General features: G+C 48.7%; 1 protein-coding gene and 1 long non-coding RNA gene across 3 annotated transcripts; one reads left to right on the top strand and one right to left on the bottom strand.

Moving 5' to 3' along the window:
* Positions 39,911 to 124,256, bottom strand: LOC106503025. The gene is made up of 6 exons (XR_001296707.2): positions 123,913 to 124,256; positions 123,779 to 123,828; positions 98,151 to 98,226; positions 66,715 to 66,819; positions 65,907 to 66,120; positions 39,911 to 40,229 (listed from the first exon to the last, which is right to left on the bottom strand). It is a non-coding gene; the product is annotated as an uncharacterized LOC106503025 (long non-coding RNA).
* Positions 119,706 to 135,420, top strand: TBX3 (T-box 3). Of its 2 annotated transcripts, XM_018061190.1 has the most exons (8): positions 119,706 to 123,567; positions 125,225 to 125,492; positions 126,407 to 126,466; positions 126,728 to 126,874; positions 128,807 to 128,883; positions 129,964 to 130,121; positions 131,535 to 132,211; positions 134,067 to 135,420. In XM_018061190.1, exons 1-8 carry the CDS (start codon positions 123,179 to 123,181, stop codon positions 134,538 to 134,540), a joined length of 2,250 nt encoding a protein of 749 aa, XP_017916679.1. In that variant the 5' UTR covers positions 119,706 to 123,178; the 3' UTR covers positions 134,541 to 135,420. The 2 variants fall into 2 exon arrangements, with proteins under 2 accessions (XP_017916679.1, XP_017916680.1); XM_018061191.1 differs by lacking the exon at positions 126,407 to 126,466 and having other exon boundaries at positions 122,192 to 123,567.

Genomic DNA, 143,536 nt, shown 5'->3' with positions numbered 1-143,536 from the left:
AAGATAAGGCCAGAATATGCGAATCCCATCTCTTTCCACCATGCTGCACGCTAGAGAGGTGTTCAGTCAATGACCTTGGAGCTCGGCTCCAAGAAATGAAAGGTAAAGAAGATATTTTTTTATTTTTCTTTAAATGCTTATGGATTAGGTGCCTGAAAAGTACACACACAATATATTTTTTGAAAGACAATGAAATTTGGAAAAGTTGCCAACCATTGTTTAAAAATCCAGCATGAAAGGGGAAAGAAGAAGTGATGTGACCAAGTGGCGACTGAGATGAGGCAAGTGTGGATCTCCACTTGGGGAGAAAGATGGAAGATTTATGAAGGTTGCAGACAGCCGGTTTGTTTTTGTTTACTTGTTTGTTACGTGTATTTATTTCTTTATTTTGGGCTGCCCTGTGTCTTTGCTGCTGCACGCGAACCTTCTCTAGCTGTGGTGAACAGGGGCTACTCTTCGTTGCGGTGTGCAGGCTTCTCGTTGTGATGGCTTCTCTTGTTGCTGAGCACAGGCTCCAGAGTGTAGGGGCTTCAGTAGTTTCGGCACGCAGGCTTTGTTTCTGCTCAGCATATGGAATCTGCCCAAACCAGGAATCAAACCTTTGTCCCCTGCGCTGGCAAGCAGATTCTTAATCACTGGAACAGCAGGGAGGTGCCTCCTCCACACCGTTAGATCTGCCTTATGATCTGCCCAGAAGGAGTGCCCCTGTCTCATTGGAGAACTCATCCTTCACTGCCCACCTCCTCCCTGAAGCCTCTCCATGGTCAATGGGTTGGCCCGGAGCAAGGTCTATACGACATTGATTTGTTCATGAATCCAGGAACTCATTAAATACCTGGTGTGTGCTGATCACTGTTCTAGGTGTGGGGGCACCCAGAGGTGAACAAGAGAAATGAGGTCCCTGACCTCATGGATCCACACAGCCTTTGACTGTGTGGATCACAATAAACTGTGGAAAATTTTGAAAGAGATGGGAATACCAGACCACCTGACCTGCCTTTTGAGAAACCTATATGCAGGTCAGGAAGCAACAGTTAGAACAGGACATGGAACAACAGACTGGTTCCAAATAGGAAAAGGAGTATGTCAAGGCTGTGTATTGTCACCCTGCTTATTTAACTTATATGCAGAGTACATCATGAGAAATGCTGGACTGGAAGAAGCACAAGCTGGAATCAAGATTGCCGGGAGAAATATCAATAACCTCAGATATGCAGAGGACACCACCCTTATGGCAGAAAGTGAAGAGGAGCTAAAAAGCCTCTTGATGAAAGTGAAAGTGGAGAGTGAAAAAGTTGTCTTAAAGCTCAACATTCAGAAAGCGAAGTTCATGGCATCTGGTCCCATCACTTCATGGGAAATAGATGGGGAAACAGTAGAAACAGTGTCAGAATTTATTTCTGGGGGCTCCAAAATCACTGCAGATGGTGACTGCAGCCATGAAATTAAAAGACGCTTACTCCTTGGAAGAAAAGTTATGACCAACCTAGATAGCATATTGAAAAGCAGAGACATTACTTTGCCAACAAAGGTCCATCTAGTCAAGGCTATGGTTTTTCCAGTGGTCATGTATGGATGTGAGAGTTGGACCATGAAGAAAGCTGAGTGCCAAAGAATTGATGCTTTTGAACTGTGGTGTTGGAGAAGACTCTTGAGTGTCCCTTGGACTGCAAGGAGATCCAACCAGTCCATTCTGAAGGAGATCAGCCCTGGGATTTCTTTGGAAGGAATGATGCAAAAGCTGAAACTCCAGTACTCTGGCCATCTCATGCGAAGAGTTGACTCACTGGAAAAAAACTCTGATGCTGGGAGGGATTGGGGGCAGGAGGAGAAGGGGATGACAGAGGATGAGATGGCTGGATGGCATCACTGACTCGATGGATGTGAGTTAGAATGAACTCCAGGAGTTGGTGATGGACAGGGAAGCCTGGCGTGCTGCAATTCATGGGGTTGCAAAGAGTCAGACACAACTGAGCAACTGAACTGATCTCATGGAATTTTATTTTACTCTATTTTTTGATATTTATTTTTATTTATTTATTTGGTTGCAGTGGTCTTAGTTGCGGCATGCAGGATCTTCATTGCGCCGTGTGAGATCTTTCCTTCGGATGCATGGTCTCTCTAGTTGTGGCTCTTTGGCTTCAGTAGTTGCACCATGGGGGCTTCGTTCCTCCAAGGCATGTTGGATCTTAGTTTCCTAGCCAGGGATCGAACCCGAGTCTCCTGCATTGCAAGGTGGATTCTTAACCACTGGACCACTAGGAAAGTCCCTCTCATGGAGTTTTATATCTACCATAAGGACAAAGATCAATCAATAGGTAAGCAATTAATTAAGTCATTTCAATCTCTTAAAAAAAAAAAAACAGTCATCATGATGTGTGTAGCTGATGTATGTACCAAAAATGGGCAACTGGCTGCCTAACCAAGTCACTTCTCAAAGGAGGGTACCTGTGGGTTAGATTAACTGCCTTGGTATCCAAAGATCAGATCAGAGGGGGGCTAGACTCTGTTTATAAGTCCCCTTCTTCTCTGGTGCCACAGTTTTTCCCCTGGGGCAGAAAAAAAAAAAATTAAGGTTAACAACATGGTCCCTAAACCACAGGCTCGGGCAGAGCTGGAGACAGAGACCATGATTATTAAGTTCTGCCTGATGCCAAGATGAAAGGTAATCTATAAAAAACGAAGAAGAAGAGCTAGTGCTATTAGGGCAGAGGTGGGTCAGCTCCTGGCTTTAGCCAGTGGCTGGAGAAAGCCTGGGGATTCTTCAACATGAAAGTGTTGCCGCAAAGACAAGCTGTGATTAATCAGTACTGTCATTAGTCCTTCCATTACCAGCTGGCTGGGCCTTCACCGGGAGGATGGCTCTTAAAAGCACCCTCTGCTGCTGCTGCTGCTGCTGCTGCTGCAGCTAAGTCACTTCAGTCGTGTCCGACTCTGTGCGACCCCAGAGACAGCAGCCCACCAGGCTCCCCCGTCTGTGGGATTCTCCAGGCAAGAACACTGGAGTGGGTTGCCATTGCCTTCTCCAATGCATGAAAGTGAAAAGTGAAAATGAAGTCGCTCAGTCGCATCCGACTCTCAGCGACCCCATGGACTGCAGTCTACCAGGCTCCTCCGTCCATGGGATTTTCCAGGCAAGAGTACTGCAGTGGGGTGCCACTGCCTTCTCCAAAGCACCCTCTACTGCACCCTAAAGAAAACCTTGTGGTCATACCCAGTAATGCCCCAAACCCGCCCACCATCCCAATGTCCCTGGACGCACTGAAGTTGTATACCTACTACTTGCCAAAAACTTCCCCCACTTGGTATGTAATATACTGGGGTGTTTTTTTCCCTTGCAGTTTTATTGAGATATAATTGATATAAATACTGTATAAGTTTAAGGTGTACAGCACATTTTGACATTACATACTCTATGAATAGTCATCACCATAACGTTTGGTGAAGATCCATCATTTCATATGGATACAAAATTAAAGAAATAGAAAAAAAAATTTTTTTCCCTTGTGATGAGAACTCAGGATTTACTCTCTTAACTTTCATATGGAATACACAGTGGTTTCAACTATATTTATCCTATTGTACATGTAATATACATCTTTCTGTATGAATGTGAGAGTTGGACCATAAAGAAGGCTGAGAGCTGAAGAATTGGTGCTTTTGAACTGTGGTGCTTGAGAATCCTGTGGACAGGAAGGAGATCAAACCAGTCAACCCTAAAGGAAATCTGAATATTCAACCTGAATATCCATTGGAAGGACTGATGCTGAAGCTGAAGCTCTAGTATTTTGGCCACCAGATGCAAAGAGCAGACTCATTGGAAAAAACCCTGATGCTGGGAAAGACTGAGGGCAGGAGGAAAAGGGGCAACAGAGGATGAGATGGTTGGATGGCATCACTGACTTAAAGGACATGAGATTGGGCAAACTCCAGGAGATAGTGAAGGACAGGGAAGCCTGGTGTGCTGCAGTCCTTGGGGTCACAGTCAGACATGAATTGGGGGCTGAACAACAAAAACGTGTAATATACCATTATAGTAACCACTCTGAAGATTCAATGCTATTGCCTCATTCTTTTTTTTTTTGCTTTTCTTTTTTGGCTGTACTATGAGACACATGGAACTTTCCTGACCAGGAGTCAAACCTATGCCCTCTACAGAGGAGGCACAGAGTCTTAAACACTGGACCACCAGGAAAGTTCTTTTGCTATTGTTGGCGGGGTTGGGGGGGCAGGGGGTGGGGAGCAGAATTCTTGCCTCGTTCTTGACCTATGGGTCAAGAAACTAAAGCTCAGCTTTGGGGGTGACCAAGTCAGAACTGAGTCATCAAGTCTAAAGTTCTTTCTACCATGTTCCACACCTTCTGGCCCCATCATCACACATCATCTCCTGACCCATGAAGATTCCTGAGCGGCAGCTGAGGTCAAGAAAGAGCAGAAAAACCACCACTAGGGAATCTTGTCCTCCTACACTCTTCCCTCGTCTCTTGCCCTCTCTCATGGGTTCAACTCTGTCTTCTCCACGGGCCTTCCAGCTTCTATCTGCTATAGAGACATCACACATCTTCCTCAAGGACACAGTGTGATCAGATTTTATCAGCCCTAAGAGAAACAGCATTTTCGAGGATGTGAGGGCTGAAAAGAAGGTGTCTTGGTATAGATTTAGCAAATACTGGCAATTTTCTTCCAGTTTTGGTTGTTCTCAACTACAAATTCATCTATCACTTGTCCCAAGGCTACCATGTCTGTTGGGAACATTCTGTTAAGAGTGGCACTGCTGGGACCACCCTGGTGGTCCAGAGGTAAAGACTCTGAGTTTCCACTGCAGGGGGGTTCGGGTTCCATCCCTGGTTGGGAAACTAAGATCGCGTGTGGAGCCATATTGCCTAGAGTTGTTAAGGAAGACCTCCCACCTCCTGAGAACTATAACTCAGTTTTCCCGTCTATAGAATGGGAACAGCTAACTTCCTTAAGATTAAGAGCGTAAGAAAATTCCTCTTTCTCTTTTAGTTTTTTAATTGCCTCAAGCTGGAAGTATTCAGCCATGGCTCATCAATTCACTCATTCATTCAATAAATACTTTACTTTGAGCACCCACAGTATGCCCAGTGCTGCTTTAGGTTCTGGAGGTAGTCAAGAGTGAGACACAGGGCTTCCCTGGTGGTTCAGTGGCTAAGACTCTGGGCTCCCAGCGCAGGGCACCCAGGTTTGATTCCTGATCGGGGAACTAGATCCCACATACTGTAACTAAAGATCCCATATGCCACTACTAAGACCCAGTACAGTCAAATAAATAGATTTTTAAAAATAAGATTAAGACATATCTATATATCTGAGCCTAGAGGACCCCTAGCTTCCTCCAGATTCTCCAAGAGCTCTCTGAACCAAACAGCTGCAGTAAATCCTTTCTGATCCAGAGGCATTACAGGTTCCTGGGCCATCCTCTTCCTGCCTCTATTTCCCCATCTATAAAGTGGGATTAATGATAAATGCCCCTCTCCCCCACCCCCGCAAGGATAACATCAGATTAATCCAATAAAGAGACCCAGGTGCTTTGAGCTCCCTGTGAAAGGGAGGATTCAAGCACAGTAGAGGCTGAGACTTGTCTACTGCCTGCATGAGTGTGACTTTCTCTCCTGTTCCTGCGAGCCCACAAAATCTAAGAGGACACTTCTGAACCCTGGGGAGAAGCCTGAACAGGCGCTGGAAAGGGACAGGGTCCCAGAGCTACAGACCGAAGCAGGAGAGGGACCACGCACATGCATTTACCTCCGGGTCACTGGTTCCAACGCAGGCTGGCAGATCGCAACTGAAAGTTACTGCCATCTGCTCCATGACCTCAATCCATTCGCTGCCACGCACACTGCAACTGGCAGCCCCAGCGGGCAGGCTGGCACTGACCTAGCTGAAAAATGGGTCCCTCCCAAGAGTCCCAAGGGCTGGCCTGGGCCCCGGATTGGGGCAGGGAGTGAGCAGGGAGGGGCCCGGAACTTCCATCTAAAAGAATAGCTGGAAGAGTGGCCTGGGTGAAGGTCTCATCCACTAGGAAGCTCTATAGACTCCACCTTTCCTCTGCTCTGGATCCCAGCAAGCCATGACGTGTCACCCACCCCCTGCCATGTGTAGGACCTGGATGTCAGGTAAACCACAGCAAAGCAGGATGGGATATCTAGTTGATTTCATATGACAATAGGAGCTATTTTTCAAGAACCTACAGTATGCCAAGGAAGAAGTTGGGCATATGACCTGTACCACCTCATGCAATTGTTAGTCCAAATCTGAGAGCTATGTACTCTTGCTTTCAATTTACAGTGAGAAAACAGAGGCCCAGAGAGGCAAAAAAAACTGCCCAGAATCACTCAACCATAGGTGTTGGCCCAGGATTTGAACTCAAGAAGTTATTGTTTAATGAGTACAGAGTTTCAGGGTGGGGAGATTTTTTTTAAAGTCCTTGAAATGGATGGTTACATGTGAAAGTATTTATTGCCATTGAACTATATACTTAAAAATAATTTAAATGGTAAATTCTTCTCTGTGCATTTGACTACAATATAATTACTTACATGACCATCCTTAGAGGGAGGCCTAAATGGGATTATTCATTCCATGGAACTCTATACAGCAGCAAAAACATTACAAGTCTGCATTACTAATATGGAAAATTTCTTAGGGATATTGTTAAGCAAAAAAAAAAAAAAAAGTTGCATAGTTATCCATCTAATATGAATCAATTTATGCAAACACACACATGCTCAAAAAGCTCCATTTATTTTCTCTCTCTGTGTGTGTAGCCAGTTGTGCTTGTTTTGAAAACATAAATTTGTTCCATCGTGATTGATATATTTGGGAACAATCTGAGCATAACCAAATTTTTGTGTTTGCTCATGCATGATTTCATCCACAAGAAACACTGGGTCAATGCAGAAAATTGCACCCAGCTGAACTGACCGCACAGGAACACACCAAACAGACACCCCACAACCTCTTCCATCTGCCTCCGTGTGCAGTGTGTATTGTGAGCCACACCTACCCACACCTGGGTTACAAATTTCTGATTTCAGACAACCTCTTTCTCCCCATTCACAAGAATTCAAAAGCTGCAGCCTTTCTGGCACCACTTCCACAAGACAAGCTCAGGACTTTGCCAAAGTCGAATTCCATAGTTATTATAGCATTTAGATATTTCTTTTTTTTTTTTTAAGGTATTTCTTAACCATTTAACATGCGTAAAACCGTGCTATTGTTTTTATTAGTTTCCTTTCTTTTTTTAATGTGTTACTGACAAAGTTTAGAGTGTTGCCTCCTTAGTTTTATTTTTATCATAAGCTCTTGGGGTTTTATTGTGTGATTTTTTTCATAGTGCAAGATTTTAGGACTGCATATGCCACATTATAGCAGAATTAACTGCACATGCATCTTTTTCTAAAGATACACATGTATGCATGTGTGTATAGATAAATAAGTGAAAATTTATAAACTGATAACAGTGAACTTATCATTGGGGTGGGGAGGTTGGGGGAAGTAGCTAGAAGGACTTTAGTCATATGTATTGGTTTAATTTTATAGGAAGTGTTGTTAATTTTACTGCGTAGCTAAATTTTTAATTAAAAAAAAAAAAGACTTCACAGTTTCCAGACCCATGTTCATAGCAACACTATTCACAACAGCCAAGATATGGAAGCAACCCAAATGTCCACAGATGGATAAATGGACAAACAAAATGTGGTCATTCCATAGAATAGAATATGACTCAGCCTTAAAAATAAGGAAATCCTGTCATGTGGGACTACATGGATGAACCTTGAGGACATTATGCTAAGTGAAACAAAGCAGACACAAAAGGACAAATACTGCGTGACTCCATTTATATGAGGCTCCTATTACCTCCTCTAATTCATGGAGGTAGAAAGGTGGGTGCCAGAGGTTGTTGGGGGGAAGGGGGGGGTCAAGAAACAGAAAGCTAGTGTTTAAGGAGAACAGAGTTTCCGTTTTGCAAGATGAAAAGAGTTTTGGAGAACTGTGGTGCAACAAAGTGAATGTATTAACCCCTACTGAAAATGGTTAAGATGGTAAAGTTTAACACACTTAAAAACAGTTAAGATCACAAATTTTAGGTTACAGTTTTTTACCATTGTTACATTAAAAAATAATGATAATAAACTTAGGGATTTCCCTAGGATCCATTGGTTAAGAATCCACCCTCCAATGCAGAAGACACAGGTTCAGAGCAACTAAGATCCTGCAAGGGTCAACTAAGACCCAGTGCAGCCAAATAAATAAATATTAAAAAAAAAATTTTTAAGATCCTTAATAATGGGTATAATTATATCACCGTGCTGCATACCTGTAACTAACATATCATTGTTAATTAACTCTGCTGGAATCTAGAATAAAAATTTTTTTAATAAAAATTCCATAGTAACAAACTCCATGAAAAGTTCCACCAGTAAAGCAACAGACACTCAGGCTACCCCAAAAGATACAGAATGGCCCGTTTCCTGAAGCTTCTAGAAGAATACGGGAACCCTGCATAAAACTAGCGGGTTAACTCTGGTTTATCAGCTCCCCGGGCCGGTTGGTTGATTGAATGGCGGAGGCATCGTGCCCCACCCAGAAGCTTAATATGAGACCGGAGTCAGGAGGGCGCCATAAATAACACGTTAACCACCGACTCTTCACAGGGCCAGGCATCCAGCAAAGCACCGCATGGATTTGTCCCTCCAAGTGTGCTGTGAAACCAGATCCTGCCTGCCCTCCACCAAGAAGGTGCCCAGAAAAATCTACGACTGGGCGCACCTGCAGCAGGAGGAGCGCCGGGCCCCAGGGTGTCAGGTCAGCCAAGGCCTCCAGACTCCGTCCCATGGGCCACCCGCAAATGCCCCGGTGGCCCAGCCAGCTGCTCCCAGAGAGAGAGAGGCCCCGGAGATGAAATAGCACGCCTGCGCGCGTGTGTGCTGCGTAGCGGGAGGACGATCTTGGCAGGCCTGTGTGGGAAGCTTTCGGAACACCTGCCTCTAGGATTGCGGGGGTGGGGGGCAGACCCTCTGCCAGGGGCCCCCCCGCCTTCCCGGGGCCCTGAGTGATCCTCAGACGTGCCCTGGGCCACCGCCACCGCCTTCAGTGGTAATCAGAATAATGGGCTGCATCTGCCCCCACTGATGAGCGGGTGGGTAGAGGAGACAGGATTTCCAACCATCTCTGTTTCCAGCATCTCTGAGCTGCCAGGGGAAGGAAAGGGCACTCCAGCCAGCTCCGCCCCTGCCAAGGGCACTGGGAAGTGTTGTCTCTTCGCTCAGAAATACGTTCCCACCTCTGGCCCTCCCGGTTCTCAGGCAACCTTCGAGATTCAGCTAGTGCCTCCTCCTCCAAGAAGCCTCCCTAGCCTCATCTCTCCCACCTCTGACCCCTGGCAGATAGAAGCCCTTTTGACCAGATCTCCTATGCCCAGACCAGTGCCTGGTACAGAGAAGGCTGGTTAAAGGAAGCTACACAAGATGAGAAGGAAGTTGAGGTCTTCTCAGGTGGGGATCAAGAATGGGGGGATCTTAAAGCTGGAAGAGATCTTAGAGGGACGGAGGGAAGTCATCATTTTCTTGGCCTCCCCAGTGGCTCAGATCGTAAAGAATCTGCATGCAATGCAGGAGATGCGGGTTTGATCCCTGGGTCAAGAAAACCCCTGGAGAAGGGAATGGCAATCCACTCCAGTACTCCTACCTGGAGAATTCCGTGGACAGAGGAGCCTAGCAGGCTGCAGTTCATGGGGTGGCAAAGAGTCAGACACGACTGAGCGACTAACACTACCTTTTCTTGAGAATCTGTTCAAAAGCCATCTCCTTAAAAGCACAGGCTCAAACACATAAACAAAATGTTCAAGGGCTATTCTCACAAAGTTAAACAGAGTTACCACACGATACAGCAATTTCATTCCTAGGTATGCATCCCCAAGAGAAATGAAGACAAATGTCCACACAAAAACTTGTGCATGGGACTTCCCTGGAGGTCCAGTGGTTGGGACTTTGCCTTCCTATTCAAGGAGGGCAGGTCTGATCTCTGGTAAGGGAGCTGGGATGCTTGTGTCCAAAAGGCCAAGAGGTGGAACAGAAGTGGTATTGTAACAAATTCAACAGAGACTTTAGAAATGGCCCTCATCAAAAAAAAACAAAAACAAAAACCGGTACATGAATGTCTATAGCTGAATTATGCACAGTAGCCAAAAGGTGGAAACAATCCAAATGGCCACCAAGTGATGAATGGATAAACAAAAGGTATATCCATACAATAGAATATTATTCAGTCGTAAAAGAAATGAAGTCCTGATATGTACTACATCATGGATGGAGCTTGAAAACATGGTGTTTCGTGGAAGAAGCCAACCACAAAAAGCCAAATATTGTATGATTCTATTTCTAAGGAACAACCAGAGTCGGTAAATCCATAGAGACAGAAGACAGACTGATGTTTGCCAGGGGCTGGGGGGAGGAGAGAAAGGGGCATGACTGCTTGAAAATATTTGCTATGAAAATGTCTGGAACTAGATCAAGGTAATGGTTGCATAACATTGTGAATGGACTAAATGTCACCGCATTGTTTGCTTGAAAATGGTTAATTTTAGGGACTTTCTCAGGGGTCCAGCAATTAAGAATCTGCCTTCCAATGCAGGGAGCACAGGTTTGATCTCTGGCCTGGGAAGGTTCCACATGCTACAGGGTAACTAAGCCCACGCATCACAACTACTGAGCCTGAGCTCTAAAGTCTATGTCCTACAACTAGAGAGTCTGCGAGCTGCAATGAAAGGGCCCCACGGCGCAACCAAGACCCAACACACCCAAATACATAAATGTTTTTAATGGCTCATTTTATGTTATGTGAATCTTACCTGGATTACAAAACAAATTCCAGGGACTTCATTCCTAGGTACCCCAGCTCTTGCTAGACCCCCAGATGAAGAACCCAAAGTAACACCATTCTTGCTCTTTCATAGCTGAGGATAAGCCCAGAGAGGAAACAGAATTTGCCTCTACTTTTAGATCTGGAGTCAGTGGCCCCTGACTCCCCACCCAGTGCTCTTTTTACGTCTTTCCTGGATGCTTCTTAGCCCTTGTGTGGGTTAGTCACTCAGTCGTGTCCGACTCTTTGCAACCCCATGGACAGGCTTCCCTGTCCACAGGATTCACCAGGCAAGAATACTGAAGTGGGTTGCTATTCCCTTCTCCAGGAGATCTTCCCAACCTAGGGATCGAACCTGGGTATCCTGCATTGCAGGCAGATTCTTTTACCATCTGAGCCACCGGAGAAGTCCCACTTCTCGGCCTTACATGGTCTCAGACAGCTGTGTCCCACCCCCGCCCCCCCCCACCCCCTGTATATGTTTCCTATCTCTGAACCTCAGTTTCTCCAATACAGTTGGAGATTTGGGCAAGACATGGTACCTGTGATTGTATGATTTGTGGGAGGTATCTGAATGAGCAGTAATTCATTTTTATGCATTCATTGTTATTTTAACATGTTCTGAAAAAAAAAAATACAAGAAGCAAATCAAGCCATAAGTGATAGAGATGAAAGGATGTGTGTATAAATGTTTTCCTTTTTTTCAAGTTTTCACTAATGTTTTGTTTTCCTTAAAAAAAAAAAAAAAAAAAGCTTACATTTGCCACACAAAAGCCACAGGGCTTAAATTCGTCTGTGTCCTTTCTTGGTGAGGAAACTCATGCTTGCTAGATTTAAAATAGATGTTTATTTTTTATTTTTTCAAGTGAGTCAGTTTAGAGGAAAATATTCAGAAAATAATCCTACAGGTGGTGTAATCATGGAACAAAAGGAGAAGAAAGAACGTGACTAATTGGAGTTCAAGACCGGCTGAATGGCAGCTGTGACATTTTGCGACCCCATGACAAGTTCTGGGCTTCCCCGGCTCCTGGCCTGACTATTTAGGGTTCCAGCCTGAAACACACCAGTCAGGATTGGCAAAGAGACAGGTGGGACCTTCAGAGGGCCTCTCTCTGAGGCAAACGTGTGAAGCTTTGTCTCCAAACGGCCCCAGACTCCATACGTTGCTTGACCAGCAGGCTTGGGACCCATCCCTGACTGTCCCCCTCTCCTCTAGTGACCACCCTGCTCACCTCCCAGGATATCTGCACCCTGAAACCATCCTCCAGTGCCAAGCAGTGGGCTGGCTGCCCTGCTAGGAGCGGGCTTTTAAGAGAAAGGCATAGATGAATCCTTTCTGGAGGAAGTATCTATGCTTAAAGCCTGACCCCAGAAATTCTTTCCTTGAAGCCCAGTCATACCTCTCTGCTGGTGGAACTTGAGGCCATGTGACAGGTGGTGGGGGGGACATTTTTGAGCGGTGGGGCCTTGCCAACCTCTCCCAAGCACACCCCCGAGGCAGCTGCCTGCTTGTCCCACATTTGGACAAGCACGTGGTCCCTTTCCTGGACAGATTCACCTCAGGGGTGGACACGTCCAGCCTAGCTGACTTTGCTGACTGCTCCCTGAGTCCTCCAAAAGTTCCCTTGCCACACACCCTCTCTCATCCACAAGTTCAACCGAGTCCTTGATAGTAGCTGGAAGAACACAGACCGGGAGCCAGACAGATCCAGGGTGAAGTTCGAGCTCACTCATGGGCCGTGGGGCTGTGTGGCTTTGGGTGCACCTCAGGACTCCTCACCTCCAACCTAGGGTGAATCATTCCAACCTGGCAAGGTGAGGTTTAGCACATAGTAGGTGCTTGATAAGCAGTAAGTATTAGTTTAGGAAAATGTGAATTCTTTTTTAGACAAAACTCATCGAACTCTATGGCTTGGGAACTAAAAATAGACCTAGACCAACAAAATATAATCTGTGTGTGTGTGTGTGTGTGTGTGTGTGTGTGTATGTTTGGGGTGCTGAGAGATGGTGGAAGGGGGGAACAGACGGACTGGAAAAGAAAAAAGAACATCTCTCCAAATACTTGTTTCATACTTTGGGTTACTGAACCAGGCAACATTATTACCTACTCCAAAAATTAAATTCAAACCTATACATCACGTGGCCTAATGCCTAGGTCACCTCTCCCCAGAGTATGTCCCCACCCCCACCCTTGACCACAAACAAGGGCATCTCTTTGTCCCTCCTCTGAATTCCGTTTGCAAAAGAGCCCAAGTGAGAAGTGAAAAGGAGGGCAGCTCTCAAACAGGCTGTTAGATTTAGCCAAGCAACTGGTCTCCCCATCGCTAATTAAGTTAATCCGGTGGGTTTGTCTTTTCTTTTTCTTGCCTGATTTCCCCCCATGGAATCAGCAGGGACATTAGAGAGGAATGTGCCTGGTAACCCACCAAGCAGGCCTTACTCTTCAGCTGACAAAATGTATTAACGCCACAGAAGAGGAAAAACGTCTCCCACCCCACCCCCAATACATGCACACACAACGCAACTCATAAAATACCGATTTTGTTTTCAGCTGACCTTCCAGTGCATGCGCCAGGGTAAATAGATCTACTTTCTGTGGCTTTCACCCCCCTTCTCCTTCTCCACCGTCGCCACCTCCCCCACCCCATGTTTGAACCGCTCAGATCTGTCATAACATTGTGTCTGTTTATCCAAAATATTTCCACTCAAAACGCTTGTTTCTTCCACCCAACTGACATGTTGACACAGCTCCTGACAGCTGAGTGACTCTGATTGAAATAAAATGGAAAGCAAACACATTTGCATACAGTTTATAGGCATCCCGGGTCTGAGGAAGTTAGGGAGATTGAAATCAGAATTTCTTATCTTGCATCCTGCCCCCTCCCTCAGCGTCCCTCCCTTGTCTTTTTCCCAGCTCTCTGCTCCTGGAACGTGTTGGAGTTAAGCATGGCCCCATCACTGGCGTGGGCAAAACTTCCTTTATGGTTTCTGCCCAATCTTCTCCTTTCTTTGGCTGGGGCATTCAAAACTCTTGGTGATTTTCTTCTGAAACATCGTCTCCCGTGTTTTCCAAGATCTGAGAGCCTGATGGTATCTAAACAAATGAGTTCTGTGCATTTTGAGTGGAAACCATCCCTTTTTTGAAATCATTTCCATAAAATCAGGGAGTTGCACTAGTATTCATCTTCCACGTATACTTTCTCAGAGAGTCACAAATACTGCTCTTGGGAATTCCCTGGCTGTCCAGTGGTTAAGACTCCACACTTTCATTACTGAGGGCACAGGTTCAATCCCAGGTCTGGGAAATAAGATCCCGCAAGTTGCGTGGTGCAGCCAAAAAACCCCTCAAAACTGCTCTTAATCATTGAGATAGCCTGGGACACACTGAGCTTCAATACTTTCTTTTTGGCTGCTCCATGCAGCATGCTGGAATCTGAGTTCCCCGACCAGGTATTGAACCTGTGCCCCCTGTAGGGGGAGCACAGAGGCTTAACCACTGAACCACCAGGGAAGTCCAGAGCTTTACTTCTTATCTCCCCTTCGTCCTTAGGAAATGCAACTCCATCTAACTCCGCGCTCCTTTCTGTTTTCATAAGGGAATTACAAAGGAGCACTCAGAAAATCCAGGGACTGCCGCTGCCTCCGTCACATGCCCGTGGTGGGCATATTAACTGAATAGATCACTTTTTCTCACTCAGTCTCACACAGCCTCAGAATCCTACTCAATACAGCCCTCCAGGTACCCACCACAAGTTGATCCAAACTAGCCAGCAAGATGCCACCTGTTTCCAACCTCTCATCTAACGTGGCTCTCAAAGCAGTGTCCCAAGAAGAACACTAACCCCGTAACCCAAGCTGAATAGGGAACTTGTTAGACATACAGATTCTCAGGTCCTGCCCCAGACCTACTGAGTCAGAAACTTGGGGGGTGGGGGTGTGGCCAGTGGAGCAGTGCGCACTGGATCACAAGAGCCACAGTGGGGATATTTATACCACAGGAATTGGCTACGGATCTGGACTTCTTCCTGACCCCATGCCCATCCCAGAGAGCCTGCTATTAAACACTGACCAGTCCACCACTGGCTGGGGCCCAGAGCTTGTCTTTAAAGATATTCCCCAACTTTTTCTGAAGCACGAAAATGTTTAAGAACCACAGTTCTAAGTAAAAATCAGAGACCTTCAACTGGAATTGCCTGGGGAGCTGTTTATTCTTTTTTTAATATTTATTTTTATTCATTTGGCCAGGTCTTAGTTGCGGCTGGCAGGATCTCTGATCTTCCTTGTGGCATGCGGGATCTTCAGTTGCAGCCTGGGAACTCTTAGTTGTGGCATGTGGGATCTTAGTTCCCAGACCAGGGATCGAACCCAGACCCCCTGCATTGGGAGCGTGGGGTCTTAGCCCCTGAACCACCAGGGAAATCCCCTGGAGAGCTTTTTAAACATACTCATATTAGTGCATCATTTCAGACCAATGACATCAGAATCTCTGGGGCAGGACCTGAGCGTTGGCATATTTTAAAGTGCTTTGTGGATTTCTAAATCTACAGTGAAGTCTGAGGTCCACAGGTCCACACCGTGCTGCTCAAACTTTGATATGTGCCCCCAAGTCCTGGGAATCTTGTTAAAAAGCAGATTCTGATTCCCCAGGTGGCTATTGCTATCGGGCTAAGGACCACACTTTGAGTAGTCAGGCTTGAATCCCCTTGACCTTGCCCTTTCTCCAGATGGAGTCATCCTCTCCAATGCCCGTCTACCAACCCATCTTGACCCTCCTCCCTCCTGGGAAGAGACCAAGACAACCAGCCGGTTCCTGACTCACCTGCCTACCATGTGGGTGCATCAAAATGGATATTTACATAGCCTGTAAAGAAAATGGGTATCAAAGCACAGCATTTGCCTAGAGAAACCAAAAGGCTGTAAAAAGGCTGAAAGAGAGACTCAGGCAAATCTTTTTGCATACAGTTGATAGGCCTTCTCCAGGGCCCAAACTGCCTCCAGGTGAGCAAAGCCACAGTTATAACTCACCCTGGAGGCTGGCGGAGGTCAGCAAGGGGTAGGGGGCACCCCCACAAAGGCAGAGCCTAATCAGCTAACCCCTCTTCCTGTTTTCCTTTACGAGGCTCTTTGATCATAGGAGGGGTTAGGGTGCAGGGATTTTTTTTTTTTGTCCTGGGCTCTTGCCTCTTCTCAAGGGACCAGCAGAATGGGCAGTCAAGAACTAGTCTGACCATCACACCACCAGCCAGAAACCTCTCTCTTCAGAAAGGTGGGTGAAGGCAGCCTCAGATTCTGTCAGCAACACCAGATAAGAAGGCAGAGAAGGGGAGTCTGCAGAAGCATTCTAAAATGATTTGGGGACTTCCTTGGTGGTCCAGCGGTGAAGAATCTACCTTCCAATGCAGGGGACACGGGTCTGATTCCTGGTGGGGAACTAAGTTCCATATGCTGTGGGGCAGCTAAGCCTAAGCACCACAACTAGAGAAGCCCGAGTGCCGCAGCAAAGACCCAGCAGAGCCAAAAATTGTAAATAAAACAATTTCATCATAGTATTAGGAAGGCAGCCTGCGGGCACACCTGACTTTTTCCCTTGCTGTTCCCTGCACTCAAGATGTCACCCCAATTCTTCTCCAAAATCACCATCCTCCTCATCACCGTCCTCCCCACCACCCTCTTCCTCATCACGTCCTCATCAGCACCATACCAGATATACACCAAGCACCTAAATGGGCCACAGGCTGGGGTAAGGATTTTTCACAGATGAGCTTACCACAGTGCCACTTGGAATTACTGTTGGCCCTTGTGTGTATGTGTGTTCTTTTTTTTATTATTATTAATTTCTACAGGAAATCACCTCTGAATATTCACTGGAAAGACTGATGCTGAGGCCAAGGCTCCAATATTTTGGTCACCTGATGCAAAGAACCAACTCATTGGAAAAGACCCTGATGCTGGGAAAGACTGAGGACAGGAGGAGAAGGGCGACAGAGGATGAGATGGTTGGATGGCATCACTGACTTGACGGACCTGAGTTTGAGCAAACTCTGGGAGAAAGTGAAGGACAGAGAAGACTGGTGGGCTGCTGTCCATGGAGTCACAGAGTCAGATACGACTTAGCAACTGAACAGCATAGTTCCTTTACAGTGCTGTGTTAGTTTCACCGTACATCAAAGTGAATCAGTCATGTGTATGCATATATACACCCTCTTCTAGGGGTTTCCTTCCTACTTAGGTCACACGGAGCACTGAGCAGAGTTCCCTGTGCTAGCCAGTACATGCATGCTCAGTCGCTCAGTCATGTCCAACTCTTTGTGACCCCGTGGACTGTAGCCTGCCAGGTTCCTCTGTCCATGGAATTTTCCAGGGAAGAATACTGGAGTGGGTTGCCATTTCCTACTCCAAGGGATCTTCCCAACCCAGGGATCAAACCTATGTCTCCTGCAATTCCTGCACTGGCAGGTGGATTCTTTACCACCACACCACCTGGGAGGACCACGCCGTACATTAGTTCTTATTAGTTATCTATTTTATACACAGAAGAAATAATGTATATTGTTGACCCTCTTCAACAGGTCAGGAAGCAGAGATGTGGAAAGGAAAGTGGCTTATCCAAAGCTACATCACAAGGGGCAGAGGCAGGATTTGAACCCAGGTCGATTGAATTCAAGAGCCAGTATTCTCATTACAGCCCTGGAGGGTTTGGTGAATGCATCTCTGTTTTGAGTTCTTCCGTGGTGGCTGCTGCTGCTGCTGCTAAGTCTCGTCAGTCGTGTCCGACTCTGTGCGACCCCATTGATGGCAGCCCACCAGGCTCCTCCGTCCCTGCGATTCTCCCAGCAAGAACACTGGAGTGGGTTGCCATTTCCTTTTTCAATGCATGAAAGTGAAAAGTGAAAGTGAAGTCGCTCAGTCGTGTCCGACTCTTCGCGACCCCATGGACTGCAGCCCACCAGGCTCCTCTGTCCATGGGATTTTCCAAGCAAGAGTACTGGAGTGGGGTGCCATTGCCTTCCTCCATGGTTACGAACTCACAAACACATGGGCCCTCCCATCTATTCCCTTGGTATGTCACCTATATCAAGCACTGCTGCACTATCCTACCTCAGGGCCTTTTCACCTGCTGTTCTTTTCACCTAGAATGGAATGCTCTTCCCCAGTGAATCTCAGGGATTCACCTCATTCAAATCTGCATTCATTTCCCATGGCTGCTGTAACCAATTACTGCAAACTTAGTGGCTTAAAGGGTTTCTGTGATGACTCAGATGGGAAAGAATGTACCTGCCAATGCGTGAGACTCAGGTTCGATCCCTGGCTCGGGAAGATCCCCTGTAGACGGGACTGGCAACCTACTCCAGCATTCTTGCCTGGGAAATCCCATGGACAGAGGAGCCTGGCAGGATACAGTCTATGGGGCCTCAAAGAGTCAGAAACAACTTAGCAACTAAACAGCAGCAGCAGCAGCAGTGGCTTGAAACCACACGAACATATTACCTTCCTGTTCTAGAGCTCAGAAGTCTACAATGAGTTGGCCAGGCTGCGTTTCTTCTAGAGGCTACTAGAGAGGATTTGCTTCTTGGCCTTTTCTGGCCTATAGAGACCACCCACGTTCCTTGGCTCATGACTCTGCATCACCTGGGCTTGCTTCTGTTGTCACGTCTCCTCTGATTCTCATCCTCTGTTCTTTTCTTATGAGGATCTTACGATTACATTGGGCCCTCTTGGATAATCTAGGATGATCCTCCATCCTACCTTATCTTAATCACTTTTGCAAAGTCCCTTTTACCCCACAAGATGACACAGTCAAAGGTTCTAGGGCTTAGGATGTGGACCTATTTAAAGATGCATCGTTCTACTGATGAGAAGTTTCCTACTTGTGATGCAAACTAGCATCTTCCTTCTCTCACCCATATCCTCCTCTCCTTGTATCCCCCCAGCACACGTGCCACCATCAGATAACATCCTGTAGCTCTTTGTTGGCTGTCAGTCTCCCTCCCAAGAAGAGAATTCAGAAGGCCGGGACCAGGGATTTCCTTGCTTGTCCAGTGGCTCAGGCTCTGCTGCCGGTTCAGGGAGCCCGGGTTCAATCCCTGGTTGGGGAACTAGATCCCACGTGCTGCAACTAAGACCTGGTGCAGCCAGTTAAATAAATGTGTGTGTGTGTGTGTGTGTATTTGTAGTAGTGTGAGTCACTCAGTCATGCCTGACTCTGCAACCCCATGGACTGTAGCCCACCAGGCTCCTCTGTCCATGGGATTCTTCAGGCAAGCATACTGGAGTGAGTTGCCATTCCCTTCTCCAGGGGATCTTCCTGACCCAGGGATTGAACCCAGGCCTCCTTCATTGAGATTCTTTACCATCTGTGCCTCAGAGAAGCTCTAATATATATATATAAAGAAGAAGGCAGAGACCTTATTTGTTCACTCCTCAGTACTCAGAACTATGCAGGCATATAGTAGGTGATCAATAAAGGCTTGCCAACTAATAATAGCTGATGTCACCAAGGACAGTCCAGCCCATTTCCCTCACTGGACTGGGGAGACCAAGGCCAGGAGACCAGGGCAGAGGTCCTGACTGATGGCTCCATCTTGATGGAGATGAATGCTCAGATGTTAAATGGCAAAACCGGCCCTTTCAGCCCCATCCTCCTGCCTCCTCCCACCCCCTCCTGCCCCTGGGGCAATAGAAGTAACCCGGGCCTCTGTGTGCACCTCAAATGCACACACTAAAATCCACACGGCGGAGGCGTGTCCCAACACCCCGGGGGCTCCTGAGAGGAGAAACTATAAACAGGCAGAGGAAAATGGGGTGTTGATGACATCACTCTCTCAACCCCGTCCAACCAGACTGCACTGTTCAAGCCCCAGTCCTTTCCCAGCCTCATCAAACAGCCCAGTGATTTAGCAAGAGAGCAGTTCTCATCAAGTTCATCCACATACCTCCTAAATATCCATGTCTAAGCACGTGAGGGGAAATGAAACCCTTCCAAGAATACTGACATGAGTTTTTCTGCTCTCCAATTCCTATCTACCTAATTCCACCATTCCCCAACCCAGAGTTGCTGCTTGAAAATGCTGCGGGAGACAGTGAAGGTAAGAAGGAAGAAATGAAATCTGACTATTTTGTTTCTCTGCTCAAAACTCTTCGGTAGGTCGCATGTTCGTGGCTTTGTCTCTTGCTAGCTGTGTGTTCTCAGGAAAGTTGCTCAACCTCTCTCTGCTGCCCTGTGTGCTAAGTGCTTTCGGTGTGTGCAGTGGTGCATGTGTGCTAAGTCATTTCAGTCGCGTCTGACTCTTTGCAACCTCATAGACAGTAACCCACCAGGCTCCCCTGTCCATCGGATTCTTCAGGCAAGAATCCTGGAGTGGGTTGCCATTCCTTACTCCAGAGGATCAACCTGACCCAGGGATCAAACCCACATCCCCTGCACCTGCTGCTCTGCAGGTGGATTCTTTACCGCTGAGCCACAGGGGAAGCCCAGATAACCTAGCAATGCCGCTGTGAGGTGAATACTCAAGACTAGTGAAAGTAAATGTCCACACATTTACATGACTGTTCATACAGCATTATCCACAATAGCCAAAAGGTGGGACCAACCCAAACGTCCATCAGTGGATGAATGGATAAACAAAATGCAGTATATATGCAAACAGCAGGATAGTATTCATCCATAAAAAGGAATGAAACACTGATCCGTGCTCCAACACAGATGAAGCTTGAAAACATGATGATGAGTGAACGCAGCCAACACAAAATGTCACATATCATACAATTCCGTTTATATGAACTATTCAAACCAGGCAAATCAGGGACTTCCCTGGCAGCCCAGTGGTTAGGAGTCTGCACTTCCACTGCAGGGGGCGGCGTGAGTTCAATCCCTGGTCGGGGACTAAGATCCCACTAGCTACACAATGAAAAAAAAAAAAAAAAGTTGTGAATGTGCTAAATGGCACTAAATTCTACACTTACAAATCATTTAAACAGTGAATTTGTGCTATGTCCATTTCACCACAATTTCTGGAAGTGAAAAACAGAACCCATATCACCACGGTCCTCTGGAGGTCTGAAACCAAATGCATTCATGCCAGCCCCATGCCAACGGATTGCCCAGTGGGCAGAGAGGAGAAAAAGAGGCAAACAAGCTTCCCTCCTCTGGTTGGCCGAAAAGATCCATGTCTCCCAGAGCACTCTGGGTTCAGCCAAGCCCCAGACACGTTTTGCCTGCAGCACTTCATTCCGGCTGTAATGAAATTACGTGTGTGCGCTTACAGGGAAAGGGAGCGGGTATGGTTTTAATTTATTTACGCTCAGTGTCTCAGAACGCAGTAGGGTAGTTGCTGTTTGATGTTGGAGGCATTCTGCAAGGCCTCTGCATAAGCCTTGGTTCTCTTCGGTAACAAGAAACCAAGGTTAGCTCAGAACTAAATTGTCTTGAAAGTCTGAGTGGGGTAGGGGTTCCAAACATCGAGCTTGCCAAGGAAACACATTCCCTCATTCAAAGTAGGCATGAAATAAGGATCTGGTTCCTGGGACCCAGGGGTTTCCCACAGAATTCAGAAACTCAGACGTTTCCCAAAATCTCAAGAGCATTGTGGTTCAGAGTCATTTAGGAAGAGAGAATAGAGGGGAAAAAAAAAACAAACCTTTATCAGGAACCTACTGTCATGGCGGGGATTTGACAGATGTTCTTTCTATCAAACTCCATGTTCATGATGAGAAAACTAGGCCCCGAGAAGTAAATCCAATGGATTAAGATGGCAAGGGGAGCCTGAACTTGGATAGGACTGCTCCAGTGTCTGGTTATTTCAGTTTAACCACCTGTTACAGTTATCACGGCTGTGTAACAAATCACCCCAACCTGTGTTGTCAAACAACCACCATTTGACTATGTTCACAGACTCTATGGGGCTTCCCTTAAGGCTCAGCTGGTAAAGAATCTGCCTGCAATGCAGGAGACCTGGTTAGATCTCTGGATTGAGAAGATCACCTGGAGAAGGGAAAGGCTACCCACTCCAGTATTCTGGTCTGGAGAATTCCATGGACTGTATAGTCCGTGGAGTCGCAAAGAGTCGGACACAACTGAGTGAATTTCACTTTCACTTCACATTCTCTCACAGACTCTATGAGTCAGAAATGTAGAAAAGGTAGAGAGGGTATTATGAGTTGAATCGTGACCCCTCCTCCTCCCCCCAAAAAATAAGATATGTTGAGTCCTTAACCCCCAGTGTCTCAGAATGTGACCTGATTTTGAAATACTGTCTTTACAGAGGTGATCAGGTTAACGTAAAGTCCTTAAAAGTGAAAATGTTAGTCACTCTGCTAAGTCGCTTCAGTCGTGTCCGACCCTGTGCGACCCCATAGATGGCAGCCCACCAGGCTCCCCCATCCCTGGGATTCTCCAGGCAAGAACACTGGAGCGGGTTGCCATTTCCTTCTCCAATGCATGAAAGTGAAAAGTGAAAGTGAAGCTGCTCAGTCGTGTCCGACTCTTAGTGACCCCATGGACTACACAGCCTACCAGGCTCCTCCATCCATGGGATTTTCCAGGCAAGAGTACTGGAATAGGGTGCAGTCTTGTCTAATTCCTTGTGACTCCATAGACTGTAGCCTACCAAGCTCCTCTGTCCATGGAGTTCTCTAGGCAAGAATACCGACGTGGGTAGCCTTCCCTTCTCCAGGCGATCTTCCTGACCCAGGGATCAGACCTGGGTCTCCTGCACTGCAGGCAGATTCTTTACCATCTGAGCCACCAGGGAAGCCCAAGGTCCTTAGGGACACCTAACCTAATATGACTGGTGTCCTTATGGAAATTTGGTACACTTTTGGTGGGATTGTAAATTAGGGTAGCTGCTGTGGAAAACAGTATGGAGGGTCCTCAAAAGTTAAAAATAGAACTACCATATGACCCAGAAATTTCGCTTTTGTATATCTACACAAAGGCAACAAAAACACTAAGTTGAAAATATATATGCACACCCATGTGCATAGCAGCATTGTTTACAACAGCCAAGATATGGAAGCAACTTAAGTGTTCACTGATGGATGAATGGATAAAGAAGATGTGGTGGATATACCTATATAAATACGGACAAAGAAATATTACTCAGCAAAAAAAAATGTCAAATCTTACCATTTGCAACAACAGGGATAAGTCTAGAGGGTATTACAGCAAGTGAAACACATCAGACCAAGAAAGAAAAACACTGTATGATGTCACTTACATGTAGAACCTAAAAAGCAAAACAAATAATAAAGAAAACAAAAACAGAAGGACTTCCCTGGGGGTCCAGTAGTTAAGAATCCGCCTTTCAATGCAGGGGACCCAGGTTCTAGCTCACAGGTCAGGGAATGAATAAGATCCCACATGCTGCAGAGCAACTAAGTCCAAGCACTGCAAATTCTGAGCCCGTGCGCCACAGCTAGAGAGCCCTCTGGCCCCAGTGAAGACCCTGCAGGCCACAACTAAGACCCGGGGCAGCCCAAAGTAATAATAACCATAAATTTAAATCAAAAAGACTCAGATGCAAAGAACAAACGGTGGGGGAGCGGGGGTCACCAGAGGGAGGGGTTGGAGTAGGATGGCTGCAACAGAGAAGAGGATGAAGAGGAACAACCTCCAGCTTTAAAACGAGTCACGGGGTGTAATATACAGCATAAGGAATACAGTCAACGATACTGCAGTAGCTTTGTACGCGTGTAGACACTAGACTCATCATGGTGATAAATCCATAATGTATGCAAAAGTCAAATCACATTGGAGTCCACCTGAAACTAAACATTATTCAGTTCAGTCAGTTCAGCTGCTCAGTCGTGTCCGACTCTTTGCGACCCCATGAATCGCAGCACGCCAGGCCTCCCTGTCCATCACCAACTCCCGGAGTTCACTCAGACTCACATCCATCAAGTCAGTGATGCCATCCAGCCATCTCATCCTCTGTCATCCCCTTCTCCTCCTGCCCCCAATCCCTCCCAGCATCAGTCTTTTCCAATGAGTCAGCTCTTCGCATGAGGTGGCCAAAGTACTGGAGTTTCAGCTTTAGCATCATTCCTTCCAAAGAAATCCCAGGGTTGATCTCCTTCAGAATGGACTGGTTGGATCTCCTTGCAGTTCAAGGGACTCTCAAGAGTCTTCTCCAACACCACAGTTCAAAAGCATCAATTCTTCAGCGCTCAGCTTTTTTCACAGTCCAACTCTCACATCCATACATGACCACAGGAAAAACCATAGCCTTGACTAGACGGACCTTTGTTGGCAAAGTAATGTCTCTGCTTTTGAATATGCTATCTAGGTTGGTCATAGCTTTCCTTCCAAGGAGTAAGCGTCTTTTAATTTCATGGCTGCAGTCACCATCTGCAGTGAGTTTGGAGCCCACTGTTTCCACTGTTTCCCCACATTATAGTATACATCAAATTATATCTCAACTTTTAGGGAAAGGAAATTTGGAAACAGACATGCACAGAGGAAAGACGATGTTCGGAGACACAGCAAGAAGGCCAGGCAAAGACAGACACTAGGAATGATCCTGCCGTAAGTCATAGAATGCGGAAGATGCCAACAAAGGACCCAAAGCTGAAGAGGTGATAAGGGATTCTTCCCCTCCAGTTCTCAGAGGGATCATGGCCCTGCCAACACCTTGATCTTGGATTTCTGGCTTCCAGAACAATGATGTTCTGCTGTGTTAAGACCCCCAGTTTGTGGTGCCTTGTGACTATAGCCCTAGGAATCTAACACGCTAACTAGAGACGTCCTTAGTGGTCCAGGTTAAGACTCCACCCATTCCGGGCAGGAGGCACAGGTTCGATCCCTGGCTGGGGAAGTTCCATATGCCTTCAGGCCCAAAAGAAAAAAATAAAGTAAAAAAAAAATAGGACTTCCCCAGTGGTCCAGGGCTGGGGAAGAACCCACCTGCCAATGAAGGGGACTCGGGTTCTGTCCCTGGTCCTGGAAGATCCCACATGTCCTGCCTGGGGCCACTAAGCCAGCGCACCACAAGTACTGAGCTGGAGCTCTAGAGCCCATGCTCCACAGCAAGAGAAGCCACCGCAGTGAGAACCCCGTGCACTGCTACTAGCCCCTCTTAACCACAGCTAGAAAAGAGCCAGCGCAAAGCAATGGAGACCCAGCACAGCCACAAACAGATAAATAACACAAAATAACACACCGACTAGAGCAGAGTGTGTGCTCAGTTGTGCTCAAGTCTTTGCGACCCCATGGACTGTAGCCTGCCAAGCTACTCAGTCCATGGGATTTTCCAAGCAAGAATACTGGAGTGGGTTTCCATTTTCTTCGCCAAGGTATATCTTCCTGACCCGGAGATCGAACCTGAGTTCTCCTGCGGCTCCTGCACGGGCAGGCAAATTCAACAGAGGTCAACACAAAGTTGAGTGTCGGGGTGCCAGTTCATCACATCCCCTGGCATCCAGGCCCTGTCTCCTGTGAGCTGCTTTGCATATGGGATTTCTGAACCTGATTGCATTTGAAAAGAGCTTTCCCTGCTTATAAGAACACTTTGATTTTACGAGAGGGGGGATGGAAACGGAGGTCCAGAGAGAAGCAGGACCTGCATGACGTCACCTGGTGACTCAGCAGCAGTCCTAAGACAGGAAGGCAAGTGTTCGGGCGGCCGATACTTTTTTTTCTCTTCTGTCACCACTCATTTGCAGTGAAGGCCCAGGAGGCTAGGGGACAGGGCTGCATTCAGGGTGTTATTTCGCGTGGCTCCACTTCAAAAGCTTCTTGCCCCCAGTTGGGCCCTCTTTTCATCGCTGACTCTGAGACTACAAACGTGGTGCCCTTATTGCATCAAGCACCAAGGCTCCAAGGCCAACCGGGCGCGAGGGCTGGGCCGCTTCCCCCCTTCCCCAACCCTGACCTTACGGGACGCCCTCTGCAGAGGTAAGCGGCGGGTGGGAGCTGGCAAAGCAGGCCCAGGGCACAGGGTTAGGCCCTGATAACCCGAGATCAAAGCAGCCTGTCAGCAGTGTCAGCTGAGAGGCCGCCAAGACAAGCGACGCGGGCAGCTTTATCTCCCCGCTGGCCCGAGACCCGGGGCCAGGAGAGGACCACAGTTCCCGGAAACTATTTCTGGAAGGCCAGGAGGGAGCCGATGGGGCCCTTGCTCGTGGTACGTTGGCTCCGGGTCTGTCTCCTGCAATCTCACGCATCCCGCCTGGTTTCCGCTGTCCCACGTTTGAGTTCCTTCCTGCTCTTTCATCCACAATTTTCCGTCTTCATAGATCGGTGTGTGCACACACAATAAAGATGGTTTTTCTCTGCCGGGCAGTTCCCACCCTCCACTCTTCTCTTTCACACAGAGAAGATGGTCATTGCCCTCAGCTCCCTGCCAACACACACACACCAATCTGCCTCTCTCCCTGCAGGCCATTTCCACACTCGCATTCACAGACAACCAGCTTTCTTCCACCTGCTTTTGTATTAATACCATGTGCATTCTTGCATGCACAAGTATACATGCACACACACACACACACACTCACACTCACACCTGCCCGGGTTCCAATCTCCAAACCTGCTTCAACCGGAATCATCCATAGACAGCTGCCAATGAAAACAATTAAAACAAAACAAAAAAAACCTGCCTTCCTCTCAGTGATTACGAACTCTGGGACCATTTCCACCAGCTGATGCCTAGACTTTTTTTTTTCCCCTTCAAGGTGTTGACCCTTTCGTTTGCAGCTGGAAGAAACCGAGCCACTGTTCTTGCTCCAGCTGTGGCCTCTGTCAGCTGGGTAGCCCACAGCTGGCCGGTTTCAAATGCATCCACGGGAGCCCAGTGATCTCAACACTTTTAGAAAGGAAGATGGGGGAAGGGAAGCCACGTTCCCAATATGTTATCGGAGAGATTCCAGAAACTTCTGTACCCCGAAACTTTGAATTTCCCTCTCTGCCCTTAAACTAGCACCTGATCTCTTGACCAGGTATCTAGCCTAGCCACAGGAAGACAGAGGGACGGGGACATGGTGGATGTGCTTACTTCTTTCTGCCATCAGCACCTGTAGACTTCAGAACTTCAGCAGACTAGCTGGGCTGGGAATCCCCTGGAGCTCACTGGTGATTAGGACTATATGCTTCCACTGCAGGGGACACCAGTTTGATCCCTGTTAGGGGAACTAAGACCCTGCAAGCCTTAAGTTTCAACCACGAATAAGTAAATAAATATTTTTAAAGTTTTTTTTAAAAAGCAAAAACATATTACTCAAGAATAACAAGATGGAAGAGAAGCACAGGGCAAGGCATGTGGGAAGGGGCCACCCTTAACCTGAGGGTGCCATTCTCCTCAAATATCCATGGATTCACCATCCTGGAAAGTCTTGGAACCTCCTCATTTTGGGGTTTTGATGGAGGCTTCATTACACAACCATGACTTTTTTCAAGATTCTTTCTGTTTGTTTTTTGATTTGGACCATTTTAAAAGTCTTTATTGAATGTGTTAAATATTGCTTCCGTTTTATGTTTTGGTTTTTTGGCCACCAGGCATGTGTGATCTTACCTCCCCGGCTAAGGGTCGAACCCACATCCCCTGCATTGGAAGACAAAGTCTTAACCACTGGACCACCAGGGAAGTCCCTGCAAGCATGACTGATTAAATCATCGACCACTGGAGACTGGTATCGCTCTCCAGCCCCTCCCCACTTCTCCAGAGGTTGAAGGGTGAGGCTGCAAGTTCCAACCCTCTAATCCCCTGACTGGATCTCCAGGCAATCAGCCCCCATCCTTAGGTGCTTCCAAGTCACTTCATTCACATAACAAAAGACATTTATCGGCTCTCAGCACTTTGAAAATTCCAAGGGTTTTAGGAGCTCTGGGCCAGCAACAGGAACTTGAAGACCAGATATGTATTTCTTATCATGAATCACAACATCACAATCACCACCGCCCCACCTTGCCTCACCGAGCCCTCATCTCACCGGTGGTATGTAGCTCTCCTTTCCAAGATCTTAGAAGGCCAGGAATGTAACAACTTCTGTGACTCAAAAGTCAACCTGTGGATTCTAGTCTTGGGCAAAGCTGGATCTAAACACTCAGGCCTCTGCCTCCTCAACTCACATCCTCACATCTCATTCAGTAGACTTTCTTCCAAGCAGGCTCTTGATTCTCTTTAGCCAAGAAGACCCTCAGAAGTTCCAAGCTAACATCTTATGAAAATAGCAACCCCAGCCAAGAAGATGCTCCGATTTTTTCCCCTATCCTCATTAAGAGTCTCAGGAATGCATCTCATTGTCCTTCCTGGTCCAGGTTGGTCATACGGCCATCCACAAGCCATGGACTCTGGCCAAGAGTCAGAATGTTGAGCTTGGTCCGGCCTTGGTCATGCACCCATTCCTGGACCTTGCGGATGAGGGTCAGCCTCACCTGAATTATCTGGACACAGAGCAGAAGAGACACAATTTCCAAAAGAAAATAAAAAAATCAAGGTGATTTACAGAAAAGAAAAAGCAAGAAAAACTGTCAATGGTCATTCTGTATGTCCTGTTGGTTCACAGTGGCTGTATACAGCTCATTGCACAGATCTGGGTCACACACACCTGCATCTGAAGGCTGCCTCCATCACTTTCCAGAACTTGGGTAAACGGTAATCTCGCTAAGCATCAATCTCCTCATCTGTAAACTGGACAAAAAACAAGTATCAGCTCACAGATTTATAACGTTCAGAAAGGATGCAAAAATCATAGGCCATCTGCCACAAAGATGATAATAATAATAGTAAATATTCAGTTCAGTTCGGTTCAGTTCAGTCGCTCAGTCATGTCCGACTCTTTGCGACCCCATGAATCGCAGCACGCCAGGCCTCCCTGTCCATCACCATCTACCGGAGTTCACTCAGACTCACGTCCATCGAGTCTGTGATACCATCCAGCCATCTCATCCTCGGTCGTCCCCTTCTCCTCCTGCCCCCAATCCCTCCCAGCATCAAAGTCTTTTTCAATGAGTCAACTCTTCGCATGAGGTGGCCAAAGTACTGGAGTTTCAGCTTTAGCATCATTCCTTCCAAAGAAATCTCAGGGCTGATCTCCTTCAGAATGGACTGGTTGGATCTCCTTGCAGTCCAAGGGACCCTCAAGAGTCTTCTCCAACATCACAGTTCAAAAGCATCAATTCTTCGGCGCTCAGCCTTCTTCACAGTCCAACTCTCACATCCATACATGACCACAGGAAAAACCAGAGCCTTGACTAGACGGACCTTAGTCGGCAAAGTAATGTCTCTGCTTTTGAATATAGTAAATATTGTTACTTTGAAAAAAAAAAACAATGCCCATAATTATCCTAGTTCCTGGCTTCTAGACAGGAGTTTCTTGTCTTTCTTGGTCTTCTTTCTTCCTGTTATTTGATGCTTTGCCTTTTTCTTTCTTGCAAAGATTAAATACACACACACATACAGATAGGAGTCCAATCCAAACAACCCACTCATATCAACTAGAGGAGGAAGAGAAAATCTGTGGAATTCATTTATATTGAACTGCAAGCAACCAGAGACTTGTGTAGTGGAAAACATGCATAAGGCTTAAAGGAGGCAAAGGATATTAAAATAGTAATTTTCCCAATCATATCAAGACAGTTCTTTCAGCCCTAATAACAGGATGCATAAAAACACATCTGTCAAAAACGGCACTACATCTCCAAGCAGAAACCAAATGAACGGAGTTTCTGCTCAGGGAAAAGTTAGGCTGATTGTCCTCAGCTTTGTTCCTTTTCTCCTTTTTGCCTTTTTTCTCTCCAAGGCATTTTGTTTTTGCTTCTGTCTTTGTGAGACTGGCTCCTGTTTTCTCCCCTGTTCTTCTTCCTTCCACATGAGTTGAATAGGACCTGAGCCTGCATAGCCCAGATAGTCCACTGGACAGCTTCCAGAGGCTCCACACAGGTCACAGGAGGCGGTGTAAAATCTAATGATCAAGTCCTAAGGGTCCCACCTGGTGGCTGACTTCCCCCAAAGACCCCATATCTACTCCTTTTTCTAGTGGCTGATGTGGGAGGCCAAGATGGGTTAGATAGAGAAAGGCTGTGATCTGGTCTCCCAAGTGGTCTGCGCTTGAACTGACATTAGCCAGTGGTGGACAAAGGGCTGAAGACATCTACGGCCAATGGGTTAGAAGGCCACAATTGCAGGGATAAATCTGGGTACTTCTTTGGGTCCTAAGAACCTAATCTAGTTGCGAGTTGGTCCCTAGAATTTCTTCTGACATCAGTGGAGCGGAAAATCAGCAGCATCGGGGGATTACTGGCTGAATCTCTCTTTTTTATTATTATTATTTATTTACTTATTTATTTTTATTTTCACTGTGCCATGCAGCCTGTGGGATCTTAGTTCCCTGACCAGGGGTTGAACCCATGTCCCCAGCAGTGGAAGGCAGAGTATTAGCCACTGAACCACCAGGGAAGTCCCTTTGGCTGGATTTCCTGATAGCACTCCACCATGCTGGAACCCAGGCCATCTCACCCATGTACCTTAAGGGGTGGCTCTCCTTCCTGCCTTCCAGGGCAACACCAGGGCACCAGCCTCAGAGAGACAAGGGAAGGTAAATTCCAGAAATGTAATTAACACACGGAAGTCTCACATCCTTGAAAGGATGGGGCATTTAAGAGTGGAAAATCTGAAACTGAGTCAGAGGGACTAGGATCAATTAGAGGCAAGGAAGAGATAGCTGAGGAACTCTTGAAAATATTTTCCAAGCCAGTGGCAAGAGAATGAGCTTGGAAAGGGAGACACAGCCAGATCTGAAAGGACTTGAGCATCACCCCAGGCACACAGGGGATCCATGGCAGGGCTGAGAGCAGGACAGTAGTGATCAGAATCACATTTCAGATCAGTTGGGCTGCAGAAAAAGTGGATGTACGGAGGGAAGAGTGGAAACAGCTGACAGAAGGCTCCTGTGGAAATCTAGAGAAGAGAGGAAGGCAGCCAGATCCAAGACTTTAGGTAGAGAGTGGAGACAAATCAACAGCTCCAAGCACAAGTCAAGAAATAGGATTAGAGGGACCTACTTCCTGGTCCGGTGGTTAAGAATCTGCGCTTCCACCACAGGGGGCCTGGTTCGATCCCTGGTGAGGGAACTAAGATCTCATATGCTGTGCAATGCAGCAGCAAAAAAAAAAAAAAAAAAGGCAAGATACAGGGTTAGAAAGGGAGACATTTTGAGGCACAAGAGGCAATGGGTAAACACCTAAAAGCTTTCACCCTAAGGAGAGTCAGTCTAACGTTAGTCTCTCACAAGCTAGAAATCTTCAATTTTTTTCTTTCAAATTGTGCTCATGGACCTCTGAGTCATCTGCCTCCATCCTTGTGCAGAATGTATGATCTAGCAGGCTCTGAAATTGGCTGCCCCGGTGTGGTGTTGGTGGTGGTTTAGTCACTCAGTCATGTCTAACTCTTGCGACCCTATGGACTGTAGCCCACCAGGTTCCACAGTCCATGAGATTTCCAAGGAAAGAATACTGGAATGGGTTGCCATTTCCTTCTCCAGCCCAGGTGTGGTTCTATTATTTAGAGTCTTCATTAGAAGCTGGTAGAGACTGGATGCACTTAAGAGTCCTCTTTGATGATCTAGTTAGTAGGTGAAAAGAATTAAAGGGATGAGGTTTTGAAGGCTCCAGAACATTTAGCAAGCCAATGTCTTAATCCAAATTCAAAAAATTGTGATTTCAGTGCAGCTCTTAGCAACAGAGTTGGGAAAGCAAAACTCTGCTGGAGAGACATTGTTTTATGCAGAGAAGAGAAAAAATACTTTCAGGCATTCAACGCTTGGAGCTAGGTACTTCCTTGGTGGTCCAGTGATTGAGAACCCACCTTCCAATGCAATGGACCCCTGCTCAGAGAACTAAGATCCCACACACCACAGGGCAACTAAATTAATATTGAAGAACCACTGGATGGTCCCCAGCCCTCTAGCAAAAGGCACACATACCCACCAGTCTGTCCTCAAATACACGCTAATCAGCAATAAAAGTTGCTATGATTGTTCATCCCAGTGGATCTTATCCAAACAGATTGTCCTAAGGCTGAACAGGGCAGAACTAAAGGAGTAAGCAGGGTGTGTAAACTCACCATCTTAGAGTCAATTAAGCTCCCACTACTCAATCCAGATCACAAACGGAAACATTCTACATGGACACTGACCATCCTTCATGAGTAAGATAAGTGACTATTCCAGTTCAAATAGAGCAAATCCCAGGCAAAGTCAGAAGAGTTGGCCATCCTACTGCTGAGCAACGATATTCTTTTCTATGGTAATTTCAGAAAACATATGGACCAATATGTTGGTCCATTCTATTGGGAAGGAAAGAGAATCCATTTGCTTGGTTGCATGTATTTCAGTCATCGTTTCCAACGGAAATTCGTCCAGCCACAGTGCTGCATGCAGGCTCTGAAATCAGATTGCAATGGGCTTAAATCCTTGCTTTCCTCTATAAAATGGGAACATTCCTAAGTCATGCCTCTGATGCAAGAAAACGTATGGAAAGTGCTGAATGCAGTGTCTGGCTTGTAGTAAACATTCAAAGCCATGAGCTGTTTTTTATTATTAGAACTTTCCATCTAACCCCACCCCAACCCCAATCCCCTTGATGGAAAGCTACTTAGAGCTTTTAATCTCTCTCTTGGCATTTCCCATTTGACCTAGGCTTTGAGGAGCTTCTGAAATTCATCCCCTTTCCCGGGGCCTTAACTGCTAGAGTCCAGTTACCAGGTTCCTCTTTGCAAATTTGTAACCTAGAAGATTTAGGAAACCTTTGACTAAAGTGACTAACATGATTGAATATGAAAGAGAAGCATAACAATCGTGTCTTTCCTTGGGAAGGAATGAGTTATCTCTAGGAGGAAGGGAGTTTTCTACGCCCCCAAGATGTTTGTTAACAGAGATAAAGTGTCTAAAAAGCTTAACACAGTGGTCAAAACAATGCCATCATCAAATTATTATCTTTTACCTGAACAATTGGTGGTGGCCGCCAAGCTGGACTAGTTTCTGCCTTTTCGCCCAAGAGTGTTCTCCACCCTGCAGCCAAAGAGATGTTTTCATTTTATTTGACTTTATTTTATTCTAATTTTAGGGGGCACAGTTTGCAGGATCTCAGTTCCCCAGCCAGGGACTGAACCTGTGCCAAGGCAGTGAAAGAATCAAATCCTAACCACTGGACTACTAGGGAATTTCCTAGAGGGGTCTTTTTAAAAATATAAGGCAGCTACCCTGGTGTCCATTAACAGGAGAAAGGATAAATTGCATTATATCCACACACCAAAAAAAAAAAACCCTACCCCACTATATGGCGATGACAGAGGACGAGATGGTTAGATGGCATCACTGAGTCAATGGACACGGGTTTGAGCAAACTCTGGGAAACCGTGAAGGACAGGGAAACCTGGCGTCCTGCAGTCCATGGGGCCACAGACAGTCCAACACAACTGAGCAACTGAACAACAACAACAACCCCACATTTCGTGTGTGTGTGTGTGTGTGTGTGTGTGTGTGTTAGTCGCTCAGTCATGTCTGACTCTCTGTGACCCCATGGACTGTAACCTAACGGGCTCCCCTGTCCATGGGATTCTCCGGGCAAGAATACCAGAATCGGTTGCCATTTCCTTCTCCAGGGGATCTTCCCAACCTAAGGATCAAACCGAGGTCTCCTGCATTGCAAGTGGATGCTTTACCATCTGAGCTACTACTGAGATGCATATATATATATATATATATATATATATATATGGGTAGTTATAGCATGGATGAATTGCAAATATTGGGTTGGGCAAAAAGCTCATTCAAGTTTTTCCTAACATCCTATGGAAAACCCGAACAATCTTTTTGGCCTACCCAATATATTACACTGAGTGAAAGAAGCATGACTACATAGAGCATGATTCCATTTATGTAAAGTTCTAGAATAGGCAAAACTCACCTGGGGAGAAAAATCAGGACAGTGGTTGCCTGGGGGCAGAGCAGGAGGGAGGGGCAGGGTGATAATACTCTCTAGCTGGATAGGGGCTGGGCCTGCACAAGTATGTCAAAAATTGTCAAAATTCAAAGAACGATGTGCTTTAGATGTGTGCATTTCACTGTATGTAAATTTCCTCTTTAAAAACAAATATTGACCTCTGCTTAGTGATAGGCATGCCGAAGTGTTTGGGGATGAGGTCATAGGAGGGCTGCAACTTTGGAAAGGCAACAAAACAAAAAGATGAATCGATAGATGGAGAAAGGGATGAAGACAGGGGCAGGTGTGCGATGAAGCAAACAGACGAAATTGTGAAATGCAGAATCCACTCTCTGGGTATGTGGGTGCTCTCTGTACAATTTTTCATCTTCTCTATATGCTTGAAATTTTTCATTAAATAAAAAGGGAGGGGATTCCCTGGGAGCCCAGTCATTAGGACTGCAGAGGGGCTGGGTTCAATCCCTGGTCAAGGAACAAAGATCCTACAAGCTTGTGCAATGGCATGGCCCCCCAAAAATTAAAAAATAGAAAATTAAAAATAAATCTGACAATAATTTAAAGTAGGGTGAGTGGGGAAAGGGAGGCGGAAGGGAGATATGTCACTCCTTTTCAAGACAGCTTCTGTTTTCTTCACACACAAAGCCAGAGCACTTGCCCTGGGAGGGTCTACAGGATCTGGGCTCCTCTCAACTCCCAGCTCTCTGGTCTCACCTCTTGCCACCATCTAAATAATTTTTACTGATGACCAAAGCCTCTCAGACCACTGTCCTTCCAGTAACGGCAGCCTCCTTGTTCATCCTCCAACAAACCATCCCTATCCTGGGTCAGAGACTTTGCACTTTCTGTTCCTCCCGCTGTTCCCCCAAATTTCACAACCTTGATTCCCTGACTGCAGCCTCTGCCCGAGTCTTCTCATGACTACACTATGAACCAGCACCTCCTGCTCTCACTCTCCATCCCTTTGCCTGTTTCAGGTTTTCATCGCCTGCTGCACGAGTCTCATTTGCTTAGCACCCATCCTCAGCAATATAGGCACTTTACTTTGTTCACTGAGGTGTGTTAGCACCTGGAGTGGCACCAAGAAGATGTTCCTTTAATGCTTGTTTAACAAACACATGAATGAATGAGTGTGATACTGACACTACCAATAATTATCTTTACTGAGTACTTGGCAAGTGCTGGCCCCAAGCTAAGCCACCAACTCCCATGTTCGCTCTTAAATGGTGTCTAGTCGTTAAGCCATATCCAACTCTTTTGCGACCCCGTGGCCTGTAGCCTGCCAGGCTCCTCTGTCCATGGGATTTCCAGGCAAGAATACTGGAGAGGGTTGCCATTTCCTTCTCCAGGAGATCTTCCTGGCCCAGGGATCAAGCCTACATCTCCTGCACTGGCAGACGAGTTATTTACCACTGAGATACCAAGGAAATCCATGCTCTCAAATAGCTTATGGCTATTTTGACAACTGAGAAAAACTGGAGTTTAGGAAGACTGATTTATCCAAAGACCAGACTGAAAAAGGGCAACCCATCTGCTCGATGCTTTCCCCCTTGCCAGAGGGCAGGAAGGGTCTAGAAGAGGGAGTCCTGTGGCAGAGAAGGTGGGAGGATGTTACCAGGACTGCTCTACTTGCAGATGTAAAGCCCAGGTGCCCACGCATCTGAGGACATCAGACTCTCCACTGTCAAAATTCCAATGACACCTGGTGCCCCTGGCCCCCAGGATCAAATGGGCCGACCAGCATTACCACTGGGTTTCCAACCTGATCAGCTCTTCCACATCATGGTCTGTGTTCTTTCATTTTTGTTTCAGTTTTGGCCAGGCTGCATGGCTTACGAAACCTTAGTTCCCCAACCAGGGATTGAACCCAGGCCCCGGCAGTGAAAGCACAGAGTCCTAACCACCGGACCAGCAGGAAAGTCCTTGATCTGTATTGATAAACTGCCTTTCAGTTGCAAAGATGACGTTAACCCCCACGTCAAACATCATTCTTCCATATCCAATTATATACACAGCCTGTATCTACTGACCTTAACACAGCAATTTTTTTTAAGTGTTGAAAAATGTTAGTTTTCTCTATGATTGACTAGTCCATATCAGATGATCAAGTTTAACATATGGGGAAAAAAATGTCAAGAATGTTTGCAATTATTCATAAATAATCTGTCAGTGAATAAACATTCAAGAAGTGAGGGGAACTTCAGCTGTAGCTACATATGTGTACTGAGCACCTACTGTGTGCCAATTTCTGTATCCGGCACTAGCGGATGAGGAAGTGGGGACTGGACGCTGCAGAGCTCAGCCAGTCACTGTGTGACCTTGGCCAAGTTACTCAAGCACTTTGAACCTCAGTTGCATCTTCTGTAAAGTGGAGATAATTATACCTCCTTGAAAACGCTGTCATGCGGAACATAGGAGATAATGCACATTACAGGATCTAACACCATGGCCAGGACATAATAGTCCAGGGAAAACATGCCAGTTCTGTGCCTACATCTTCCTCTCCGGCTCCCTCCTGCTTCAAGGAGACTCTGAGACATACTTGGGTAATTCTGACGTTTCAGCAGATCAAGTTAAGTGCTCCGGGTGAGGAACTGACCACAGACTAGTATTTAATTCTATGCCTAGGGATACTCACAAAGGAGGTATTTTTGTCCCCATGACACAGATGGGAAAAACCAAAGTTCAGAGAGAATAAATAACTTGGCCAAGGAGAATACGGTGTTTAAGTTTTAGAAGGCTCCTAGTTCTTGTCTTGTTCATCTCATGGAAAAGAGATTCCAACTATCTATGGAAATCCAGAAGGGCTGCTTGGAGGAGGTAGCCATTTCAAGAGCCTATTGGGACTTCCTTGGTGGTTCAGTGGCTAAGACTATGAGCTCCTAATGCAGGGGACCTGGTTCGATCCCTGGCTCAAGAATTAGATCCCACATGCCACAGCTAAAAAGTTTATCTCTGCAGTACGAAGATCTGCTTTTCTCTCATACCAAACTCGGCATTTCTCTAGGTGTCTGCAGCCTGGATTCCACAGCCCAGAGCTTTGCCACTTTCCTTCCATCTTTGGCTTTAGCCCAAGTGGGCAGCAGCACAGATTTTCTCCCCGAACACCAGTAAAACATTCAGACTCACAGAGACCTCCGCAGGACTCCACCACCCATCTCCTTCCCTTCCACATCTTAAAGAGATTTGAGAAAGACTCTTTGAGACTCTGCTCACAATCTCTTTGAAAACTCCCTCCCCCTGGCTGGCTATGTCAGACCTACTTTTTTGTCACTTGGTGACGGGGTTTTTCTTAAGGGGAAGGGGCAACCCAGCTAATACTATGACATCATCTTCAGGATGGAGGATCCTGCTATCACTAAAAATATGTGTGTTCTGGTTATTTACAATGACCTGTTTGTTTGGGAAGGACTTTTTTCTCTTCCTTGCATGTCCCCTACTGTGTATACAGTGAAAAAGGATGGGGCTGGGCCTGTAAGACTTTATTCCCCCCCCTCAGCTGTGTTTATCCACCCAAGAAAGTATTTTAAGTACTTTGTTTCCATTATGCTATTCTGAGCCCATTACTTGGTGGGGTGATTAAAGATTGCTTTTGGCAAGAGAAGAGAAAGCAAAGTGTTTGTTACTTCCATGACTGTTAGCCTTTCCCAGGCAGTCTTCAAAGGGGAAAGCATAAACACATGGCATTCAAAACACATATTGGCTTCATACTAGGAGTCCTGGTGAACGTCTGGCCCTTCACCTTCGCCTAGAATCGGAGAAGCCGGGACAGGAAGCATGAAAAGGGCTCTTTCGAGAGCATCTTGGAGGCACCTGACCTCTCTGGGTTCTTCTGCTCGCCTGTGTGGTCCTTGATTCTTTCCCTTGGGGTCTTCTTGGGTGCCTCTCTGCTCTTCCAGGGCTTCCCTGACAGCTCAGTTAGTAAAGAACCCGCCTGTGATGCAGGAGACCCTGGTTCAATTCCTGGGTCGGGAAGATCTGCTGCAGAAGGGGTAGGCTATCCACTCCAGTATTCTTGGGCTTCCTTGATGGCTCAGCCTAGAGAATTCCACGGACTGTATAGTCCCTGGGCTCCCAAAGAGTCGGACATGACTGAGAAGCTTTCACTTTCACTGCACTTTCCATTGTGTTTGGATCCAGCCACAGACAAGACAAATGAGCTCTCTGTGTTCACGGGGCTTAAAGTCTTCTGGCATGGTCCACAGACCTTAATCAAAATAATTCTACGAGTGAGTTTCCAAGAGGTGATACATTTCAGGATGGAGGACAGGATGTGTCGTGGGCTTGGGAGTAGGAGTCCGAACTTTTCTTGGGGTCAAAGAGGACTTCCTTGCATGTGCAAATCTGAAAGATAAGCCCAAGCTGAGTAGGAAGAGGTCTCCTAAGCAAAGGCGGGGGGGGGGGGGGGTGCGGTTTCTAAAGGAGGGAAAGAGGGAGTTCCCTGGCAGTCCAGTGGTTAAGACTCTGAGTTTCCATTTCAAGGGGTGCGGGTTCAGTCCCCGGTAGGTAAACAAAGATTCCGTACACTACGTGGTGCAGCCAAAAAATAATAAATATTATTTCCAAAAGAAGAAGGGAAAGGTGAGGGTGGGCTGGAATCCAGAGGACAAGGGCCAGGTGATGTAAACAGGTCAGAGAGGTCTTGGGCGCCTCCTCCCCGTATAACCTCACACTGCTACTGCTTAGTCACTTCAGTCACGTCTGATTCTGTGCGACCCCATGGACTGTAGCCCACCAGGCTCTTCTGTCCATGGGATTTTCCAGGCAAGACAGCAGGTGCTAAATTCAAGGTAATGAAACTCGGAGTGGAAGGAGGAAGTGTCAGCTAGAATAGAAGGAGCCAAGCCCTTCTTTCTTATCTTAACAGCTGGGTGGCCCCTGGGCAAGATGTTTCGCTGCCTCGATTTCCTGTCCTACGCGTAGCATTCGCCTGACCTCACAGGGCATGTGGTACAGAAATGTAACTCAACTTTAATGATACCCCTTTCCTTGTCTCCCTGAGCATCCTGGGAGACATGCATGAAGCCACAAAACCCCCATCATCATCTCTGATCGATTGCTCCTTTAAATGAAAGCGCAAGACCTGTCAGTCCAGCTGGCCAGGGGACCTCACTACTTGCAGAGTTGCTGGAATCACTCACCCTCCATCCCTCTGATCCGAAGGCACTGACTCTTTGAAGTCAACAGCTGATCTCTCCTGGGGATCTTGGGGACATTGGTATCTCCCTGGCCTATCTCCCAAACTATTGGAACAAGCCATGAGATAAAAGGTGGGCGGGGTCTTCGGAGGACTCCCATTCCCCTCCCTGGGCTGGGGGGAAGAAATCTGTATCGGTCAAGATAGGGTTACACGTTAGACAAAAGCATTTTCTGTGAACTCACACCCTTAAGTCAAGGGCCTCTCGAAAATTCAAAATGGCACCTGCAAGTCTGAGCATGTCTGGAGCACTGAAAACGTCTGGGAATCTCTCTCTTCTGAAGCCAAGCGGGCAGCTTCAGAAACTCAGAGACTCCAACTTCTCAGGCAGAGTGAAGGCACAGGCTGGGCTAGCCCACGTGCTCCTCTGCTCATGACCTCTTGGGTGCCAGCCCCACGCGGGGGCTTCTCTTCACCCCTCTTCATTTCCTGGTCTCCACAGTCCAATGGGATGGGGCTGTGCTAAGTCTTTTCAGTTGTGTCCCAACTCTGTAGCCCGCCAGGCTCCTCTGCCCATAGGATTCTCCAGGCAAGAACACTGCAGTGGGTTGCCATGCCCTCCTCCAGGGAATCTTCCCGACCCAGGGATCGAACCTGTGTCTCACATCTCCTGCGCTGGCAGGCAGGTTCTTTACCAATAGGGGGGTAAATGTTCTCATTTTTGACAGATTTGATCAAGTGACAAGTTCGCTACTTGCCCATAGTCTCAGTAAAGAAATGAAAACAGAACTCTTGATCCTGAACACATACAGGTCTTTAGTCTTCAATGCTGTCTTATATATATATTTTTATTTTTATTTATTTTATTTATTTGGCTGCTCCAGGTCTTGGTTTTGGCATGCAGGATCTTTAGTGGCAGCATCTGAACTCTTATTAGTTGCAGCATGTGAGATCTAGTTCCCTGACCAGGGATGGAACCTGGGCCCCTTACATTGGCAGGCAGAGTCTAATCACTGCAACACCAGGGAAGTCCCTTCAATGCCATCTGGATGGCCTGTCCTCTGCTCCCCTCTCCATCCAAAAATTAGATAACCTGGGACCCAAGGAGATCCTTGAAGAATGCTCAGGTGGATGGAGGCCTCCAGGTGAGGGGTCTTTGCTTTGAATGTTAAACCTGGATTCTTGGAGACTCCCATACTACTGGTAGATCGCTGACGTCTTCCATTCTTTGAGTCCTCTTCCAATCTCAGCTCCACTGCTAACCTCGCTGGAGTTCTAGAAGGTGCAAGCACAATCATTATAATTATAATTTGCCCCATTTATTAAACACTCGCTAAGTGCTATATACCGAGCCAAGAGATAGGATATGTATTTCCTCATGGAATGGACTTAAGAACCTGATAAATGATGTAAAATGCGTGTGTGCATGTGTGCATGTTCAATCGTGTTCAACTCTTCGTGAACCCATGGATTGCAGCCCGCCAGGCTTGTCTGTCCTTGGGATTTCCCAGGCAAGAATACTGGAGTGAGTTGCCATTTCCTCCTCCAGGGGATCTCCCCAACCCAGGGGTCGAACCCATGTTTCCTGCATTGGCAGGCAGATTCTTTACCACTGAGTCACCTGGGAAGCCCCAAATTATATTCAGCAGGTGCAGACAAACACTGTTGGATTCCGCTTATAAAAGGTACCTGGAATAGTCAAATTCATAGAGTCAGAAAGTGCACGGGTGGGTGCCAGGGGCCAGGGAGTGGGGGTGAGGAGGAGGGATGGGGACTTAGTGTCTAATGAAGACAGAGTTTCAGTTTGGGAAAATGAAAATTTTGTAAGATGGATGATGAGGGGTTTTACAACAATGTGAGTGTACTTAGTGCTGCTGAACTGCACAGTTAAATATGGTAAAAATAGTATGTTTTGTATTATGTGACTTTTACCCACAACAACAAAAACAATTTAGTGGAAAAAAGAAAAAAGAACCTGGTAAATGGCTGTACCATCATCCTCATTTCACAGATGAGCAGAGTAAGCCTCAAGGGGAAAAAAGTCTTCACCCAAGGTCACAGCTAGTAAGTGGTGGAGTCAAATCTGAAATTCCATCTGGCTGATTCCAAGCTTACAACCACCTCAACACTGCGTGCTTTTCTGCCTTCACACTTCAACCATGGTGAAAAAGATAACACTCAAATCCACTGAAATCCTGCCCGAGGTGCCCTGAGGCCCGAATCAGCTGGCCTGATCCTTTCCACCTCCACCCGAGGCATCAAGGTCCCCAGAGTATCCCCACACACGATGTGTGTTCAGTTGCTCAGTCACATCCGACTCTTTGCAACACTATGGACTGTAGCCCACCAGGCTCCTCTGTCCATGGGATACTCCAGGCAAGAATACTGGAAAGGGCTGCCATTTCCTACTCCAGGGGACCTTCCTCACCCAGGGATTGAACCCACATCTCTTGCGTCTCCTCCGTTGGCAGGTGGGTTCTCTAACCCTAACACCACCTGTGCCCCCGGGTCTTACTCAAATCCTGACAACTGCATCTCAACACAGAAGCAGCATCTCCACATCCTTAACCCCATCCCTGTCCTTAGGAGACTTCTCTCTTCATACGGGAAATGGGTGAGGATGTCAATAACTCACCCTGTTTCTCTTGCTGATTTCCAAGGAGGAAGGAAGCCAACTGAAGTAATAGCTGGGCTCCTTTGGGCCCCACAGCACACACCCTGGGCTTTCCCTCAGGCTATTCCCATTCTGGGAGCTTAACTTGGCCTTTCTCGTGCCTGGAATTCTCCTTCACTGACTAGAGTGGATATCCTGCAGTTGGAATCTAGTCTTGCCCTCCAAGACTTAGCCCCATCTCACTGTGAGCTTTCAGAAGGGGTAGACCCAAGCCTTTAGGGCCAGAGAGAGTTGGATTCATATCCCAGAACTGCTAGAAACCAGCTATACTGTCCTTGTCCCTGTGAATGACACTTAGGGGGTTTGACATTTGTAAAGGTCCTATTGTGTGTTAGGAACTTTGTTACAGGGCACAGTGTTGAATAGAGAAACAAGATCCCTGCCTTCTCATAGCCTTCTTTCTAGTTGGAAGAGAGGGGAGGTAAATAGTGAGCAAGTACGTAGGAGATTTTCAGAGCTAAAAAAGGGACTTCCGTGGTGGCCCAGTGGCCAAGACTCCACACTCTCAGTGCAGGGACTCATGGTTCGATCTCTGGTCAGGGAACTAGGTCCCACATGCCTCAACTAAGACCCAGCACAACCAAATAACTAAATACATTTTTCAAAAAGAACAAAAATGTAAAACGATGAGACATGGCAGATGGCAGGAGGACTTTTAATTTTTATATTCTTTTTTCAGTTCTTTTTTTTTAATTTAAACTTTTTATTTTCTATTGGAGTATAGCTGAGTAACAGTATTGTAACAGTCTCAGGTGAAAAGACAAGGGACTCAGTCATATATATACAAGTATCCATTCTCCCCACCCCCCTGCAAACTCCCCTCCCATCCAGGCTGCCACACAACTTTAAGCAGAGTTCCATGTAGGGGGACCATTTTTAATGCACAGCAAAGGTCTTTCTAAGGAGAAGACATCTGTGTGGAGACCTGATCAGGGAGACCACCATATAAAGGGCCAGGGAAAGAGTATGCAGGCAAAAGGAATGGCAAAGGAGTTTGCTCTGCCTCAAGGTCAGAATAAAGGTCAATGTGGCAGACAGGGAGTAACTTGAAGGAGAGGATGCAAGATGAGGTTGAAGGATGGCAGGAGCCAGATTATAGAAGGCTTTATAGATCATAGCACAAAGTTTAGATTTTATTTTAGTGCAATGGGGAGCACCGAGAGGGCTTTAAGAATTTTTTTCGGTCTTTCACAAGGGAGTTTTAAAAATCTATTAAACTCTTCCAAAGTGGCTGTACCATTTTGCGTTCCCATTGGCCATTCCAGTTGCTCCGCGTCTTTGTCAACACTTGGCATGGTCAGCCTTCTTAATTTCAGCCTTTGTCTTAGGTGCGTAATGAGATATCTTGTTTCTGTTTTCATTTTCCTCATAACTAATGGTGCTGAGTACTTTTGTATGTGTTTTTTGATGGTTCATACATCTTCTTTTGCCCGTTTTTAAACTGGATCATTTGTCTTCTTATTTAATGAGTCATAGGACTTCTTTTAATATTCTCAATACATGTCCTTTGTCAGATAAATGATTTACAGACAATATTTTCTCCTGCCTTTCCATTTTCTCAATAAAGTCTTTCAAACAGCAGACATTTTAAATGTTGCTAAAGTCCAATTTATCACTTATTTTTATTTTATGGTTTATGCTTTTGTGTGTCCTAAGAAATCTGTGCCTACTCCAAAGTCAAAAAGATTTCTTAATATGTTCCCTTCTTCTAGAATTTATATAGTTTTAGCTCTTAGGTTTCATTTATATCGTTTATGTTAAAAAGCATACACTTACCATATATCTCAGCAATTCAACTCAGATAGCTACCCAAGGCAAAGAATCATATATCCACAAAAAGACTTACACTTGGCTGTTCATATCAGCATTATTCATAATAGTAAAAACTAGAAATAACCCAAATATCCATTCTCAAGTGAATAGATACACTGCAACACACCCATGTGATGGAATGCTTCTCATCAATTAAGGGGAACCAACCATTGATTCATGAAACCACACAAACAGATCTCAGAAACGCAGTCCCAAGCAGAAGAAGGCAGACCCCCCTCCCCCGCCCAAAAAAAATCCATACTGGATGATTCCATTGACATAAAACCCTGAAATGATCACGTTCTTCTCCATTGACAGAAAGTACATCAATGGTCTACCTGGGACAGAGTATGGGTGAAGGTGGGGAAGTGACTGAGGAGGTGCTGTAGGGAACTTTGGAAATGAAGAAGAATGTTCTATACCTTGACTGGACTATGGTTACACAGATGCATATATTTACCAAAATTCACTGACCCATACACTTGAAAGGGATGCATTTATTTTGTGTAAATTATACCTCAATAAAGTGAAATTTTGAAAACTAAGAGCAAAACAGAGAATATGTCCAGGGCAGGAACCAGGGAGGAGAGTTAGGCCACTAAGTCATCCAAATGAGAGAGAAGAAGGTGGCTTGGTCCCCGGTGGAGGAAGCAGGAAGTAGTATTGGCTGGTACAGGTATTATTATGTTGTTGTTGCTTTTCTGCCTTGTTTTCCCATGAGCCAAGGACAGGCTGTCATCTGTAAATGAACTGACTGTTGCACCCTCTCCACTGCCTGCCCTCTTCTCTGCTGAGTCATCTTTCAAGGTTATCATGGGGAACAAAGTTCTTTCATCTGGACCCTGCAGAGCTGACACACACAATCAGGAAACCATGTCACTGGTCAAGGTAACCAAGATCACCTGTGGTGTCACCCCCAGGCTCCCAAGCCACTCCTCATTCTAAAAATGGCCTCTAGTCTTGCCCCTACTCTATCTCTGTAAACAGAAAGACTTGGGTTTGGTTTTTTGTTTGTTTCTTTTTGCTAATGAAATTCTCTTACCTAAAATTTCTCAGTGGCTCCCCATTTACCCTGAGAATGAATGAGAAATTCCCTACATAATCTGAGCCCAGCCAAACTCCATCCTCATCTCTCCCTGCTCCCTTCCCCAGGATAATACTTTCTTATCTTTCAGAATTCAGCTTAGATGTTGCTTCCTCCAGGAAGTCTTCTTGGCCTGCCCCTCAGGTGTGAATCAGGTTTTCCTACTCAGTACCCTGAGAACACTTTTTCTGTCATCAGAGCACTTACACACAGTGCATTTTTATTGCCTGTCAACTTGTCTATTGCCTCCAGATGGCAGGGGATATGCACAGGGGTTGGCACACCTGTGGTTCATATTTGTTAAATGTCATAGGCCATACGACCTTCAGTGCAGGAAGGAAAGCCAGGATTAGAAGCCACTACTGGCTGACTCCAGAGACTGTGTTCTGTCTATTGCTCACACAGATGCCAGAGGAGGCACAAGAGTCTGGACTAGCAGGCCCCAAAAAGCCTAGTGCCCAAATGTGCAAGGACCTGGAATAGCAAACACGCCCAAGCTGTCCTCTCCCACATCTGTAACAGACATTACTAATGGATCACAACACTCACTGAACCCAGGCTCAGATCCAGGCCCTAGCCAGTCTCTACCAATCGATCCAAGCCAGCACCGATATGTAGTATAAACGCATGCGATCTATTGTCCTGCATCCCTCTTTAGCAGGCAAGGAGGATGAGGCTGGGGAGGGAGCTGGTTTCCCAATACACATGTAAGTTCAAATGAAAGCAGGGACAGGATCTTCTTCTCCCAGTTCCGTGCTGTTCTCCTACACCTCCTGGCCTCTGAAGATCAGCTCCTCATTCTGTGTGGTCAGCCTACCCTCAGGAGGTCTGGAGAAAGAAGTCTATCTATCTGTGAAATTAGACCAGGTGACTCACGGAAGTCTTTGAAGACAAGAATAACTTAGAATGGCCCAGGGGACTGTTTTCCCTTTTGTAAAGTTGTTCGGAGGCAACTGCAGCCTCTCTCTCTTTCCTGTGAGTCTAGCCAGCTCCCTGCAGGTCACGTGCTCCTCACCATCATGGAAATCCAGTACCCGGGTGTGTGGACTGCAAATGGAGAAAACCGGAGACCTCCCAAGACACACACTAAAACACAATGTTCCACTTTCTTTTTCAAAAAGAAACTTTTTGCTTTGTGATGATTTCAGATTGGCAGACACAGTGCAAAGATGATTCAGTAAGCAACTACACTCCAATAGAAATTAATTTAAATAAACACATAAAATTAACAACAGAAAAAAGCCAGATGATGCAATAATCCCCATTTACTCTTCACCAAGCTCCCCCTGATGTTACTACCTTGTCTTACAATGGGTCCCCAAAATGAAGAAACTGCTATAGGGACATTATAAAGAACTAAACTCCAGAGTTTATTCAGATTTCACCCATTTGTTTCCTGTCCCAGGATCCAGTCCAGGAGACCCCACGGCTTTGAGCACTTTCCCTTTTTTTGATAAATCCCCTCTCTGACTTTCCTTATTCTAGAAGCTAATTTCTCCTGGCACTCAGATACGGATGTTTACTTGTTGCTTTGCTCTGCTTCATTTTACGAACTATGGTTTAGGGGTAGGCTTCACCTGATTATTTCTAATATTGTAAATGACCCTTCTTCAGCACATTCATTTTTCCTCTTTCAGTTTTAAAGTCTAGTTCACATCATCAAAATGGCCACTGGCACTTCCTGGAAAACTTGGCAGAGTATTTTACTGTATTTCTTAAAAAAAAAAAAAAAAAATTCTGCTCTTTTTTTCCAGCCCCCACCCTCCACCCCAAACTTCGTTTGTTCTTTTATGACTAAGGATATTTATCTCCTGCCTGCTTTAGAAGTTTATGGGCAGCTTTTCCTTTGAATTCCAGGCCAAGGTCAGTAGCCTTTTGACTGTGATGTCACAGTGTGTTGCCTTGGTTACCACTGTGACATCATCAGACAAACCTGGGGGCCCAATGGAGTGGTGGGGAAAGGCTTTTTGAAACAAGCTCTTTCATCTGCAGTTTGAGAAGAAACTGCCACTGCTTTAGGAAGAAGTGTTGAGAAACTGTGAGAAGCTAAAGGAAAGAGTTAATAAGATTTACTACCTTCCCCCCAAATGCCACAGACCCCTAAAAAAGTCAGGCCACAATCAAAGGCTGCAGACTTTTGAAGGGGAAAAAGTTAAGGGAACAAATACATTCCTAGAAACCGGAACCTTGTGTCTGTAAAAAGACCATCAGCCACAAGAAGAAACACACACACGTACACGCACAAATGCACACACGCACGTACACACATACAAATTGACTATCAACCAAATTGCCCCGAGATGGAATGTATTTCATGAGGTGTCTCCGGGTCTTTAATCTAATCTAATCTGTCTCTCCCTCAGCATAAAAGCGAAAGCAAAGAGAGGAATTACAAGTCAGGAATGCTTGGTTTAAAAGGCTTTTTCATAAAAGGAGAAAACAAAAAGAACAAAAGCAGAGTGAACACTCAGCAGACAGTTTTCATGCCATTAAAACAGCATCTTGAAAAATGTTCATCTTTTTTCCCTTAGGGTCAGGGGAAGCAAAGAAAAAAAATGTGTTTTTATTGTGAACATGTGTCAAGAGGACTCTGTCGCATAAGCTCGGTACCCACAATATGTATATTTGTGTAGTAATTAATGCGAGATCAGAGACGTACATTTTGCCAAAAGGCCATTGTCAGCATGGGGTGTATTATGTGGGTCAATAATCTAGTTTTCCGAATGCAGTGTACAAGCCCGTTCCTTGTAATTAAGCGCTCTGTCATCTAACGACAAAGCAAGCAAAAGTGACTCCCAGACCGGATTATACCTAAAACACGGTTTCCAAATGTTTCTTCTTGGCAAATCTTTTAAGGAAACTCTATGCAGAAGGAATGTCAAGACATCTGTAATTAGATCTTGGAGGAAATGCTGGAAGACTGGGGGCCGGTTTTTATTTTGTCTCTCCAAGAAACCCCATGTAATTCTCTGTCTTGGCTGTCACCGGGCTTATCCATCATGGGTCCTTGATAGTCTGTCTTGGCCTTGCCTGTCTCCTGGGGTCTCCAGGAACACTCCTGTGACACCCAGTTTCCCTTGCAAAGTTGACTGAAGCAGCTGTGAAAGCAGAAATGGGGGCATCCAGTCTTGGACTACAGCCGGGCTTCGAACCCGGTGAGAGGCTTTTTCTGAGGCTTTCTGCTTCATGAGGGGTCTGGACGGCTGATGAAGAAAGCAGGATGGAGTGTGTTTTGTGGGCCCCAGGGCTGCATTTTGGAAGACACTTGTATGGCAAGGAAAACTCATTCATTTAAGCTTCTCGGTGGGGCCGCAGGGAGGTTCGTGCGTGGTGGAGCCTGGGTGCATACTCCCATCCGGTTCGGAGAGACGTGGGTCTGCGCCTGTCTCCGGTTTTACACGGTTTTATGTGTTGCGTATGAACACGCTTCCGCACGCCTGTGGGTCTCAGGCATGTGTGGTAAGCATGTGATGCCTCTCTGTGCATGCGATGGGGCATTGTCGGGGGGGCTGTCTCCAAGCTTGTTGCCCAGTGTCTTTCAGTGGCTCCTATGTGTCGCCCCAGGCAAAGGGGAGGGGGTTTAGAACCGCGAAATAGCCTGCATTCACCATACATCATATTCTCTTTTCCAACCAACAGGCTATCTGCAGACCTCTCAGCTCTTTATCACCCAAATACGATCTTAGGGTGTTCGAAAAGCAAAACACATCGTAAATCTCCAAGCTGGCTAGAACCTGGAGACTTTTAAAAAAGAAAGAGAGAGGGAAGCGGGGGAGGGAGGCAGGAGGGGGCGAGGGTGGCCAAGGGGGCATTTTGACGAAGCACTCCTCCTTCACGCCAACGTAGAAGCAATTTTCTCTTGGCACTATGTGGGTTCAGTCCTAGTGTTTGGGGTTTCTGCTCTCCCCCGACACCCTCCCCTCCTCCACTCTAACAGTCAACAGCAGATGTGTTCCGCTTTATAAACGCTGGCCAGCTGGGGAGGCCGCGGCCAGCGTCCACACGCCTCTTCCAAAATGCTGGTGCCCAATGAGGCCTCTGGGAGGAGGAGGACTTGGGCAGCGGGGGCGGTCTCTCAGACACATCTTGAGGCCTGCTTGTTTCCAGAAACTTCCTTGGGGTTCCCTGAAAGGGGAACATTCAAGGACCTAGAGAACACCTACCGCCTCTGTTTGTGGCATCCCCATGGCTGTGTGGCTGTTCCCTAAGACCTGGAAATGGAGCCTTCCCTGGTGACTCGGTGGTAAGGAATCTGCCGGCCAATGCAGGAGACACAGGTTCAATCCCTGGTTCAAGAAGAGCCCGCCACTAAATGCGTGCACCATAACTATTGAGTCTGTGCTCTGTAGAGTCCAGGAGTTGCAACTTCTGAGCCCACAGGTCACAACTAGGGAAGCCCACTCGCCCTAGAGACCGTGCTCCGCAACAGGAGTCACCGCCATGAGAAGCCCTCGCACCGCAACTAGAGAAATGCTCGCACATTAACAAAGACCCAGCACGGCCAAAATGAAAATAAATAAATTTTTAAATTATTTTTAAAGTAGTAAAAAGGAAAAAAGACTTGGAAATGCCAGAAGGACCATAATCTGGAGTCCTCTGGATGGAGATACGGCTGGTATGGGTGACAAGGATTTAGGAAAGAGGCTTGAGACCAAGCCTTGAAATGGGTGCAAAGAAGGGAGCTTGATCATTGCCCATGTAAATGATGTTTTTTTTCCCCCTCTAGAAGATTAAAAGGGCTATTTGTTTTTAGAAGTCTCAACTGGGCCTACTGGTTCATTTCACATATCAGTTTGCAGCGTGTTCCCCTCCGCAGGGCTGCCCCGGAGAACACAAAGGCAGGAAATCCAACACAGGCCCGGTGACATCTCTGTTTGGGATGTGTGTGTGTTTGTACAGAAGCTGACAACTTCTGTGTGTGTTGTCCTCAGTCTGATCATTGCCTTGCAGAGTTGTTGTTTCTGCAGCTTTAGAAACAGATGGAGGGATTCCGTAAGAATCCTTTAAATAAAGCTGCTCATAAACTGTCCACTACAGGGTTTGGGAAGGAGATGAAACCTGTCCCATTTGGATTTTTTTTTTCCCTAAGACAGTCTTCTCTGATTCTCCAAATGTGTTCACTTAATATGTTTCCCCGTCAACACACACACTTTTTGATTCAGGTGTGAAAATACATAGAGAAAAGCACATATGTCATAAGTGTACCCAGCATCTAGATTAAAAAAAAAAAAAAAAAATCCCCAGAAGTCTCCGTGGTGGTCTTTTCCAGTCTTTGTCTGCTTCCCACTCCTCAAAGGGCAATCACTACCCTGTTTAGCATGGCCTGGTTTTTGCACCTTGTTGGAGTGGAATCGCACAGTCTCACACTTGAACCTGGCCTCTTTGGTTGAAAAAGAAGTAAGGTGCGTCCCTGCTTCTCTCTGTATCTGTAGATCAATGGTTTTCAACCAGGCAGTGTTATGCCTCCAGGGGACTTGGGGCTGTGGACGTTCTTGGTTGTCAGCACTGGGGTGCAGCTACTAGGCCTGAGTCAGGCATGTTGCTGAGCACCCTACAATACACAGGACAGTCCCCCACATCAGAGGATCATCTGGCCCAGAAGGCCAGCAGGGATGAGGTTAAAACCTCCAGTCTAGATCAATCACAATCAGGACTGTTCTTTGATTCCTCGGAAATACCAGTTTTAAAGCTTCCTGGATGTTCACGCAGGCACAGCGGAGTTAGCCTAAACTAAACTCCAAGTTCAAAGCCTTGACTCAGAGGCAAACCTCTAGTTCTATGGCCAAGGTGGGGGCAGGGAGAGTAGTGAGGGACTGGGGGCAGAGACAGGAACTCAGTGTGCACTCAGTCAGCTAAGTCACTTCCCACCCTTTGTGACACCATAGACTGGAGCCCGCCAGGCTCCTCAGTCCATGGGGATTCTCCAGGCAAGAATACTGGAGAGGGTTGCCATTTCCTCCTCCAGGGGATCTTCCCCACCCAGGGATCGAACTTGTGTCTTTTGTGTCTCCTGCATTGCAAGCGGACTCTTTATATCACTGAGCCACCTAAGAAGCCCCCACGATGCCTTAACATTTCCTGGTGACGAATTCTACCTTAGAAGGTCTTCACAAGTCACCTGCGCTTCTCTGGCAAGCTGGGGAAGGAAATGACAGAAGCGTTTTGACGAACAGAGTCCCACAGAGGCACACAGACATAAACAGACAGCCGCACAAGTCCAAACATATACCCACCACGGCTCTGAACACACACACACGACACTCACCAGCAGGTCCACGCTCAGACAGAGAAAAAAAGTCTGAAGTTGTTTTTAAAAGGACCCCTCTCCAAGTCCAACTGTTTAAAGCAATAGTTGGAGAGTAAGCTTGGAGAAGGAAATGGCAGCCCGCTCCAGTGTTCTTGCCTGGAGAATCCCAGGGACGGGGGAGCCTGGTGGGCTGCCGTCTATGGGGTCGCACAGAGTCGGACACGACTGAAGCGACTTAGCAGCAGCAGCAGCAAGCTGGGGGAAGGGAGATAAACTGGAAAATTGGGATTGACACACACACACTCTAAATAAAAGAGTAACTAAGAAGGACCTACTGTGTAGCCCAGGGACCTCTGCTGAATACTCTCTGATGGTCTATATGAAAAAAGAATCTAAAAAAGAGGTGATATATGTATAACTGATTCACTCTGCTGTACACCTGAAACTAACACAACATTATACCAATTAAATCAATTATACCCAACAAAAACTTAGGAAAAAAAAAAAAGATGACTGCATTCAAGAAAACCTAGTCAAGACCTCGTCTGTCTATCCCCGGGGCCTCAGCTAGGTTTCTCAGCCCCAGCCCTACTGTTGTTTTAAACTGGATAATCCTTGCTGTCATAAGCATTTCAAGATGGTTTTGGCCTCTACAAACTAGAGGTACCCCATCTCATGGTGTGTCTAGATATTGTCCCATGGCCCATGGGGACATTGCCCCCCGTTGAGAATCCCTGATGTAGCCCAGTGCTGGACTCACAGAAGCAGCCCCCGTGAAGTGTTTGTTGATTGAACAAGTGAACCACTTCTATTCTTTCCTGAAAATAAGTGAATGCTCGTGGAAACTCAGCCAACCTCTCCTCTTCGAAAACTACGTGTGTGTGTATGTTTGCCTACTGCTTTTTTGTTGTTTTTTTAAGATTTTTTAAAATTTGGACCAAAGTCTTGACTTTGTTACACTATTGCTTCTTAGAAAACAATAAAGTTCTGCAAAGTAATTATCCTTCAATTCAGTTCAGTTCGGTCTCTCAGCCGTGTCCAACTCTTTGTGACCCCATGAATTGCAGCATGCCAGGCCTCCCTGTCCATCAACCAACTCCTGGAGTTCACCCAAACTCATGTGCATCGAGTCGATGATGCCATCCAGCCATCTCATCCTCTGTCGTCCCCTTCTCCTCCTGCCCCCAATCCCTCCCAGCATCAGAGTTTTTTCCAATGAGTCAACTCTTCGCATGAGGTGGCCAAAGTACTGGAGTTTCAGCTTTAGCATCATTCCTTCCAAAGAACACCCAGGGCTGATCTCCTTTAGAATGGACTGGTTGGATCTCCTTGCAGTCCAAGGGACTCTCAAGAGTCTTCTTCAACACCACAGTTCAGAAGCATCAATTCTTCGGCACTCAGCTTTCTTCACAGTCCAACTCTCACATCCATACATGACCACTGGAAAAACCATAGCCTTGACTAGACGGACCTTTGTTGGCAAAGTAACATCTCTGCTTTTGAATATGCTATCTAGGTTGGTCATAGCTTTCCTTCCAAGGAGTAAGCGTCTTTTAATTTCATGGCTACAATCACCATCTGCAGTGATTTTGGAGCCCAGAAAAATAAAGTCTGACACTGTTTCCCCATCTATTTAAAAATAAATTAATTAAAACGTTTTTTTAAATAAAAAAAGAAGAAAGCTGGGAAAAAAAATACTGCTTCTGGTTTATGTTTTGGATTTTTGGCCCTGAGGCATATGGGATCCTAGCTCTCCGACCAGGGATCCAACCTGCGCCCTTTGCTTTGGAAGGCAAAGTCTTCACCACTAGACCACCAGGGAGGTCCCTACCTACAGTTGCAAATGTAAACACAGACTTCCCTGGTGGTCCAGTGGTTAGCACTTTCACTGCAAGGGACGCCGGTTCGATCCCTGATTGGGGACTCAAGACCCCACAAGCCTCATGGTGCGGCCAACAACAAACGAAACAGAGATGGCCCAGGGCTCCATCCTAGGCCAGGGACAGCTGGTCTCCGAGGTTCAGGCTCGGGCGGGATAACGAGGGTCCTGCTGGGGCAGGGGTCCTCACTGCCATCATGACAGCCCTTGAAGGAGGGGCCCCCAGGGAGATGCCTGTGCCACATGCGGTCTGTTGTTTGACAGGGACATTTAAGCACTTTTCCGGACCCTGATTGGGTTTTAATTGTGTTTGGGATATTGCACTTCCACACACAACGGCTGAATTCAGAATCGTTTTCACATTGCCCTTCTCTTCTCTCTGGCTTGTCTTCGGAGCTGCAGTTGGCTGGGGGGGTGGGGTGGGGGGTGGAGTAGAGAGGACTGATCTGCGTCAGAAAGTGCGTCTATGGAATTTTCCACATGTGAACCCATTGGAGGCTTCCTTTAAGCTCTGAATTTCCCAGGATTCGCGGGTGTGTGACGAGGCTGGGACGTGGGACTTAGGTGTAGGCTAAGATGTCTACTGTCGGCAAGGAGAAGACAGTAATTCAAGATTATACATTCATTCAGCAAACATTCTCCAAATATCCAGCACTGAGTACAAAAGATAATAAAAGGGAGGGACAGGGTAGGGGGAAGATAATAAAAGATGTTTCTCATCCTCAAGAAGCAAGAGAAAGGGTAACAGCTCATTCATCAGTTATTAAGTGTTAAGCATTGTTTTCTTCCACTTTGTAAACATTCACTTGAAGAACCTTCAAAATAACCCTCCAAGGTAGGTCCTCCCAACTTACAAGTGAGGAAACTGAGGCTCCAAAAGATTCACAGTACTCCTGTTTATGGTTCGGATATTTTGACTCCGAGGCATGTGTGATCTTAGCTCCCAGACCAGAAATCAAGCCTGCACCCCATGCATTAGAAGCCAAAAAGTCTCAACCACTGGATCATCAAGGAAGTCCCCCAAAGGGCATGATTCTGAAGCGACAGAGCCAGGACCTAAAGTCAAGTGGAGTCTAGCAAAGATTCTCAACTGGGGGCAATGTGAGCCCCCAAGGTACATTGGCAGGTGGAGGCAGGGGAGGCTTCCCAGGTACTGCAGTGGTAAAGAATCCACCTGCCAATGCAGGAGACACAAGAGACACAGGTTTAATCCCTGGGTCAAAAAGATCCCCTGGAGCAGGAAATGGCAACCTGCTCCAGTATTCTTGCCTGGAAAGTTCCGTGGACAGAGAAGCCTAGCAGGCTACAGTCCATGGGGTTGCAAACAGTGGACACTAGTGAGCACTAGTGAGCACACACGCAAAAACAAGCACACAAGGCGCCAGCTGGTGTGTTCAGTCCGGCAGCCTACAGCCTCCCAGCAAGGAGTCAGTTTCTCCCTTAGTAAACAGCTTAGGTCGCACTGAACCTAAGCTGTTAATGATCCCTTAACCAGAAATGGAAGGACTAATGCTGAAGCTGAAGCTTCAGTGCTTCTGCCACCTGATGCCAAGAGCATCAGTGGAGAAGACCCTGGTGCTGGGAAAGATTGAGGGCAAGAGAAGAAGGGGGAGACAGAGGATGAGATGGTTGGATGGCATCATCGACCCAATGGACATGAGTTTGAGCAAACTCCTGGAGATGGTGAAGGACAGGAAACCCTGGCATGCTGCAGTCCACGGGGTCACAAAGAGTCGGACACAACTTAGGGGCTGAACAAGGACAATGACAAGCCAGAAATGATCTTATTTCTTCCTGTTACACCAATAAAGTCATAATTTCATATGCAGTCCTCTGCATTTTCTCAAGTCCATAACCATCGGCTCCATCCTGGCCCTGCATCATATTTTTGTGTGCTATCTTGGATGGATCATCCACCTCTTCTGGCCTCACTTTTCTGTCTGTAAAATGGTATTTAATTATATCTACCTCCGGCACTTTGGGGCTTCCCAGGTGGCACAGCGGTAAAGAAACCATCTGCCAGTGCAAGAGATCCCAGAGCCTCAGGTTCAATTCTTGGGTCGGGAAGATCTTCTAGTAAAGAATCCACCTACCAGTGCAGGAGACCCCGGAGACTCGGGTTCAATCCCTGGGTCGGGAAGATCCCGACTCCAGTACTCTGGCCTGGAAATCCCATGGACAGAGGAGCCTGGTGGGCTACAGTTCATGGGGTTTTGAAGAGTCAGACACAACTCAGCAACTAAACATAGCACAATGCAATCATATGCAGAACACTCTATCAAGTGACCATTGCAAGGATTAAGTTAGCTAGTAGATGGCATATGCCCTCCCTCGGGTCATGGCACACAATACCCTCACAAAGGATGCTAATTCTTCTCCTTTTTATACTTCTGTCTTTATGACCTCATTTCTTCCCCCAACTCCCACCCTTGCCCCAAGTTTTGTTTGACAAATAAAACTGGGAGGATAGGTTCCTCTAGCTATTTCCATCCTGTCTAGACCATGGATTCACTTTGGTAAACAAAATCATGAAACAATCCTCATGGATCCAGATCTGGCTGAGCTGCAGAGTCACAGAAAACCTGATCACAGACTCTCTCTCAACGTTATATTTCACCTAAGGATCTTTTGGGTTGCAGAATTTTTAAAAAATGAAATAAAATCCTCCCAAGAGAAAATGGAGTGTGTTCCACCTCAGTGGTATTCCATGAAGCAGAATTCTCAAAGATGCAGGATCTTTTTCGTTATTGTTTATTTGTTTTATTCATTTGTTTATTTTTGGCTGCTGTGGGTCTTCAATGCTACGAGCAGGTTTTCTCTAGCTGAGGCATGACAGGGCTACTCTCTAGTTATAGAGCCCAGGCTTCTCATAGCAGTGGTTTCTCTTGTTGCAGCACTCAGGTTTTCGTAGTCACTACACACAAGACTAGCAGCCCTGCAGCATGTGGAATCTTCCCAAAGCAGAGACCAAATCCATGTCACTTGCACAGGCAGGTGAATACTTACTCTCTGGACCACCAGGGAAGTCCAAAGACGCAGGATCTCAACGCCATAGAGCGTCTCCTCTGGGGGAAAGTATCCCAAATCAAGAATCAAGCACAGGCCACTGAAGAGATGCCCCCTGGAAAAATCTCACTCGGGCCATTCTTTATCAGCTCTGATTCTATCACGTCTGCGGAATCACTATGATTTACAAAGACGCCCCACTGTCCTCCCCCTATTTGGATTTCACAAGCACAAATTACGCCAAGTGCCTCGGCTGGAGGCTGGGAATTCAGAGAAGGAATTCCTGGCCCCAGAACTGCAGAGCCCAGCACTGAATCCATCTTCACACAAGCAAGTCCTTCCAACAACCCAGCACTTAACAGACTAGAGAGCATCTTGCTAACACAGGCAAAGTTGAGTGAAAAGCCAAGTCCAGCCAGTGTTGTTTTAGTCGCTAAGTCATGTCCGACTCTTTTGTGACCCCAAGGACTGTAGCCCACCAGGCTCTTCTGTCAATGGGATTTCCCAGGCAAGAATACTGGAGTGGGTTGCCATTTCTTCCTCCAAGGGATCTTCCCAGTCCAGGGATCAAACCCAGGTCTCCTGCAGCTCCTGCATTGCAGGCAGATTCTTTACCACTGAGCCACCTGGGAAGCCCCAGTCCAGTATGGGGGAGTCTAAATGTGTCTCCCAACCAAGAGGCCAGACAAAAAGGAGAAGAGTTGGGAGCAGGGACTGGAGGTTGTAAGAGGCAGGTGAGGTGCAGGAAGTCAGAGTAAATGGGTTGGGAGTGGTTAAGTAGAGACAATACCCCCAAACAAGGCTATTCTCAACAGGTTTCTCCCTTCCTGCCTCTTACACATGCATGCTCAGTTTAAAAAGGAGAAGATTCACCTTTCTGGCTTCTTGGTAGTCCATGGGGCACAGTTTGGGCTAGAAATTGTAAACAGAGTTCTGCCGGGAGGATTTGCGAAGAGTTTCGATTTCTCATCAAGGAGAAAGGCTCAGGAAGAAAGCTTTCTGACACCATCCCTGTCTCCTTCCTGTCTGAATGCAGATGTGATGCCTGGAGCTGAGGCAACCATATTTGAACATGAAGAAGACAGGCACCAGCAAAAAGGCCAAATGCTAAAGAATGGACTGATAAAAGACAAAACCAGATCCTCATAAGGCAGTCCACCTCTGAACTATTCACATAAGAGGAAAACAACAACAAACACCCTCTCCTTGTTTAAAGGACTGTTAGTCAGGCTTTCTGCAACCAAAGGTCATCCTGGGGATTCAAATTTCTTTCTTGCTATACATGGCTGTGGGTGTGGTACACCTTTGTTTAATGGGCTGTGAGTGGGACACATATTCCACCTGATAAAGTGTTTGCGACACATCAACTAATCTTTGAGAAGAGGTCTTTGTGAACAACTAGAAATAATCCAACTGCCCAGTGGCAGGGATCGTCATTGTTCAGGCACTAAGTCATGTCCAACTATCTTTGACCCCATGAACTGCAGCACACCAGGCTTCCCTGTCCTTCACTATTTACCTGAGTTTGCTCAAACTCATGTCCACTGAGTCAGTGATGTCATCCAACCATCTCATCCTCTGACACCCCCTTCCCCTCCTGTCTTCAATCTCTCCCAGCATCAGGGTCTTTTCCATTGAGTCGGCTCTTTGCATCAGATGGACAAAGTATTGGAGCTTCAGCTTCAGCATCAGTCCTTCCAATGAATATTCAGGGTTGATTTCCTTCCCATTGACTGGTTTGATTTCCTTGCAGTCCAAGAAACTCTCACGAGTTTCTTCTCCAGCACCACAATTCAAAAGCATCAATTCTTCAGCACTCAGCCTTCTTTATATATGAGCTAAACCTTGGTGTATCTTTATAAAGGAACACAATTCTACCCCTAAGAAATAATGGTGCAGAGACTAATTTATTGGCAGGGAGAAGTGAATTCTATGTTAAGATTTTTTTTGTGATTGTACCAAATAGCACTTTTTGTTTGGCTGCACCAGGCAGCTGGTGGGATCTTAGTTCCCAAACCAGGGATCAAACCAGATTCCCCAGCAGTGGAAGTGAATAATCCTAACCAGTGGACCACCAGAGAATTCCCTATATTAAGAATTTTTAAAGCAGTTATCAAACAATATGGGAAAAAGTATCTAAAAAGATATTCACTTGAAGGTAGATAGTGGTTACAATGTGCTTTTGTTGGTGGTAGTTTTGTTCTTTTCCATATTACTTGAATATTTTATAATAGGTATATATAATTTTGTGAATAAAAGCTGTCATTAGCAACATATGCAATCTCTTTATTTTCATTTAGAATTCATATACCATATCCAGAAGACTGGAAAGATATATGGTAATGTATGAATACTAAGCCCCATGGGTTGGGATTACAGGTAATTTTTTTTCCTTATCTGTCTTTTCTACTTTTTTCCAGTAATGAATATATATTACTTGCTCAATTTTTCAAGTTTTGTTTTTGAAAAGCTACTCCTCTCATTATCTTTGCCAAAGCCTCCAAACCTCCCCTTGGGAAATATTTTAATCCAATCAAGATCTTCTGGTCCCAACAACAAACTCCAGGACTAGTGTCCTGTGATTTTAAATAACTAGGAGGATGTAAAATCAGGAGACGGTGGAGTCCTCAATTCCTGGTCATCATCAACTTTCCGAAGCTGGAAGCCTCAAGAACTCCCTGAACTGCTTAATCCAACCCGTTGCTATTGCATTTAAAACCCCAAAGCAAAAGACACAGGGTGATAAGAGGGAAATCCCACCTCCTGATACCAGAGATAAGAAACTCTCCATCCCTTCTCCTCAGAGATAAATCATGCTGACCCACTCTCCACGGATCCCTTCTTGGATGAAGGATCATAAAAATACGGCAGGCCAAAGCATTTGGGCAAGTTTGATGGAATGACAGAATGTCGGGAAAATATATGATCGATTGAGCAGAGGTGGCTGTCAGTTTGGGGGCTCTCTGGAGTTCAAGCACGCCCATAAAAGAACTCAACATCCCAACGACTCCCCTGAGGAGAAAGAGATCTCCCTTCAGATCCAGCCTGTCACCTAACATCGGTGAGCCGGCGTCCCCCAGGGGAGCCGGGATTGGTTTTATCTGCGCCTGTAAGAGCCAGAAATGGAAGAAAGGAAGGCCAGAGGGGTAGACAGAGGGGTCTTCTCAAATGATGTAAGGCTCCAGATCTTCCCCTCCCACCCAAGTCCCTTTGGTGCCCTAGGGGTCCCAGAAAAGAGCAACCACGGAAAACAAGATTCCCCAGGTCTGAGGTGGGAAGGAAGACAGAGGGCCCAGTTGCCGCTGTCTCACAGGACTCACGCACAGGGCCCCCAACATGTGTCACCTCAGGTTCACATCAGCGCTGCTGATCAAAAGAGGCAGCTCACTGCGTCCTGCCCAGGCTTCTCCATCCCGGGAGGATTCAAAGTCACCAGACTTCGCGGCTGGTGTGGCTTCCATTAACCTGGAGGTTGGCGCTGTGGAGACTTCTCCAACAGTTGAACATCAAACATAATGAATCATGAGAAACCAAGAGCTTGGGCCAGCCCAGTGACCTTTAAAGCAAGATAATACTATGCAAAGGGAACATAGCTGTAGCACCATGAAGACAAATGGGATGGGTGCATGCGCCCTTCAATTTCCACGGCAGACAACAGTCTGCAGTGATCTGGAGATGGGAGTCCCTTCATCCCTTCCCCTGCTTCCTCCAGCCTCCAGCTTCCTCACTGAGCCAAGCACACTTCTTTCTCAGATGAACAGGGTGGATGATGCTACATGACAAAGAGCATGCCCAGGGCTCAGTCGCTCAGTCGTGTCCAACTCTTTTTTGACCCCATGGACTATAGCCCACCAGGCTCCTCCATCCCTGCGATTTCCCAGGCAAGAATAGTGGAGAGGATTGTCACCTCCTCCTCCAAGAGATCTTCCCGACCCAGGGATCGAACGCACGTCTCCTGCATTTGCAAGCAGATTCTTTACCACTGAGCCACCAAAGAAGCCCCACACGAGATGCAATTGCTTAAGAGGGCCTTTTGCATAAGGAGATCCTTGTCTGTCCCATGGTTTACAGCATCAAAGCCAATGTCGGTCTTGGTTTCCTGCCCAAATAAGTATCAATACGCCCTTCTCAGAATCCACCAGGGTTCTGAAACATACTAGATCATCTAAAAGATTGTGTATGTGTGTGTGTGTGTGTGTATGTGTACACACACACATTCACCCCTTTATTTTTCCCATTCTTCAGCTTCTGCGTTGCCCCCAAGTTTTGCATAGAAATAGATACAGGGTATTTCAAGATCTAGACCAAATTCTGACTTCAAGAAATCAGATCCATTTCAGGCAGTGCCTGGGTTCAACGAGAGGCCAGTCTACCCAGAAACGTAAACCAATTCCAGTCAGGGCTAGGTGAATACTCAGCAGACAGACGTATTGGCCCCACATAGGCTCAGCTCAGATGCACACACTGGAACATGCACCGCACACTCACACACACACACACGGGCACACGCACACACATGCATACACACACTCATTTTGGGCCCGGCTGTCATAAAACTTAAGACACTTATATGGGGGTGAGAGGTCAGGAGGGGAGAAACATTATTTTCTGTTATTAATTACACCTTATCCATTCTACATGCGCTGCACTCGTCTTAGATAAAGTTACAGTTCCATTTTATTAGGAAGCCTCCGGGATCATGTAAAGGGGGATTCTGGACTGAGACAAAGGAAATCGCAGGATGGGGTGCAAGGAGCAGGGAAGGGGGGGCAAGGGGAGCTCATTTGTTCTGCTCCTCTGAAGCCCAGCCAGTCTCCTCCTAGGCCATTTCCAGGACTGAATCTGCACATTCTTGAAATAGCTCGCTCTGCAAACGCCAAGTGAACCTGGTTGCCAAATCAACGCGGTCGTTCATCGGAACTATAGGTTTCCTGAAGGGAAAGACAGGAGGTGAGAGAGAGAGGACGGTGAGCCAGCTACTGCTGGGCTCAAAGAGAGACGTGAGGCCAGCTAAGTGCGGGGAACTTGGAAGTTCAAGTCCATATCCAAGTCACCGGTGCCCACCCCGCAATGGGCAGGCACTGGAGAGAATGCCCTCTTTGCTGGGAATTCCCACCAGTGAGAATAAAGGGTGGAGATGGAGTGCAGGTGGGTGAGGCAGATGGAGGGCCATGGGGTTCAACAGGAGGAATCTCTGGGCCTCTTCACCCTTGGATGACAAGCAGAGAAGAAGACTTACTTGTCTACCATGAAAAAGAATAAATTGAGACTCCCCAGGGGGCACAGAGGAGATAAAATGGCAGCACAGAAAAGAGACTATCTCATTTCCAAGAAGCAGCCAGAAAAGATCCAGGAGGACAAAACCTGGATTTAAATCCTGGGCCAACTCTTTCCCTGGGCAAGCGATCCGTTCTCCCTGAACCTCAGTTTCCCCCATTCGAAAACTAGGAGAAATCACATCAATAATAACACAGATCACACCACTGTCACTAACAGCAGCCACGACATTACAAGGGCCGTGACCGTCATCAGAGGAGTCCGCCCTTCCTAAGGCACTTACTATAACATAATGGGAAGCGCATCAGAGCCATAAATCACTGTGCAGATATAATTTATTGTTATTAATATGATCTGCCCTGTCTTTCTCCAGCTTCCCCCCCGCCCCCACCCCCGGCGCTGCCAGGAGAGTCTGTGCTCTGTCATCATGCACTTGAAGACAGCTTGCTTTGTCCCTTCTCCCCTCTTGTTTCTAATCACAATGTTCTAATTCTCCAGCTGAGGTTGAATTCAATTCTCGGCCGGAGTTAGATGCCATATATTACCCCCTGTCTGGGCAGCAATCTGGCTTCTGTCTCCTGGAGCCACCATGGGCCCCGTGCTTCCTAGGCACTGGGCCCCGGGCTCAGCTGAGCACGGGTGATGGTTTACAGCCCATGGCTATGCAGCGAGACATCTTTCTAGGATCCCCCTTTTACACAGTAGAAGACTAAGTCTCAGGAAAAGACTGAAACTGAAGCTCCAAGACTTGGGCCTCCTGATTCAAAGAGCTAACTCATTGGAAAAGACCCTGATGCTGGGAAAGACTGAAAGAAGGAGGAGAAGAAGGCAACAGAAATGAGACAACTGGATGGCACCACAGTCTCAAGGGACATGAGTCTGAGCAAACTCAGGGAGATAGTGAAGGATAAGGAAGCCTGGCGTGCTGCAGCCCATGGGGTCGCAAAGAATTGGACACAACTTAGTGACTGAAATCTATAGGAAAGACAGCTTGATTTAATCCCAAGAGTGTCTCACTCCAAAACAGCACATCTTTCTGCCTCCTGAACAGTTAACAAACAAAACAAACAAAACACTGTTTTGGTTGGCGGGATTTTAGTTCCTGGACTAGGGATTGAACCCGGGCCCCAGCAGTGAAAGCATCAAGTCCTAACCACTGGCCACCAGGGAATCCCCTTTCACCATATTCTTCTTCCTCCTCTTCTTCCCCTTCTCCTTCTTTGTTTTCCCTCCTGAATACTTCACATCACTCCCCTGAGTCTTTAGACAACTCAGGATCCCCGCCTGTTACTAGAATGTCCATTTCACACACAAGGGAACTGAGACTCGAGAATGAATGGGGGTCCCTTAGAAGAAAAGACGCTGCTGTCCCAAGTTGAGTGAAGCATTCAGAAACCCCCAATTCTGATTTCAAGGAACAAGCCAGAGGACGAGGAAGAGGGGGAGGGAGGAGGCAGCCTGCGGTTGGAACGGCTCTATCGGCCCATCAGAATGTTTCCTGGGGGTCCCGCCAGGAATTCAGGCCTGTGGGCCCCACTGGGAGTCCTGCCAATGAAGCCAGGGCCCAGGATGCCTTTGATCCTTCCCCCCTGTCCATCCCTCCCCTGATGTAATCCTGCCTCACAGCCCTGAGGTCTAATTTGTGATATCCCAGCGGTGGCCCCCAGGGCACCAGGCAAGCAGGGGACTTTGAAGGCCTGGCAATGCTGATAGGGAATTCCACGTTCTGGGAGAGAAGAGAGAGTCAGGATCAGTCACCTACTAGTCCAAGATATGACAATTCAAGTATCACATCTGCCTGCTCATTAGCTCTCTGTATATTCCGTCTTTTTCCTTGTAGGACTGTGTCTTTGGGTTTCTGTTTCTCTTTGCAGGTACAGCCGGGTATTTCTGACCCTCTCCTGGCTCCTTTCCTCTGTGTTATCTGTGTGGGGTAATTCTCTCTGTCTCTCTCTCCTTTCTTTTCCCTCTCCTTTCCTCTTTGTCCTTTTCTCTCCTGTGTTTCTTTCTCTCTGTGTCTGGGTGTCTCTCTCTCATCTCCTTCCATCTTTGGACTCTTTCCACCTCTGCCTCTCTTTCTCCTCCTGTGATTTATCTGCCCCCTTCGATGTCTCCCAGGAAAGCCCAGTCACTCCACAAAACCATTTAGCAGCAGTCAAGGAAACGAGGCTCAGGCAGGGAAGATTCACCCTAACCCGGAGCCACAGTAGATGGGTGAACCTGTCCAAAGCGTCAGTCACCTTCTGTCCAGCACTAAGGACGAGCCTGGCGACACAGAGGACCCAGGTCACTTCAAGTATCTGAACGTGATATTAGGAGAGAAAAAGACTGCTGATGGGGAGATTCCCGGGAGGTTCGCTATGTGGGGGTGAAGAGCCTCCACTCTCCCCGAGAACCTTCCAGACACGCTAATCAATTTCCAGTTCACTCTTCCAACATTACTGGGGGCTGCCAAGCCCACCCTCACAGACTGATCTCCATCGCCAGGTTTCCCACCAGTTATCACAGCCAAAACGGTCCCCTTGGTGAACTCTTGGAGTGCATCTACATTTTGAAACTCTGAACCAAACGAGTGCACACGCACAATGCACCAAGGTCTTCCGGCCACAGCCCCGTCCCTGTCTTCAACACACACCATTTAACCTACCAAGCCTCTGCATTTATTGAGCTATTTCATTAACCTTCTTTCATCTAAACTTCTCAACAGATCAGTGACTAGGATTCATCCTCTTTCTATAAACTGAGATGTCAGAAAACTGGGATTCGGACAAACAGTGATTTGTCCAAGGTGACACAGCCTTGTGTCACCAAGGTGGGCATCTCTTTTCACATGTGGGAAAGACAACTGGAAATTCACCTGGGCTTTGTTTTTGCTTTTTTTTCCCCTGACCCCTCCACTCACGGACCGATCATCTGAGAGCTGGATTTTGCTTCCAGGCCAAGCATACTGGGTTATTTAGCTTTCAGAACCTATACCAGTGCAAAAACATAATTTCTCTTCTCTAGAAAACTGCTTCTCTCTTTTTTTTTTTTTTTTGGCTTGGGAAATGCTGTTTTCTCCTTCGTTTAGGGGCAGGAGACATTCCGGATATTTAGCTTTTGGAAGGCAAATTTGGCATCCGGATTGTTTTCTGCCTTATTAAACTTCTCAGAAACTGTATCTCTCTTAAACAGCCTGTGGGGGCTCAGCCGCCACCCCGTCTCCACCCTCCACCCCCAAGGACCCTCTGCATCAGCCCACACGTTCCAGCATCCCATCTGCCAGAGGCTGAAGCCAAAACACATCCCAGGGAAAAAGCCGGAAAGGAAGGGGCAAGGCAGAGAGAAAGATGTCTAATCATCGCCCAACCTTTGAAAAGTATCCCGAGCAAATCGAGTTTGTCTAAGACGCATCCAGCATTTAACATTTAATGGGAGCTGATCCGTTCAACGCACCACATGCCGCGGGTAAACGGATCCTTCCCCTTTAAGGGTCTGTTGACGTTAGGTGAAGGAGAAAAACAGTTGTTATGATTCAGAAACTCAGGATGAACCCAATTAATCAATGCTGAGATGATTTGAATCATGTGGCAAATGCTTGGTCACCTCTCTGATATCCTACCCCTGTCCTTGGGAAGACGCAGACATGATTGATGTCACCTGTGACCACTACGACTCCAGGCCAGATCCCCCCCCTCCCTTCCTAAACCCGGCAGACAGAGAAACAAATTAGATCCAAAGACCCGGGATCAGTTTCAGAGGGGACAGGCCTCCGGTTGGGGAGGGGGTGGTCTCTGGGGGGTGCCTGGCCTGGTCTGTCTGTCACAGGCGGGCAGAAGATAGAGGCCAGACCATATGGGGATGGCGGAGGGGAGGCACACTCAGGGATGGGGTGGTCAGGGCCTCTGAGCCTGGAGCACGCCTGTATCTTTGAGGGCTTAAAAAAAAATTTTTTTTTAGTGTAAAAATAATTGCTCAGGCTTCCCCTGCCTCTTAGAATTACATTCAGGCGTGTCTGCCCTGAGCCTCAACTGGGAAGAAATGGGGTTCACGAGGGAGAGGGTAGGAGAGAGTGCTCATCAGAGTTATTTTGATTGCTTTGAAAGTCTCTGCCTGTTACCCACACATACACACACACACACACACACACACACACACACACACACACACACAATTGCCTTTTCCCTGGAAGCCTCTATTGATACAAATCTGCCCTCATTGATACGACTCTCCAGCCAGGTCAGCTCCACATGCCCATCGTCACACCCACCATTTTTCTTAATTCCATTTTTTTTTTTTGTAGCCACACCTCGAGGCATGTGGGATCTCAGTGCCTAGACCAGTGATCAAACCCCAACCTTGTGCTGGGGAAGCGCAGAGTCCTAACCACTGAACCACCAGGGAATTCCCATCCCCAGTTTTTACATCAGCCTCCTTTCCTTTCTTCCTCCCCCAGGAGACAATGGACCATAGGGAAGGGGCCACTTCTGCATTCTTAGATGCCTTGGTTTCTAAAATCAGACCCTCATATTCTCGAGGGATTCCTGTCTACACTCATGCACACATACATCCAAATCACTTCTGGGGTTTATGAACTAACCAGGAGGCCTGGTTGTCTCCTCCCCTCTTTTTCTATCTCCTTATTCTTTCTTTCTTTCTTTTTGCCGCACCTCAAGGCATACAGGATCTTCATTCCCTGGCCAGAGCATGGTCCCCGTGCCTCTTGAGTGGAAGCGCACAGTCCTCACCGCTGGCCCACCAGGGAAGTCGCTCCCTATTCATCCTTTTGGTTCTTTCCCCTCCTCTTTGGCCTGTATGTCCCCCTTCCTCCCCTACCACCCTACTTTCATTCATTCTACAAACATTTCCAGACCACTGCGGGCACCTCCAGGGGCTACAGGGAAGATGAGGAGATAAGGTCCCTACCTTCGGAGTGTGCAGGAGAGACGAGAAGATGAGAAAGCAGGGGGGCCCCATTTCCTCCTTTTTCTCACCTTCTCCCCGACGTCTGTGCTGCAGCAGAGTTCATCAGCACCTCCAATCCCGTGTCTGGATTCTGACCTCAGAGTCTTTCCTGACACCAGCCTTTGATGGGGAGCACCGCCCCTGAGTCCTTGTGGATAATTGACTTTCCCTTCCTGAGATGTCTCCCCATGATGTCTTCCGGAACCTTCCAGTCATCGTCCAGCTCTTCTTTCTGCCAAGTCACTGGAAATACAAGACAACCAGAACTTCACTTCCCTTGTCCAGACTGGATCCCAGGGATCCAGCCCCCAGCCCAGTGCCCGGCACGCCATAAGTGGTCCAAATACCTGCTGAATAAACAGCATGAAGAGGGCTGCACCCGCTTTCCACTCGACATCATGACTGACTCTACAGTGTGCTCATTTTTCTAAACAAATAATTACATCTAGCCTCCTTCCAGAAAGCCTTTCAGATCGTTTGCAATGCAGATCCCCAGGCCCCTAAAGAGGTGGATTCCTTAACCCAGGGGTGGGGCCCTGGGAACCATCCCAGGGAACTCTGACGCAGACCCTTCTCAGACCATCCTTGGAGACACTCTACGGTGGACAATGGGGAGCCATTGAAGGTGTGGGAGAAAGAGCAGGACTTGGCAGGTTTTAAGAAGGTCCTGGTAGCTGCAGTCTAGCAGATGAAGCGGCAGACGTGGGTGGGGGTGGGGGGAGATAATTAGGAGATGGAAGTTCTAGAACTCTGTTGAGTGCTTAGGCGCAAAAATCTTAAAAGGGGGTTTAGGGCACTCAGAGCATGTTTATTTGGGGGTATTTGAGGAGAACTCACATGGGATTTCCAGGAGGCTCCCTGGGTTTCTTTCACCTCTGCCTGGGAGAAAAGGCCATTAAAATCCAGAAACTGGCAGGTCTCAAGTGGCGAACTGGCCGAATTCTTGAAGAAAGTTCAAGAAAAGAAAGATGAGCCCCCCTTTCCTTCTTCATTTCCTGCCCCCCTCCATTTCCGAAAGCCCCTTAGCAGCACCCCCACACCTCCTCATGCAGCAGCCCCCACCCCAACCTGTAGGGTCTGGAGGGACCAGGCTCCCAGCTTCTGCCCTCCCAAGGTTCTCAGAACAGCATCTGGCGCGGACCCTGGGCTCTGGCCGGCGGCATCTGTTTGCAATGTTTGAGTCAGTAGTTTTATTTCTGCTCAGCGGTATAATATAAACTATCCTGTTACACGGCAGGCAAACTGGGCGCGGAGCCGGCCGCTCTGTAGTCCTGCAGCGGGACCAGAGAAACTTAAATGAGCTGGTGGGCTCGGGCAAGGCCCCTGGAGCAGCCCAGAGGAAATGGCTGGTCTTTGGAAAGTTCTCCCCAGGCTGGGCCTCTGCCGTTGGAATCCCAGGGCAGTTGCTGGCTGACCCCGGAAATCTGCACCACCCACGACACCCATACTTGCAAGCACACACAAATCTCCCCCTCTTGCCCACTTCCTGAGGCTGCAGAGATAGGCTACAGCTATCTGCTCCAGGGGTGGATATTAGCCAAAAGCTTGACTTCTGCTCTTTTTTTTTTTTTTTTTTTTTTTTCTGTTTTTTTTCTTGGCCTTACCTCGAGGCATGCAGGATTTTAGTTCCCCAACTAGGGATCAAACTGGAGCCCCCTGCAGCCACAGAAGAGTATCTTAACCACTGGATTTCCAGGTAAGTTAAAAGCTTGACTTCTGGAGTCAGCCTGCCTTGGCATGAATTCTTCCTGCCATACTATTTGGGCCACAAGCTTTCAGCTCCCCGGGTCTCAGTTTCTGCATCTGTACAATGGGACTCACGATCAATCCTTCCACGTAATGGGGCTGTTCTGAGCAGTATCTGCAAAGCACTTGGCAAAGCACCCCAGTATGGTGCGCACTCAATATACATTCGCTGTTACCCAATCAAATCTGCCTCCAATGTTGGAGACCCATTCAATCACTATTCAATCACTAGGACGTATGAAGTGAAATGAAAAGAAAGACCCAACCGGCTTTGGAAGCAGGCACTGAGTGTGATCATTACCCTCAGCCCAGCTGGACGGATGTGCGTGCCCTCCCGAGATGCTGGGGCAAGTACTGGCTTGGCCAAAAAGTTGGTTCAGGTTTTTCCATACCATCTTACGGGAAGACCCACATGAACTTTTGGGCCAATCCAAAGTAAAAGGCAATCCAACTTCTCCCCCACTTCTCACAGGATCCCCTTTGGGGGAGGGGATGCTCCCAACTTGGGAGGAGGGGACAATCTCCTATGTCTGACTTCCCCAGAGAAGCAGATATGGGGGGGCAGTCCTGAGACTTGATGGAGGGACAAGACCCTCAGTCCTCTGAATCCCTGTATCAGTCAAGAGGCTTTGGGGATGAAGAAAGAAAAAATCTATACGCTGGGAGGGGCTTCCCAGGTAGCTCAGTGGTAAAGAATCCACCTGTCATACAGGAGATGCAGGTTCAATCCCTGGGTTGAGAAGATCTCCTGGAGAAAGAAATGGCAATCTACTCCAGTATTCTTGCTGGGGAATTCCCATGGACAGAGGAGCCTGGCGAGCTCTGAAGAGTCAGTCACAACTTAGTGACTAAACAACAACGAACATAGCTGGGGAGGCCCCTCACCTGGACTAAGGTGGGTGCTCTTAGCCCTGATGGCAGTGGGGGGCTGGACCTCTCTACCACACCACAGACCTTGACCCTGGACATTCTCAAAGACAGAGGGACAGTCCCCATGCCCAGGGCCCAGCAGCCTCCCTGGCACAGTGGTCTACAGAGGAAGACTGAGAGATCCCTTTCATTGTCTTGTTTTTCTATCTTTCGTGTTCAGTCAAATCCAACTCTGCAGCCTCAAGGCCTGCAGCCCACCAGGCTCTTCCGTCCATGGGATTTTTCAGGCAAGGATCCTGGAGTGGGTTGCCATTTCCTCCTCCATTTTCTTTCTTTAATAGAAATTTTCCTACTCCATTTTCTATCTTTAATGCCGAGTCTAACACTTTGCATGTAACAGATTCTCAACAAATACTGAGTGTGAATTCACATGTGTATGCTGCAGTGAGTATTGTGTGTGTGTCTGGTGAGCTTCCAGGAGGGTGTGTGCAAACATACCCTGCTGATGAAGATGCTTGTATCTTGGGAAGGTTGCATGACCCTGTTCACGCTCGTGTGTGCAGGCAAGGGCGTCCCTGAAGCTGGACATAAAGTCCCTTGAGGGCCTGAGGAGTGTCCCCAAGACCCTGCCTGGGGACAGACACACCCTCAGATGCCCACCCTAGAGGTGGCAGGATGACATTTAAAAATCGAAGATAGGGTATGCTGGGGTTGGCAGGTCATTTAAACCACTGACAGAAAACACTTTATCTGGAAAAGAAACTAACCCCTAAAGACCCTTATGCTGGGACCTGGAGTGGGCAAATGTCCCCTCACTCTGGACCAATCGGGCCAGGACAGCCAAGGACCCACCGCACAGTAGACCTCAGATCCCTGCAGCCACGGTGAATTTGCGTCAATGAGGTATTCTGTCCCCTGTTGGCTACAAGTCTCATCGACCAGTTGGATCATCGGTCTCTGCTCAGTGTCTGTCTCTCTGTCTTTGTCTCTGTCTCTCCAGGTCTGTTTGTTTCTCCCACTCTCAATGTCTGTCTATCCCTGTATCAATTCTGGGTCTTCATTTTCTCTCCACTGTCTCTCTCCCTGCCTCTCTTGGTTTATGCTTCCTTCTCCGTCTCTCCGAGTCTATTTCTCCGTCTCTCCCTCCCTAAGTCTCTCTCCTCTCTGCTTTCTCTCTACCCAGTGTTTCTCTCTATGCGTCAATCTTCTTCCGTGTGTTTCTCCTTCCATCCACCACCCTCCCAGCCTGCCTCCCTCTCTCCTCTGTGCGTTTCTCTCTCCCGATCTCGGTGCGTTCATCTCTGCCCCCTCAGCCTGGATCTCTCTTCCGTGCGGGTTTGTGTCTCTGCATCTCCCTGCGCCCCCCGCCCCTCCCCCGCGCCTCCCTGGGAACCCGCCCCACCACGCGTGCCTGCGGATCGTCACTCAGCGGCCCTGCCCGATCCAGCGCGCGGGGCCCCTTTGTTCGCAGCTCCCTCCTCCTACACTTCCCCCACCCCCGCATCGCCCTTCAGGCCCCGCTTTCCCTTCCTTCTTCCCAGCCCAGGAAAGCTGGGCCATCTCTCCAGCCCACGATGCGGAAAAATGCGCCTCTGCCCCGGGAGCGCCAGGGCACAGGGAGGCTGAGTCTGGACCACCCCGACGACACCATTGTGGGGGAAGGGAGGCGCCATGAAGGAGACACCCCACCACCAGCGCTTCCTCTGCCGCAGTCCCTCGGAACAGGGAAGCGGGGAAAGGCTAGTTCCAGGCCTTCTTAGGCGGGATCTCACCCTTGACTCCCACCCTGACTCCATCCCTGATTCGAGTGGCCTTGACCAAGCAGAGCCCCTCTCTGGGTCTGTAAAATAATACCCCAGGCCTCATCTGACTCTAACGGAAGGCACAATGGTTCTATCCACTGCCACCTACCCCTGCCTCCAGCCTCCCTCGGTGGAGTGTCTGGTTCCCCGTGTAGTTGATACATCGACGGAAACCTGCGTCCCAGGATCCTCGCATCAGCTGGGTCCTCAGGCTGCCTACATCCGCCTCCCTCGGCACTAGCACCCACCTTAGCACACACCTTATCCTCCCAGCTCCTGGAACAGAATAGGAAAGTCTGAGATCTCTGTAATGAAATACTCCGCTGCCCCAGGGAGTCACCAGGAATGGAGATACCAACATAAATCAGCCCCCAAAGCAGCCATCAGCACCTTTCTGGGGCTGTGGATCACAGCCTAAGGAATAGCCCTCGATCGGGGAACAGCCCACTTCCTGGGGTGTTCTGTGTCCCAGGTGTCTTTGGGTGTCTGTGATCACATCAAGGATGATCGATCCAGTTCAGTGTCAGATTTAGGGCAAGGAGATGGGAATTCTCTCCGCTGTCACAGTGCCTGCTCCCTCGACCTCCTCTCTCTGCCCTCTATTTTTTTTTTTTTTTTAATCTTTTGGCTGCCCTGCGTGGCATGTGGGATCTTAGTTCCCCAGCCAGGGATGGAACTCTCGGCCCCTGCATTGGAAGCACAGATTCTTAACCTCTGCACTGCTGGGGAAGTCAGTCTGCCCTCTATTCTTACCTGGCTGTCTCTGGGCCACTTCCTGGCCGAGCACCGTGAGCAAATGTCTTCACGTCTCTGACTCTCAATGGTATACAGTAAATTGCAATACAGCTGACGTACTGTGCTAGAAAAAGCGTAGCTCTAGCACTAATAATAATAATAGAAGAAGGGAGAGGAGGGGAGGCTGAGGAGAGGAGGGGTGTACCATGTCTATGCGGGCCTTAAGTATTCACATAAGTCACTCTGGCTGGATATACATTCAGGCATTAGCACACAGAGCTACTGGGTCTTAGAGACCCTCCAGGCCAAAGCTAATTACTCCAGCCCAGACCTTCACCCTCCAGCCCCACCCTGCCCCCCAATACCACCCTTGGCTCAGTGGTCCCAAGCGCAGGAGGCCTCAGAGGAATCCCATCACTGGGATTAGAACCCACTTCTCCTGTAGAAGCCCATATACTCCATCCTTGGGCTGTGATCAAGAAGCCTTTGGGGAACCTCCCCTGTGGTGCAGTAGTTAAGACCCCATGCTTCCAATGCAGGGGACATATGTTCAATTCCTGGATGGGGAACTGAAGTCCCACATGCTGCATGATGAAGCCAAAAATTTAAAAAAAAAAAAAGAAGAAGAAGCCTTTGGGCTGTCAAAGAAAGAGCATTTTTTCAGGCATCCAGGGAGCACCCCACTGCCACCCCCTCTCCAAAAGCATGGGGAGCCGGCTTTCCTAGAACCCTGGGATTGGGAACTCTATCTGCTTGGTTCTGAATCTGTTTTTTGGTTGTGACCTGATGAGTATCTACGAACATTATGATCACCGATGACTCAGCAACTGCACACTCTAACCCCTGTACTGCCATGATTTTGCAGTTGGAGCAACTGAGGCCCAGAGAGGTTGAGCAACTTCCACAAAGTCACACAGTAAGCTGAAGGCAAAAGGAAAAACCCAGGTCTGTCTCAGGCCCTTCCCTCGCTTCCTCCCTCAGGGCTGTGGCAGGCACTGTGGTATGGGAAGGAGATCCTGAGGCCCAGAACCAGGGGGTTCTGCCTCTGTTTACCCTCTTGACTCAATGTGGGATTGTAGGACATCCCCCACCCCTCTCCAGGCCTGTTTCCCCACCTGGATGCCGGCTGCACCAGCTGTCCTGAGATCCTCTCATTCTGTGCTGTAGCTCATTTCAGATAAAATCAGAACCTGCTTCCACCAGAATATGCCTCATTTACATGAAGTGAGTCCCCATAACAGCCTCCTTCCTACTGGAGGGTGTCTAAAGCCAGGAATTTACTGGCTGTGTGACTCTGAAAAAAATGACTTAACTTCTCTGTGCCTTTTAAAGGGACTAGAACCATATATTATGCATAGCATAGTAAGTGCTCAATAAACAATGTCTGGTATCATTATTTTTACTCTGATTATCGACACCTGATCTCTGCTTCCCTTACTTTCAACGTCTAGACCTCCAGCCCTCAGCGGCCTCTGCCACCAGCTCAGTCCTCAGACCACAGAGAGGTAGGTGAGAGACCGTGGGTGGAGAGCCCGCAGTGTAGACTTGTGCCGCTGGCGAACCGCCCAGAGCCACGGCTGTACACCCTAGTGGTGACCACCTTTGAAGTTACTGCCTTATGTAACCCTTGTTCCACCCCCATCCTCCTGTTTGCCTCAGCGTGACCCTGGGGAGGAAAATGCAGCCTAGGGTCAGTAATCCTGGGATTTCTTTCGTGCGACTCAGAAGAGAGCTGGGAAAGGCTCTCCCAGAGGCAGGATACTGATGGTTAGGAGTGCCTGCCTCTGAGTTCAACTCCTGACTCCGGTCTCCCTTGGTATGTGACTTGGGGCTGGTGACAACGTCTCTCTGCCATGACACTTTACTGTCATGTGTTAAGAACATAGTTCATACAGTCACTGTGACAAACATTTGGGAGAAATGAAAAAGCCAGTGGCTTAGAATGCTGCCCTGCACAGAGTAGGTACTTAACAAAGGAAGGGCAGTTGTCTTAAGTAGTTACTGACATAAGCCATAAGTCCAGAGAAGTATTGTTATGAAGAGTGTTCATTCAAACTAAGACATGAATCCCAACAGGATGGGATGGGAAACCAACCTCAGCCTCAGTTTTCCTCATCTGTAAAGTGGGGATAATCCCGCCTTGCCAGGAAACCAGCTGAAAATTGAAAGCAGGCTGTTAACAGAGAGAAGGTGCCAGTTTCCATCACCGCATCTCTAATCCCTGTGTACCTTCTCTATCTTCACTCCCAAGACTTCAAATATGGATCTGGGGTGTTTACACACGCACACCACATCATATTCCTCAAAAAGAGGGGCCACGGGGCCGATTATTCAAATATTTCCCTTCTCCCAGTCCATCCTTGCCAACCATCGATCGGAAGGCGTCTGCTGAAGGGCTCCAACCCAGCGGAACTCTCGGGGTAACCGCCTCCGCCCACCCTCGTGGGTGTAGACCCTGATTCCCGGGGATGAGAGAGAGGAAGAATGTTTGTACAGCCTTCAAACGACTTGGCAGCCTGCAAGAGGGAAAAGGCCGCTCCGGGGAGAGTTCAAATTGAAATTACACGGAGGGAAGAACGTGCAGATCAGCTCTGAAGCTCATAAAACAGCGAGGTGACTGAGAACAAACACTTCTCCAGAAGGAAAATGGAAAAGTTCGTAAAAGGCACTTTTCAAAGCCTGGCAGAGATGGGGTAGGGGGGCCGTGGGGGAGGGATGAGCCAAGGCCCCCCGGGCAAGGCCAAGGCCCCTCCGGCTGTTCAGACCTGGGGTCTGGGAGGGGGGAAACTGGCCCAACCTCCATCTCCTCCAACTGGGGAGGTCAGAGTTCTCTGGTTCCCTCTCCTTCCATGAGCTTGGCCCGCTGGAAACGAGAGGAGATGGGGAGAGTGGTCCGATCTCGAACCCAAGCTGGGTCTGGGGTCCTGGGGAGGACCCTCCCCACTGGACGTTGCTGGCAGGGAGGTAACAAAAGTTCAGTCCTGAAAGGCAAGCAAGGGGGAGAGCACTCCATCACTGATATTCACTGGAGATCGGTCATTGTTTGGATTTTACTCAAAGAACATTTGAAACACAACATTGCAATTCAACTATACTTCAATAGAAAATAATTTTAAAACAAAGAGCACTTGGAATGCCTATTGAACCCTCCAAAGGCAAGAGAGCCCACCTCCCAACCCTCCTCCGTCCCCCATCCTCCCATCCTCACCCTTTTCTTTCACCTGGGAGAAGGCCAATGTCGACCTCTAACCCCAGGCGGTGCGCCCTGCGCTCCAGGACTGGGTCCCCGCCGCCCTGCGCGGGCTCTCCGAGTCAGGGCCCCCGCGCTCAGCCTCCTGTGCAGCTCATTAATTCTGCAAACACCCGGGTTATCCGCCAGACGCTTTAAGGAAAAGCTTGGAAGTTAACCTCACGCCTCTCTCGCACTGCCCGAAGGCACCACCATTGGAGGATTCTCGGAAAAGATCAGTCGCCGCAGCCAGCCCGGAATCCCAGCAGCCCCTCGCCCCTCGCCCCTCGCCCCTCTCCCCTCTCCGGCGGGATCTTGACACAGGGACTTTCTGTAACTTACAGGGAGCGCAAAGCCGGAAACTGGTCCCGATGCAGGACCCCGTAGCTTCCTAGGTGCTTCTACAACTTCCGGCCTCAGTGATCCCCAAGATGGGGAAATTGAGGTTCGGAGAGGTTAGGGTGCCCCCAAGACAAGCTGCCTGGACGAGGAGGAATCGGGCTGAACCGAGGGTTTTACATGTTTCCAGTCCCGGTTGGGCGCGTTCCGAGCTGCCTTTTTGACCTCCCTGAACTGGATCGGCCCCCGGGGTAGAGCCCGCAGTCGGACTCGGCCTCCGACCTCAGAGGCCCTGTCGGAGAGCGCTCTGGTGTATTTCCCTGGTTGTCATCCTCCCCGGGGGCCTAAGTGGCCTATTTCCCCACTCCTCTCCTGTCCCTCCCAGCCCTCCCACCCCGCCACTGAGTTTCCTACAGTTTCCTGGCCAAAGCCTCATTTTTAGCAAAAGAACTCAAACCCTGCCTCTTCACTCCCAAGCCTGCGCCTGTATTCTTTCTACGGGTGGTTCTCCGACTTTAGCGAGCATCCCAGTCCCGCACAGGGCTTGCTGAAATCAGATTACCAGGCCCGCACCCTCAGAGGTCTGCGGTGAGGCCTGAGAACTTGCATTTCTGACAGGTTTGCGGGTGCTGGCCCCGTAATAGATTAGGAGAACGGCTAGGGAAGGAAGTGACAGCCCGTTCCAGTGTTCTTGCCTCTGGGAAATTCCATGGACAGAGGAGCCTGGCGGGCTACAGCCCATGGGGTCACAAAGAGTTGGATATGACTGAGTGGCTGAGTACACACACACACACACACACATAGCTGGAAAGACCTGGGTCTCCAGGACCATCACAGCCTAGAATGTGTGTCCACCTCAACACCTGCCTTTCAGTGATTTGGCCAATACATCCATGTTCCTGAAGCTGGGAGAGACCCAGTGCCCCAAACGCCCTACTTTCTGCACTGGAGTTTCCCCATCCCATGCCCCCAGCCAGCCTTTCCGAAGGCTCTGGAATCAGAGCTTAGGGGTCTCAGATTCTGGCGGGTTCCACAATGTAGGCTCAAGAGGGATACCTGTCCAGCTGACAGAGGAGGGGCAAAGGATCTCGGCCTTCTAGGGTTTCCCCGGTGGCTCAGCAGCAAAGAATCCACCTGCAAAGCAGGAACCACACAAGACGCAGGTTTGACTCCTGGGTCTAGAAGATCCCTGGAGGAGGACACGGCAACCCAGTCCAGTATTCTTGCCTGGAGCATCCCATGGACAGAGGAGCCTGGCGGGCTACGGTCCATGAAGTCACAAAGAGTCAGACATGACTGAAGTGACTTAGCACACATGCACATGCGCACGCGCAGCCCTAGCCACACTTGGAAGAGATCTGTCACCCAACTGACAGCGGGTCAGGGAAGAACCAAAGGGACCCCTGTCTTACAGCCTCCAGGTAATTGTGGGACCCAGGCTTCTGTATTCAAACTCTTATTTTGTCCCCAAGTTCTGCACACAGCTCCGTGTTCCTGGGCCATGTCGTAAAAAGATTTACAAGACGATGTAAAACTGGCAGTAAAAACAATTAACTTTAATGGCACCTCGGGTGGGTGGCTGGGTGGGACGGAGGGAGGGCCCAGCGCTTCCTCCTTTCCTGACCGGGAATCCAGGTGAGAGAGAGGAGCTGCTTGCTGTCAGACAACCCTTTGGGTTCCAAGGTTCAAGGTTAAATCAAGAAGAGGACTGGACTAGGGGGCCAGAGGAGAAGGATTCAAGTCCCACTTGACTTGAGCAATCCCAAACATGCCTCTTAAGCACTCTAACACTCAGTCTTCTCATCTATTAAATGGGAATCTGTCCAGTGGAAATGTGTAAAGGGGGGAAAAAAAAATAACACTTATCAAATGGGAAGCTGTAAGAAGTAAATGTATCAAGTCTCCTTCTCCGGGTTGTGAGAATGAGATATATTTAGAAGGGCCTCCCATATACCTGACGTTTGGATGTATTTATTAAGTCTGTACGTGAGTGTGCGTGTGTAATCAATGTTAGTTTCCTGAGGACCCAGGCTCCCCAGTTATAAAATGAAGCGGAAAGACTGGCCCATGACAGAGGCCAGAACTCCCTGGTTCAGAGTCCCCACTTAACCAGCATCACTTACATGTAGATTTCCTGCTAAAATTGACCTGCTTGTCCAGCCAGTGACCTCGGAAGCGACCCCATGCTCAAGCAGCCTGCAGCTCCAGGCTTTGAAAGTGACCTGGATTTCTAGAAAACTGGCAAGGAAATGAGAGTGCCTAAGGGGGCGGTGGGGGAGGGTCTCCGCCTCCCCTGTGCCCTGGTCCAGTCCGGAAAAACTTAATTCTGCAGGTCTCCCTGGCCTGGAGATAATTAACTGTCCGTTTCGGAGAGACCTCTGTGTCTGTGTGTGGCCCTCACCAGGACCAGTGAGAGATGCCCCAGCGGAGGGTGGGCCCAGGGAAGGAAGACACCCACCAGCCTGTTTCTCTGTTCTGGGGAATCAGTAGGGGAAGGGGAGATGGAAGGTAAACTCACTCTCCATTCTCCTCTCCCAGGGCCCACTCTCCACGCTGCCTGACGCCTGCACTCCTCTCTAGGACCTCTTTGGGTCCCATCCATGAGGCCCCCGGCTTTGCCCCTCTCTGGGTCAGCTGCCTAAGGTCATGTCACCACCCTGACTTGCTTTGGGATGAAACCACTGTCATCAAGGAAGCCATTTGACATCAGAGTTTGTACCCTGCCTTGGCCTCTGGATGTGAGTGTGCCCAGTCTCTCAGTCATCTACGACTCTTTGTGACCTCAGGGACTGCAGCCCGCCAGGCTTCTCTGTCCATGGGATTTTCTGAGCAAGAATACTCCTCCAGGGGAGCTTCCTGACCCAGGGATCAAACCCCGGTCTCCTGCATTGGCAGACGGGTTCTCTGCCACTGAGCCACCTGGAAAGTCCTCACCTCTAGGTCCCCAGCAGCAATTCAGTGCCCAGTTGCATTTATTTTGCATCTTTCTCCCCCAGCAGATGTATTTTCCCCTGTTAATTTCAGGCAGTGTTTAAAAAAAAAAAAAAGTTATAAAGTTGGAATGATTGGGAACTCCCTGGCAGTCCAATGATTAGGATTCTGAATTTTCACTGCCAAGAGTCTGGGCTCAATCCCTGGTTGAGGAACCAAAAATTTAAAAAGAGGGAATGATGACCTAGAGTTAGTTGATGTGATGGTTAATTGTGTGTGTGTGTGTGTGTGATGGTTAATTTTATGTGTCAATTTAACAGGCTAAGGGATACCCAGAGAGCTGATAAAACATTACTTCTGGGTGTGTCTATGAGGGTGTTTCTGGAAGAGATTAACATTTGAACCAGTGGACTGGGTAAAGTAGTTGGCCCTTACCAGTGTGAATGGGCTTCGGCCAATCCACTGAGAGCCTGAATAGAACAAAAAGGTGGAAGAAGGGCAAATTTGCTCTGTGTTTGAACTGGGACATTTGTCTTCTCCTGTCCTTGGTCACTGATGCTCTGGTTCTTGGGCCTTTGGACTGGGACTTACATCATTGCCCCCACCCCCACATCCCCCGATTCTCAGACCTTTGGACCTGGACTGAATTACACCACCATCATTACTGATGTTCATTGAACTGGGGTTGATTTCCTGCCGCAAAATATATGTGTGTGTGTGTGTGTGTGTGTGTGTGTGTGTGTGTGTATAATGGACACACTTCTATCTCAGAGTGATCTTTTTTATTGTTATTTTTATTTATTTATTTATGGTTGTGCTGGGCCTTGGTTGCTGTACATGGACTTTCTCTGGTTGCAGCAGAAGCGGGGGCTACACTCTAGTTGGGGTGCATGGGCTTCTCATTGCGGTGGTTTCTCTTGTTGCGGAGCACAGACTCTAGAACACGGGCTTCAGTAGTTGCAGTTCATGGGTTCTAGGGCGCTCAGGCTTGGAAATTGTGGCACACAGGCTTAGTTGCCCTGCAGCATGTGGGATCTTCCTAGACCAGGGATTGAATTCGTGTCCCCTGCTTTGGCTATGGCAACCCACTCCAGTACTCTTGCCTGGAAAATCCCATGGGCGCAGGAACCTGGTAGGCTGCAGTCCACAGGGTCGTGAAGAGTCGGACACGACTGAGCGACTTCCCTTTCACTTTTCCCTTTCATGCATTGGAGAAGGAAATGGCAACCCACTCCAGTGTTCTTGCCTTGAGAATCCCAGGGACGGCAGAGCCTGGTAGGCTGCCGTCTATGGGGTCGCACAGAGTTGGACACGAACAAAGCGACTTAGCAGCAGCAGCAGCAGCTTTGGCAGGGAGATTCTTTACCACTGGACCACCCGAGAAGCCCCACAGAGTGATTTTGATTGGGGTATCCCTAGGGTGGCCTATTCAGTAAACATCCTCAGCAGAGTAAGCAGGAGTGGGGGATGACTTCCCTCTAGAAATGCCCTAGTCCTGTTTCTGCACTGTGCATCCCAGTTTGATTTTAGACCTGAGTTCTGTTCTAGCAAGTGATGCAGGCTACTCTAAGACTACAAGACCAATGGTCATACCAGACCATTCAGCTTCCATGTGATTCTCTTGTTCTAGGTGTTCAGTCTTAATACAGTCTTGCTTGGAACCCAGTTGCCATGATGTGAGGAAGCCCAAGCTGCAGGAAGATACCATGTGGAGTTGTTCCAATCAACTGGCCCTGGTGAGTCCAGCTTTTGAGTCACCCAGCCCCAGTGCCAGACAGGTGAGTGAAGCAGCCTTTGATGTTTCTGGGCCCCTAGATGTTCAGATGACTCCCAACCATTCAGGTCATCCAAGCTAAGGCTTCAAACATGATGGAGCAGAACCAGGCCAAAGTTCTGACCCATAGAATATGTGCACATAATAAAGCAGTTGCCTATTAGCCACTAAATTTGGGATAATTGGTTAGGGAGGAACAGATAACCATGTAATTGTACAATGCCTTTCATCAGTCTAAGCCTCAGTTTTCCCATCTGCAAAATGTGGATAGGAACACCTTTCAAAGGTGATCCTGGGAGTGAATGTGCTCGTACAAATAGCAGGTACATAAGCCCATTGGGTTTAAGAGATTAAAACTGTTCAACTCAGAGGCTGGGAGCACAGATGGGCACCCTGAGATTCTCAACACCCAAAGTACCTACCCCCTTTCGCCATATGCAGTCAGTGGTTCAGCTAGCTCCCACAGCCAAAAAGGACCCCCCAAAATGTACACATCCTGCCATCATCAATCTCTCTTTCTATGCCAATGAAAGAATTTCCAGAAAGCAAGATTGCCAACAGCAGAAATAAATCACAACTGGGCAGGGGAGATGAAAATAGCCAAAGAGAAACAGTGTAGCAAAAATCTCTCCCCTTCTCATCCCTCCTCCAAACCAATACCAACCCGATTATTCAGCCGCCACTATGAATAATGAAGCAGCCACAGGGCATCCCTGAAGGCCTAGGAGAAAAGGAGACGGAAACCAGCCAGCCTGAGAAGCACAAAAAAGAAAGCCAAGAGGGGTACCCCTCCCTAGGACTGAGGGAAGGAAAAACAAGGACCATCCTCGTGGTCATCGGCATAACACTTTGCTATGTGATGCTCTTACATCCATTATTGAAAACGCAGAGTCTTAACCACTGGACCACCAGGGAAGTCCCACTTACATCCATTATTGCATGCGACCCGCTGAGAAAGCCCAAGAAGTTGACTGAGATGATGTAATCCATCCCTGTTGAAAAGATACAGGGTGTGATGCTCAGAAAAGAATTCAGGTGTAATGGAAAGAGCACCCCGTTTGGAGGGAGAAGGGATGTGCTTGTTTGTTTTTAATTGTTTGTTTGTTTCTGGCTATGCAGGTCTTCGTTGCTGCAGGGATTTTTCTCTAGTTGCAGAGAGTGGGGCTCAGTGTGCAGGCTTCTCATTACGGTGGCCTCTCTGCTTGCGCAGCACAGGCTCTGGGCTCACTGGCTTCAGCAGCTGCAGACTGCACGTTTTGTAGTTGTGGCTTATTGGCCCGCAGCATGTGGGTTCTTCCTAGGCCAGGGATCAAACCTGTGTCCCCTGCATTGGCAGGTGGATTCCCAGCCATCAGACCACCAGGGAAGTTCTGAAAATATGATATTTTTGAAAATAGGTCCAGTGGGACTCTTGCCTGCTATATCCTTGCACCTGGAATAGTGTTTGGTACCTGAGAGATGTTCAGTAAATAATTGTGGAATGAATAAATTGGGCTGTTGGAGGTTTCTTACAGGAGGTGAGCTCAAAAGCTGAGGTTTAAAGGATGAGTAAGACGCAAATAAAGAAAAGAGGGTTAGGGATCTAGGAAGAGGGTAGCCCCAGTGCTTCTTGCCTCCTGGTACTCACATCATGTAGAGTCTTCTCCCACATCAAATAGGGCCAACCTGCTTCAAGACAAGAATATGGCAGAAAGGATGGACCGACCATGTCTTCCAAGGGTAGGTCATAAAAGACATGGTAGCTTCTACCTCGCTCCCTCTTGAATCCCTCACCCAGAAGGAAGCTGCCGATTGTCATAAACACGAACAAGCAACCCATAAAGAGTCTCAAATGGAGGGAAACTGAGGTCCCTCCAACCAACAACCAATGCCAGTTTATCATTTGTTTGAACGAGCCATTTTGTAATTGGATCCTACTGCCCCAGTCAAGCCTTCCGATGATTGCAGCCTCAGCAGACATGGTAGCTGCAACTTCAAGGGATCATTTTTATAAAAAATATTTATTTGGCTGCCTTGGGTCTTCGTTGTGTAATGCAGTATCTGTCGTTGTGGCAGAGACTTTATAGTTGCAGCATATGGGCTCAGTAGTGGTGGCAGCAATAGCTAACTGATACAGTGCTCACTATTGAAGTGGGAGGGGTCAGGGGGAAGAATTGACCTTTATCTATGTGGGAAAGAGAAGCATGAGCTAATGACCAAGGGCTTAGCAAAGACCAAATCATGGAAAACCTTGCTAGGCACATGGAGGGATTGAAATTGCCATGAAAATTTAGAGAAGAATTTTTGGTAGGGGAGTAACCTGACCTAGATTTATACTCTCAAGATCCCTGTGGCTGGTATTCTGAGAACAGAGACAAGAGAAGCAGGAGAAACCAAGAAACCATACGGGAACCAACTCCATCACTTACTGGCTGCATGACCTTGAGCAAGTTTATCTCAAAACCTCAGTCTCTTCATCCAAGTGGGTGTCATGGTCTCAGACTTGCTAGCAAAGATATTGATGATATATATCAAGTGCTTCCCGGGGTGCCCGGCTTGCATTACATGTTTCTGCAAATCTTAATTCATCCCCGCTCCCCACCCCTCCTGCAAAAACCAGTTCCATCAGGTACCCCTAGAGTATAGAATTTGCATTCTAGTCCTATACACTGACAGATTACAGAACAGTCGACGAGACCAGCCATCACCACCATGCTGGGTGCCTTCCGAGTGCCTGGCACTGTGCCAACCTCTCTCCTGGGCTATCTCACCCGTCCTCCCCATCATGCTCTGAGGCCAGTAATTACTATCACAGCGTTAACCTCAGAGCCTCTGTGCTCTCAGATTCCCATGACGTCACATCACAGAGCGGGTCTCAGCTGTCACTTCCAGTCCCGTAGCAAAGAGACCACAGATACACGGGCTGCCCGAGAGACAGCAAGCACTGGAGGAAATCTGGGTCTAAGATACAGAATTCCGCTCCTTGAATGGACCCTGGACAAAGAAGACCCTGCCTCCATGACCTGCCTGAGCTGGAGCTCATCACGTCCTCACTCTGATGTCCCCAGCTGGACTTACCCATCCTGCCAAAGGCAGTGGAGCACAGTGGTTAAGAGTGCTTGCTAGCATGTAGGACTGGAGGGGAGTTGTATTGATACAATCTCTCAATGCCTCATTTTCCCCATCTGTAAAACGGGGATAAAGGCCACACACCCCTTTTTAGGGCTATCCTACGGAAGAAGCTGTCTGTATTTTTGAGATACTTCGACCCTGACTGTTTCCATTGTTTCCCCATCTATTTGCCATAAAGTGATGGGACCAGATGCCATGATCTGAGTTTTCTGAATGTTGAGTTTTAAGCCAGCTTTTTCACTCTCCTCTTTCACTTTCATCAAGTCTCTTTAGTCCTTCTTTGCTTTCTGCCATAAGGGTGGTATCATCTGCATATCTGAGGTTATTGATATCTCTCCCAGAAACAGTGAGAGACTTTATTTTTGAGGATCCAAAATCAATGCAGATGGTTACTGCAGCCATGAAATTAAAAGATGTTTGCTCCGTGGAAGAAAAACTAGGAGCAACCTAGACAGCATATTTAAAAGTAGAGACACTACTTTGCCAACAAAAGTCTGTCTAGTCAAAGCTATGGTTTTTCCAGGAGTCATGTATGGATGTGAGAGCTGGACTATAAAGAAAGCTGAGAGCCGAAGAATTGATGCTTTCGGACTGTGATGTTGGAGAAGACTCTTGAGAGTCTTTTGGACTGCAAGGAGATCCAGTCAGTCCTTCCTAAAGGAAATCAGTCCTGAATATTCATTGGAAGGACTGATGCTAAAGCTGAAACTCCAATACTTGGGCCACCTGATGCAAAGAACTGACTCATTGGAAAAGATCCTGATGCTGGGAAAGAGGGAGAGCAGGAGGAGAAGGGAGTGACAGAAGATGAGATGGTTGGATGGCATTACTGACTCGACAGACATGAGTTTGAGTAAGCTTCAGGAGTTGGTGATGGACAGAGAAGACCGCCGTGCTGTAGTCCACGGGGTCGCAAAGAGTCGGACACGACTGAGTGACTGAACTGAACTGGACCCTGACAGCCACTGCTCTGTGGGTAAGCTGGCTGACTAAATCTTCGGTGGAACACAGATTAACCTGGTGGGGAGGAAAGGAAGGCACTCAGAAGAAAGTGAGCTTCTTTTTATTTATTTAAATGCATTTTTTAATTGAGGTATGCTTAATTTACAATGTTATAATAGTTTCAAGTGATTCACTTATACATATTTTTATTGGGTTGATCAAAGAGTTCACTTGAGTACATGGGGGAAGGAGAGGGTAGGACGAAAGGAGAGAGAAGCATGAAAACATATATGTTACCATATGTAAAACAGACAGCCAGTGGGAATTTGCTGTACGATGCAAAGGAGCTCAACCCGGTGCTGTGTGAAAACCTCGAGGGGTGGGAGCGAAGTTCAAGAGGGAGGGGACATTCGTGTACTTATGGCTGATATATGTCGATGTATGGCAGAAACCAACACAACATTGTGAAGTAATCATTCTTCAATGAAAAATAGTTTCTTAAAAAAAGGATATTGAGGATAGTTCCCTGTGCTATACAGGAGGCCACTGTTGCTTACCGATTTTACATACACCAACGTGTATATGTTAATCCCAAACTCCCAGTTTATCTCTGCTCCAAAAGCGAACTGCCATGTGGCAGGAAAGACAGATTGGGTATGTGCTGTACACAAGTGTAGGACAAGAAAGCAGGTTTGCAAGCCCAGAAAAACTGCATGTGAGACAATCAAGAGAGACCCAGTTCTCGACCCGAGAGAGCGCCTAGCTGGCTTTCTCCTTCCGCATGGCATTGCTTGCATGCTCGCTTCTTGTGTTCACAGAGTGACACTACATTGTTGCCACAGCCAGGAGGACATGCGCGTACGTTTGTTCCCCACTGGGAATGCCGGCCAGGCTTCGAATGAAGTCTTCATTGTTCCAGATCACAAAGCGTTGATTATCAGCAATCTGAACCATAAAAGGTTCAGCCTTTTATTAGCTATAAAAAAATAATAATAATTCTAGGACCTACTATATAACACAGGGAACTGTCCTCAAAATTTTGTAATAACCTACAAGGGGAAAGAATCTGAAAAAAAAAATAGATATATATGTATATATAACCGGATCACTTTGCTGTACACCTGAAACTAACCCAATACTGTAAATCAACTATACTTCAATAAAATTTATTCATTTTTAAAAGAATTTCAAAAAAAGAAAATAATAATAATTTGTTGCTTTCAAATTGTGGTGCTGGAGAAGACTCTTGAAAGCCCCTTGAAGTGCAAGGAGATCAAATCAGTCGATCCTAAAGGATATCCACCCTGAATACTCATTGGAATGACTGGTGCTGAAGCTGAAGCTCCAATACTTGGGCCACCTGATGTGAAGAGCTGATTGTTTGGACCCTGATGCTGGGAAAGATTGAAGGCAGAAGGAGAAGGGGGTGGCAGAGGATGAGATGGTTGGATGGCATCACTGACTCAATGGACATGAACTTGAGCAAACTCTGTGAGATAGTGGAGGACAGGGAAACCTGGCGTGCTGCAGTCCACGGGGTGAAGAGTCAGACACGACAGAGCGACTGAAGAAGAACAACAACAAAGACGTTGTTACAGGCTCAGTCAGGTGTTCCCCCACCACCAATTTCCTGTGTTGAAACCCTAACTCCTAGGACCTCAGAATATGACTGTACTTGGAGACAAGGTGTTTCAAGACGTGATTAAATTAAATGAGGTCTTCAGGGCAGATGCTAATCCATATGGATGGTGTTCTTAGAAAAGAGTTAAGGTCACCAGGGCACCTGGGCTTAGAAGGACCTGGGCTTAGAAGGTGAGAAGGCAGACACCTGGAAGCCAAGGAGAAAAGCCTCAGGAAACTGAGCCAGGCACACCTTGATCTTGAACTTCCAGCTTCTAGGACTATGAGAGAATAAGTCTCTTGATTAAGCCACCCAGGTTGTGGTATTTTGTTATGATAGCCCAAGCGCACTAGCTATCATAACACAACACACTTTTTTTTTTTGGTTGCATCCTGTGGCTCGGGGGGATCTCAGTTCCCAGACCAGGGAGCAAACCCAGGGCACTGCAGTGAAAACCCAGAGTCTTAACCACTAGACCACCAGGGAGCTCCCCTTTTTAATCTCATTTTCAACTTCCATTCCATGAATACAATTTTTAAAAATACACTATTCCAAAAAGATGGCCACAGTTCCGAGGAGTGATTCGTAAGTCTGCACTCCATGCGGATCATTCAAGCCCCACTTCCTGTCTCAGGTGGTCCTGCTCACCCCCTGGTCCCTCCAGCACTCAATACGTGGAGTATTGGCCCATCTCAAATAGGAAGAGGACACCCAGGAAGCATCTTTAGTCACGTGGAACATATGGAAGGTGGCATGGTGTTGGCAACTGTCTTGTCACAGGCACGTTCAAATCCAAAGAGCAGGGTCCCAGCTTCCCGTGGCTTCACCTGTCTTCCCCCAGCGCATAGTAGGTGGTCAGTAAAGGGTTTACCGCAGCTCAGCCAGACCTGGGCTTCCATCTCAGTCCTGCCATTTCCTAGGTGGGTGGCCTTGGGCAAGTTCAATCTCTAAGCCTCTGTTTCTCGGTTGGCCCAGAAGCATGGAAATATCTACCTCCCAAAGCTTTGTGAAAGATAGAAACTGAATATATCCAGAGCTCATCACAGTGCACAGCATGCTGGGAAAGATCTGATGATTTGTGAATTCTGTTATTTTTTATTTTGTGCTTTTCTAACTTGGTGAAAGAATATCCATGATAGGGCTTCTCTGTTGTTTTCCCTGATACACACTGTCCTTTGTGATGAAGAAGAAGGAAAAGGAGGAGAAGATAAAAAAGAAAAAGAACTACCAACTTCCATGTGCTTAACAGGCACTCGGCATTGTTCAAAGTGTTATCCACGGAGATTCTTATTCAATGCTCCTTCTAACCCATTTTACAGATGAGAAGGCTGAGACCCAGAGACATCATTGACATCCTTGAAGTCACACAGCTGGGAAACAACACAGTCAACAGATTAAGCCAATAAACACTACCTTTAAAATAAGACTCCCCTTAAAGGGGGACTGGAGAGTGGCTGGAAGACACACACACTCCAAATTCCTCTCCAAGTGCAACAGAGACACACTTGAACCTATCTGGGTGCTGACAGGTGGAGAGAGTGTTTTGTGCAGGGCTTGGTGAGCATGCAACTGTTCCAGGAAATTCCCAGCACACCTCCTGAAAGGCACCCAAGAGTCCCCTTTCTTTGAAGAAAACAGCCTCAAGGTCACTGAATGTGTTCCCATTTGGAGGGTGAAAGAGGACCAGGGTGGGATCAGGTCTGTGCTGCTTATGCTGTGCCCCTGCCCCATCTACACGCACAGATCCACGTTCCATTTTCTCTGCTCTGCCCGATACCCAGGGAGGTCCCCTGCAGATACAGCTCCAGCTCCTTGCCCTCTGCCTTCTGGGCAGCGCTGGTAGAGATAGGAGGGAGGGTGGGTTAAGAGGTCCTGTCTGGGTATCTACCCTTTCTTGAAAGTGACCCGCTGTGACCAGAGCTCCTGCTGGAAAGCCTAGCTCCATGGTTCTAGCCCTCATTGGCTCCGTCTACCTCCCCCTGGCCCCTGCAGCCCTAAGGGTGGTGACAGCTCCCACTGTGGCCAGCCCCTGAGAACCTCAGCATCCTTTTGTGTTTCTTTAACCTTGCTCACCATCCCCCCGCCTCCCGTAAATAGGCCGTGTATTGAACGCCTCCTGGTTGAATTGTCTGGGATGAGCCGTTTCCAATGAAGACCTTGCCTGATCTGAAATCGGGGTGGAACTCAACGGAAGAGATCTTGGTTTCCGGTTGTCTCTCCAAAGCCAGTTTCAGGTGAAGCTAAAGGAGAAGTCAAAAGATCTTCCGTGGCTTCAGGCACCGCCTCCCTCCTGCTCTCTTCAGACAAGCTCAGGCCAGCGTAGAAAGAAAAGTTAGAAAGTTAAGTCGCTCAGGCGTGTCTGACTCTTTGCAACCCCATGCACTTTAGCCTGCCAGGCTCCTCAGTCCATGGAATTTTCCAGGCAAGGATACTGGAGTGGGTTGCTGGTTCCTTCTCCAGGGGATCTTCCCAACCCAGGGAGAGAACGGACTAAATATGGTCATTGTATCTATTACAGAAGGACCTTAGATCAAATCCTGCCTGTCACAGCCTGGCTAGGAAGCCTCAGACATGCCACTTAACTTCCCAGAACCTCAATTTGTTCATCTGTACAATGGGAATAGGGGCTTCCCCACTGGCTCAGCAGCAAAGAATCCACCTGCAATGTGTGAGACACGGGTTCAATCCCTGAGGATCCCCCAGAGAAGGAAATGGCTACCCACTCCATTCTTGCCTGGGAAATCTATGGACAGAGGAGCCTGGAAGGCTACATGCCCATGGGGTCAGAAACAATTTACCGACTAAACCAGCACCACAATGGGAATGACGTCCACCTCATAGGATTGTTGGGTGGACAGGATAGCAGATGGAAAGCAAATCACATCATACACAGTACCAAGGTAGGTACGTGGAAAATTCTTGGTCTCTTTCTCATCCTCTTTCTCCAATTTCCCTCTTCCTTTACCTAAATTGCTCTCCTTTACCCAATCAGTAAGGAAGCAAGAAAAAAAAAAAATCATATCAACACACTAGGATTGCATCACGGTTGAAGAACACCTTACAGGGTTGCTTGCTGTTCTATGCTTTCAGGCAAGTTGAAACTCAGAGGTGAAAGGACACAGCTTACAGTTGTCTGCAGCAACTGAATCAAGAGCAGGAGGCATCAGCGTTTAGATCAAACAGCCAGAAGAATCAGGTTTTTTAGAAACCAGAAAAACCTCTATTACCCAAACCTCTATTAACCATTCTGATCAGTTACTCATAGCTTTGAAACAAACCACCAGAAATGTAATAGCTTCAAAGGACCATGGCATATTATTTTCGGTGGGTGGGCTGGGGATGAAGAGTCTGAGGGGGTGAGGTCCCCCAAGACAGCCTCCTCCATATATCTGGAGCTTGGCAGCAACAGCTAGAAGCTGTCACCTTCACAAGTGCTCTCGAAAGTCTCGCGGGAACTTCTTTCCGTGGCAGCTGGGCCACAACGGGGTGAGAACAAAACTCTTAGAAGGCCCACCCTCAGATGTGTGCAGGCATCATGTTTGCCACATGCTATTGGTCAAACCAGGTCACGGGATCAGCCCAGATCCGAGGGGAGGGCAAACAGTTCCTACCCAGTGCAAAGGACTGTGGGAGGAATTTTTGCAAGCAACTTTGAAACCCACCGGTTCCTCTTCTGGTCCTCCACCCAGGCTGGCATCCCAACTTTGCTGTCCTTCACTGGTCACTTCAGTTCACGGAAAAGTCTCATCTCAGATTTATGAACCTCTGAAGGCCTTGAGGAATTCATTACTATAGTTCAAATGGTGAGCAATGGGCAACACGGCAGTTCAGCCTACAGTCTAGCCTACATCCACCCTCATTATTACACAACAAACTTGCTATTTATTCATAACTCAGGGAGGTTAAACTTCCAAGCAAAGGGGCATTTAAGTCAGGAACCATACAGTTCATGGCACCCAGCTCTCTGCTTTTACAGATCAGGAAACCACGGCCCAGAAAGGTTGAGTGACTTCCCCCAGATCACACAGAGAAAAAAAGAAATAGAACTCACCCCCCAGTGTCTGATCTCTTTCTCTCCTCCCTTGGGACTCAAGGAATCACAGTTCTAATTTTGCTCCTCCCATGGGGAGCCTCAGTTTCCCCCTTCTGGCTGGTGAAGTCACTCCTTGCCTCTCCCCACACCTTTGTCCCAGGTGTGCTATGAACTCTAATGAGTTAACATGTCTCTCAGAGCCTACAGAACCTCGCAGGAGATATAATTACAGAGAATTAGCCTCCACGGTCTTCTGGGAAGGATTTCGGCGGGGAGTAGGTAAATAAATTATATCCTGTGGTTCTCCCTTCCCACGGGCTGATTAACTCTTCAGCAGAGTGTTCCCCAGAGGGTGAGGTGATGGAGCCCCTTTGCCAGCCCAGTATCCCACAAGTTGGAGCTCCCTTCTGGCTCTAAGAATTCCTTGGGTGGCACTCAGCCTAAACACACACCTCTTCTCAGATCTGATTCTTCTCTGGGTTAATCCAGACCCCTTATTGGAAGCCCTCGTGGGTCTCTTCCAGCTCCAACCCCAGGTGAGCAGGGTTCTAAGAGTTAACCATCCTCTGCAGAATTTCTGGGTAAATACCATCCAGGCTGCCAGATTTATTACTTTTTAATGTCTCCCGTGTGGTTCCATTAGCCCTTCCTTTTGATACTTCCATCTTTTCCATCTGACTTCTCCCCACCCATACTCCATAAACCCAGGTTATGGATTTTCCCAATAACTTCTGCTCTGAGCTCTGGGCATAAAAATATCACTGGGCTCCCCAACACTCCATACCCCTCTCTCCACCCCAGCATCCAAATATTTACTAAGATCCCCCTTATCTTTTCCCAAGCATCTCACTGTTTCTCTCATTTTATCCCACAACCTGCCAACCTCTCCTGTTCCACTTCTTAGAACTTTCCAGCAGAGCTCTGACACTGGTGAAATTGACCTCAGACCAGGTTGAGTCATCACTTCCTGTCCTGAGCCCCCCCCCCTTTTTTTTGCTTGTTTTGGTTTAACCAGTGCATTCCCTGAGCTTCTGTCCCTAACTGAGTTCCCACTGGTGCCTCTGCTGGCTACCATGCTCCGTTGTGTAAAACCTTCTGTGGTTTGCTTTGACTCAGGAGGACACTGTCCTAACTGCTAAGCCCAGCGATCCGCAGGCTGTTGTGGGATTGTTGCACTAAACTGTCACTTCCTCCTCTTGTGACCTTGGATAAGTTACTCAACCTCTCTGTGCCTTAGTTTCCTGATCTGTAAAATGGGTAGGTGACAGGACCAACTTCCTTGATGGTGGAAGTGGATGATTAAACAATTTGCTATCCTCTAAAATTCTTCATGCCCCAATCCATCTTTCTGTCTGCTGTTCCCTCTGTCTTTAATATCTCCCTTCCCCTCCAATCTGATGTGGGGACTTTGACTCACCTACATGGTCCAGTTCAAAAGTCTCCTTCAAGCAAAGCATTCCACTATGGCCTCAGAGTTCATCATTTTCTCCTTCAGATCTCCACAGCTTTTCATGTTCTGACACTAGAATCTTTGGGACTCAGCCTAAGGATCACTCACTCTAGAATATTCCCTGACATTGTGTGGCAGACTCTCAGGGGCTAGCATGCACCTGAATGAAAGTGAAAATGAAAGTCGCCCAGTCGTGTCCAACTCTTTGTGACCCCGTGGACTATACAGTCCATGGAATTCTCCAGGCCAGAATACTGGAGTGGGTAGCCTTTCCCTTCTTCAGAGGATCTTCCCAACCCAGGGGTCAAACCCAGATCTCCTGCATTACAGGCAGATTCTTTACCAGCTAAGCCACAAGGGAAGCCCAAGAATACTGAAGTGGGTAGCCTACCCCTTCTCCAGGGTATCTTTCCGGCCCAGGAATTGAACCAGGGTCTCCTGCATTGCAGGTGGATTCTTTACCAACGGAGCTGTCAGGGAAACCCAGTACCTGAATGAATGAATGAATAAATGCAACCAATCCAATCTTATTTTCAGTCACTTTTGCTAATGTGCTATGTATAAATTTTTCTTTGTTTCATGTCTCCATTCTTTCCTTCTGTGCTGGTCTTTTAGACTGTTTAAGCTGTTTGTCTTAAACTTATAATATTTTTAACCTGGAGAAATTGTGTTCAACTCCTTTATCCATTGATTTGAATGTACTGAGTACCTACTACATGCCTGGAAAGGCTCTGTGCTAGGAACTGGGGATACAGTGTGAATTAAAAAAAAAAAGTTTCCTGTGTGCTTGTAGAACTTTAGGGAAGAAGTCAGATAACAGTTGAGTGTTCCCATAAAGGTACAACTCTGATAAGTGCCGTGAAGGATATATAATAGAGGTTTTATACCAGGGTCAGAAAAGGCTTCTTGAGAGAAGCTAGCTTTGAGTTAAGATCTGAAGGATGAGCAGGAGTTACTCAAGTGATAAGGAAGGGAACACCAGGGGCCTGTAGCCAAGGAAGTCTGGCTAGGAGGACTGCTGTGTATCTTGTATCAGTCAGCTACTGCTGTAAAACAAGCAACCACAAAAATCTCACTGGCATCACCAACAAGCCTTGGCTTTTCATGGTTTTCAGGTTGGCTGATCTTAACTAGGCTCAGCTAGGCTTCTCAGCTTCAAGCTGCCCGTCCGACAGGGCTTAGCTCCCAAACCCAGGTTGGGGTCCAGGTAGATCCATCCATGTTTGTTCAGTCTGAGTGGAGTCAGCCTGAAGGAGCAGAAGCTGAAAGTTCTTCAGTCAGTGGTAACTGACACACAAGAGGACAAGTGGAAACATTGCCCACTGTCAATTCTGCCCACTTTTTTTTTTTTTTAATTGGACAGGGCAGGTCACATGAGCATCCCGAAAGCTCAGGGTCTAGGAAGAAACTTTATTCTTGAAGGAAACCACCAAGACACAAGCAAAGAGCATGTATATAGGAGTGTGGAGGTTTCTGGTTCAATAATTCAATCTTCCACAAGGCAACAGCAGGAAAAAAAAATCACTGAGAACTTGAGATAAACTGAGCCAGAGAAGACCTTGAGGGTCTACTGAAAATATTTGGTCTTTCTCATAAGAATAATGGAAAGCTATTGGAAATACATATAGCTTGATGGTGAATAATGAGATATTTTGGATCCTGAAGTCATCCTCTGGCTGCTATAAGGAAGCAGATTGGACAAAGGGATGAAATGCTAAAAATCCCATATGCCCTATAGCTTTCGATCCTGTGTGTGTGTGAATGTGTGGGTGTGTTTATACCACCACATTTACATACCCAGTTCTTCTTGGAGAAGGTGGTAACCTAGGATTTATCATTCCACACATCTGAAGAACAGCTTATCTGTACATTGACTAGTACAACAATTCTTTTTTTGGCTGCATCAGGTCTTAGTTGTAGCACATGGGATCTTTTAGCATGCAAACTCTTAGCGGGGACATGTGAGATCTAGTTCCTTGACCAGGGATTGAACCTGGGCCTCCTTCATTGGGAGCATGGAGTTTCACCCCTGGACCACCAGGGAAGTTCCATAACTGGTACAGCAATTCTATGGCTCCATCTCACAAGCTCCCCGAGCGTCACACTTTTACAGCATGGAGGGCAGGAAGCTTTCCGCTTGTCTTAACAAGTGTCAATTCATCTCACTCCCAAGAGGTGTGTCTCTTATTGTGATTGCTGTCATAACAATACCAGTTTCCAAACATTCTGTATCTTAAGTTTGTTGAACATTTTATCCACAGGCCCCAGTAAACAGGGCAGGAAGCTTCAGCCCCCTTTGATAGATGCTGAGGGTTGGGGAGGTTGTCTGGCTGACTTGTTCACAATATCGGGAATGGATGAATCGGAAGCCGGTTTGCACTCAAAACCCACGGCTTGCTTTTCAGCCAGTTCCTGTCTGACCTGGTGATGATATTCCCATCAGTAAGTCCAGCCAATGCTGTTTTGCTAGGACTGTTTGACCAGGTGGGGCAGTGACTGTTCTAAAATGTGGGTTCATCTAAACACCTACAAACATTCCTGAAAGTCCCTGGCTTCCCTCAGTCAAGGGAAACATCCATCTTAAGGGTAATCAGCCAGAAAAACCTGTTTGCCAGCAAAATTTCTCCATTTTTCACAAAGACACAGAAAGAGAGGGGGCCATGTGATTTGAACAGCCGTCAGCCCGAGTGGCAGGGAATACAATCTTGACTTTCTTCCGTCACTACAGGACCACACTTCAGACTCAATGGCTTAAGTCCTCACTAGGCCACCATGGGGGAGGGATACGGAGGGGGCGAGGAAAGATCATGCACTGCCGAACACGGGGAATCAAGCAGGCACAGCAGGATCTCGACTTTGCCAGGCTGGGGTGAAAACTCAAGCTGTTTCTCTCTTGTCAGCCTTTTTGAATGAGAGGGCAAGATTTACAGCTTGCATCAGCGGGCGGCGTTTTACAGCCATCGCAAATGGATTTGAGACAGCGGAACAGTAGACTGTTGACCACGGAGGGACTGTTGTGACTCGTTTTAAGACCTGTCCAGCATCACAGGCACAATAAAGCCGCTCCTGGTCAGTGAAGAGCACAAGGATTCAACTGGAACCTTCAGGGACCAGCACTCTTAAACACGTAGCCAAATTGCTGCGGGTTTCAATATGTAAATGTTTTCAGTACACTTGCTCAGCCTGGCAGTTTCTGTCCATTTAGCAAGATCTCTTGCAGTGTAGGCAGAAGTCTTGAGGTCCAGCTGATGGGGGACTGCATTTATTATTGATAAAAGCAAACGAAAAATGGCTTGTGTCTGGGTAACAACTGGCCCAACAGGTTTACTGTTTACATAGTGGATATTTGTGATTTACCTCTAGCTGCACATGCTACCATTTCCCTGCGGATTACCCATTTTCGTCTAATTCACTCTCTCTTTTTTGATAAGGATGATTCCTTCTGTGTTGAATGAAATACAAATTATTAAAAGAAAACATTCCACTACACTAATGTATTTAAAAAGCGACCCTGAAAAAAAGATATTCTGGCATGAATAATATATTTTAAAAAATAGACAATAGTGATACATCAGTGAAAATTATGCATACACTAGTATATATAGATACACATGTGTATTAATCACTTGGATACACGTTGTTACCATGGTGACTTATGAAGAGAGGAAACAGAGTTATGAAGAGAATTATGGGAAAGAATATTACTTTTCACTCTCCCGTTTTGTACCTCCTAGATTTGATACGCTGTACATATACACGAAAGGCTTCTCAGGTGGCTCAACGATAAAGAATCTGCCTGCCAATGCAGGAGACGCAGGATTCGTGGGTTTGATCCCTGGTTTGGGAAGATCCCCTGGAAAAAGAAATGGCAACCCACTCCAGTATTCTTGCCTGGAGAATCCCATGGACAGAGGAGCCTGGCAGGCTGTAGTCCATGGGGTCACAAAGAGCCGGACACAACTGAGCACGCAAACCCACTCAAAAGAAAACAATACTTTTATTTCTTCCAAGATTATGTATGGGGGGGACAAAGGAAAGTGATTATTATTAGAGTTTGCTACTAAGTTTTTCTCTAGATTTCATATTTATCCCATAAACATATTTTAAATTTTTTATCAGGAAAAAACAAACAAACAAACAAAAAACCATGTGCCCCTTTGTAACTAATACATCCATAGATGACACTGTTCCAAATAGTTTACAGTTGAAAGTAGATTCACCTCCAGTTCTGGTTTCCAAGTTCAATTCTGCATAGGAAACCAGTGTCTTTAGGTAAATATTTATGTGAAAATAACAGTGTTCTTGTTTTTGTTTTCAGAACATGGGTATGGAGTGTCAACTTGGGAAATATGGTGATTTGACGTACATTTGAAAAGGGGTATTCGTGTGTGGGGAGGTGGGGGTGAGACTCTAAATACTTAAAGGTAGTTCAGGCCTGCAGCTCTGCACACGTGGGGCAGCCTGGCCCTCACCACTGATACACCTCCAGGCTCACCTCTGCAGGGGACCAACCTGGACCCCAGGACCAAGACCAGCTGAGCTGGTTGCTGGAGAACGGAGGGTGGGTTCAAGGGCTTCCTTCATAGCTCAGCTGCTAGAGAATTCGCCTGCAATGCAGGAGACCCCGGTTTGATTCCTGGGTTGGGAAGATCCCCTGGAGAAGGGATAGGCTACCCACTCCTGTATTCTTGGACTTCCCTGGTGGCTCAGCTGATAAATAATCTGCCTGCTATGTGGGAGACCTGGGTTCAATCCCTGGGTTGGGAAGGTTCCCTGGAGAAGGGAAAGGCTACCCAATGCAGTATTCTGGCCTGGAGAATTCCATGGACTGTATGTATAGTCCATGGGATCTCAAAGAGTCGGACATAGCTGATCGACTTTCACTTGTGGCGGTGAGAAGGTTTGCCTGGAAGGGAACCCAGAATAGGGAACAGCCCCCACTGTCTTCCTTCCATTTTTTTTTTCTTCCCCCTCTATAAACAAGTGATTAATGCCTTGCAAAAAATCCCAGACACACCTTCCCTGCTGCAAGCGAACCCCTGCCAGATTCCCCAGCCTTAATTCTGCTGTTAACACTCGTCAGGGGGAGGGGTAAAGAGTAAATCCCCTCCTTCAAGAAGCAGACCTGGGGGCAATGTGGTTTGTTTAAAGTCTCCCATGTGCTCTGATGGCGTGAGGACTTTGACATGAAAAATGAAAGCAGAAACAATGTACTTTTCCCTAAAGCAGCTTCCAGTTTGTAAACCCTCTCTGCTCAGGATTCTCCCAAACCGACCTTCCCTTCTCCCAGACTGGTAAAAAGTAGGGGGCGATGGGTGGCGGGGGCAGGAGAGAAGGTCCCACGGATTGATCAACATTTTCAGAGAGCTTCATAGGCTCCTTTTTCATTTTGTTTGCAAGAGGCAAACTGAATTTCCGGACTGAATGCAGAAATGAATTCCTTACACCTGAAACGAACACAGCATTGTAAATCAACCGTATTCCAATAAAATTTTTAAAAGGGAAAGAAAAGAAATTCCCGACAAAGTTGCCCACAGCCCCCGGATTAGGAATGGACTGACCACCGACAGCAGGAAGAAATTCTAGGCACATTTGTTTTCAAAGGTTATCTCTTTTAATTTCCAGCTGAGTGCAGTTCAGTGATATATCATACATCAAATTCCGTCGAAGAGGTTTATCATTGAAAAGCGTGAAAATGTAGATAGTGGACGATGTCTGCTCAAACCTTAGCGTTTAGTGATCTGATGGACTCTTGAGAAATTTGGGAGTATTTCACATAATGAAGACGAAATGAAAGAAATGAAATATCACTGTTGTGCAAACCCTTAAAGAAATTATGGATCCATGCCGAAAATGGTCTTCAGCGGCTGCTCACAAACCAAGAAGAAAGACAGGCAATTTTGTGAGTCTTTTAGTAGAAGTACACACCACCAGCAGCCCCCTGGCGGTCCAGCAGTTAGGGCTCTGCCCGTCCACGGAAGAGGGCACAGTTCAATCCCTGGTCAGGGAGATCCTGCAAGCCACACATCATGGCCAAAAATAAATAAATAGTAAAAGCAGAAGTACAGACTGTCATCCATGAAGCAGATTTGCCAAAAGATTCAACTCTGAAGCTCACCAAACATCTTTTTCCACCCACTAGTCTATAGGAAATACAGAGGACAGAGAAATGTAACAAATGATACTATGCGTGGACAAATGGTAGGAGCCAGAATGATTCCATTATTTCCATTTACAATTTTTTTCAGGGGAAAAATGGGAAGTGGATGTAAGAGATATAAAATCAAAATCAGTGTAGACCCAACTGGAACCCAACGGCAACAATCCAACTGCAATAAAATAAGGAGAATGGAGACGGTTGGGGAACACTGAGTACTACCAGGTTCTTTCACAAAATAACCCAGTGATTGCTTATGGGGTCCGTGTGTGATAACAGCCTTGTGGCTGTTTTTAAAATTTTTTTTATTCTTGTCTTTTGGAGCTGCATACTGAAGTATTTAGGAATGAAATGATAGAGTGTCTGCATTCGCATTAAAACAATCCAGGGAGGGTATATCAGTAAAACAAGACGGGCCATGAGTTGATCATTATTGAACTGGCGGTGGGTATTTGGGAGTTCCTGCTGCAGTCTCTCTATCCTTTATGTTGGAAAATTTTCATTAAAAGTGTTTGGATGCATGTGTATGGGATCTAGAAAGATGGTTCTGATGAACCTATCTGCAGGGCAGCAAAGGAAACACAGACATAGGGGACAGACTTCTGGACACAGCGAGGGAAGGAGAAGGCGGGACAAGCTGAGAGAGTAGCGTGGAAACATACACGTTACCGTATATAAAATAGGCAGCCAGTGGGAATTTGCTATATGACGCAGGAAGCTCAAACCCGGTGCTCTGTGACAAGCTAGCGAGGTGAGATGGGGTGGGAGATGGGAGGGAGGTTCCCGAGGTGGGGGATATGTGTATCCCTGTGGTGGGCTGCAGTCCATGGGGTTGCTAAGAGTCGGGCATGACTGAGTGACTTCCCTTTCACTTTTCACTTTCATGCATTGGAGAAGGCAATGGCAACCCACTCCAGTGTTCTTGCCTGGAGAATCCCAGGGACGGCGGAGCCTGGTGGGCTGCTGTCTATGGGGTCACACAGAGTCGGACACGACTGAAGTGACTTAGCAGCAGCAGTGACTGATTCATATTGCTATATGACAAAAACCAGCACAATACTGTAAAGCAATTATCCTCCAATAAAAATTTTAAATTTGGACATAAGTTTAGAGATCACTAACTCAGACCACAAAAACAAGTAGATATTTGACCGCCTACTCTGGACCAAATGGTGCCAAGGATCAGGTTGGTTGAGAAACAGTGAAGAAATCTAATATTTATTGTTTATCAATTCTGTGCCAAGTATTAGAATAAATTATCACTCTTGAGGGATCTTGTCTTTCTTGTTGAACAACTGTGGGTGATTGATCTATTTGGCTCCATTTCACAGATAAGTAAACTGAGGCCCAGACCACCAAAGTGACTTGCTATATGATTCCAAGAGAAAAACAGGTGCTGATGAGCTAAGTCGTGTAGCCGTTGGTTTTTTTTTTTTCCTCTGTGACCTTGGACAATTACTTTTCTTGTCTGGGCCTCAGTTTCCCCAGTCTTAGAAGACAGAGCCAAGGATTCACAGGGTCAAGTTTACTCACTGGTCTTCTGCCGCTCCTCCATGACCTTCCTGTTTCTTCCTTCCCTCTGTCTTCCTGGGAATGTGTCTGAAGCAGTCTGAGATGGAAGAGAGAGCAATTGAGTCCTGGGTTCAAATTCTGACTCTGCAATAAGCAGGCCTTCGTGAGTCACTTAGCCTCACCTTCCCCAACAATAAAACAGGGATGAAAATAAGAAAGATCTAGAATGATAGAGATGATGGATAGAGGGTGCCCAGCTCAGAATCCAGGATACACCAGGTGTTCAGGCAAAGTTGAGTCTCCCACACCTGTCTTCTCTCTCATACTTCCTTTAAAAATGAAGCCCTCGGGACTTTTCCTGGTGGTCCAGTGATTAGGACTCGAGCTTCCGCTTCAGGGAGGCACAGATTTGATCCCTGTTCGGGGAACTAAGATCCTGCATGCCTCGTAGTGCAGCCAAAAAACGAAAAGTAAATAAAAAGTAAAATGTGGTTGATTCATGTTGATGTATGGAAGAAACCATCACAATATTGTAATTATCCTCCAATTAATAATAAAATAAAATTTTAAAAAAGAAGTAAAATATAATAAGGACTTTCCTTGGCAGTGGTTAAAACTCTGCACTTCCGGTGCTGGGCCATGTGTTCAGTCCCTGTTTGGGGAATTAAGATCCCATTTTCCACATGCTGCATGTCATGGCTAATTTTTTTTAAAAATAAATAACTAAAATTAAAATGAAACCCCCATCCCCCACTCATAACTCCTTTTTCTGATTTTTTGTTTGTTTTTCATTTGATTCCTCACTACCAAACATTTATTTTCCCTGTTTTTGTTTCTCATTATTCACTCTCCTGTTACAAGGTCCTCGGGGACAATTTTATGTGCTTGGCTGCTGCTATATCCTTAGCCTGAGACACATACATAGTGGACCCTTGGTAAATATTTGCTAACTGAAGGAATGAGTTGAATGAATGAATATTAGACCTGGTAATAGAACTTCAGGTAACACAAACCAAGAATAGAGCATAGGTCTTGCGCAGAGTAGCTGGTCCATAAATGCTTTTATTCTCCTTTTGCTGGGATCCCAGGATCTGCCGAGGTTACCTTGTTCAGCGTTAAGCTGCACTCAATTTTACGTGAGGGTGTTTTGACAGTTTCCAACATTCCGGTTTGTGGTTATCCCCTAAACAGGCCTCCAAGTGCCTGTCCCAGGAACTCCGAGTTCTTTAAACTGTATTTCGCCAAGGACGGTAACAAGTACGGACCTGGGGCCATTTGCAACGTCTCTTCCCTGATCACAGAGGTTTGACTAAGTGCTTTGTCTAAAGGCAGAAAATGTACCAGTCCTGTGTCTTAACATTTATGAAGGGGTTACCTGATGTTAAGGTCAGACCTGTCCACAAATCCTTTGGGGCAAAGTAGCTGTGCGGGTATCACAGTGTTGGTGGAGGGGGAAAGGCAGCGATCCGTTAAGCAGGTAGGAAAGCAGATGTTTTGGAGGTTACAGAGTTGCCCAGAACATCACCCCAGAGGCGGAGCGTGGGTGTGTTACGATGGGGACACTGATGGTGGCCTCTTTGGGGAGAAAATTCCCCTCTCTGAGACAAACCGTCCCAAGCCAGACCTCTCTCTCCCCTCTGGGCCTATTGAGAAATATTCCTTGAAATGTTGTTGATAATGCCTTTCCTTTCTGCCTGAGCTCATGGTATCTGGCAATTGCATCAGCTCTCAAAGCTGGCCTGTTTCCCATGAGAACCTTCTTGTGTTCCTCACAGAGACCAAGAGCCCAATTTATTCCCTCTGGACTTCAGGGGTTCTTACCCTGGTGTCCTCCAATGAACTCTTCCAGGGGTGTCAGCAGAGAGAATCCCGGGATCTGTGAACTTGGATGACTCACTGAGATTAGTATTTTCTTCCACTGTGAATCCAGGTGACCACCCCCAGGAGGACTCACACCGGCTGTGACATGGTGGCCAATAGCATCACAGGTACTTTCATAACTGTATTACAGGCGTGACTGAGACCCCCAAATGTTCTTTTGTTCATCCTGATTTCAAATATGCAGTATCAGAAGCATGGCTAGATTGTCTGATTTAATGAATCTGGTACACATATATTACTATGCTTTTTTTTTTTTTTTGGAGTCTTAGTTGCAGCACATGGGATCTTACGCAGTTTCTTTAATTGCAGCATGCAGGACCTTCAGTTGCGGCATGCAAACTCTTGGTTTTGGCATGCGGAATCGAATTCCCTGACCAGGGATCAAACCCAGAACCCCTGCACTGGAAGTGTGGAGTCTTAGCCACTGGACCGCCAGGAAAGTCCCAATACTTTTAAATTTTTAAGATTTCTTTTCTTCAAAATTGTTATCCCGTCTCTTGTAAAAAGAAAAAAGAATTCTGAGGCGGAATCCACAGGCTTCACAAGATTGCCCGAGGAGTCCATGGCCCAGAAAGATGGTAAAGCCGTTAGTGGTGATGGAGAAAACGAAGGGCGGGCTTGAGCCATGATTCTGAGGCTCGTGGAACGGCAGGCTCTAGAAACCAGAGCAGAAGACTGCTTTGGCTTTCGGTGCCATTAAAAGCACCAGGAGAGCACACAAGACAGTAATCTCCAAGATGTCAAAAGGGTACAAGGGAGGGTGCTGAAAGTGGCATTAAATGGGACTAAATCTCCCAGAAAAAGAACCGGTCCCCTTTCAATTCCTTTGTTTTATTTTTTCAGCTGTGCCTTGTGGCATGCAAGATCCTAGTTCCCCCACCAGGGATCGAACCCATGCCCTCTGCAGTCGAAGTGAGAATTTTTAGCCATTGGATCAGCAGGGAAGTCCCTCCCCCTGCCCCACTTCAGTTCTTTTTCGGACCTTCAGACTAAGTCCAGCCTCAAATGAGCACCCACCTACCTGTCTCGATCACCCTTCTAACAATTAGCCCTGCTCGGAGCCTTGTCATATTGCTTTCTTTCCACCACTCGCCACTTTCATTCTACTTCTGGGAAGTGAGACACAAGTTTGATTTATGGTACCCAGATAAAGGTTTCAATTTCAACAAGTTAGGTGTTTTGAAAAAGTCAGCAGACGGAGATTTCCCTGGCGGTCAGGTGGTTTCAGACTCTAAGCTTTCACGGCAGAGGGTTTGGGATCAATCCCTGGTTGGAGAACTGAGATTTCACCAGCTACATAGCATAGCCAAAAATAAAAAGTGAGAAGATGCCTGAAATATATGTTAAGGAAATCATTGTGAAAGTGAGACCAAGACACATAAATATGAAGATACTCTCACATCTCCCTCCTCCACCCCTCCCAATTTTCCCAGTGAGGGAGTCAAGGCTGGGTACTTGCCTAGTGCCTGCTACTTCTCAGGCGAAGTGCTGGACTTCCCCACCCCTCCGCCCAGCGCCGCCCCCACCCCCACCCCGATGGCCTGTGATCTGCCCCCTCTCGGCCTCCTAGACCTCTTCAGGGCCAGGGCCAGCCGGAGAAAGTCAGGGACTGGACTCAAAGTTCCCAGCATGGGTGTCAAACATGTCTTCTGAGTGCCCTGGCTCCAGGGTCCCCCGTCCTGAAGGGCCCGGCTGAGTGGGCCTTTCATCGGCCTCTGAGAGGTGGCAACAAGTGTCACGGCAGAATGCCTGCTGCCCACTGCCCCCACTTCTGCAGACCAGGCCGAGCAGCGCTGGGAGGACTGCAAGCAGGATTCCAGAGGCGTCTGGATATTATCAGTCCATCGCTCAAACTGTCTGGCCGGTGGGCTGGGGTGGGGCTGGTGGCAGGGGGCAGAAACTGGCTGGAGGGTAGAGTCAGGAATCCCCACCCCACCCCCTGCACAGATTCCTGGGGCCAGACCCAGCTCCTTGGGGGGGAAGCAGGGGGCTGGCTGCGAAGAGCTGTCTGCAAGCTCTGCACCCTGCCCCGCCCTCATTAGACGGTAGCACCAAGGGATCAGAAAGTCAAATGATGATATGTGTCTGACAGAGGAAACAGAGAAAGGGGGGCGTCAGGGGGCTGGTGGGCAAGAGGGGAGGGGGCAGCACTTGAGGACAGCAACAGGGAAGAGGGGCTGGGAGGGGTTGGGTAGAGCTTTGCCCTCTGGTCCACTTGAAGACTCCTGCCTCAAAACTAACCCTGATGGCTTCCAGACAAGTCGGCACCAAGGGTCATTTCTGGAGGCTGTAAGTGTTGTCGGTGGCAGCTGTAAGGACAGGTGTAAATCTGTCCAGGCATTCCTTGCCACTCCCCACTCCCAGCTTTCTGCACCTGAAACAGGTCCCCTTTATAACTACAAGCCCACTCAGGAGCCCTAAACACACACACACACACAGTCACACACACACAAGCAGTTAACACTTGGCCTGCCCTAGGGGTACAATTTTTTGTTTTAAGTGCTCCTTTAAAGCAAACTCTATAAGCTGTTTGTTAAAGCAAAACAAACAAGCCTTGCAAGGAGAGGAGGTGGAAGCACTGGGAGGAAGAGGAATAAAAAGGAAACCTTTTTATTTGCTACCTTTGAAAATACCTTTCTCAGCACACTGGGAGACCAGCGAGGAAGACACGCGGGGTGAGAAGGAAGATGAGCCCCACTTTATTTGATCAACTAGTTGGAGTGATGAGACAGGGAAGTAGGGAGACTTTGCCTTAAACCAGGCTTTTCTCCAGTATCTAACCCTTCTGCTTGTCTCTCACCGCTCCACCCCGTGCCCCACCCCTGCCCCCTGGTTGAACGAAAGCCTGCCTTCCCAGGTGTCGCTGGGGACATTCTCCATCACCACTCCATCCATCCCTCTCTGGGGGGAGCAGCTAAGAAACTGCGTGCACAGCTCTTCTCCATCTCACCCAGTGCACTCTGGGAATCTGGAGGACTCCGGCAGAATGTTTCGTCTTCTTGGCCAACTTTGGACCCTACGGGACCAACCTTCCTTGTGGGTTTGGGTGGCTGTGCACTGGGGGAGGAGAGAGGCTTCCAGGCAAATCCAATGACCAAGAGAGAAATGCAGCGTCTTTTCCTGCACTGACTGGGAGGCTCTTAGCCACACACTCCCCCACCCCCACCCCAAAGGCCTTGTAAGGGGGCCCCTGGAAACCCCTAGTGAATGATAATTTATCTCCTAAATTGCTGGTATCTGATGCTTCGAGGGGTTTTGAAAACCATATTCCCCTAGGGCTGGAGGCTACTTTGGGAATTGTTCGGTTGGAGTTCAATCATGATTTAATGGAGGTATTTATACGGTACTAGATAATCTCCTGGCAAGTTAAGTAATATGTCGGGAGGGCGGGCCAGGGGGTGTGGCTGGGCTACCGGAGGCCTCCCTGGGCTGTCATTTCCCTACCAGCTCGTTTCTGTCTCCTTTGGGACATTCCTTTCCAAGCTCCTTCCTTCTTTTGTCCCCTCTCTGAGCCTCTTAGTTGCTGCTCTGTCTCCTGAGTTTCTCTCTCTCTCTGCCTCTCCCAGTCTCTCCAAGAGGGTTTCTGTCCATCTCCGGGTGGGTGTCTGTCTCCCTCTGTTTTCTCCTTCCTCCCTGCTCCCCAAGTGTCCCTTCTCTCTGTTGTTCTCACTCACTTCTCCCCACACTCCCAGTCATCCTCCTTTTCCATCTTGCCATCTCTCCTTTCTCATCTCTCTCTTCCCCACCACGCCATTCACTCTCAGGCTGAAAAGAAGCAGTCTCAGTATGTCCTAGAGGACCGAGGAAGGGGACTGTGGTCTCCTGCTGCTGACCGGCAACCCGGCAGCTGCAGTCTGGGCCTGAGAGGAGAGTCGTCAGCCACACACAGCTGTACTAAGAGCCAGGAGGCATCCAGGGACCCTCCCAGGGGCCCGGCATCCCTTCCATCCCAGGTCACACGTAGGCGTCTCCTCATTTACAGAGCTCTCAGCCCTGGAGGCTCTGCCTAAGGATGCTCCAGGCACCCAACCATATTCTTTTATTTTCCACAAGTGCTTTTCCCTCAATAGATCCCAAGAGATAGATAGAGACACTTTTTTCTCCTGTCAGGAGATGGAGATGGTCAGGGCTGAAAAGGCATTGGAACCTGGTCTCCAAGCCCCTCTGGGGCCTGAACTCCCCTGCAAGGACAAGAAGGGAGCACACTTTCTGCAGCCACTTGCAGTTCTGAGATCCTGGGAGTCCAGAAAGTAGCCTGCAGTGGTACGAAGCCTAGAGTGGGAGGCTTGATCACTACAGGATCAACTTGGGAGAAGACAAGGAATGGGGCTTCAGGCTGAGATGTAAACAGAACTAAGTAAGAGGGACTTCCGTGGCAGTCCAGTGGTTAAGACTTCACACTCCCAAAGCAGGATGCACGGATTGGACCCCTGATGGAGGAACTAAGGTTATGCATGCCATGTCGTGTAGCCAAAAAAAAAAATTTTTTTTTGAAGAACTGGGTAAAAGCAATGTTAATAGAGAAAGGGCCTAATATATGCTAGGTAGTGGTCTAAGAAAAAAAGACCATGTCTTAAAGATACTCTAAACACACATAGTATATATTTTTAGTGTATATGTGATATACTGGGCTTCCCTGGTGGCTCAGCAGTAAAGAATCTGCCTGCAACGCAGGAGACAGGGGTTCAATCCCTGGGTTGTTAAGATTCTGAGGAGGAGGGCATGGCAATCCACTCCAGTACCCTTGCTGGAAAAATCCCAAGGACAGAGGAGCCTGACAGGCTACACTGCATGGAGTGGCGAAGAGCCGGACAGGACTGAATGACTGAGCACACAGCCACGTTATATCCTAAGTATGCACTGAGTCTATACATTTAGTAAATCCATATATACTAAGTAGATACTAAGTGCCTCTATTTTATCAAAATAGCTATATGATATATAGAGACAGAGAGATTAGGGTGCCCAAACAGCTAATGCTTAATGAGCACTTACTATGTGCCAGGGGTTAGACTGAGTGATGTACACAAGAGGTCTCATTTACTCCTTGCCTTGGTCCTCCGGGCAAGACCTATCGTCCCCATTTTTCAGAGGAGGCAACTGAGGCTCAGAAGAGTTAGGGGACTCTTCCAAAGTTCCAAGGCTCTAACAGGCCCCCCTTTTAAAGCTCAGTAGGTGTGTGCCAACACTTTGATGGAACGAGGCTTGTCCGAGGCCACCTATGTACCCAAGGCCACCAGCAATGACTGTGGAGCCGGCAACTGCAGGGAACCAGCCCTGCCCGCACCTGCTGCCTCGCCCTCGCCCTGAGGTAGCCAGCATCCCTGCACCGCCAACCGAGCTCCACGAGAGACTGCTGGTGGTACTTGAGGGAGACTGGGGTCTTGGAGGTGGGTAATAGTCCGCGGAGAGGAGAAACAGCGAAGGCGCGGCGGCCGTGATTCCAGGCTTAACTTCACTCCACACACAGCAACTGCGGTGCCCGCCACCACCCACTCCGCTGGCCATGCCCCACGTCCCAGCCGTTTCGTCTCGCGCTTGTATGATCCGAAAGGGGCGGGGAAACTGAGGCCCAAAGCAGTGTGCGCCAAACGCGCGCGCCAAGCTCGCCAAGCCCCTGCGTGAGCGCCTGGCAGGAACGTGGCGAGCGGAAACCGCAGTCCTCGGCTTGCCTCTAGAAGCAGGAAGCAAAGCCAAGCGCGGCGCAGGCACCTCGGGGCCTTGAGCGAAGCCAAAGTCGGTCAAGCAAGCAAAGGAAGAAAGAAAAAACGCGGTTCGGGGCTCCTGTGTGGAAGTGAGGCGTTCATCGAGTCATCCGCTGGGATCTCTCCTAGGACCGGGTGGATGCGGCTTGGGGAGGGGCTGGGGATGAGGGGCGGGCGGCAGAGACGCGAGGGCACGGAATCGAATCGAGTCTGCGAGTCTGCGTCTGTGGCTCCGATCCTGGCGGTTGGCGGCAGATGGGGGTCAACCCCGCTCCAAGCTGCGAGATGTGAGCAACTACCTGGATGTTTCGAAGAAAGTGGGAGAGATTCTAACCTCAGCCTGTGCATTCGAAGGCGGGTCGAGGGGGAGAGAGAAAGACTGGTGGGTGGGAGACCAAAGTAGAGACCGAGCTCGAAAGACAAAGAAAGACGGGAAAGAAATGCAGAATTGGAGAGAGATTTGGGCCTTAGCTGCAAACTGGAGGAGGCAAGGTGATTCTGGGGAACCTCTTCCTGTATATAAATGTTTGGAGCCCAGGCCAGGCCAGCAGGACCTCTGAGGATCCCCTGAGCTCTTCGCATGCTCAAAGGGCAGCACCGAATCAAGGCACCGAACGCCTGTTTGAGGGTGAAAGTCTCAGCCTTGCCTCCCCTTTGCTGTGTGACTCCAGGAGGATCAGTCCACATCTCTGACCCCCAGTTCCGTTCCTTTAGTTCAGGAGAGACCACTGGTACAGGGCACAAAAAGACCTTGAAATAACTGAGTTTAAGGATTTGTGTCTCCCCTCCCTCCTCTCCAGCAGAGCTGCTTTGACGGAAAACACCCGGGATCTTGGCTGCCTGGGTTACCCAGAGAGACTGGAGGAGGAGTGGAGGAACAAAGAAAGGAAAACACACCGCTGGCGCTCAGCAGTTGCTTATGTGTGGCAGGTGTGCCTCAATTCTAAGTCTTCATCGCCTGGGGACACGGGTCATGGGTTACAGAACCCTTTCAAAGCCCTGCATTATCTCAGAGGGTTCTCCTAACCGTAGCCGGGAACCTGGATCCTGGGTTGAAGGATGAAGAGTTGTGTACCTAGAACACACAGCAGGCCTCAGGGCTCCAAAGCCAGGGCTCATTTCCACCCTGTGTCTCCTAAGTTCGGGTTTCTCCACATCCCCGGCGCCGTTCCCTGACCACCCAGCCCCAGATGTACTAGGCGGAGGCAGGGGCTTTAGAGGAAGATGCCCCAAACGGAGAGCTTGGAGCCAGACGCAGCTGGGAGACGGGATGGAACACCGCGAGCAAAGTTCTGGGAGAAGGGGCTACTGCAAAGATGAAAAGGGAAAGGAGAGACGACGGAGGGAGTCAGGAAAAAGGAAACAGATGATGAAAGCGAGAGCCCGAGGGAGCGCGGGAGCCCACTCTGGGGCGCGGGGTGCAGGGCGCCGGGCGCGGGGCAGCCAGAGGCGCCCAAGCCTAGTTCCCCGCTGCGCCCCACCCGACCCAAAGGGGAGCGCCCCACCGACCAATTTGACTTGCACAAAACCCGCTCCCCAGGGGCCTTTGCCAGGCCGCTGGGGCTTGATTCATTTCTTGACTAATTAACTGGAAGCTACGTTGCCCCTTCTTTCAGGGCCCAATTAATTCGCCGCGGGCGGTGGGGCGGGGGCCATGCGGCCGAGGCGCCCGCCTGGAGTCCCTTTGTGAAGGGCTGTCTGGCCCATATTGATTCTACATACACACACGTCCCCCTCCTTCCTTCGTACAAAAAAAAAAAAATGTCTTGAAAGCTCTGGATTTCCGAGTTTAAGAAGATTTGTCAGACTCAAACATTCCCCCCCACCCACTACCACCACCACTGCATTTGTTTCCAGAAGGAAGAGACCTACGGATCAAAGCAATTTACAGATGTGCTTAGGAAAGGGTTCCATGGAATGTGTGCTCCCTAAAGGGCAAAGAAAAAGATCGCCCTTGTGTACCTACTGTGTGTGTGTGTGCACGCGAAGGTGACACCTGTGACCTTGTTGTTAAAAGCCAGACAAGGAGTTAGACCCTCTCCAGGGTGAATCTCAACTCCAGGAGGGGCTCACCAGCTGTCCGGTCAAGTCTATCTCTCTGCATGCCTCAGTTTCTCATCTGGGAAACGGAGATCCCTGAAAGACGCCCGCCTCCTCGGATTGTTGTATCCGGTGAGCCAAAGTATGGGAAAGGTCTTAGAACATAATCATCCTCCAAGGGGATTTCACAGACATTCTCTCCAATAAAAAGTATTTCGTAACAAACCCATTTCGCAGATGAGGAACCGAGGGCTAAGGACAGCCGACCCGCTGGGAAAAGTTGGCGGGTGTCTGATTCCAAGGCCAGGAAGCTCCGGAACGAAATTTACCAGATTTTCCTGAGCGCGTGGCCGGCTACCTGGGAGCAGAGACTCTCCCGACCCGCAGTTCCCAGAGACTCCCTCGGGTGAGGCTGGAGGCTTCTTCCCGCCCACCTACCCCCATCCTCCTTCCAGTGCGGTAACTTCAGCACGGGAGTAAGAAACCTGAAATCCCGAAAGCTTTCGGGTGGAACCCAGCACACAGCCACTGGAGCGGTTTCCGAGAGGTCGTCCATGGAGGACCACATCGATTGTACTGACCTCACGGTGGGTCAGCTTGTCTCCTCATCGATCACCCCAACGAAGTCTAGGACAAAAATATAGACCGAAGGAAATCACAACCATCTTTGTAAAGCTGGTGGGAAGTGTCCTTGCCGCTGCAAGGGCTCGCCGGTGACCCAAGGCTGTCCCACTGCCAGGCAGCCAGTCTGGGGAATGAGCTTCTCAACCCACTCCCCTTTATTCGATCACTGATCCATTTTTTGGTTTGTGCAATTTTTAAAACAAAGGAACCAAATAAGAATTAAGTTTATTCAATCAACCAACACTTGATGAACCCACAGCAGGTGCCCCGACTGCACAGGGCATTGGGGTACTAATGAGGAGAGGGGTTTGGACAGACTCCTAAAACCCTGGCGGGGAGGGGTCGTCGTAAAATCTTCTTTACTGTCATCCTTTAGCAAGGCGACCTTGGACAAGACTCCCTAGCTTTCTGTCCCACAAATTCTGGTCTGTAAAAAGCAGCAGAGCTGCTCCATCCTAGGCTAGGTGAACGCGCTGAACAGGAAACAATGGATGGGAGAGTTCGGAGGTTAGATCCCTCATCATAGTCCCAAGGCTGGAGGTGGGACAAGCAGAGCTGGGGTGGTCTTTGCAACCTCATCAGGGTATAAACTTCTGTCATCCCCCCAAGCCAGCCCGAGGTGACTTGTCAGTACCGCCGGGGTTCCCAGGCCCCTCACAGTCCCCAGAAGCAAAAATCACCCAGCCTTCTGCCTCCCTAGAGCACAGAAAAGCTGAGGGCCGACTTTAGTTCAGCCTTCCTGCTTTAAGACCTTGAGTCCTCTCCCGACACCATCTCTCCTCGGCCTCAACTTTCCTGATCTTTAAAATGGGAATGATCTCTCTCTATTTTTTTTTTTTTTAAACCACAGTGACCAAAACTGAGGACCATAAGCATCAAGTTGGCAGAGACCCATGTTTTCACCCGTGTCTCCGGTGTTCGGCAGAGAAGTCTCGGTCAGTATTTTGTGGAATGACCAAGTGGATGTTTCTATCCATTACACCAAATTTCTCTTCCCACTACCATCTTTTCACTGTCTCCTATCAGGATCTGTTTGGGGGAACAGCTTACAAATTCAATGCTTTTTTTTTAAGTGCTCTTTGAAGTGGTCACTTATTTTTCATATGCACAGAAAATCACCTCTAGTTTGACTTCTTTCCTTTTCTTCATTCATTTTCAGCCCTGATTTATTGAGCACCTCCCAAACAGAGCTAGAGATATGAGGAGTCTTATCTCTTTAGGCGCTTTCAAGGTAGAGAACTGATATTAGACACTCTTACCCAGAGTGATTGGGCTTCCCTGGTGGCTCAGAGGGTGAAGAAGCTGCCTGCAATGCAGGAGACCCATGTTCAATCCCTGGGCTGGGAAGATCCCCTGGAAAAGGGAATGGCAACCCATTCCAGTATTCTTGCCTGGAGAACTCCATGAACAGAGGAGCCTGGTAGGCTACGGTTTGCAAAGGGGGTCAAAAAGAGTCCGACATGACTGAGTGACTCACACACAAACACACACCCAGACTGATTAACTTCTTTGTTTAAGGTTTTTTTGTTGTTGTTGTTTAGCTCTGTAAGTAACTTTTGACAAGATCGCAGCATCTAATGCAGTGCCTGGTGCACAGTAAGTGCTTAGTAAGTTCGACATGAATTTATTTTTCTCCAAATTGTAGCCCGCAGTTCCTCCTTTGGCTGCGGAACAGCCAGCCTGAGGTCCTAAGTGCCTTTAGACAGACACTCCCGAATGAGGACTCAGGTCAGTCTGGCAATATGCAGTGCCCAGTCCCCAGGGAGCCTGCGATCGGAGTGCACCCCAGCCCTGAGATTCTCAACCCCAGATACAATTCTAGCCGGGAAGGCCTGCCACTCCAATTAGACGGAGCATACCTGGGTGGGGGGAGAGGGGTTGTGGCGGGGGGAGGGGACCATTAGATTGGCCTTTGCAAAAAGTGTGACACTGGACAATGAGGTTCTGCAAAGCCTGTACCCTTTGCAAATCTCCATACCTATCTAGCTGACCTCCTGTCCAGACCATTCCCCCATCTACACACACCCCTACACACGCACCTTCCTAGGTAAACAGGTGACACCCAAGAAATGAGGCACTAGTTTGTCCTGAGAATCATCTTTTCACACATCCCCATTCTTGCCCATACTCTCTTTGTCCAGCTGCCGGACCTGGTGGGGCTCTGGGTGACCCTCTCCCGCCCCCGACTCCAGAAACAGCTCCCGCCTCCTGATGCATCAGGACTGCCACTGCTCTGGCTCAAAAACACGGTCCCAACCCCATGCATTGGCAGAGATTTGCTCAGGCCTTGCGGGGGCACAGGAGGACGAGTGCCTGCCAGCCTCGTCTCCCCTCAGCGCCATCCAGCGGTGAGACGGCAAGGGCACCCTGGGCAGAGGTTCCTGGTGAGTCCCTCCAGCTGCAAGGATCCGGAGGTTTCTAAGCTGGAATCGGTCCTTTCCTCCATCCACCCCCTCTCACTCCAAATTAGGACATGTCTATCTTCTACCCTCCTCACACATTCCCCGATTGCTTAAGGCTGATTCGGGTTCACCCAGCGTTCAATAATCACCTCCCCCACCTCACCGCCCCTCTTTATTTATGCCCAACATATGCACTGAACAGGGAAGTTCTTTCAAGAAGGGAAAAAGAAAAAAAAAAAAAAAGGAAAGAGGAGGCAAAAAATAGTGTTTGCTCCACCACTGCTTAGAAACTTTTCCTGTGCCGGCTCAGGGGTTTCACCCCAGGCTGAGTTGACGCTTTCTCTCTTTTTGTTGCGGACATGTTAAGTCCTGCCTTCCTAATTCTACACCTATGACCTTATACTGACTGGAGTCAGGCGCCTTGATTCCCTGCCTTTGCATGCAACCGGGACTGGAAAGCCTCCTACTTCTAGATCCTCGTGGGTGTCAGTCCCCAGGGAATAGGTCTCCAGAGTGGCAACTCAGCCACGGACGGAGCCCTACTTGCAGAGGGAGAAAAAACATCACTTTTCATACAGCTGGAATGTTATCGCTAAGTTTTTGGAAAAGTGCCTGTGTACACACACATTACATATATTATTGAGCGGGTTAGTGCAAGACTGAAAACACTGAACAACAGTTGGGGTGGGGGACGCATTCTCCAATTTCCTGGTAATTTGTAACAGACTATTGCTCCAAGAGAAAAGGAGTAGCTGCATAGCAGCAAAACAAATCTCACTCTGTCTATATTGATCAAATGGGAGTCTGCCATGAGGTGTGACTGCAAAGCATCTTTAAGTCTGAGATTTCATTTCCTATCTGGGGCTACTTAGAAGTCCACATATACACCCTTGTACCCACACAGAAAATCCTAGAAGCACACACACCTTCTATTATGTTTAAATAATGCCATGGAGTATAGCCTTGAAGTTGGGCCCTTACATAGTTTAACCAGCTCTCCAGTTGCTCTTGTTGTTTAGTCGCTAAATCATGTCCAACTCTTTTCGACACTATGGACTGTACCCTACCAGGCTCCTCTGTTCATGGGATTTCCCAGGCAAGAGTACTGGAGTGGGTTGCCATTTCCTTCTCCAAATATTAGGAAGATCTAAACTGAAGCTCTAGAAGGCATCTGGCTCTGCTGTCTGAAAGACCACCTCTTCCCCAGATGCAGCTTGGGGCAGGCAGTATTCTGATATGCCAATTAAAGGCAATTTCCTTTTTTTTTTTCCTTATCCTCTCTCACTCAAATTTCTACAGCTTAAAAAAAATCTGTAAAATAATCCAACTATAATATCTGTTTTATAAAAATCTGTTCCATTCCTTTTAAAAAAAGAAAGAATTCATAACCCACTCTCAAAAGGCCTTTCATTGACTCCAACAGTTCTCAATTCTAGACAGAGAAATGAAATAGAGGAGCCTGTCCTGATTATCCACGACATTAATATACGGACATAAAAGTGAGTGCAACATCATATTTTAACTTGTCTAATAGAAAAATCCTAACTCTGCTACACTCTATCCCCCTTTCCCCTAAAAGAACTAGAGTCCAGCCATGGGTGGGTAGGGTGGAAGGGGGGTGGGTTTTGAAATGAAGTCGCTTGGAATGCCAAAAAAAGCAAGGCATTATTTACACCTGCAAACTTTGGATGGTTGTATTCTGCCCCAATTGGCTTAATTGTAAATCTTTTCCGCATGGCCCCAACTTCTGGACGGAGCGTCTGGGTTTAATAATAAGCCGGGGCACCCCAGCAGGACCGGACTGAAAAGACAGAATCCCTAGCCCCACCCCCCGCTCAGCTCAGAGGTAATTAGAACAGCCCCCCTTCCCTCCCCTCCCCAAATTCTGCTTGAGGTACCAGAAGACCAGACTCAGACATGCGGGGAACTCATATTTTACCCTCTGAAGACAAGAGAAGCTATTTCAAAAGCAGATATACCCTCCAAGTCCGAAGTGGAAGGCGGTGCCCCTCCCCCCGCCCGGACTCCCACCCGCATCTCCTGCGTGCTTGACTTGCAGAGGGGGAAAGAGGGAAAGAGAGGCGTCTACACTGGCAGCCGGAGATCCCTGGCAGCATAGGGCTGACCTGTTTATAGAACTTGCTGCTGAGAAAACATGTAAAAACACACCCCAGCGGTGGGAGAGGAGATGGCTCCCTCCACTCCACCCTCCCTTTGCGCGCAGAAAATCTCGCCAGGCTCAGCCTGGTTCCCTCCGAGCCCGGTTTTTTCTCCCAGGAGGCTATCTCCCTTGCAATGGTTTTTCCAGCCCTTTGAGGGACAGAGAATGCTACGCGACTCTTTCCTTGTTAGTGCCCCCCTCCCAAGGTCATTACTATTCCCGCGCCCCCCCCCCACCCCCCATTAATCCTTTTCCACCGGAGCGGGGCGGGAGTTAGGAATCCAGGCTGCAAAAAGACACATCGGACGTGGGAGGGGGCGCGGTGCGCGGCGACGGGTTCCTAGCTGAATCCCCGCGATCTTAGTTTGGGGGAGAATTTGTGAGTTCCGCGGGGTAGGCCGGCCGCCCTCCCACCCGGGAAGCTGACTCGCCCCGCCCCGGCCGCCGCAGAGGAAAGGCAGGTAACCCGCGCGGGGAGCCAGTGCCTGGCAGGACCTTGTCGCCATCGAGGCCCGGGACGGACCAGCCTCGTCCGGGACCCCTGTGCTTCCCCGCCGGCCGCTGCAGGTGTTGGGGGGCCCCAGATCGCAGCCCCTGGCCCCCTCGACCGGTAATCCGAGGCCGCGAGCGTCTTCTCAGGTACCGCGCTAGGCGAGGCCTGGAGCCGCAGCGAAGCACGTCCAGCTTCCGTATTTGGAACCGGGGTAAGGGGAAGGGGAGGGGGCGGCGGTAGGTGAAAACCCCCTGCTTGGGGGGAAGGGGAGGGGAAACCATCGCCCAAAAGCACCTTACAGGGGGAGCTCCGGGCTGTCACTCTCTCCCCCTCCGTCCTGGGGCCCGAAGTTTTCCTTTCCCAAGCGCAAGGAGGACAGGGCGTCACCAGGGAACGTAGGGGACAGGTTGGTTCCTAGATCGGGAAGGCCGCCCCTGTCTGCCCTCCCAAGCGCCCGCCAGAAGGATTTTTAGTATTTGGCTTGGAGATGAAACTTACTGAGGCCTGGGCGCCAGCAAAAGCAGCTCTTAAGGAAAGCTCTCTCATAATTCCAAACATTCCCTCTTTCTATGTCTGTGTGTGTCCCTGCTCCCTTGCTCTCTCTTCTTCCCCTAAAACAGAAATACAATTTTTAAAAGAAAGAGAATACATCTGTATAGCTGAGTCCCATTGTTGTTCACCTGAGACTGTCACAGCAGTGTTCATCAGCTCTTGGTGTTTAGTTGCTGTGTTGCGTCCGACTCTTTGTGACCCCATGGACTGTAGCACACCAGGCTTCCCAGTCCTTCACACCTCATCGGCTCTACCCCAATACAAAATCAAAAGTTCAAAAACAAAAAGAAAAGAAAGAAAAATCCAAAAAGAGAATAACAGTGAGTTTAAAAATTGCTTTTACAAATTTGACAGCCATTTCTCATCACATTTGCATTAGTTCTCATATGTCCTAATAAAGGACAGTAAGATAATTTGCAAGTAAAAAAAGAGAGAGAGAAACTTCTGGAACCCTTCTGTATTCCAAGGCCAAGCTGGAGAGGTTTAAAGGCTCTTCACATCTCTAAGGCCAAAACTTTCACCCAAGCCTTCAGCTCTGGTTGAGAGCCAGAGAGCTGTCACTGTGGCTCCTACTGGTTCATTCCCTGGATATGCTAAAACCTCGGGCAGGATGTATGTCTTATTTGGAGGCCAGGATGACTAGGTCAGGAGCAAGACATCTCTGACTTAAAATGAAGTCCCATTGCTGAGGTCTCTAGTCGTTACTGACTCGGAGGAAAAGGTTCCCCAGACTGTCAGGTAATTAAGACACAGAGGTGCAGCGACCCCTGCCCAGTTATCTGAGTGGCCCTGGTAGAGGGTCAGTGATCACAGAACTCAGACGAAGAAAGGGAGCTGGTGCTTGATTGCAAATTCTGAGAGGTGTGTTCGGTGGGAGAGTGACAGACGGGCCTGGAGTCGGGACCCTGCATCCATCCACAACCCAAATCCTGGCCTTGGAAACTGGGGTAGCAAGCTCCCTACCTGCATCCACAACCCAAATCCTGGCCTTGGAAACTGGGGTAGCAAGCTCCCTACCTGCCAGGCATACCAGAGAAACAGGTGAAAGTGAAAGTGAAGCCGCGCAGTCGTGTCCGACTCTGTAGCCCACCAGGCTCCTCCCTCCATGGGATTCTCCAGCCAAGAGTACTGGAATGGGTTGCCATTTCCTTCTCCAGGGGATCTTCCCGACCCAGGGATCGAACCCAGGTCTCCCACACTGCAGGCAGACGCTTTAACCTCTGAGCCACCAGGCACCAGCTGCTAAACACCCTGTGTCTTAGACCCACAAAAGGGTAGATTGCCCATAAGACTGTACAAGGAAGGAGGGATTTGATCAGTTTCCAATATGACAGAAAAGGCTGGAATCTTCAGTGCCCATATCCCTCCCATATCTGAAACCCCATGCCTACATAGGCAAGGCAAAGTCCTTCCCAAAGGCACACCACACACACAACTATATTTCTTGCAGGCTTCACTGGAGATAAAAGATTCTCTGTCGGTGTTACCTCCTTTCCTGTCTCTTCACCTACTCGATTTGGGAGACAGGAAAGCATTACCTTTAGGAACACAGGCAGATTGGCTGGCTGTCGAGGAGCACTGGAGAGGCTCCAAGAAAGAAATGGAAAGAAAAGAGGAAAAACAACACACAGACACACACAACTTGGGTTCTCACTGGTCCCTTTATCTCCTGCCTTCCCTCTCCGCTCTCACCCTTTTAAATTGAAACCCAGTATGGGAAATAGTAATGGATATTGTGCTCAAATCGAGGAAACGTGTCTGAGGCTACTAAGGGACAGTTAGTTCAGCAGCTTTAGAGGAGCTGATCTTTCTTTGCCCTGTCAACTTCCCTCACAGTAGTAGCAGTTATCTGATTTGCCATGCCCTCTCACTTACCCAGTCCCTTGTTCCCTCCGCCTTGTCTGCCCTCAAAGGGCAAGACCCCACTGCCCCCCACCCCGGGGCACCTAACAACACCACCAGAAATAATGGACAGAAGCAAAAGCAGAAAGTCACAGAAGTAAGGGCTCCTGTTCAGTCAGTGGACACCCTTAGTCTGCAATTGGGGACTGGAGAATACATTGGTCTATTTCCCTTCACCCTTTGAAATATTCTGTCCCCGAGATTCCCACCACTCCCTGAGGCTACATTCTTAGGACAGATTGCTGAAGTGCCATTGACACCCTTACCTGTCTCAACTGAGACATCTGGAAAGAGGATGTTGAAAGAAGAAAGATTTTGGGTGGTCAACAGTGCCCGGTGCCTGAGGCCGAAGTCAGCTCTGGCTCTGCGCCTTGCAGATGCTGGATCAGATAAGATGAGAGGAAAAATTCCCAGCCTCTTCCCAGTGAACTCATTTCGACTGGACTAAGAAATATCCATTGCATTATCTTTCTTTTCTTTTTTTTTAAGTAATCTGGGTAAAACACACAAAGAGACCATTGAAGATGTAGATTGGTTTGAAATTAGGAAACCACAATTAGTTCCTTTTCCTGACAGAGAGAGAGGGAAAAAACCTTTCACAGATGTATAAGGAGCACGCTCCCCAGACACACACACACTACTTCCTTCATCCTTGCCTCCTTGCTTCCCTTCCAACTTCTCTAAATCATTGGCCGTTTACAAATTTGCCATTTGCAGGGCGATCTGCTTTGATGAAAGGTGGGTGCTAATAAGAATAATGCAGAGGGTGAAATCTTTTCATTCTGCCTCTGCCAAAAACATATTTACATTAAAGGGAGGTATGATAAGCATGGATTAAGTGCATAACGAATGATGCTCTAGAAACAGCATAAACCAACTGGCGCCAAAGTGAACCTCTGTGCTAAAAATACTGCTTCCCCAAGCTAGACAACTTTGACAATCTTCTCTCTCTCTCTCTCTCTCTCTCTCTCTCTCTCTCACACACACACACACACACACACACACACACACACTTCAGGCTCTTGCACCGAATCGCCCTGATCAATAATTTAGAGGGCTGTCAGAGGACAGGGAAATGAGCCTTACAGGAAAGCCCTGTGCTGCTGGGGCCAGACAGAGGCTAGGACCTGGGGCTTTAGACCCGCCATGCTGCCCTTCACCCTGGGCTCCTGCCTTGGAAAGGAGGGGTAGAGAGAAAGGATGGGAGATCAGAGCATTGGAACAGAGGTGAGAGGCCAGCCCTGGGCAGAGGGTGGTTTGGGGAATACTAAACGCAGAAAGTGAGACTTCAAACCTACACAAATGGGCCCAGCATTCTTCTATCTGGGAGGACACTTTATCGTCCAGGCCAGGGATATGAGAGGAAGGTGTCTGCTTGAACCCCAGGGAGAGGTAATTCCAGCCTGTCTTGATTTCTGGAAACGAGGAAGAGTTGGGGGTGGATACAGAGGCAATATGGAAACACAGAAAGGCAGAAGAAAATTCAGAGAGGACCAGGAAAGCCAGAGAAAATAGAAAGGGAAGAGAAGAAGAAAGAACAGAAAAGGTAGTAAATAAAAATTTTTTAAAAAATATTGAGAGAAGTGAAGGCTGGGAGGTAGAGACTGAGGAGTTATAGAAGCTGAGAACAAGATAGATGCCAGGAAGAGAAGAGAAAATAGAAGAAAACAGAAGAACACAGATCTGCAGTCATGGAATCTTGAAAGACACGGACAGAGAGAGAGGACAGCCCAAGCAGAAGAAAGAGAAACAGAAACAGAAATGGGTGTCCTGTGTGGTCCAACCAAGACTCTTGTGCCTACCTCTGGAGGGAAAGAAAGATGGGGAAACTGACTTTCCATCAAAAAGATTGATCCTGAAGCCTCCAGACCTGAGAGGCACTAGGCTCTTAAAGCAAATTTGCAGGGGGAAGGCGGGGAAAGATGCGAAACTCCAGGAGGAAAACCAAGCCTCCCCGTCTGTGAAGTCCTCCTTTGACTTCAGAGCTGCGTGTGAGAGAGTCAGGGTTTGGGGTAGCACAGGGGTGCTAATGTGGAAAGGAGGGTGCTGGCTGCTATCTGCTAGAGGAACTTAACCTAGGCCCTCATCTCCAGGGAGCTGCCTCCCTGAGGTGCCCGCTAAAAAAAATCACCTCCAGGGCTTGGGGAATTGAACGCAAAGGACGATGGGAGTCCCGAAGTAGACACCTAATCAGTTTCAATGTCTGTCAATATCAAAAGAGCCTGGGATCCCATGGGCAGGGACACTGGCCAGAAACAGGGAGCCGTCTCTACCCAGAAAGCCCCTCCTCAGAGAAAGTTTACGTTTTGACCGACCTCCATAGTAAACTTAATTAGGCCCCAGACCCTCCAGGAGAAACCCCTGGATGTCCTTAATGTCAACAGAGTTCCCAGTTCAGCGACACCTCGGACTGAAAAACAGCTCCCCGCAGCAAACGGTGGGTGAAAGTTTAAGGGGGAATAAGCGTGTAATAGTCCCTCGCCAGACCTCACACATGCTGAAAAGAATATTTACAGCAAACTTGCCAAAGTAAACGACCCCGCCTATACACCATCCTTTCTCCTTTCACCCCACCGCGCCCCCCAGCCCCGCCCGGGTTTTGTAACCTCCAGATAAACACCATTCGGTCACAAAAGGGTCGATCTGCCCCCCTTTACAGTAGGAGGCAGACGATACCCTAGGGCAAAGTGGGAGTTGCAGAGGCTTCCTGGGGGGGATTCTTCGGCAAAGGGGGCTTCTCTGCCTCTTGCGTGGCCTGACCTGAGGATAGAAGATTTGGTTGCGTGCGCGTGCGTGTGTGCGCGCGTGTGCACATATAACATTGATTCTGAGGCTCCTCCTCGCCCCTTGCCCACTTTAAAATCCGCATTCATACTATTCTTCACCTTAAACACTTCAGACATCCCAGATTTGGAGAGATTAAAAAAAAAATCAGGCCTACAATTAGGTGAACACTCTTTGCAATAGATGGAGGATTTTGTAGAAGGACACCAGAAGTTCGGCGCCTCCTCTCGGATTCAGATTTTGGCCCCCTTTCCCGCTCTTTTAAAGCACCGTTTCTCAGGCTCTGCCCAGTGTCAGACTAGGCTGCTTCAGTATTTTCCCGTCTATCTTTTGTTGAACGTGAGGCGGGAAGAGAGACCGAGAAGATCGAAGGGGTCTGCATGGAGGGGGGAAAAAATGACCATGCCCTCGGCTAGAGCCTAAAAGCCCGGGCCCGTGGCGCGCTGGCCTGCGAGTTGTCTCAGCCGCCAGGCCTGGCACAAGTCTTCGGAACGCGCTAGCCAATGTTTAACCCGAATGCAGTGACCACCAGGCCGCTTTTGTTTGTTCGCAAATTAATCACCCAGCGCACGGCCGGCGCCAGAGTGGGTTTATCACCCACCGGGAGGGGGGCGCGGCGGCCCCGCAGAGACAAAGAGGAGTTCGCACCTTCCCGCTTTTGATCCCCAGTTACTGCGGCCTCCCTGCATAATACGAGCCTCCTGGGGCCGAGTCTGGGAGGTCAGTCATAATTGGCGGAAGTTTGCAGACCATTAGCAAGATGTCGACATTTTCGATTCAGAACCCCACAAACTTTCCTCTCCCGCCTTCCTCTCTGGCGCGCTGGAGTGGCAATGGGGGGTCAGGAGTGGCAACTGGGGTGACCCCAGGGTTAAGGTGGAGCTATGGGCAAAAACAGGCGCGTGAGAGAAGGGGCCGAAATCGCGGTTAAGTCCACCTCCACCGTTGAGGCCAAAGGCAAGTTGAGATATTTACAAGTGAAATCAGCAAGCTCCCCTCCCACAGTCCAAAACCGAAGCGAGGCCAGCATGCGGACGACCGAGTAAAATGTCTCTCTTCCTGGTCATCTGGACGCTTAGGACACCGATTGGGTGGATGTGGGTGTGTGTTGGGGGTCATCTCGTGCTTGCAGAATTACTTTCCTTCTCTTCGGTGCGTCGGAGCAGAGGTTGGCCGGCGAAACCAGACCCCGGGTTTGGGGCCGCTGCTGAAAGCACAGCGGTGCGGCCCCAGGCTCCCGCGGCCAGCAGAGTGGGGGAAGGGCGGGTTTCAGCCTCCGGAGACTGGTGGAAACCCTGCGGTGACCTCGGTGGACGGTATCAGAAGGGGAAAGGCCTGGGTTTCTCGCACCCTCCGGGGTCGGGCGGCCAGGGAAGTGGGAGGGGGCATCGTGAGCCCACACGCTGACCCCCGCCGCTCTTGCACCACCACCTCAGAGAGAGGCCGAGAGACCGGCCAGGAGAAAGACAGACCTAAAGGGAGAGAAAGGGGCGAGATGGCAAGCCAGATGGAGTTCGCAGAACCACTCTTATTCTCTCTGGTGACTTCAGGGAATTCTTAGCGCTGGCGCCAAGCGCTCTTAACCATGTGCGTCAAAAATGCGAGGCTGGAAAAATCTCGTCGCCTCAAAAGTTCCGCCCCTATCTCGGCAGGGTTGGCCCATAATGGAACTGCATTTTTCACACTCCCCCCAACTTGCTCCCACTTCGGAGTGTGGGAGCTGGGGGTTTAGGGGTACACGAGGCAAAATGTAAGAGAGGGCTCTGCTGGTTACCTACACACAGTTACACGCACAAAACAACCCGAGCCTGGGAGTTCTTAACCCCCTAGACCCCGAAATCAGTCCTTTCTTGGTTCCACTGGAGAAAGTTCCCAGCTTAGGAAGGGTAATAGAATACTGTCCCCAAGACGTCCCTCCATCTAAGCAGGGATGGCGGCTAGAATTGGGAAATGTGGATCTGGGGAATCCTCTGACCCGGACAGGGACCTGCGGTAACAGTTACCAATTCGGCGACAGGTCTGATGGATAAGATCCTGTTGCGTCCCTCCCCTTCACCCTTGCTGAGCAACACCCCCCCCACACACACACACACACCTGAACTGGAGCCAGTCACCTCGCCTCTGGGGTGGGGGCATTTCACGGTTTGTTTTACAAATTCACCCCCGACTTCTGGCGAGATAAGTCTCCGGGTGGAGAAAAGAACTGAGGCACCAAGAGATAATTGCGATGCCTGGAGAAGATACGGGCCTGGAGCACCTCCGCCCACCAGCTCGCCCACCCCATTCCAGCAGCTCCTCACCCTGCTGACCGCCGAGGGGAGGGCGGCGGCTAGACGAGGACAGGCCCAGAACCTAGTCCCTCGCTGTGCTCACTTTGTTCAGATACCCTCTCTGCTCTCACACACACATTCAGGTGGAAAACCGGGAGCCAGAGTCCAAATGGAAGACGAGATCTATCTAAAAGGGCTGGTAAATCCATTTGAAAAAAGCCCGAATCCGCCTCCGGAGTGAGCTGAGCGCAGACCCGGGGCTGCCGCGCAGGCTGGGTCAGTGTTTGCGTGTATATGGCTTCCGCGGGCGGCTGAGCCCTAGTGGACTGCCGCGTGTTCGCGTACAAATGTGCTGGGGGTGTTTGGGTCTCCGCGCATAGTTTCGGGTGGGGCGCGGTGGGGAGAGAGCCCCCTCGCGTGGGCTAAGATCTGGCAGCACCGCGTGCTCGGGAGCCCGCGCGCGAGCCCTGCTGCCCGGGCAGACCGGCAACGAGAAACACCCGAGCTCGGGAGCCCTTGAGCGGCGGCCGGGAAGAGCTTGGCTCCACGTGGGGCCGGAGAGAGCGCACAAGCCTGGAGACTCGGCGGCGTTCGCCTCTCCGCGGCGCCCGGCTTTTGTCGCGCCCGGCGGCCGGATGGCAGCTCACGGGAGCCGGGGCCGTCCGCTCGGCTCGCCCGGAACCGGGTTAAAAGGGTGAACGGGAGAGAGAAACGGCCGCGGCGGCCGGAGAAGCGAGCCGAGCGCGCGAGAGGCGAGCGCCCCTGCCCGGCGCCCGGCGCGCTCTCCGCCTTCCTGGCCAGCCTCGCTAGCGCCCGCCTCCCTCCGGCGTGCTCCCTCCTGCCCAGCCTCCTCCCTCGATCCCGGGCTGGATGACTGAGGCATTTCAGACATGGACTGAGCCAGAGCTAGCGAGCAAGAGAGCGAGCTCCGGGGCTGCGGCGATCTCTCGATAAGCCACCTAGAGGCGACTCGGTGCGCGCGCTCCCCAGTGGCTCCCCGCCCTCCCTCTGATCATGTTGACATATTCACAGGACAGGCAGTAGTACCGTTGCGGCGCTGCGACGTTACAGTTTCCGACACCTTCTTTTTATAACTCGGCTCTATCCCCCAGCACTCGACCTGTGAAAACCACGCCTATGCAGCAACACAATTGGTCCGAAAGCGTCAAAGAGCCAATCAAGAGGCCTCCGGCTCCCCGCAGCCCACAGCAGAGCCCGACCTTCTAGACCGCCGAGCAGACGCCCGGGGAATTCTAGAGGCGGAGGAGGGTGGCGAGGAGCTCTAGCTGGCTTTCTTTCGCTCCCTCCCTCTCCTGGCGCTCCTTCTCCCACTCCGGTCTCTCTCTCTCTCTCTCCCTCTCCCTTCTTTTCATTCCCCTCCTCCTCCCCCCCTCTAAATCCTCCCAGCCCTGCGCGTCTGGACGCAGATTTAGGAAGGGAATTCGCTCACGTTTTAGGACAAGGAAGAGAGGCGCGGGAGCAGAGCACACACAGCAAGATTCGGATTGAAACCCAGACACCCTCCGGAGGCTCGGAGCGGAGGAAGGTGGAGGAGAAGGACGAACGGAAGCCCGCTTGCAGTTCAAGTTTTGATAGCGCTGGTAGAAGAGGGCTTCCATCAAAGATTTTTTTTTTTTTTAAGGAGAGAGACTTTTTTTTTTTTTTCTGCTCTCTTCGCTCGCCGGTCTAGCGCAACTGCAGACGCCTCCTGCGAGCCAAAGGGAAAGGCTAGAGACGGGGGGGCGGGGGAAGAAGAAGGAGAAGAAAAGGTAAAAAAAAAAAAAAAAAAAAAAAGTCTCCTAGGAGAGCAGTCCGCATTGGCAACAAAGAACTGGGGGCTGAGGAGCGATCGCCGGGACCCAGGGCAGGCGTGTCTATTTCGAGCCAAGCGGCAGGGCTCCGGCGCGAGTCCAGTCCCTGCTCGTTCCCCTCGCCTCGGAAACCGACTTCCAGGGGCGGCTTTTTGGAAACGCCAGACACCGGGACAGTCACCCAAACGACTATGTCTCCTGATTTCTCGCCTTGCCCTCTTTAAAAGCGGCCTTCCCCTGCCCCAAAGACACTTCCCACTCTTCACTTTGAGGTGCTTTAGCTGTGAACCTCCCACCGCCTTTTTTTTTCTTTCGCTTTTTCCCCCCGTCCAAACTATGCGCTGCTGTTAAAAAACAAAACTAAACTAAACTAAACCGCTGCGGACTTGTTCCCGGCTGGAGCCCAGCGCCCCGCCTGGAGTGGATGAGCCTCTCCATGAGAGATCCGGTCATTCCTGGGACAAGCATGGCCTACCATCCGTTCCTACCTCACCGGGCGCCGGACTTCGCCATGAGCGCGGTGCTGGGTCATCAGCCGCCTTTCTTCCCCGCTCTGACGCTGCCTCCCAACGGCGCGGCGGCGCTCTCGCTGCCCGGCGCCCTGGCCAAGCCGATCATGGATCAATTGGTGGGGGCGGCCGAAACCGGCATCCCATTCTCGTCCCTGGGACCTCAGACCCATCTGAGGCCCCTGAAGACCATGGAACCCGAAGAAGAAGTAGAAGATGACCCCAAGGTACACCTGGAGGCCAAAGAACTTTGGGATCAATTCCACAAGCGGGGCACGGAGATGGTCATTACCAAGTCGGGAAGGTAAGCAAGCCACGCACCCTCCCCGCCCCCACAACTCCCATAAGCGACTGGAGGTTACTTTTCTCCTTTTATTTATCTTCTCCCAGAACAGTCGGTTTGCCAGTTATTTGACTTAGAGGAAAACTTAGTCCCCCCCACCCCACCTCCCAGCCCAGAACTGTGTACAGAAACCTCCCCGGCCTTGCCCCAGTGATAGGAAATTTCAGCTTACCTGGGCGTCTGCAGCGGGTGGTTTTTCCTACCTGGTCTGCATACCGGGTTCTGTATGGGATAGAATTTTTCAGTGGTATGCAGATATCTTCTGCAGGAAGAAAGAAAAGCACCCCCCATTGCAGGAAAACTCACTGTGCAAACCTTTCTGGACCATCCCTGTGTCTTTGTAGATGTTGTATTTTTGTCTGTTTCATTTTGTTCTCGGAGAGAAACACTGAACAGCTCTTTTTGTTTGTGTGGTAGTGGGAGGCCTGGCAGAAACTGCCCTGCCCTTTCGGCCCTCCAGCCTAGCTTCTGGATCTGGAGGGGGCCTGAGCCTGCCCCCTGCCAGGGTTAGAGAGAAATCAAAGGCGATTTGGGGTTTGTCCATGCTGCTTCGTGTGTCTGTAATCAAAGAGAGAGTTCAACAGGCAACTCTGGCTGATTCAGATTGTGTTCGCTGACCCAAGGAGCCAGCAGGGAGACACGTACTGCTGTTTCATGTGTGACTATATTTTACATACTGTTTAGAGGTCCTGGCCTGAGCAAAACGTGCCTGTCATTTAAAGTCACTGATTTTTTTTTAAATGGCATTGAAGTCTATCAAGGCATACAGTTGAAGGCATAAAAGGAAAATCTTCTCTTGTCTTTAGCTCTGTTTCCGAGCTGAACGAGGCCAAAGTTTGCAACTTACCCTCCAGCCCAGAAGACAGTTTCACAGCGATGCATTCTCTGCTCCCTTTTAAGTCAAAAGTGCAGAATGCTAACACTTTAGGGAAATAAAGACCAGTTTGGTGGTGGAGTCTTGCAGTTTGGGTCTGGTCCCGAGCAGTGGGGGGAATGTGGTTAGCAGCGCGCTAGGCAGACTGGTGATCAGGCCTCTGAGTCCACCCCAGTCTACAGAATTCGTTTGGAGAACTCACCGAAGTAGTTTCATTTCGCCAGCAGCGGGATTACTGTTCCACAGCAGAGAGGGGTCCCGACTTGACATTTCTTTTCTTGATCCGTTTAACATTTTCTCATCCACGGGTGGTGGAAAACTCTAGCCTTGATTAACCAAAGTCGACTAAAATCCTGCCCCAAGCTGTTTAGAACTAGACACCGGCAGGAAAAGGCATAAGCAAGAATTTCCCTCTAAGGAGGGCAACCTAAAAAGTCACACAGGGGGCCAAAAAATTACAAGGAAATTATTAGACAATGTAGAGAAACCCAGTGCCCCTTATTCACTTGTTTTGAATCTCGGGCCATTTAAAACAGAGACATTGAAGCGTATTTAATTCTTCTGTTGCTGAAGGAAGCAATTTTGCACTCAGTTATCATACTCTGAACCGGTATAAGATCATCAATTGTAACAGAAAGTTTTAAATTTGATTGAAGTATTTTAGCATAGAGGGTCAAACCCAAGATTCTGAGTGATTTTTTTTTTTTTTTCTGTTTCTTTTCTTCCCTCTTCTCTCCCTTATAGGCGAATGTTTCCTCCATTTAAAGTAAGGTGTTCTGGGCTGGATAAAAAAGCCAAATATATTTTGTTGATGGACATTATCGCTGCGGATGACTGTCGCTATAAATTTCACAATTCCCGGTGGATGGTGGCAGGAAAGGCTGATCCTGAAATGCCGAAGAGAATGTACATTCACCCGGACAGTCCTGCTACTGGGGAACAGTGGATGTCCAAAGTTGTCACTTTCCACAAACTGAAACTCACCAACAACATTTCGGACAAGCACGGATTTGTAAGTTTCACTGCTTGCCTTCCTAAAATTTCCTGTCTTCTCCCTAGCAAAGGCAGTGCTTTCCACTTCCAGGTAAAATCCAGTTTCTCCCTCGCTCTCAGTTACAAAGCATAGCAAACTTGTTCGATCCACAGAGAACTCCGGGGTGTTTCTTCTCTTTGGATAATAGAAGGCCTGGCGTTCTAAAATAAGTGAGGGGCGAGAGAACTTTTATAGGCTCCTGTTCTGTGGCAAGGCCAAGTCTTGGTAACTGCTTGACCTGACAGGAAAGTTAAAAACCCATCGTGAAGATGGAAAATCAACGTTAAAGTTAGGTATTCATAAAGGATTTGTTTCGCGATATCATACTTCTATTTTGAAACCAGTCATAGTATTGTTTGGGAGGGTTTTAAGGTTTGAAACCTCGACTTCGTTGGTGAGACGGTGTGGGTACAGATTTTGAAAGATTTTCTTCCCTTGGACTAAAAAAGAATTGGGCTCAGGTGAAGGTCAGGTTTACCAGAAACGAGACCTAGATCTCCCGGTACAAAAATTGCATGTTTGTTGCGAGTATATATGTGGATTCAGCGCGGGAGTCCCTAGAAACTTTCCAGAGACTTAGATTGCTTGTGAAAGTCGAGCAAAGGACCTTTTGCCCCCTGCCCCTACACCTCCCCAACATTTCAGTAAAATAAACAGAGTGATAAGTGAGGAATAAGCAGAAAGATTAGGCCCAGGAAGACATGAATGGCCTGGACATATCTTCAGCGAGCAGGAATTGCATTTGAAGCCCTTGATTTGATTAAGGCATAAATATTCCTCTCTAGAGTTCAGCCTTTCAGGGCTTTAAGTGGATTGGGCTCATCAATTAGTGGGCGCTTAAAGGACTGAATCATTTTGTAAATTAAAATGCATGTTTTTCTCTATCTTTTAAGACTTTGGCCTTCCCAAGTGATCAAGCAACGTGGCAGGGGAATTATAGTTTTGGTACTCAGGTAGGCTAGGGTTCAACAAAGCAACCTTAGATGGTGAGGGTGGGGGGGCGGGAGGGCACCCTTTGGAAACTGAGGAGCAATTTGGATTCTCCAGAACGTAACATGTGGGGAGCTGAAGATTCCCACTGAGGTACTCCGAGAAGGTGGGCTCCCTGGTGCCGTTGGTGGGGTAGACGTCAGCCTGGCAGGGGTTCTAGGAACCCATTGGTCCTCCGATAAATCCTCTTGTGATGTGTGTCTCTCCCCTTCCGGCCCCTGCAGACTATACTGAACTCCATGCATAAATACCAGCCCCGGTTCCACATCGTGAGGGCCAATGACATCTTAAAACTTCCTTATAGTACTTTTCGGACGTACTTGTTCCCCGAAACTGAATTCATCGCTGTGACTGCATACCAGAATGATAAGGTAACCAAAGTCGCTTTCTTTTTTAATGGTGATATTAACACCTCCCCAGCCCCACCCCCATCCCTTAAGCTGCTTTGGGGCAAGGATGAGAAAATTACAAGAGCATTGCAATGGGAGTCTGATTTTTCTTTTGTGATTTGACTTTCAGTGGAGCTTGGGGGAAAGGGGGCAGCGGCACATAGCAGAGGCAGAAAGAAAATTAAAAAAACTTAACCAGCTAGGGATCCAACGCTGAGTGGAAAAAAAAAAGCCAAACTAACACTGCCAGTGAGAAGCTCCTGGAACCACCTTAAGGTCGCCTGCCCCACCCCCACCCCAGCTTTCCCCTGTCTGTTTCAAGGTTCATCCTCTTTTCATTCAGGAAGAAGGATCCAGAAATCAGGTTCAAAAGGAACCAGCTAAAAATTGAAGGCAAAAGCCGGTAGGGATCTTGGAAGGGGAGTCTCAGCGGAGACCAGATTTTCTCCCCTAGCCAGAAATCCCGAGTAGCTGGTCTGGTTTTTATTACCTTTTATGCTGCTGTGTTTTTTATGGTGTGTGTATGTATGTGTGTGTTTGGAAAAAACCTACTCTGATCACAGGGTCATGCTAATTGAGTTGTCTGAGGCTTTTGAGATGAGATGACCAAAGTTACCACTTCATTTGAAGGGTTTTTTTTTTTTTTCCCCTCCCTGGGCCTGAGGCCGGGGATTAGGAGTACCCCCAAATGGAAGAGCAGACAGCACCTGGTATGTAAGCTATAGTGGCCTGAAGGTCATGGGTGTGTGCTCAGAGCAACACAGAGAAAGTGCTACCAGGCCACCAGTCTCCAGCATGGCTGTTAGCAGGCAGTTACTGAGGGTGGGGATGAGGGTGGTGGGCGGGGATGGGGGCCACCTGAGGACCCCTGCTCTTCAACTTCTGAACCCTGGTCCTCAGTGCCAATCCATTTTATTTCACTCTCACTATGTATGGGTCCTCTGTGGCCCGCTGATGGGGTGTTCAAGGTATGTTTCCTTCATCTGAAGACTAAAGACATCAGAGTCTCCTCTCCCTGAAAGAAGTAAAAAGGAATTGACTTCAAGAACAAGAATCCATCCAGGGGCCCTTTTTCCACCTCCAGCGAATTCTGTATACATCATCCCCTTCCTCTGCCTCCATCCCAGGAAAGGGATTTGAGAGATGACATACGATTTTTCCTTAGCGTGTAAAATGCACACTCCTTCTAGATCCAGTACCCTGTGAATCTAAGTTGTTAATGGAATAATAAAATATAGCATTTTTGATCAAAGCAGCCACGGGCCTTCTCCACCTAATGGCAGTGGCAGGGGCATATAAATGAAAACAAATGTTTCCAGCGGTCATTCTGTCCTTTTAAATCTGTAATTGTCAATATTGTAATTCCTCAAACACATCCCCCCAACCCCCAACACCCAGCAAAAAAATCAAACCCAGTCCAGCACAAGGGTACTGAAACCCCATAAATCATTTTATTAGATGTACAGAAAAAGTTGGAAGGTTTGCTGTGTGAATGTGTGTGCACGTGTTTGGGCAGGAAATATACCATAACATATTTTATGATCAATTGCACTATATATAAAGAAAAATCAAAATGAAGGCATAATTTTAAGATCCACAGGTTGCCCTTTTGACAACTTTTTCATTTCTAAGCCCATGTGGTTGGCTGCCCAGGCAGGGTCATTGTAGCTCAGAATCCCTGGTTTGGCCTCCTATGGGCAATGCCAGCCACGGCACACTTCCCTTTGGTTTTCCTCCTGGGCCCCCTCAAACTTCTGCTGTGTTCTCCTCTCTCTCTTTAACCTGGTATATCCAAATGACTTCTCCAGTGGGAAGTCAGATTTCGCATGGATCATTTGAGTTGGGGGGCAACCTCCGGGAACATTCTAGAAAATGAAGCCAATGTCTCTTTCTTGCTTGTGTCTCCTCCTCTAGATAACTCAGTTAAAAATAGACAACAACCCTTTTGCAAAAGGTTTCCGGGACACTGGAAATGGCAGGAGAGAAAAAAGGTGAGCTGTGGCGGTCATTTCTCAGACAATTTAGAAAATCACTTTTCTGAGACCTAGGACTCAGCTGTTAGAAGTGGGATGCAGGCCCTTTTCTTGAGAAGGGTGGTGGAAGGGTGGAAAACAATTTACTCCCCCTTGATCAAGAATCTACAGATTTCACTACACTATTTTTTCTTCTTCCTCCATATTACCTTAAAGAAGGTCAGAGAGGCCACCCCCACAAATGTCTCTGGAAGAAAAGTATCAGGAATAACAGATTATATACAGACGCCTATTAATTCCTAATTAATTTAAGTTCATTCTGGACAGGTCCCAGGAAAGGACTAAGCCATTCACAAAACGCTTTGGAATTTTTGCAACCTTGTCTTAGATTGACAGACCCTAGGCCCCTGGAGACATATATGGCTCCCTCCTTCTGTGGAGACATGTATCATTTTGTATTAAGCTGACAGCTGGATGGTATATAAAAGAAGCTCTCCCCTCCCCCACTCACTTTCAAAGAATTTTGAAAATCAGCGGCAACTTTTAACCTATCCCCTGGGGGAATGGGTGGGCATTAAAAAATAATTTCTCACGTGGAAATAGATTCTTTTTTAGTCCGATGAATGTGTTGGTGAAACGATTACAGTAAAGTGCACCATGAAATAACCACTTCCTCCCAATCTTAGCAACCAGTCCGGAGCTGGTCTGCTGTTTGTGTTCACTACTTTGAGTCCTCTGTTCTCCTTGGTCTGTGAGGCTGGCTGCTCAGCAGATCTGGCCAGCTCCCATCTCCCCTCTTGCTCTTGGCATTTAAAGAGCAAGCCCCAGCCAGTGCCCCTTTCCTAGGGAAACCCTCTGGTCTTGAATACAAGCCTTCCTCCCTCCCTCGCCCTGGGCTATGGTCTTCAGCCTAGTCCCAGGGTCCTGAACAACACTTGGATCCAAGTGGCTGCCCCTGAGGTACAGAGATTTCTAGGAATTAGTGTCATCCCGGGTGCAGGCCAGGTGAGGTGTGTGTGCCCAAACCTTTTGGAGAGGGTGAAGCTTTGCAGAGGGGGGAACATTCTGTATAATGCTGGGTGTCGGCTTCTGCCACAGAAAGCAACTCACCCTGCAGTCCATGAGGGTGTTTGATGACAGACACAAAAAGGAGAATGGCACCTCAGACGAGTCCTCCAGCGAACAGGCCGCCTTCAACTGCTTCGCCCAGTCCTCCTCCCCGGCCGTGTCCACCGTAGGAACATCCAACCTCAAAGGTGAGCCTGGCTGCCTCTGACTTCTCAGATTTCTCCAGGTCTTGGAGGTTTGAATGAAGAGTTGGGAGCTGGGAGCATCCACCAGGGAACCTGCCCCTCCAAAGTTTCAGATCCTTCTAGAAGTTTGTAAAACGGAAGCCAACTCTCACCAAGGGTGATCAGGGGTGTCCAGCCCCTCAAAGTTAGTCTGAGCTCTCAGATTCCTTTTTCCCAGACATTGGTCTGGCAGGGATGAGGGGGTGGTCTCTGTTCCTGTGTCCCCTCTGGGGGTGGGAGGCCGGAGCATCCCTCTCTTTTGTACCTCCAACCAAGTAACAACTTATTTTTTTTAAATATCTTTGAACTCTAGCTTAAAATGTGTTGGGCTGGAGTAGGGGTGAGGAAGGGGGGACACGGGAGATTCTCTGCCACTTGGAACAGGGAAGGGGGCTGAGAAAAATTCAGCTCTAGAGCCACCCTAGACCTATGATAGGAGATGGAGCCTTGAGAGTGGGAGCTGGGGAGGGCAGGGGTGGAAGGGGAGGAGCTGCTCGGATCCTCAGTTGATTTCCTGTGTTTAAAGAGCAAGAACTATTTATTTGGAAAGACACACATGCTCTCAAGGGGAAGAAACCTATTTTTTAAGTGAAATAAAATGAAAGTCCTTTATGTCTTCAATCTGTTTAAGCTTTAAACACAAAATGGGATCGCTTTTTCTTTTTTTCTTTTTTTTCTGGTAGGACACCCACAGAGGGTGTGGTGACAGAGAAAGAGAATCTATGATTGTCTCCAGGCAGTGAGCAACACCCCACCACCCCCCCACCAAACCATCACCCATCTCTGTCTGCAGAGACAGGCAAACAGAGAAGGCTCCGGGGAGTGTGTGTGTTGGGGGAGGGGTGTTCACGTCTGCCACTGCCGATTCAGACGTCAGGGTTCTCTCCAAACAAATCTTCCTGAAAGAGTCCACAAATCTGTGGAAGGGACTGAAATCAATCATTCAGGGAACAAAGCGGGTAACTAGAAGGTGTTCCTGCCCTGAGTTTTAGTGTAAATCAGTTTTTATTTTTTTAAAAGTGAATTTGCAATCCAGTGCGGGGGAAAGGCCAGTAAAAGCTTTGTCTGACCTAGTAGGAGAACAGTCCACCTGTATAAAATAGTAAAATTCACTACTGCAGGGAGGATCGCAGCTCTAGCTAGACTTGAAATACATGACTAGCTGGTGGAACCCTTCCCCTAAAGTCTGAGGTACTGTCACAGTCCCACTTTGCAGATGAGAAAACTGAGGTGCAGAGGGGTTAAGAGGCTTTCCCCGGGTTGCACAGCTGGGAGGTGGCCGAGCTGGGGATTCCAAGTGGGGCACTGGAGTTCTGCTGGCCCAGGTTTTAGAGCTAACGCCCTTCCGCCTGGCTTGTGTTCCCCCTCCTGCGGTAGATCTGTGTCCCAGCGAGGGGGAGAGTGACGCGGAGGCTGACAGCAAAGAGGAGCACGGCCCCGAGGCCTGTGACGCAGCCAAGATATCCACCACCACGTCGGAAGATCCGTGCAGGGACAAGGGCAGCCCGGCCGTCAAGCCGCACCTCTTCGCGGCTGAGCCCGGCGGCCGACCCCGGGACAGCGGGCGGCTTGACAAGGCGTCGCCCGACTCGCGCCACAGCCCGGCCACCATCTCGTCCAGCACCCGCGGCCTGGGCGCCGAGGAGCGCCGGAGCCCGGGCCGCGACAGCGCGGCCACGTCCAAGGCCGCCGAGGAGGCGCGCGTGCTGCCGGGCAAGGAGGCCTTCGCGCCGCTCACCGTGCAGACGGACCCAGCCGCCGCGCACCTGGGCCAGGGTCCCCTGCCTGGCCTCGGCTTCGCCCCTGGCCTGGCCGGCCAGCAGTTCTTCAACGGGCACCCGCTCTTCCTGCACCCCGGCCAGTTCGCCATGGGGGGCGCCTTCTCCAGCATGGCGGCCGGCATGGGGCCTCTGCTGGCCACAGTGTCCGGGGCCTCCACCGGCGTCTCGGGCCTGGATTCCACGGCCATGGCCTCGGCTGCCGCGGCGCAGGGACTGTCGGGGGCGTCGGCCACCCTGCCCTTCCATCTCCAGCAGCACGTTCTGGCCTCTCAGGTATTTATCAGCTGCCTCTGTAGCCCCTCCTTCCATTCACTCTCCTTTGCCAGCCTTTTAGAACCAGACCCTCACCTAATCTCCCTGCCTAATAATAATAATAATTCATTATTATTACTAGGGGCAAGACTTATTTCATTGATTCATCATAACCTCACACTCCCCCCTCAAAACTTAAGAAAACAGTTTTCCCCTAAGTAAAGGGCTGTGTCTAGCAGAGTAGCTAGGTGGCATACCAGATAATAACTCTTCACAGCACTTCCTTTATGCCAGGCACTCTTCTCAGTGCTTGATCTATTCTGAGTTTTTCGGTGATCCTATGATCACCTCCACCTTCTAAATGAAAGAGCAGAGCTCGGAAATGTTGAGTAACTTAACCAAGATCACACAGCTGGTAAGTAGGTGGTGGAGGTAGGTGGTGGACATGAGTCTCTAGCCCTAGGCACTCAGACTCTGGGGGCCTTTTCCAGGGGCTGTGATTTTAGCTTCAGAGTTGAAATGTCTCTTAAATGTTTTACAGCCAGCCCTCCCCCAACCCTAGGGAGAGACCATGGCCTGGGGATGGGAACTGACTCCCTGCGTATGAGTTGAGTCTGTACCCTCCAGTATGAAGCTTCTTCCCTGCCCCCTCCCATCCCTCACTGCAAGCAGGCCAACCTTCTTCCCAAAGGGTTAATAGTTTGTGCACACGTGGGAAATGTCAAAGGACAGGGACTATGGGGCTATGGCAGGCCTAGCAGCCTGTGTAAGGCTGAGACAGCTGTGTGGGGGCTCCCAGCAGCTGCGGGGGAGGAGGGGGGAGACATTTCAGGCCGCTGGAAGTACTCTGAACTTGGGCAAAAAGATTCTATGAGGTTTTCTGCACGCCCTTGCCTTTTGTTTTGTCTGAGCACATTCGTCTCCCTTCCCTGAGCCAAGAGGCAGGACTGGCCTCCTCCCCTCTGGGGAGGAGGGAACCAGAAAAGGGCTAGCTTCTGCCCTTCCGCCATCCCTCCCATCTCTTGATCTAGCCCTTTCTGGAGACCTCACTGGTAGGTAGGTGACAGGTGGGTGAGGGGCTGCCTGGCTCAACAAGTAGTAACAGTACTACTGAGGCAATGGGTCCAAGATAGCTAGCCCAAGCCAAGGCCCCAGGATTTGAATTCTGTTTCTGCCACTTGCTAGCTGAGTGGCTTCCTATACCCTGGGGCCTACCTCAGTTTCTCCACTTGTAATATCTGGGGCTCTACCAGCATATCTGGGCCTGGATGATTTCTCCATCTCTGTTCATAGCAAATACCCTTTACTCTCTCCCCTTCCAACCTGCCCTCATCCCTTTTCCTTTTGCTTAAGGATCGTCCCCAGATTTATTTATTTTTTTAGAAACTTCTAGAATGGAGTGGGAGGACTGTGAGGTGGGGCAACAAGAATGGAGGGGGCCGAAATATATGTCCAATAGTTTATGCCCTCTGGTTTTCAGCCAGCTGCTTTTGTGGGGTAGACTGTAGCCCCATTTAACAGGTGGAACAACTGACTGATGGAAGAATTTCCAGCAGTCTTGATGGCCAAGAACCTTATGTGAAGCATACTGCAGGCAGCAGCAGTTCATTTCATACCCACGAAAGAATGAACTTTTCCGTTTTTGCCATACAAGAAAGCTGAGGCCTAGGGAGTAATTAGGCTCAGATTTAGGTCTAGACGCAGAAGTTGGAGCGTCCTGCTCACCATCCCGCCCACCCCCATCCCAGGGAGTGAGGTTAAGGACTCATCCGAGGGGATGGTGGGGGGTGGAGGAGGGGTGGTGGATGAGCTCGGCTCCTCCCCACCGCACAGACCCGCTCGCTCACTCTGCCCTGTTGTTCTCCTCCTTGCCCAGGGCCTGGCCATGTCGCCTTTCGGAAGCCTGTTTCCTTATCCCTACACGTACATGGCCGCAGCGGCAGCCGCTTCCTCGGCGGCAGCCTCCAGCTCCGTGCACCGCCACCCTTTCCTGAACCTGAACACCATGCGCCCGCGGCTGCGCTACAGCCCCTACTCCATCCCCCTGCCGGTGCCAGACGGCAGTGGCCTGCTCACCACCGCCCTGCCGTCCATGGCCGCCGCCGCCGCCGCCGCAGCGGGCCCCCTCGACGGCAAGGCCGCCGCCCTGGCCGCCAGCCCGGCCTCGGTGGCCGTGGACTCGGGCTCGGAACTCAACAGCCGCTCCTCCACGCTCTCCTCCAGCTCCGTGTCCCTGTCGCCCAAACTCTGCCCGGAGAAGGAGGCGGCCACCAGCGAACTGCAGAACATCCAGCGGTTGGTCAGCGGCCTGGAAGCCAAGCCCGACAGGTCCCGCAGCGCCTCCCCGTAAACCCCTCCCCAGAAAAGTCTCTTCATTCCAGTCCAATCCAGTCTGCAGTGCACTTTGTCGGATGTCACATAAACCGCGGGCGTGCAGTGAGGTCAGCCCTTTTTTGTGGAGCCCTGTCTGGGAAAGGGGTGCTGGACTCCCTGGAGAGAATGTGCTAGAAACAGGCCCTGTCTTCTTGGCTGTGGTTTATACATCCGGGATCTGGCTCAGAAACGTCCCAGTTGCATTGAGCTGTTGGGGTAGGAGTTAAAGCGTTGGCTGCCAGAGCAACTCCTTGGGGGCTGGTCTGGAAGCTGTGGGAAGGTCCGAGGTAGCCAGGCCCCAGGAGGGGAGGTGTTGAAAAGTTTCTCCCCCAGTGAAGATATATATATATATATGTTTGTTTTTTTTTCTTCACCGTCCCAAGTGGAAACAAAATTGAAAAAAAAATACTGGGGACAAATGGATACATTAACATGATTCTGTTCGTGAAGATTAAAAACTTTCTAGTGACGTGCATATCAGTTCTAAATAAATTACTGGGCAGCATTGTTTGGGGAGGGAAGTCTCTGCCATTCTTGTTTAGTCTGTATTAAAGAAATCTGTGTCTTTTTAATAATTCTTGTGATGTTTTAAGAGCTCTAGGTCTCTTGCATGTTCCACAATAATGTATTTGTGGGTTTTATTTTTGAATGCTTGCTTTTAGAGAGAAAATATGACCCCTTATCTTTTCCTAGATCATTGACAACCCTAAGGGGGATGACTTAAAAGGAAGGGATGGGGAAGATACCAAAAATGAATTTATTTTATCTAAGCTCTGTAGCAGGATTCATGTTGTCCCTCTGGCAGTTCTTTTCTGTTTCCTGTATATGCAATAACAAGGTTTTTAAAAAAAAATAAAGAAGCAGCGAGACTATTAGACAAAGTATTTATGTAATTATTTGATAACTTGTAAATAGGTGGAATATGAATGCTCAGAAAATTAAACTTTAATTTATTGACATTGTATATAGCTCTATGTAAATAGGATTGCAGCTGTCAGGTTTTGTGGTTTTGTTTTCCTATAGTCAGTTTTATTTCAAGGTCACAGGATCGCTTTTAAAAGTAGAAAACACTTTCTGCACCAACACCAACATACTTTTCAAAAGAGTCGTCTGCAAAGAAAATTTCTTTTCTAATGTCCAAAACTGGGGGAAAGTGCTATTTGCCTATTTTACCGAAAACTGGGGAGGTGGTGCCACTTCCTAGCCCCACCTGAAATTCCTAAGAGTGTTTTTGAGATTGCTTGGGGCGGGTGGGGGGGGTGGGGGTGGTGGAGAGTGCAGAGGCTGTGGTTTGACTTTCTAATTTTTCTTTCCTATTTGTATTTGCCAGTCTCTGATTTCTTCAAAACAAAGTGGAATTAACTACTTACTGTCCTCAGTGTTGATGCTTTGAATTGGTGCCTCTAGAGAGATATATTCACAGTTAAAAAGTCAGGTGCTGAGAGATGGTTTAAAGACAAAAATTCATGAAGGTATATTTTGTGTTATAATTGTTGATGAGTTCTTTGGTTTTCTGTATCCCCCCCTTTAAAAATCTCATTGAAATTTCAATAAATTTTTATTGAAATGTCTTTGGGCCTCCTGTTAAGTGTTTTTTTTAGGGACCTTTCCTGAAAGTGGAGTCAAATCTTTCTTCTCTAGCTTCCTTTTTAGCCCCTTCTCTTTGCCTTTAAATAATTAAGACCGCCCCCACTGAACCCAAAAGAGATGTCACTCAAGTTACAAAGCTAAAAACAAAAGTCCCTTACTCGGCCGGCGGAAGGGAGCAGCTTCAATCTGAAATTACTTTTCCTTGAAATTAGGAAGCAAAACGAGAGGCGGAAGGGGGCCTGATTAGAATTGGATAGAATCGCAATTGCAGATACTTAAGTTTTAATGGAAAAAGAATGTTCGCTCCCTAAGTCAGTGTTTCCCAGCCGAATCCGATCAAAAATGAGTGCGAGGACCGCGAACGTTTTCGTTTGGGGTTCGCTGTTTCTCTGCGCTTCAATCTGAGCCATCCAAGTCAATTTTTTCTTGCCCCAGTGTGCAAAAAAGAAAAAAATAAATAAAACTCTAGCAGAATCTGCCCGCGGCTAGCCCCGGCCTGGCAAGGGAGCAACCCTCCAGGCCGCCCGAGAAAGGGACAAACTCGAACGTCCCCTGGAGTCTCCGGTGTCAGATTGGACTAGGCTGACCCAAGGTACCCCTCCGAGTCCTCAGCCCGGACTGTGCGTGCGACGGGCGGCCAGCTCTGCGCAAACTTTGTGCCCCGCGAGGGAGGAGGGCAGTTTCCAAAAGGTAATTCCAGGGCACATATTTGACCCCCTCCGAGGGAAAAGTCACCAAGAGGCTGACACCCTCCTCCAGCTCTGCCCTCCAACCAGCCTCCGGGGCTGTTTGGGGAGTTGCCTTTTGAAGTTCGATTTATCTTTGAAACATTCAATAAAAAATGGTGAGGCAGTGACAGTCTTTGGTCTCCTGGCCTCCCCACCCCCAGCCTCGCCTCGGAGGTGTGTGTAAGTGTGTGTGCTGGGGCGGGCGGGGGGTAGGGTGGGGGTCGCGAGGGTTGGAGGATGGGAAGGTTCTCCAGGCCTTCTCTTGCCCCGGGGGGCCTTGACGTGAGGACGCAGCCGGAGCCTGCCTGGCGGCTGCCTTTCCATCCCCATCCCCCCCACCTCCCTGGAGCCCGCCAGCCCGGCCCCAAGTCCCTGTCACCTTCGGGGCCTCCTGAATGGCCGGCGAGGAGGAACCGCGCCCCCCCCTCCTCCCGCCCATCCTGTACTTGGAAGGAGATCGAGGTCGAGACCTTTGGAGAGGGGGCATAGCCCCTTCCATCTCCAATCAGGCACGTGGGGAGCCCACAGCCTCTCCAGCACTGTCTCCCAGGGTGGGAGGGAAAACCACCGGGGTCGGAGGTGGGTGCGTGGGGGAGCTTTGCGGGGCCCGGGGGCCTTTGGGGCACTAGATCTTCGAAGGGCCTGGAGGATTTCCAGGGCGCGCCCTACGCGCAGAAGCTGCAGCTGACCCGGGCTGTTTATTGACCCAACGATTAAGCGCAGTGCCTGCGCCCCGGGAAAGTGGCAGTCGGTTGGGGGTGCCCGGGAGGCGCTCTCCCTAATCGGGATGGGGAGAGGCAGAAAACAGCCTCGGCCTCAAGGAGGGAACGAATCCTTTTCTTTCTCGGTCCCGATTCGCTCACCTCCTCCCCATCCCACCCCCCAAATTCTCGGACGGTGCTCAGACGTGTGGTCAGCCTCTCCACCCCAGGGCTTCCTTTTTTTTTTTTTTAATTTAATCTCCCGTGTATCTTATTTGTATATAGTGATGTTAATGAGTAACTCTTGTGGCGCTGATGGACGGGGGGTGAGCGGCTCGCAATCTCTCTGGATTTCGTTGCCTATTACTCACCTGGCGCCGGTCGCAATCTCGCCGCGGGCTTTATGGTGGCGGCGGCCGCTGCGGAGGCCACTCGGGGCCGGCGCCTTCGCCTTTTTTTTTTTTTTTCCCCGGGCTTCGAGTGCCACCTATCTGTCTGGCCCACGAATGCGCCCCAGTGGCGGCCGCTTCCTCGACTCCCCGGAGCCTCCCGGGTTCCGGAGCTGGGGTGTTTCATCTTTGCCCCTTCTCATCCTCTCCACCCCAGCCCGGGCTCCCCTCCTTCCCTGGCCCCCACCCCAGCACACTCCCACCCCTCAGCATCGGAAGAAGCCGCCTCCATCTCTTTCCTGAATATCACTTTCACTCCCGTTTGGGCCTCAGATAAGAAAAAGTCCTTCTCGACTCTGGGTTTCCAAGAGCCTTCGGAAATTCAGTGAAGGGGACACTCTCTCGTTATTTTCTCGCCAAATACCTTGCTGATCCTTGTAGAAACCTCCACTAGTTCCCCCGACCCTGTAGGGCTGGGCATAACCCGAGTTCTTTATCGGTAAAGAGAGAAAGGATCCCCGCTCCCCAGTATACACCACTCAGAATCTCCCCTGGACGCAACTCCCTTGTGCCTGATGCGCTATCTCTTCCTTACTTTACAACGCTGGATTTTTTTTTTTTTTTTTTTTTTTTCTGGCTTCTACCCTAGTCGCTTCTACGGGGACGAAGGGCACCCGGCTCGTGGGAGCAGCAGTCCGTAAAGGGCCCGGGCCGGGGTCAGCTACCGCAGCCTGCTGGGCTGAGCGATTTCGTGATTTGTAGATTTAAGGTGACAAATGCGGGTGCCAGCCTGAGCCCTCCGGCCCCCGCCCCTTGGGAAGATCGGCTCCAAGCCTGGCTGCGCCTGGGCGTCTGAGACCGGTGGCGGGTGAGGGGGCAAGCTCGTTTTTTTTTTTTTTTTTCCTTCTTTTTTTTTTTGGCTCTGCTCTGAGCCGCGGGTAAGGCGTCCGAGTTCCTGCTGACCTCCCGGCGCTAATTGCAGGGGCCGAAGGGCGCGCTCTAGCAGAGGCCGGGGTCACGACCCTGCGCTCCTTCCTCCCGGGTCCCAACAAGCTCGATGGAGCCGCGTGTGCGCTCACGGGCGTGCGTGTGCTAGTGTGTGTGTCTGTGTGTAGAGCCTCCCTCTGAATCTCAGCTGTCCTAGAACCCACCCTTCTTTTGTGGGGCAAGTTCCCGGCGGGTAGGCCCTTCCAAAAATTCCATCCAAGAAGGAAAACCCTGGTGCTGACCTTTCCCATAAGCCAGCAGACAGGCAGCCGCCTTTGGGCTCTGCGAGAAGCTTGAAACGATTCGCGTCCGTGCGCTTTTGTGCCTCGCTGGTTTCCAATTTTGACCTCACGGCAGCCAGCCAAAAGAGTGGCTGTTGGGGTGCAGATGCCAGGCCTCGATCGAGACCTGGCTTTTAGAGACAGAGCTCTAGAAAGTTCGTACCTATGGGTAACTCTTTGGGCGTTCTGGAGCCAGGAGCTACAGGTGTTAGAAATAGATGCGTGTGCGTCCGCGTGGACTTGGACGTGCCGCACCAGGAGACGTCTCTTCCAATTTGTATTTCGAAGTTGCTGCGCAAGACAGTTCCGGATGTAGATGCCTTTGGTTGTTTTATAATCAAGATGCGTATAATCAAGATGTATATGTTGCAGATGTCGGCGTTCAAAGTACACGGAACAACAATAATAAAATGAGCTGGCAGACCGGGGCACGTGCAAGAGACAGGCACTGGGTTCAGCGCCCCACAGAAGAGATCGCCTTTAACGCCGCCTCACAATTAACCCTATGGTGTGCGCGGACGACCTTTAGCCTTGTTTTACGAAGTAGGGGGAACGGAGGCTCAGAACCGTGAAAGCACTGACCCGGGAGCGCCCGGGGAAACTGAGCCAGTATTTGAGACCAAGTGGGCCCCGGAATCCACTTGACCCGCTCAGTCTATCTAGTTCAGGTGGAGGTGTGCTTATATCCCGGATGTAGAGAAATCTATGGGCGTGTGTGTCGGCTTTTGGTGTGTGTCTCACCGGGTTTTCTTACATTTCTTCTGTCCGGCAGGGCGAAAGTGCAGTTTCTATCCCGGGGTCTCATTCTCCGGCCCTGTCTCCCGGTTCAAGGGAGGAGACCGCACGCTTGGGGCCACGATTCCCAGGCGGATGCAGCGAAGGTGGGCTGGGGACAAAACCCCACTTACAAACGCACGCGGCGGGGCACTCAAGTGGATACCGTGCTCTGGTCCGGATCCAGAGGGACAGCGCGTTACAATCGCGCGGTCATGCGCCGGGGTGACCACGCTAACTCCAGTCCCTCTCCCGCCGGGTGGGAGGGCGAGACTCCGGCTTTTCTGCGCCGCCCTCGGGTCCTCACCTGCGTCCCTAGCCCTGGCGGTGCTCCATCTGCCCAGGCGCGGAAGCCGGGGACCGCAGCTGGGGACACTCCAGGCGCAGGCATCGTTTTTTTCTTTCCATGTTCGATCCTGAGCAGCTTCCAGGAACTTAAGCAAATTTACTTTCTCTCGTTCTCTGAACTCATTGGTCCCAGGTGGGAGCCGAGGGCTCGGCAGGTGGGGAGATAGATCCTCCGAGAGGCGGGAGAGGGGGCTACCAAGGACGCGGTCCCGCTCAGAAAAGGGGGTGTCTGCTTAGGGAACTGCGGCCCAGGCTCCCCAGTCTGGGCATCTGGAGGCCCCAAGCACCCGGGGGACCGAGGTCGGGGTCTGGATGGAGGCTAAGCGAGTAAGTGGTGGGGAGCGGGGGTGACGGGTGGACACAGCACCCCCACCTTGGGCTTGGGTAGGGAATAAGGACCCCTCGTCCGTGCGCCCCAGGTGCAAGGCGCTTTCTGCCCCCGCGGCTGGGATGAAGTCTGGCGGCCTGTGTCCCTCGGATCCCGCAACTTCGAGCCAGTCCTGGGTTAGGGTGGGGGTGAGAGTGTGGGGTACGGGGGAGACTTAGAGAAGGGACATTGGCTCCGTCACACCCCCTTGCCCTCCCCAGTCCAACGATCCGAGTCAGTCAGTCTATTTGAGCTTTTGAAATGCGATCCCCTGCGCCACTTCGGTTTCCCGCTAATGACCCGGGCTCTGGTTTCGGGTTGGCGAATGGCACCCGGAGCTGCGGGCTGCTTCTCCGGGCCCGCGCCAGCCCACCACCACTCCCCCACCCCCCCGTCTAGGCTCTCCTCCCGCCGGCGCGGCGGGCCCAGGCTGGGGCGCCTCCTGGCCCCTTTCAAGGTCCCCGAAGTGTCAAGGACACCCAGGCACGGAACTGACGCTCGGGGCACCGACTTCCTCCCGCTTTTGCGCTTTGCCGCCCACCCCAGTCCCCAGCACCGGCATATTCGACGTCACTTTTTCCCCCCTTCTTTTTGTGCAGGAACCAGGCACCCCTCGTTTTCTCAGGTGCTCCGGAGGAGCGCCAGTTGTCGCGGCCGTTATTTCAGTCGCTCCCACGCCCCAGTCCCGGGGTAGAAGCCGGTGTGTAGTGTGGCTGCCAGTGGTGTACCCCAATCAACACCAGGCCTTGCCCCGGCGGCGCCCCTTCTCCAGAAAGCGCGCACCATTTAGCTACTGGGCATTCTTTAGGGTAAGGGCTCTTAACTGGAGGCCAGGACTCCTGACTTCAGCCGATCCCCAGAAATCATATACAAAAATTTCGTACTTGGTGTATATATATACAGATTTAAGGGAGGAAACTCCACAGTTTTCTCAGCTTCTCAGAGGTATATGAACCCAAGCAAATTAAGGTGCACTCGGTGCTTGAGGGACAAAAAGAAATAGGGGTGGGTTTGGGGAGGAAAACCTCCAGAGTTTAGAGATTCTGGTTTTGTTTGGAGAGTTTGGTTTTGGTCTCATGGAATGTAGCTTTGGGGACCATCTTGCTCACCTTCAGCAAGGACACTGTTTCCTGGTTTATTTTGAAGCTGAGCCTCCAGACCCGGAAGGCTTCAGGCATCGTCTAATTAGCTGACTAATTAATGATATTAACTTATCAACCCAATGATTATGAACAGTCATTATCACTCCCAATGAATTCTGTGTTAATTTCCTGTTGCTAAGGTCACCCCCCATTCGACTATCACAGGTAATAAAAGGAAACCACTTTTCATAAAACCAAATTGCTTTTTACTGCACACCCTCCTCCCACCTTAAAATCCAGGACACGGGAGCTGCAAAGGAGTCTCCTTTGGGGAGAGAACACTGGGGTCCGAGTTAGGGGTCCCCCTGCATCTACACCCCCTTAGAGCCACCTCCTTGTACATCTTGGGGAGTTGGCAGATTTCATCTTTATTTAGATCTTGCGAAGGACTTTGTTTTTCATGTTTCTTTTTTTTTTAATTAAAACCACACCTGGTGGAATCAGGGACCTAAACTTTGGAAGATAGATGTGTATGTGTTGACCAGGGTGGGGATCTGAGTGTTTAGGAACTGAGGGGCACTGGAGCTTTTCCCCCACCCCTGGGTGAAATAAAGGACAAGGAGAAGGCTGGGACCTCTTTTCACTGCAGAAAATTCCCTTTATCTTTGCTGCCCAGCAGAGCCTAGAACAAAGTAGGCACCTACCCAAATTGTGTGTGAGGCTAGCCTAAACATGCTCAGGAACCCCATTAACTTAGAAGGCAGAGGTTATAGTGGAAACATTTTAAAACGTTGCCTGCATTTTTCTGTCCTGCTTCCCTCTTTTGTTTTATTTAGGCAAACACATCAAGCACACATGAAAATTCACAAGCACTTAAAAGAAACTTCCTAGATAGGGCAAAATGTGCCAGGAGAGAGGGGAGGGTTCTACTGTTTCCTCCTCTCTGATAAAATAAGGCCCCAGGGGAACCCCTCATCCCCACTCCCAAGTTTTGCCTAAAAAAATAAAAACTTTTGGTGGTATTTGGCCACTTAGATATGGATTTCCTCCCGGAGTCAAGACAAGATGGATTTCATGATATAAGCAAGGGCTCCTTACTTCTCTCCACCGATGCCTTCTCAGCCCTCCTGAATCAACAACCCCCAAACCCCTTCCCAACTTCACTCCAAACTTTCCCCCAAGACTTTCCGGCAGGGAAATCACAAGAAAAGTGTGTGTGGTGTGACCAGTGTTTGGCAAAAGCCTGGACGTGACTCAGGGAGATGAAGACGCAGCGTTTTTGTTTTCTATTTGTTAATAAACAGGCCATTTCTGCGCTGGGTTTATTTGACATAAAAGCCTCTCTAGTGTTATTTCCCCCGATTTCTTGATACATCCTGGTCTCTGAGTTAGAGCAGGGGTGGTGAGAAAGCTCAAACAGGAAGGGAGGACTGCACAGTCAATCAACACTAACTCGGTTTTTCCTCCGGGCAGGGGAAAAAAAAAAAAAAAATCGAGCTACCTGTTTTGCAGAGCTCAGGGGAGGAAGAATCAGAAATAAAAGCGGCTCACGGCCACCGCTCTAGCGCCTTTGCTTGGCCGTTCCTTTGCCGCCATCTGCTGGTTGATTGTGGGAAGTACAGGGCGCTATTTCAAGACTTTCAAGGGGGAAGAGTCATTCATTCTTTATCCATTTATTTATTAAGCAAATAGCTGTGTCTGAGACTCGATCTCTGTTCTCATCAGA

The sequence above is a fragment of the Capra hircus genome, chromosome 17, assembly GCF_001704415.2.
Source record: "Capra hircus breed San Clemente chromosome 17, ASM170441v1, whole genome shotgun sequence".
Classification (NCBI taxonomy): domain Eukaryota; kingdom Metazoa; phylum Chordata; class Mammalia; order Artiodactyla; family Bovidae; genus Capra; species Capra hircus.
The sequence above is the reverse complement of the archived record's forward strand: the minus strand, read 5'-3'. Positions and strand labels throughout refer to the sequence as shown.

What these genes read in the sequence shown, in the direction of transcription:
- TBX3 (XM_018061190.1), top strand. Translation starts at nt 123,179, where the DNA reads ATGAGCCTCTCCATGAGAGATCCGGTCATTCCTGGGACAAGCATGGCC. An exon ending in TTTCGGACAAGCACGGATTT is followed by an intron (nt 125,493 to 126,406) that starts GTAAGTTTCACT and finishes CTATCTTTTAAG; the next exon opens with ACTTTGGCCTTCCCAAGTGA. An exon ending in CTGCATACCAGAATGATAAG is followed by an intron (nt 126,875 to 128,806) that starts GTAACCAAAGTC and finishes CTCCTCCTCTAG; the next exon opens with ATAACTCAGTTAAAAATAGA.